This window comes from Apium graveolens, chromosome 5 (assembly GCF_009905375.1).
Source record: "Apium graveolens cultivar Ventura chromosome 5, ASM990537v1, whole genome shotgun sequence".
In the NCBI taxonomy this organism is placed as follows: domain Eukaryota; kingdom Viridiplantae; phylum Streptophyta; class Magnoliopsida; order Apiales; family Apiaceae; genus Apium; species Apium graveolens.
This window is the reverse complement of record NC_133651.1, coordinates 151,175,255-151,319,433: the sequence shown is the minus strand read 5'-3', so window position 1 is coordinate 151,319,433 and position 144,179 is coordinate 151,175,255.

Sequence of the window (144,179 nt, the reverse complement as noted above, 5' to 3'; positions counted from 1 at the left end):
TCCTTGTCGACGCCCGAAAAGTGATAAGAAACTTCTCGCAGCGATGGTGCCTTTAAAATTTGTAACGTTGGCTCTCCGTCAGCTTCAATCAACTCATTACCTCCAGTCTGGAGCTTGTCCTACTACATAATTCTAAGTTGGATCATACTGGAACTTATCTATATTTCCTTGTACGAAGTTCTCACAAGAATCAATTTCCTTTTTCTTTAAAATCACATGAAAAGCAGGGTAATCTACCAGTCTCCATCGAACTGTCGACTCTTCGCAACTATAGGATCTGGGAACTCAATATATCTATAACATCAATATATTCACCTTCCACCTATCTTAACAATATCCTATCTTACTGATCCATATCGTATCCGCTAATCCTAGTTCACACTCAACTCGAACTCAAAATTAGTATACTTAGGGTTTTCCTTATCTTATATGACCTGTCAATCCTATCTTACTTCCACCTATTCTTATTTCAGGGACCAATAACATGTTGCTCTGATACCAACTGTAACATTCCCATATCCGGGGTTAGTATTGGCTGTCACCAAATAACTTTAAACAATATAAACCTGTATATTAAAACAAATATACATATAACCCCTCACTTCCGGATCATTTACAGGTTATGGTATAAAACAAGAATCTAAACTTCTAAAATTTACATCAACTAAATACAATTTTATTATCTTTTACCAACTCCCTTGTCTTATTCATTCTAACATCTCCATCCTCTTGCAGCTAGGATCTCCCCAATTTTGCTGTCTATTAAGAGCTATTCACTTTAATCCTCATTCGAAACTGAAAAAATAAGAATTCACAAAGCAAGAGTGAGCCAAAAATGCCCAGCAAGTAGCATAACTGATTTCTAGGTATCAATATCAAAAGAAATTTCTGGACACAATCTTTAAATAATTTATAAACATCTTTATTTATTTAAAGTAGTTGGGTGAATAAAACATTTGCCTTTATTAGCCTTTAATCATAAATCAAAAGTAACGAGCAATTCCCAGATTCATCTCTTGTATCAGGTCTTTTTCCGGTTTTGTCATCATAAAACTTTTCAAGAAGGAATGTCGTTAATGGCGATCAACCATAAATTAGACTGGACACTAGAACCAATATTCGCACTCATACCCTGTCGATCAGTCACGATATAGTGCAGATCTATACCTACCTATATAGATCCATTCGGGTACCCAGGCTCTATGGCCCAATAACCAAGGGTCCGGTCCACTCCCGGCCCATAGGGTCCCGTCCATCTCTGGCCCTCATCGTAACCATCCAGTCCGTAGAGTATTTTGATATTAAACTATTTTGATTTCAAAACATCCCGATTCAGGGTTCACAAATAACCGGAAATAATAGGTATTTGCTCAAGAGATCAATCAATAGTAATTAGGAACAATAACAAAAGGTACTTACATAATTAAGAGTAATTGCATAGAAATGTAAAACATTTAACTATTCTGAATTTAGAATAGGAAAGAAATACTTGAAATATGACACAAGGAAATTTAGGAATACTTGCCTCAATTGATAATCCTCCAATCTTTAGCTATCTACCATATAACTCAGTTCTGGTGTATCTTTGTTTCCAGTGATAGGCTATATGACCCTTCTTGCCAATCACCATTCTATATTTATCTCTATTACGTATTTACTTGTCTTAGTACCATACGCAATCAAGCTTTACTTTTACTATCACTGTCTGGCTTTGAATGTGTCGAACTGTGTATATCTATCATAAACGATACCATTTTAATTATCCGAAAATATATAAATGTCTATTTTACGCTTATCCTTATCGTCTACCCACCCGTTAATAACATACAAGGGTCCGATTTTAGTCAGATAACGTTTAAAAGACACATGGACACACAATTACATAACACGTAAACACATAAAACACAAATTATATTATTCATATTACAAATAACCACATAAGTCATATAACACATAAGTCAAATCATCAAAAGATAGGATTCAGTATTTTTAGAATTGGTTTCGAGTTAAAAATAGTACCTAATGATCAATAATGTACTCAAAACGACTTTCAAAACAAATGACCTTTCAATTCAAAATACTTTAGGGCTCAAAAGTATTTTTATCGAAAGCGGAATAATTTTTTGTGTCTAGACGCGTTCGTTTCTTATTAAACGGACAAATGGTCTATTTATTATGAATAAAATAAGAGTAATTCAATTAATAATAATATTTATTGAATTTTAAACACCTTTATATAGTTTTTAAAATCTCAGAATAATTTTTAAATCATTATTTGTCTTAATTATAAATAATTATATTTTATTTAACTATTTATAGATAAATTTAATTAGTTAATTTAATTAATCAATCAATTAAATCCATAAATATTTAATTAGAATAAATTATAAATATTTAAAAAAAATTGGATCTTTGAAAATAATAAAATAAAAATATTTTTTTTGGAATTTAAAATAATTCAGTTAATTTTTAAAAATAATTAACTAAATTAATTTTGAATTAAAATGATTTTTAAAATTAAAAAAATTGGATTTTGGATTAATTTTTAAAAGAAATTCTCAAAAACAGTTTTCAGGGAAGGGAATTGGGGATTTATGGATAAAAGTCGGGTTAGCTCTGCGGGTTAATGGGTCTCAGAAACGGGTTTTCAAGAACAGGGCGGATCCAGGTTAAACCCGCTGGATTCTGCAACAAGTCTGTTGGCTTTACCAGATTCCGACGTGTTTAATTCATGGCCAAAACAAGTTGGTTTAACCCGTTTCTCAACCCAAAATCACTCCCCATCATCTCTACAACTTAAATCCAGTCTCAATCAATACCAACGAACATCCCGCCATTGATTCTGATTGAAGCTCGAGCAATGCCGGCGAACATCCGGCTGCAACCCGACTGAACATGAAACGCAACCAAACTTGCTGATTTATACTGCAAATCAAAGCTACAGACTAAACGAAACTATTCCATATAATTTAAACAACAAGAAATTAGTAAATAGACCGAAAAATCAAGAAGACGCCAGAAATAAAAAACGCAGACTTCGACTATACATTTCCAGAAATCAAAAATCACAAATATGGTATGAATCGATTGAAAATGACATGGGGAAGCTAATTATAACAATCAAATTCACCGAAAATCATCCAAGCTCAAATCCCCAATTTTAAGCCAAGAACCCTAAAAATTAAAATCAAAATTTACCTATCTATCAGTCGTTTTGATGGTGTAATATGATAGGGCTCTTCAATAGCTTCATTTTGATTATAAACACGAGCTAGTTTGTTTCCCGGATCATCCCAAAACCACTGATTAATCCCATGAACACCAAGAACAAATCCTAACCCTAATTTGAGAGAAATACTGATTTTTTGTTTATTTATCTGATTCTTATAAAATTAAATAATGAGTAAATTTTATTTATAATTACAAAAATAATACCCCCAAAATTATTTATGGCCTAATTATATCATTTAATAAAGATAATTAGCCCAAAATTAATAATTAAAGGGAAATAATTTTTAAACTAATAAATGCAAAAATTATGTCAAAATTTCCCAAAAATTACGAATAATTCAAAAATGCGAACATATTGAATATTTGAAAGTCCCAACATTTTATAAAAATAAAAATACGATTTTGTGGGCTTTTAGTCCCGGTAGGGGCCCGGAAAAGTCATTTTTCACGAACCAAAACACTCCCTAAATTAACGGGATATTCGGAAAATCATTATGATATACGCCATTTGATGCAGAATAAAGCCAATTGATCTATACTAAATAAAAGCTATTAAAATGAAATTTGGAAAGTATAATTTTTAATATAAATCCATTTAACACGTAGTAAAGTACCTGAAAATAATCTGAACCACACATAACACATATAGCACATATAAATAACTTTTTATAACAAATTATAATTCATAATAGCATAAATCACATAATACTCATTTAATATATCACAAAAAATCGTAATTTTCCCAGTCGTTACAGAAATAATACTATCTTATATCTACCGCATCTTTTATACACATTCAGCTTCAGCAGAGAACATATTCTTCTATCCCTTATATAAAGTTGCAGATAGATATGTCTTCCAAACTCTGTCTTCAATAATCTTCATATCTTCCCATAAAGTACATAGAAAACATTTTGGAACTCGAAAAATCGAAACCCAATAATCCCTCCCCCTAAGATGAAAAATCCCCTCCTTAGTACAATGAAGTTGGAAACTCCCCTTCTTAGTTTAGAAAAATAATTGAATCTTGATAATCTCTTGATAATATCTCTATAATCTCTCCCCCTTAGTTGAATAATCCTTCGAAGTGTATTAGAGTGGAATCTTAGGATCAAATAACCAAGTGAAGAGATTATATGTTGTAACCATTTCCTCACAGTGCAAGTGTGTGATTTCTATTTAGTGATCTCATATTGTGTTTCACTCCACTCTACACTCAAGTGTTTGTCACTCAGTTTCACAGTGTGTCACTCACTCAAAGCTCCAAACATCCAAGTGTACCTGAAAGAAAATCCTTTTCCTAGAAAAGTTGTCTTGCACCTTCAAGGATGGAAACTCTCAGTAAAGAAATTCAGAAATGTTCCTTCTGAGAGGGGAAATTACGATTCTTTTAAGTGGCATAATTCCTGATATTGTAATGACTGGGAAATTACGCTTGTATTATATCGTAATAAAGATAAATTATGTGTTTTATTATGTCATTTATGTGTAATTAGTTAATAAACCCTAACTACTATGTGCTACGTGTATCCCGTATCGTCAAGATATTTTCCGGGTATTTATCAGATATTTTGTTTCGTATTTAAAGCCTTTTTATCAAAATTCATACGACCCGAACTATGTTTTAATACATGATATTTCAAATAAAATATTTGGCCTTATTTTGCTTAGAACGGCTTGTACCATCGCATTATTATGAAATCTAGGTATTTTATAAATTTTCGTGTTTCGCGAAAATTGACTTTTCCGGCCCCATTGGTTGTTAAAACCACCACAAAAATCATATTTTTATTTTTATAAAATTATAGAACTTTCATTTACATAATTTCTTTTTATTTTTGAATTATTCACAATTTTTGGGAATTTTTGGCATATATATTATATATATTTAAAAATTAATAATTAATACTTAAAAATTATAAAATTAAAGGCCAATTAATTTTAAAAGATGTATAATTGGGGCCTTAATTTTAATTAGAAGTATTATTTTATCTACTATAAATAGCCTAATTTTTATTTAATTATTTATAATTAATAATTAAAAATAAGAAAAATCAGTAAATTCTCTGAATTTCGAGTAAGGATTTTCGGGTCGGGTTGAACAATCAAGCCGTGATTTTGAGTTGATTTCTGCATCAAATCGATCGATGTGAGTATCAAAATTCATCCTCTTGATCTGTTCTTTCGATTTCTGGTATCAGTTTTAAGTTTTGATTCGTTATTTTTCAATTTTAATTTCTAGGGTTTATACCCGAATTAGGACTTTTTGATTCTAGGGTTATTAGGATGATTTGATGTTATGAATAGCTTATATGATGATTTCTAATCGATTCATGGTATTTAATTGAACAAACGATTCCTGAATAGTAAAATTTGATTATTAGGGTTTATGTCAATTTTTGATTTATACGTTTTTGAGTTTGATGAATATATGGTTCCTAAGATGTTAGGGGTTTGATTGTAGAGTTCATAAGCTTTGATTTTGTAATATCTGGGACATAGCGTGTAATTATTGTTGTTGATAAATAATTATTATGTAATTATATTATGATTTTCGGTAAATTATCTGATGATTGGTGTTGTTATGTGGATGTTTATATGTGGTAGAGTATAAGTATGTTAATTTTATTATGTCCAGAACAAAATATAGATAATTAGGGTATTTTTCTTGTAATTTTTGGAGTGTTATATGATTTTATATTTATTTATGAATTTATTATTTATTTTCTGAATAATTACAAAACTATTTTCTAAAGCCGAGAATCGTCCAACCTCAACCGTTTTCAACCTCAACCGTTTTTATGTTTTTACAACCCGAAACTCTTCTGAAAACTCCTTCCTAACCTAATCTGGTAATTCTGGACATTTTTCATGTTTTGACTTTTCGATTCGGATTACGATTTGACCCGTGTGCCGCCCGGCGCAAAATATTCGATACGATAACCCTGTTCGATAACATTATCTTCGTACAAAGCGTTTTTAAAAGCCCGGTTTTGATAATTATCCAAAACCTTTTATGCTTATCCAAAACAGGATAATACTTATCCAAAACAGGATAATGTTTATCTAAAACATGACAATGTTTATCCAAAACGTTATCCAATAGGATCGTTTGTGTAGTTACTTAGCGGCTAAGTAACTTATTTTTCGATCCAACACGATCCAAAACGTATTAGTATTCCATAAATATTAATAGCCAATACAGTATTGTATTTTGTACAGATAATCATTTGCAAACAGTAAAACTATATAATTTCCAGAGAAAAACTTTAACATTCATCGTATTCATTATAATCAAACGAGGATTCGAAGGAAATATCGAACTCCGATTTGAGCGTGCCATATATCAAATCGAAGCTCTCGAAAAGTTCTTTCATAATTAATCATCCATTTCAGTGCAGAAGTCAAGGTGATTTTCTTATTTAATTATTTTAATTCGAAATATTTAGTAATTAAAATATGAAATTTTGTTCTTGATGTTGTCTGTGTGAGTTGATGCTAGAATCATGTAGATCTTTTCTTCCTGATCATTTTGGTATATTATATGATGAATTGGAGTTGAAGAACATGTTCAAATCGATGTTTGATTATCGGATTGTAAAATTAGGGTTTATAGCTTTGAATGTTCTTAATTGAAATTTAGGCGTTTCTTGTTTAGGGGTTATTAGATGAAATTGATTGCATTATTAAATAGATCATTTAACCACGAATCAAATGGTGTCATCGAATTTAACAACTGATTTCTGGAAAGCCTTGATCGGAAAATGGGAACAGCGGCGGCGGAAATTTTCCGTCGGGTTTTCCGGCTGATTCACTGATTTTCTGGTGATTTAATTCGCATGATTACGTTCCTGGAAGCTTGTACTTCATCCCCTGATAACCTGGAGCGTTTATGGACTATTTGAGTGGTGGCCGGAAAACCTCCGAGCCATGGCTGTCGGCCGCCGGAGGTGGAAGAAGGAGGAGGGAGATGGTAAAATTACCATTCTACCCTCACAGTTTGTAAAATGTTATAAACCAGTCCCTGTTGTTTTGAAATCTTGCAAAAATTGTAATTCTGTTTTCAAAAATTCTAAAAATTATATTCCTATTAATTTTATTTTCATAAAAGTTGCTTTTAATTATTTTATATTCCAAAATTCATAAGTTAATTATTCTGAAAATTCTTTTCAATTCTAAAATAAATCTTAATTAATTAATTTTAGTCGATAATTAATTATTTAATTAGTCAATTAATTTAAAAATTAATTTATCAATTAATTTAATTAGTTATTAATTAATTTTAATTGATGATTTAATTGGATTTAATTATTTATTTGGACTTAAAAATTCCGAAAAATAGTTCTGAGCTTTAAAATATTATTTTAAATTATTTTTAGCGCTCGATAATTATTATTAGATTATTTAAAGTCAGATTCGGGTGTTCAAACCCTATTATTTAATTATAAAATGATTCAGAGACCCGTTTTAATTCCGAAAAATGTTCAAAAATTCGTATTAAATACCTGGATAATCATTTTGACCCCGAATCTTGTTTGAAAATTATTTTTATCAAATATCTTGCATGCTATGTGCTACGTGCTATCTTCTTGATATGTTATATGCCTTTGTGGTTGTTGTTTGACGGTTTTTGCTGTAACTTTCAATCCGTATATCGGATTTGGGTAAAACAAAGGGTAGATAAAAGCTTTTGACGTCTATATGATGAGTAGAATGATGTGAGATTGAGTATTGATAGATACTTGTGATGCCCAACAGAGTAAGCGAGGCATATAAAAGAAAGCCAATGATCAGTAAATAGAACTGAAGTGTAGAAAAAGAAAGCAGGTGATTGATGAATAGAAGCAAGGCATAGAAAAAGAAGGAAAAAGATTGATGAGTAAAACTGTTATATGAGTACAAGTAAAGTTGGAAATTATCTGTGATAAGGCAAGTGCTTCTGATCTCTCTTGTAATGTATTGCCAGTACTTTTAAACTCTCTTCATTATGTTGCAATTATTCCGAATAGTTTTTGTTCTATATTCCAAGTACTTTGAAGTACCTAACCCTAAACCCTGATTCTTATTGATCTTGAGCCGCAAGCCTGATTTCTTGTAAACCAGTAATTGTTAAATTCTTGAATACGAACCACACATATCTGATACTACTCCACAAATACATATCTACCACATACTGATCCTTGACATGAGATTGCTTAACATACGAACCCTTATGCCTTGTATAACAGAAGACCATTCCTTGTAACCTTTGAACTCTTGGTCTTCTACATTCTGATTCTTGCCCTGAATTGAAAGTTAATCTTCCTGTTTACCTTGTTATACCTTCATGGTTTTTCGAATCACCTTATGCTGCAAGATAAATATTGTTTATGATTCAGTTTATTGATTTACATTTTTTATCATGTTAAGAATTGGATTATTTTTAAATATGGACTGGATTCGTGGTCAGACCAGATTCGTGGTCATATTAGGCCAATGCGTGCCTTGGATCCAGTATAGAGAGCAGAGCTGTGAGCCTTGCTCGGGGTTAGTGTGTGACTGATCAGCAGCCGAACCTTGGTTTTTAAAATGAAAAGTGAATATCCAATTCTAATCCTTGCTCATCCAGAGACTTGATTCTTCTGAATCATTTCAATTGATGATTGTTGAATATCAGTTATTGCTATTATGACTTGCTGAGCTAGTTAGCTCACTCTTGCAAATCTTTTTATGTTATCCTACAGTTGAAAAGGAAAATTGTTGGTAACGAGGATTCCATGTCCAGTGTACGAGCTAGGATTCCAGGTTAAGTTGGATCGAGCTAGTAGGAGCTTATTAATGTAGATGAGTTATGTAAGATTCTGAAAATAACATCTTTATCTGTTGTAAGTTGAACTAGTTGGGATTTGTTACGATGTAATAAAAGTAAATGTTGTAGCTTGTTTCATACTTTAACCTATTGTGATCCGTGGTTGTGTAAGGAAGGGTCAATGCATATAATATTCTATATATATATTTATATAATGTGTGTGTGTGTATTGTGAACCCCAAACTTCTGACCCGGGTTTGGAGGGCGTCACATGTTTGGAATCAGAGCTACAGGTTATAAGTCACTAAAACAAGCCTAGATTGTCCGGAATGGATGGAGGGTTAGGATTAGGGGTAAGAATAGAAAGATAGGACATCGAGAGGTTGAGTGCGACAGTATAGTAGGTTTTGGTATGATTCGTGATGAGATTCGAGATTCTTATCTAGCGACGCGATTGTCAAATAGCGGCAATGGCAGATTTTTTATCCCAGGATTGTCTGGTCATTCAGAGCCTTTAGTCGGAGGACCATCATCTGATTCATACCCTGTTCTTCCACCGGTGTTAGCCATATCACCTTCTGTTACGACGGTTGCACCTTTTCAAGTTATTATCTCATCCCCTGATGCGAGACCACCTATTCGAGAATCCCCCACATGCTGATTTTGGTTCTACCGGATATTCGGCTGTGAGCATTTTTTTCCTGTCTACCCTACGCCTTGTTCAATATCATCAATTTAAAGCCCGTTTTATGAAGAAATAGCACCTATGAGGATGGATTCAAGAACTACAATATATGGTGAGTACACGAGGTATTAAGAATGGAGAGAAGGAACATAGAGAGAGGATTTAGGTATTTCGAAGAATAACTGCTATCAGGTTAAATGAAGCTACTAGTAAGTATGGTACCTATGATTATCTTGTGGAGTGAGATAGATGGATTTTAAAGAAGTTTGAGAAGATTGGAAATCGAGAATTTTCTTGGAAGTAGATGATGATATTATGACCAAACATGATGCGTATAGTAGTAATGTGATGTGATATTGGCCGATCTTGTTTTATAAAATACATTTGATGATTACTAGATAGAGTTGTTATACTTAGTAGTCATAAGAGATGATGATGGGAGTATTACCAGTATGGAAGACTTGAAGAGAAGCTACGAATAAGATAATATGCAACGGTAACTGGAATTTTGTCAATCAATGAAGGCAACATGGACCCAATAAAGGGTAGAGAATAAAAGAAAATGAATGAGCTCTTATCTGAGTGTTTCCCTAATTTGATACTTGGTAGTGGTTGAGAAGGACGACAACCAACTCATATAGTAATGACGACCAGATGTGTGATTTCCAAAATTTTAAACAGTTTTCAAAAGAGATTTTCTTAACAATTTTTTTCTAAAATTCCTTCGAACAAAATAAGTTTAAAAAAAAACTTGGTTGTCAAACTACTACTTGAGTTTCTTGTTTGTTATAAGATTCAGATTATTCAGAAGAATGCTTGTTCTAGAAGTTAGTATGGTTCGTTTAGAAGGTCAAGTGGACCCGCTATTATGGAGAAGAATGCAAATGTTATTTGATAAGTTTAACGACAGAACCATGTACGGAGAAACTGTTCATCCAATTTCTGAGATGATTAGAGTTTAAAGAAAACGTTGATTCACAAGAAACCGAGTATGGGCAAAGAAGATTGAGAAAATCTCCAAACTTTTCTAAAGGAAAAATGTTATTAGCAAATGAGTTGATATGTTGAATGATCAGTAGCATAAGCAAAATTTAAAGTTATGATTGTAAATCTCGTAAAAGTGCAAATAGGGTTGAATTATAAAAATATTGAACATGGGAGTGTGATGTTAAAGATACAAGACCTAATAAATTGGAATTTATTCTAATGATCGATTTAAGAAGGCATTTCAGAAAACTTTCTGAAATTAATGTATGACTTGAAATGGGATCTATTGATCGGACAAACGTTGGAGCTATAAATAGATGAAATATGGATGGCGACCAATGCTATCATTCTTTTCTATAATACTATTCGTTCTTATGAATCTTGAATAAAGTATGAACTTCTTTCATAATCAGCTCTATGAGGTGATAAGAAAATTGTCACATTCCTTTCAAAATCATTTTTCCCTCAAGTCTTATTTTCTGATTGAGACAGGCAGTGTTATGGTGTAACCCTTTATCGAAATGACAAAGAGTTTGGTGGGATGCCACATAATCATGTGGTATATGCTATATAGTATGAAAGACTGGCCATTTTGAGTACAAATATGGTTGTCTCATTCATATCTAAATCATCATTCATTCTTCCTTCTTCAATTATAATTTAATGATTTATGGAATCCTTCCGATTGTTTCTTCGCACAGTTATTCCTTACAAAAGGTTTCCAATTAGAATCATGTACATAAATTCCCTTCTTATGTAAGGTCTATTTTTTGAATGTTTTAAAGGAAGTGAAATGAACCCGTACAACAGATGGAGTTATGTGATGAGTGTGGATAATTGCAAGCCAATAAATGGTGGACATTTACGTGCAGAGAAGAACCATTATGCCAATAACGTGGTTGTCACGACGACATCAAATTAGAAGCGGAAATCTGTATACATGGTACGTTTCAAATATGAGATTTTGGCATGAATTGGAGTAGTTAGTAAACTGTATGAAGTAAATTAATTAGAGGAAGAAGAAAATAAAGCTGCGTGTATTGGATAAGGTAAATGATTGATTGGACAACAGAAGCAAATGAAGAAATTTTTAATAATAACCAGATAATCGATTAATACATTATGAAGATTGATCATACCTCAATCATGTGAGAGATATTTGTCATGAAGATTTAAGATCGAAGAAATTCTAGTTATAAATAAACTTCTAGGGTGATCTTCAAGGAATGGTTGGGTTTTCCCACTTAAGTAAATGAGTTATGGCAAATTTGATGCTCATAACCAAATCGGTGAAGGAAGTTCAGTATGAAAAGGCATAAGTGGAGATGAAGGTATGGTGGTTTAACTATAACAATTTTTAAGAAATGATGCTTTAAAACCAAAGGAATTATTTCACAAGATTATGAGAGTGTTGGTTGAGACCATGTGTGGGTTATCAGAAGTTGAACTAAAAAAATGGGTTTACTGGTTAGCATTATATGTGATGGTGAAATGGTGAGTTAAAAGGTGCCAGTTGATTGGTACACTTGTGGATTGATTGTTGGTTGTTTGATTGATTGTTGGTGTCGGCTTGAGTCTGAATGGTAATCAATAATATAAAGGAGATGCTGCCCAAATTTTCGGAAATTACCCTACTCTTAAAAATAGAAAGTATACTTCCGTGTGTTATTGATATTCCTATTGATACTCCAAATAATTGTGATCTCGGTTCTTGAAAGAGGTTGTTACAGCTAATCCGACTATATATAATTGGTCTTTGATTTCATTTAGTTAGTCATCACTTGGCGCAGTTGATCAATTAAGTGAGTTAATTGGTTAATTTGACCAATTAATGGTCAGTTAGATGGAAATCGATTCCAATTAGATTAAGTCAAATTTTGATGTGAATTTCAATCCGAAATCAAAGCAATGAGAAATTTGGAGAAGGTAAGGACACCAGTAGAATTCAGAAATTGCTGCAAGTGTGTGAGGATTTATTTGGATAAATATGTCCTTTATAATGGACACGAGAAATAAAAAGTTATTTGTATGGACAAGTAAGAAGAATGTTTTCAAGAACTAAAGATTTAAGATAGAGCAAAGAGAAGGAAGGAAGGAAAGGAAGAAGGGAGGTGGAATAAAGAAAAGATTGATAACTACACCAATATGGATTTTATTAGACAATCAAAGGGATTTTATCATCTACAATAAAGTTTTATTAAAGGACGTCTTATTTCCAAATGTTTTGATAATCATACAATAAATGATTTATCAAGTAGTTCTGTTTTGGATAAAATGTGAGATACCGTTTTTGTTCAGTTTCTGATTGGTATTGATACTTAGGTTGTTGTTAAATATCAAAAGTGGTATTAATATAGATGATTAATGTTTAATTCAGTATGGGATGTTGTGAGCATCAAAGTTTGTATTGATATCTAATTTGATATGACATCAAAATGAGTATTAATATCAAGAGTTCGGTTTTGAATGAGCTATGAGAATGAAGTACGGAAATAAGAAAGGAAGTGGAATCAATAGGATGATAAAGGAACTTTATAAGATGTCAGGATATAGGTAAAATGTGGGTATTATGTGGGACAGAAGTAAGGTGAAAAATTTAGGAAACATTTGTAAATTGAGATAGGGAATGCATCCCAGGAGTACGATCAAGTACCGAGGGCTAAAAGGAAATATCTAGTGACCAGACATGAAGAGAAAATGAGGGGGAACATGTAAATAAATGTTATACCTACCCAAGAGTTAAGGCGGGACATCAAAGACTAGATGGATACATTTCGCCAGGTGACGTCGTAGTGAAGTCACCTGAGAACTGAAGGTGAGGAAAACGTTAATTACGTTATTACTAATAGGTTATCCAAACCTAATCATTCTCTTTTATTAATAAACAGTTTGTTCAATAAGTGGGTTAGTTGCTTCTTGAAGAAATGGTGGCACGTCATCAGATCCAGAAATTGATTGTAAATGATCAATATTGTTTGATTTGAGATTTGACAGGAGTATTCAGAATACGATGAATTATGTCGAACCAGAATAGTATATACCACTCCTAGATGAACGGGTATTTAGTAAGGCATAACTAAAAGATAGGAATTTGGCTACGATAACTCAAGGGATTCAAGCTACTCCGAGAATAAGATACGAGACATAAATGTCAAAGAAGACCATCTGATAATATGGCATAAAAAAAGAATAAGCATTATATGTGACTAGACGTCAAGAAAGAGCATTGCATTCAGTTTCGTATTAGAACTCCCTCGAACCAAAATAAATGATAGTATGGGTTAGAATATGCGGGTGAGGCCTCTAGATTAGTATATTTTCTTCTAAGAAATAAGAGATTTTTTTTGCTCGGCAAATATACTCGATTGTGATTTAAGGAAATTAAGGTATGATGATACGTTTGTGCGTCAATCGTATCCAGTCAAGATTTTCTCTTTAATTCTTAACTCTAGTGTAATTTCGAGAACGTCAAAAATCGAATACGCCATGGTTTCAGTATATCATTCGCAGATGGACGAGAAGATTAAGAGAACGATTAAAGAGCCTCGAATGCGAGTGGAAGCGATTGCAGACTAGGTTAACTGAACAGAGAAACATGAGGGGAATGAGGTTCAATAACCAGTAACTATTGAAAACGTTCATGAGCATGAATTACTAGAATTAGAAAGAAAAGAGGATTAATAGGCTACATGCTGGTCCTCTTGGAACAATAAAATAGGCAGGACAAGTGTAAGTGAGTTAGCTTCACCGCCACTCGTATAGCTGGTTCATAGGGTGTATATATGTTTATATTCAAGAAATGTAATTAAGCTCCATTATATATAAAATGGAGGCTTGAGTTGAGTTATATGAGAAACTAATAGAATATGTTGTTAGTGAGAGGTTGTTAAGTAATGAATGATGTTGCGAGTAAAAGTTTATGAAAAGTTGTAAGGTTGAGCGATCAACTTGAGAAAATGGAAGTGAGATACTTGAATGTATCATTATCTGATCCTTATTATGATACTGAGGACAAAATCCTTTTAAGGGGGAAGGATGTAATATCTGGGACATAGCGTGTAATTATTTTTATTGATAAATAATTATTATGTGATTATATTGTGATTTTTGGTGAATTATCTGATGATTGGTGTTGTTATGTGGATGTTTATATGTGGTAAAGTATAAGTATGTTAATTTTATTATGTCCAGAACAAAATATAGATAATTAAGGTATTTTTCTGGTAATGTTTGGAGTGTTATACGATTTTATATTGATTTATGAATTTATTAATTATTTTCTGAATAATTACAAAACTATTTTCTAAAGACGAGAATCGTCCAACCTCAAACATTTTTACATTTTTACAACTCGAAACTCTTCCGAAAACTCCTTTTTAACCTAATCTGGTAATTCCGGACATTTTCCGTGTTTTGACTTTTTCGATCCGGATTACGGTTTGACCCGTGCGTCGCCCGACGTAAAATTTTCGATATGATAACCATGTTCGATAACATTATCTTCGTACAAAGCGTTTTATAAAAACCCGATTTTGATAATTATCCAAAACCTTTGATGCTTATCCAAAACAGGATAATGCTTATCCAAAACAGGTTAATGTTTATCCAAAACATTATCCGATAGGATCGTTTTTATAGTTACTTGGAGGCTAAGTAACTTATTTTTCGATCCAACATGATCTAGAATGTATTAATATTCCATAAATATAAATAGCCAATACAGTATTGTATTTTGTACATATAATCATTTGCAAACAGTAAAACTATATAATTTTAGAGAAAAACTTTAAAATTCATCGCGTTCTTCATATTCAAACGAGGATTCGAAAGCGTTATCGAACTCCGATTTGAGCGTGCCATATATCAAATCGAAGCTCTCGAAAAGTTCTTTCATAATCAATCATCCATTTCAGTGCAGAAGTCAAGGTGATTTTCTTATTTAATTATTTTAATTCGAATTATTTAGTAATTAAAATATGAATTTTGTTCTTGATGTTGTTTGTGTGATTTGATGCTAGAATCATGTAGATCTTTTCTTCCTGGTCATTTTGGTATATTATATGATGTTACTATATCCATCTCGTCCTGAAACTCAGATACCACTAGTTGTGCATGTTGTTACCTTTAAGAATTTTTAGTCAGTTAAGCCTCTATAATTTGAGGGTACAACGGATCCTATTAAATCTAGCGCTCGGTTGAAAGAAATGGAGAAAGCGTTTGCGTATGTGAAGGTTAGAGAGGACCAACAAACTGATTTTTCCAGCTATTTCCTGAAAGGGGAAGCAAATTATTGGTGGGAACCAAAGAAAGCTTTAGAGGGTGAAGACATTGTGACTGGGGATAGGTTTACGGAATTATTTCTGGAGAAATATTTTCCTCGCTATATGAAGAACCAGATGGAAATCAAGTTCTTGGAACTCAAGCAAGGGAATTTGTCGGTGATTGAATATGAAGCCAAGTTTACGGAATTGGCTAGGTTTGTTCCGGAGCAAGTTGATACTGAAGAAAAATGGGCTAAGAGATTCCAACAGGGATTACAGCCATGGATTCGTATCAGAGTGGTAGTTTTTGAATTGGAGACTTATACCGACGTGGTTCAGAAAGCCATGATTATTGAAAGGGAAAGTGAAATGTCCCAAAAGGAAAAGGGACAAGGAAATTTCTAGAACCGTGCCAACAGGAAGCCGGGATTTCAAGCCCAGACAAATATGAATTTTAAAAGGACATGACAAGGAAACTAGAGAGCAGGTAATCATTTCCAAGCTTCCAACGAGCAGGGAATCATCAGACCCCCATTGCCATTCTGTAAGACATGTGGTCAAAAACATACGGGCATCTGCAATAAGGCAAATATGACATGCTTCAAGTGCAAGCAAAAAGGGCATTATTCCAATGAATGTTCAACAGGAAGAATAAAAGTTACTTGTTTCCAATGCGGAAGGAAAAGACATATAGCCAAGGATTGCAAAAGGTCAGCTATGACAGCTAGTGTTTCGAAAGTGTTGGCATTACCTCCACCACCTAAGCACAATCAGCCTATAGTAAGAACTTTTAATATGACAATGAAAGAAGTCGTGCAGAGTCCTAGTGTGCTTGCATGTACGCTTTCTGTGAATTCAGTAGATGCAAAAGTATTGATTGATTCTCGAGCCACAAGATCTTTTATTTCTGAAGAATTCTTTGATAATATATGTTACGAAGTTCAGCGGCTGGGCGAGACATTAATTATAAAATTAGCTAATGACGACCAAGTTCCTCTAGATCGAGTATGTCCTGAGTGCGATATCGATATAGCCGGGCATCATTTCTCTGTGGACTTGATACCTTTCAAGTTATGAGAGTCTTATATTATTTTAGGAATGGATTGGTTAGCTTGTCATAATGCTCAGATCGATTGTGCGAATAAGAAAATGAAGTTGCGAGCTGCGGAAAATGCAACGATAATATTTAGGGGTGAGAAATAGCGATAGAAATTCCTGACGATGATGCAGACTAAACGATTGCTACGACAAGGATGTAAAGTTTATCTAGCTTATGTGTTGGATACTGAAAAGGAAAGCTAAAAGATAGAAGACAACCCAGTTGTGTGTGAATTTCCTGATATTTTTCCAGATGAACTTCCAGGATTACCGTTGGACCGAAAAATTGAGTTTACTATCGATTTAGCACCAGGTACGAAACCAGTTTCGAAAGCTCTGTATCGGATGGCACTAGTTGAAATGAAAGAATTGTCAACATAATTACAAGATCTTCTGGAAAGAGGAATTATAAGACCCAGTGTATCCCCATTGGGTGCACCGGTATTGTTTGTGAAGAAAAAAGACTGCAGCATGCGACTATGTATTGATTATCGTGAGTTGAATAAGCTGACTATTTAGAATAAATATCTTTTACCCCGGATTGATGATTTATTTGATCAGTTAAAAGGAGCCAGATGGTTTTTTAAGATAGACTTGAGATCGGGATACCATCAATTGAAGATTAAGGCTGAAGATATTCCCAAGACTGCTTTTCGTACCTGATATGGATATTATGAATTTCTCATAATGGCATTCGGTATGACCAACGCACCAGCAGCGTTCATAGATTTGATGAACAGGGTATTCAAGAGGTATTTGGATAAATTCGTGATTATATTTATTGATGACATCTTGATTTAATCGAAGACTAAAGAGGAACATGCCGAGCATTTGAGGATTGCTTTGGAAATTTTAAGTAAGCAACAACTTTATGCAAAATTCTTGAAATGCAAATTTTGGTTAAAAGAAGTACAATATCTGGGCCATATCATCAGCATAGAAGGAATTAAAGTTGATCCGGCGAAGATTGAAGCTGTATTGAATTGGGAAAGACCAAAGACACCGACAGAAGTAAGAAGTTTCTTGGGATTGGCAGGGAACTACATGAGATTTGTCAAGGATTTTGCGAAAATAGCTATGCCACTAACCAAATTAACTCGAAAGAATGAAAAGTTCGTATGGGATGAAAAATGTGAAGAAAGTTTTCAAGAACTGAAGAATAGATTGGTGACCGCACCTGTACTTGTGTTACCAGATGAGTAAGGAGATTTTGTCATTTACAGCGACGCTTCATATCGAGGACTAGGATCCGTATTGATGCAGTAAGGTAACATAATTGCATCTGCTTCTAGAAAAATGAAACCTCATGAACAAAAATATCCTATGCATGATCTGGAGCTAGCAGTAATCGTGTTTGCACTAAAACTTTGGAGACATTATCTTTACGGCGAGAAATGTGAAATTTACACAGATCATAAGAGTCTAAAGTATATCTCTACACAAAAAGAACTTAACATGAGACAACGGCGATGGCTAGAGTTGATCAAAGATTATGATTGTAACACCCCCAGATCCGGGGTCGGGGATCCGGGTCGTCACGGTCTTTCTTTCCACAATATCACTTCACTTAATTAATAAATAACCTTATGCTGTGACCCCACACTAACACACACCACAACCCGTTATAGTCTCAGAGATGAAATTTAAATAAGTATAAGTCTTTGGATCCACAATTTAAAAGTTATTACAACCCAAAACGATTACTTGATAAATTTACAGTTAATTGCCATTATCTGCCACAAGTTATAATTATACATAATTGATTCTCAAAAGCAGATGGTCTAATCTACAATAGATCTACCTCTGCAGCTATAGCAGCTACGACATCAACGGGAAGACGCGGAACGCTTCCCACGCGCTTGCGCTGGGTCTGCTGGAGTCTGGCCATCTCTCCTAACTGTTGTTGTGTGATGAAGAAATAAAGCAAGAGTGAGCCTTACAGCTCGCAAGATAATATGTAGTGATAACAATAACACAAGTATCTAAATGGATACTTACTAAAATCTTTATCGTGTGTAAGATAATTACTTACTAGATATAAGTAAAAACAAGGAATGAAGTTACCAATACTTCCCCACACTTATATCATTTATAAATCTACTTGAACTATCACCGTTCAAAGTATAATAAAATTCACGAGGTCATCCCATAGATGAGACCACAAATAAACTTGAAAATATTTGATCTTTGAAATATTTTGAAAAGAAATGAAGTTACGAGATACTTCATTCAATGGATACACCAATAAACATGTTTGACCCTGTCAATGCTTCAGCAACCACCCATTAGTAGCCTTTCGATCGAAATGCTACGGGTAGTGTTGCAGAATTATCCAAATGGGTGATGAACTCATTACGGGAGTTTACCGCGCCAGGAAGACCACTTACGATGATCAGTCGTAGTAGTACAACCCCACCATTTTCTACATGTAGAGGAGAACCTGTCGGATTTACTTGTCAACCGAACACTGAACTCCTAAGGAATGGACCGCCTTAGCGGAACTTCCAGGCCATTTGGGCCAATATAATAAGGCTGGGCCGGCGCTACTCGACCACTTACGCCACTCCTAGTTCAGATGAAATCCATGACTCTGAAACGTAAAGCTCGTTTCCCCCTTTCCCCAAGTAGAAACTTGTTGATACGGCTCCAACAAGAAGTCGTATCTAGTTGGAAAGGAAAACTCACCGATATTTCCCAGGCGATGCCTGTTAATGGATTAACTTGTTCCAAGAATTTTACTTCCCGAATATTGGGTAAGTAATCAAAAACTCTTTTACCAAGACAGCAACCTTGTTGCGAATATAAAACACACCACCGAGCCGGATCCCCCATGTTTTGAGCGAGTATTTAAATCTCCTTATTAAAAGGAAGATTTTAAATATAAAAATAGTTTTGGGATCCGCTCTAACTTTTGAAAATCATTTTAAAGACTCGAAAACACTTTAAAGAGTGTTTGGAGTAAAACTGATTTAATGAAGTAAATCAGTCCCCAGAATATTTAGAAAAGGTCTGAATATTATTATTTAAATAATATTCCCATAAAAAAATAATCTTTATAAAATAATTGAAGTAGAAGTATTAAAACTTATACTTGAAATGAATAGCAAATAATCAAAGATATACTTATACGAAAGTAATATCTTTATTTGAATAATCAAAAATAAGTTTGATTATCGACACCTTATTCTTTAATAAAATAAAGAATATATCTCAGCAAATAATCGGAGTCATAGATCCTCAAATGAATATTCAAATAATATTCAATAAATAAAATACGCTGAGTCATAATACCTCGAATGAATATTATAAATAATATTCATTAAATAAAATAAAGGAGTCATACATCCTCAAATGAATATTCAAATAATATTCAATAAATAATGTAAAGGAGTCATACGCCTTCGAATAATATTCGGAATAATATTCAAATAATAAAATAAAAGGAGTCATAAGTCCTCGAATGAATATTCGTAATAATATTCATTAAATAAAATAAAGTTATCGAATAAACCTTATTCGGTTTATAGTTTGGAAAACTATAACCATATATATATATAAATATATATATATATATATATCCATATCCATATAAAATCTACTCGGGATCCTCGACTCCCGGTTTTAGAAAATATTTACACCCTTGGGTCCCTATACTAAGGGTATATGCAAGATACAACTATCCTCTAGCATAGGTATTATCAAATAAACCAACAGATATATATCTCAAGAATATAAAACAGGCATGCATATATACCATATCACATGCTACAATATATCGCAACATTTGCTAAATAACAATCATGCAATATCACAAGATAATGCATATACATACATTTACATCACAACAACAGTGTATCGGATAGAATACTTGCCTGAGCGACTGGGGTTACGAATGGCTCGGGACGAGTCTGGTAACCTATAAATAACAAGTAAGTTGGAATTAAACCAAAATCACTTGTAAATCTATACTTTAACTAACTTAGACTCTAACGCTTGTTTTGCGCTCACTGATTCGCTTAAGCCACTCGGGTACCCTCGGCTCCACCATTTTTAATAATTTAACCTTTACGAGTTTTAAAGCGATTCCTTCGCGAGTGTCTTACCAACTGCCTAACACACTTACCATAAATGTTTCATACATTAATTAACCCTTTTTGGTCTTTAATCTATGTTTCAAAGTAAGGCGAGGGAAAAAGTTTCGTTCGTGAAACGCCGTTACTTGAAACGGTCGTTTCTCCTAAACCGTAAATCGGAATCGAACGAACTACATATCAAAACGAAGCTCGTAACATGAGCTATCTAAACATGGCAGTGGTCACAATCTAGCAGGGGGTTCTCGGGTCCTAATGCTATGCACAAAAACAGTCCAAAGAAAATCGGACGTTACGACGGCTATGTTTACGCGATTTCCCAAATTTTAAACCATTCAATACCAACCACAAATCAACCCCAAATCAATCATACAACCAATATCCCTCCAAACCACATCATAACAGCCCCAACAAATCCACATTGACCATTTATACTTATTCCTCACATGAACTAAAAGCTTTACTTAGGTTCTTTAACTAATTACCAAGATTTACAACTCCAACAATGCAACAAAACCAATTAATCTCTACAAACTCAACCAAACTTCAACCAATCAAGCATCATGCTTCACATATGCTATATCAAACACATTCAATCCTAATTACTCAAAACTAAAGCTAGGGTTTGTAGTTTATACCTTCCTTGGAGAGGTGGGAGGAGCTAGGAAGCCTTAAGAAGCTTTGAGAAGTCTTAAGAATGCTTGGATCTTCAAGAAAACAAGAAAACTTCAAGTTAAAAAAACTTGAAAACACTATTCATAGTCTTCTTCTTTGATTAAATGAAGAAGATTGAGAAGGAATTAATGGCTTAAACTCATGATATAGTCCTAACTAAGCATGAAGATGATTAGGGAATTATCTTACCAATTTAGGAAGCTTGGGTCTTGGATTTTGAATTTCTCTTGCCTTTTGAATAGTGAAAAGCCGTGAGCAATGAAGAACAAAGCCTTGGTTGCTTTTGATTTTTGATGAAAATGATTTTACTTGGCTTGGTTGATTGGTTTTTGTGCTTGCTTTAGTCAATTACCTTCTTGCCCTTGGATTTGTGTGGTTACAAAGCCACCACACCTCCTTCCTTCCCATGTCATGCTTATGTCATCCTCATGATGTCATCCTCACTTCCTTGTCCTCTTTCTATTGGTTGGATGACATCATTCCCACTAATCCCTTTGATTAACTTCCTAATCGTTTGCCTAATGACCGCTGATCTGTTATACGGTTCGCTTAACTTTCGTTTTCGTTTATCGTTTGAGGGATCATACCCGGTATCTTATTACTTAGGTTCCCTCAACCTTTCTCAATATATTATATTCCTTTTATGATCCTCTCCTATAATCCTTTAATTTAAATCCTTTTATCCTGTTACCTTTTTCTCAATTCTTTCCGTATCTAGTGGATTTCCGGGAAAAATCCAAGTGTTCAGAATTGGATTCTGACGATCTTTACATACACTTATATACCACATAGAGTACTAATAATATCCCATAAGATCAATAACAGAACCCCTACATAGCGTGGCATGAACAGTTTTCTCATTCAGCAAAAACACTATTCATAAGGGTTTCAAAATTTCTCAAAAATTGGGGTTATTACAGTCTCCCCTCCTTAAAAGGATTCTGTCCCGGAATCAGATAGAAAACAAATGGGGATACTTTCTTAGCATTACACTTTCTAACTCTCGAGTCAATTTTTCCACATTGTGGTTCTACCACCAAACTCTGCCTAGTTTGATAATCCTTCTCCTAAGCACTTGTTCCTTTTCACTCTATAACCCTTCCTGGTTGCTCCATATAGGTTACGTCGGGTCCCATATCTATGCGCTCATATGCCTCTATTTATCTGGCATCTGAATTACACTTCCTTAACATTGATACGTGAAACGCGTTATGACTCGCTACATGTTCTGGGTTAGGGCTAGCTCATATGCTAACTTCCCAAACGTCTTAATATATCCAAAGGTCCAAAAAATTATAGACTTAGCATTCCTTTCTTTCCGAACCTCATCAATCCTTTCCAAGGGATACCTATAACATTACTAGGTCCCCTATTTCATACCCTTTGTCCTTTCGAGTCAAATCAGCACACCTCTTATGTCCATCTTGGGTTACTACCAGCCGTCCTCTGATTAGATCTATCATATCCTTGGTCCTTTGGACTACTGCGGGTCCGAGCATCTTGCGCTCTACAACTTCATCCTAACATAAGGGAGATCGACATTGTCTTCCCTCAAGGATCTCATAAGGCGACATCTCGATAATGACATATGATCTATTGTCGTAAGATAACTCAATCCGTGTTAAGTGATCATTCCAAATTCTTTCAAGTCTATTGCACAGACTCTTATTATAGCTTTTAGCATTAGAGCTTTTGCTTCTTAATACCTATTCTTTTCCAGCTCGTAATCGCTACTACCTTCCGTTCCTAATATTATACTGGTTATACTTTTGCTTGTTAGCGCTCTATAACCTTTTAATAACCACGTCAACCTTAGTATCACGAATGTGTTTCCATTCCGCATACTACCACCACTTTATTACTCCTTTTTCAGTTGTTTCTATTTTCCAAAGTTTGATTAATCATATAGAAGTAAAGGAATTTGTTGAGAGATCACTATGATCATGAACACTTGTTATATCGCATAGTTAGTACAGAAGGTGGCCAGCCTTTAGTACTTGACAAGCAATTAAACAATAGCTGGTATCCTACTCGGCTTCTATCACACAGATAGATAGTCATTCGGCAATACCTCCCATTCTGGAAGGGTTGTTCTTCTCAGCTTATATGAAATGAAAAGAAGAGAAAAGAACAAATTGAAGAGAATTGTATATATGAAAAAAAAAATATACTGTCACCAAATATCTGGCTTGGAACCTACCTCTGAACTATAGAGGTCTGTCATAGAAGAACAAAACATATATGTATTTAATCAACATCAAGTATTATAGCATCGCATTTCACGTGCCTAAATATTTTCGCTATCCCGTCCATCATTCTATGGACCCATGCTCTTCCTCGAGCTTATACACAATTACCTTTGAAACTCCCTCGACATCGAAAATCGAATCTGGGATCTCATTCTAGACATCATCGTTACTTGAATTCTATGCTTGCACCGCAACCTTCCTTGTATAATAATACGACTCTCTATTGATAAGAAAGAATAATTATTCACTAGGTAGATACTCTACTTAATTAGTCTATCAATGATAACTTATACACTACCACTACCCGATTAGTGGTACTCAATCTCAACACCCATTCCAATACAACTCTCACGGTTGTAATCAGCTCATTACTCGCAGAATCATTGCTGCCTTACTAAGGTCCACCACTGACCTACTGTAGTCATTCATTTTCCATGAAGTCTTAATAACTAACCATACGGAGTCCATCCATCTCGTATCTAATTCTCCTAAGAAATTAACATAACCACCAATCACAATTCATGAAGAACACTCGTGATCCTGACATACATACATGACATGAAGCAAATAAAAGTGCAGAAGAGTTTCAATCGAAGCAACGATAGCAGGTTAATACCATTCTTAATCATACGCCCTAAATAGAAGAATTAACTCAAGGGTTCATCTAGTCCTTTTTGAAACATGGTTCTGGCTTATCTCAAGATAGGACCTTATAAGATAGATAGCCCGTTCATGGCAATTACACGAATTAAACCTTTACCAACTACTATTACGGTTGGGTATTGCACAGTCATCAGGAGGAATGTCAATCTTCCAAACCATAATACAACCTTCACAGTTTTAACCATCATCACTGTATTCTTTTGGCACAAGCGCCTATAATTATCCTCTTACCTTTAAAGTGTCGGCCACCTCTTTGGCCTTTCCTGATAGTAAAATTTTCTTACAGTCAATGTCACTTTAACCATCTCCAAATAAATTTTCTACCTTATTTCAATCACAGCTTATGTGAAAATGCTTTCCTTAAAATCTGATGAGTAAAAAAATCACCATTTTCCGTAAGTTATTGCCTCAATCTTTAGAGGCTAATCACTGACAAGGCTGACTCTCAATCATACTTAGAACATTTTTTTTTTTTTTTTTTTTTTTTTTCTTAAGTCCTAATTGCCCTGAACAATTTCGACCATTACTGGTTCGATCCATACTTTCTCGTGGTTTACACGTGCCCCACTTGGCATCATTATAATTACGTCATATTTCCTTTATCCACATTTCTATTCTTGAGAATTTTGAATATTACCTTTTTCCTTATAAAACCTCTAAGGTTATCCTTCAATCGTTCCTCCTGTATTCCCTATATACAGGGCATATCAAAATACCATTTACTAATACTAGAACCATTATCTATATGCTTCTGCAAAATTTCTCCACTGATTCTTAAAGGTTGTTGTTACCTTAACCCTTTCCCAATCATATTGTCAAAACTCATACTGTCCCTATTAAGGGTGACATGCCCACCTTTATGCAGTCCCCTAGGATTCATTTTAAGTTACCAATGTTCTATTCTTAATTCCACCTTTAAAAGGTACCTGCATCCTTCCACGAATAAATCAAGTCATATTTCCTTGATAGATTATCATATTCATCATTCCCACCTCGATAGTCTATACCTAACTTCATAATAGCATCCTTATTCAAATTGAGGTCAATTCATATGGCCTCCAAAAGATAACAACGGTTATCCGCTTGTCTTGCCTAATTTGGTAACGATAACAAGGATGTTCTGGAAGATATTGGTCGTGTTCAACGTGAACTTCTTCTTAATAATTCCTTATTTACTTTTGTTGTTTATCTCAACAGTCACCTCAATGTTGGGATATCTTTCATACCTGGCATCTCCCTTTCTGGGTATCAAGCCACCGCTCTTACACTTCACATTCTTGAAGGTCACTTCCTTCATCCAATTTTCCTAGTTTCTTACTTTCTTGTCTCCTCAGTCTATTCGCGTCTCATTGTCTATCCTTCGAATTATCTCAAGGTTTCCTCGAATCTTCCCAACTTAAAACAGGGGATAAAATATATGTATCTCTTATACCTTCAACCATCAATTTAACTCATGGTGAATCACTCTCATCCGGACGATTACATACTTTTCTATTTCTATTGCTATGAGTCTTTAGGGTTTCCTCATACCCAACTCCTTTATCATTCCTCAAACTCTCTTGCCTTTATATTCCTTTCCACTTCATTTCCTTTTTATTTTCCTTTCTCTTATCATTATTTCATGAACCAACACAACATAAGCATTGATTTCAAATATCCCGTCATTCTGGATTCGCGTCTTCAGAACGAATCTTAACAACTTTTACAGCTTAGATTCATAATTCATCATACTCGTCTGCCTTTGTTCTGGCTCTAAAGCTTTTACACTATTCCATAACCTTGGGAATTACGATCCCGAAAACAATTGGCTGAACTTTAATCAGTTTATTCTAACCTCTGGCTCCGTGCCCTTCTTGGTCTTTCACCAGTAGTGGCCCTTCTCTTAGGAGGGTAAGTGACAAAAATAGTCTTTTGTGATCCGTCCATCATTCAGAATCTCAAATGATTCCTCTATTTCCTTTAGCCAGGCTCTTGCCTCGACTAGGTCAACCTGTTCCCTGGGAACTCTGAGAGCTTAGCGACTTAAAGGTCATGAAAGAATTTCCTACCGCATTGTTTCCTCAAGGTGGTGGTTGGGGATAATAGTCTAAGTTCTGTCTAGACAGGTCCATGAATTGCCGTATAGGAGTACCGTCTCGGGTCTCCTTTCCTTACTCGACTTTCTGTTTCCTTAGTATGAAATGTTTCATCCTACTCCCCATAATTGGGGTCATCTTTTAATTTAAAATCCTCATTTTCCACTCCATCATGTCATGGGTTCCTTCTATCTTGATGGCGACCTCCCTGACTATCACGTTCAGGGTTTGCTCTAAATCTTATTCCTCAAACTATGGCTCTCATCTAAGTTCTCATCCTTACGCTCTTGAACTTTCGGAACCCAAATTCTGTAGGAATACCTCATTATTCCCTTCTCATCTTTCTCGGTATTAACCTCTGATCTATTTGTTGGCTCTCTGCCTTCATTCATAACTTTTCTGGCACAATATGATCTTTTCCAATAATTCGGGCTGTATTGCTATCTCAACAGCTTTTCGGTACCGGCTCCGGTTACCTTCACTACTATTTCCATTTTCTCAAAATCTCTTATAAACTCTCCAAAAGACATTACCATCTTGAGTCTCTCCTTTTTACTAAGGGCATCAGCCACCATATTGGCTTTCCCCGAATGATAAAGAATCTCCCAATCATAATTCTTGATTAGCTCTAACTGCCTCCTCTGGCGTATGTTGAGCTCTTTCTACGTAAGAATGTACTAGAGCACTTATGGCTTAGGTAATTCTCGCACTTCTCTCCATACAAGTAGTGCCTCCAATCTTTAGGGCAAAACTATTGCCACGAGCCCAAGCTCATGGGTGGGGATATCAAATTTTAAATTCCCTTAATTGTCTTGACGCAGACACGATTATCTTGCTGTGCTATATAAGAAGCACCCTAATTCCTTATGCGAAGCGTCACTTACAAATCACAAAATCTCATTTTCCATCCGGCAACGCCAACATAGGGGACGTCACCAACCTTTGCTTCGGTTCTTAAAAGTTGTTCTCGCATTTCTCTGTCCATTTGAACTTCTCAGTCTTACGAGTAAGCCGCGTTAAAGGGGCTACTATCTTTACAAACTTGAACGAACCTCCGGTAGTGACCGGCCAATCCTACCTCTGGTAGTCGACCAAACCATGGTCATCAATTCATCAGTGGTCCTTTGTCCAATCCTGTCAGGATCCTCCATGGGATCCTCCTCAACAACTATCCCTTCTAGGACAACATCCTCAACCGCTAAATCCTCAATATCAACATCATCCGGTCCTGCATTAGGACACTCTATCGGATCCACAATCCGATCTCCAATTAGTAATAAAACATCATCGCGTTGATGTTCCTCAACTTCAGGGTTCAGAGTCCCGCTACCATATACGATAACGAACTACGCTTCTATCGCTACATTTATAAGGGTTCCCATAAGGGTTTTAACTGTCAGTACTACGTTAGGTAGTCCGACTATGAACTTGGCAAGAGTTCTTATTATCTTAGTGAACTTATTATCTTAACGTCCCATCATCTCTGAGGTTTATAACGCTTAGCTCTGATACCATTTCTGTAACACCCCCAGATCCGGGGTCGGGGATCCGGGTCGTCACGGTCTTTCTTTCCACAATATCACTTCACTTAATTAATAAATAACCTTATGCTGTGACCCCACACTAACACACACCACAACCCGTTATAGTCTCAGAGATGAAATTTAAATAAGTATAAGTCTTTGGATCCACAATTTAAAAGTTATTACAACCCAAAACGATTACTTGATAAATTTACAGTTAATTGCCATTATCTGCCACAAGTTATAATTATACATAATTGATTCTCAAAAGCAGATGGTCTAATCTACAATAGATCTACCTCTGCAGCTATAGCAGCTACGACATCAACGGGAAGACGCGGAACGCTTCCCACGCGCTTGCGCTGGGTCTGCTGGAGTCTGGCCATCTCTCCTAACTGTTGTTGTGTGATGAAGAAATAAAGCAAGAGTGAGCCTTACAGCTCGCAAGATAATATGTAGTGATAACAATAACACAAGTATCTAAATGGATACTTACTAAAATCTTTATCGTGTGTAAGATAATTACTTACTAGATATAAGTAAAAACAAGGAATGAAGTTACCAATACTTCCCCACACTTATATCATTTATAAATCTACTTGAACTATCACCGTTCAAAGTATAATAAAATTCATGAGGTCATCCCATAGATGAGACCACAAATAAACTTGAAAATATTTGATCTTTGAAATATTTTGAAAAGAAATGAAGTTACGAGATACTTCATTCAATGGATACACCAATAAACATGTTTGACCCTGTCAATGCTTCAGCAACCACCCATTAGTAGCCTTTCGATCGAAATGCTACGGGTAGTGTTGCAGAATTATCCAAATGGGTGATGAACTCATTACGGGAGTTTACCGCGCCAGGAAGACCACTTACGATGATCAGTCGTAGTAGTACAACCCCACCATTTTCTACATGTAGAGGAGAACCTGTCGGATTTACTTGTCAACCGAACACTGAACTCCTAAGGAATGGACCGCCTTAGCGGAACTTCCAGGCCATTTGGGCCAATATAATAAGGCTGGGCCGGCGCTACTCGACCACTTACGCCACTCCTAGTTCAGATGAAATCCATGACTCTGAAACGTAAAGCTCGTTTCCCCCTTTCCCCAAGTAGAAACTTGTTGATACGGCTCCAACAAGAAGTCGTATCTAGTTGGAAAGGAAAACTCACCGATATTTCCCAGGCGATGCCTGTTAATGGATTAACTTGTTCCAAGAATTTTACTTCCCGAATATTGGGTAAGTAATCAAAAACTCTTTTACCAAGACAGCAACCTTGTTGCGAATATAAAACACACCACCGAGCCGGATCCCCCATGTTTTGAGCGAGTATTTAAATCTCCTTATTAAAAGGAAGATTTTAAATATAAAAATAGTTTTGGGATCCGCTCTAACTTTTGAAAATCATTTTAAAGACTCGAAAACACTTTAAAGAGTGTTTGGAGTAAAACTGATTTAATGAAGTAAATCAGTCCCCAGAATATTTAGAAAAGGTCTGAATATTATTATTTAAATAATATTCCCATAAAAAAATAATCTTTATAAAATAATTGAAGTAGAAGTATTAAAACTTATACTTGAAATGAATAGCAAATAATCAAAGATATACTTATACGAAAGTAATATCTTTATTTGAATAATCAAAAATAAGTTTGATTATCGACACCTTATTCTTTAATAAAATAAAGAATATATCTCAGCAAATAATCGGAGTCATAGATCCTCAAATGAATATTCAAATAATATTCAATAAATAAAATACGCTGAGTCATAATACCTCGAATGAATATTATAAATAATATTCATTAAATAAAATAAAGGAGTCATACATCCTCAAATGAATATTCAAATAATATTCAATAAATAATGTAAAGGAGTCATACGCCTTCGAATAATATTCGGAATAATATTCAAATAATAAAATAAAAGGAGTCATAAGTCCTCGAATGAATATTCGTAATAATATTCATTAAATAAAATAAAGTTATCGAATAAACCTTATTCGGTTTATAGTTTGGAAAACTATAACCATATATATATATAAATATATATATATATATATCCATATCCATATAAAATCTACTCGGGATCCTCGACTCCCGGTTTTAGAAAATATTTACACCCTTGGGTCCCTATACTAAGGGTATATGCAAGATACAACTATCCTCTAGCATAGGTATTATCAAATAAACCAACAGATATATATCTCAAGAATATAAAACAGGCATGCATATATACCATATCACATGCTACAATATATCGCAACATTTGCTAAATAACAATCATGCAATATCACAAGATAATGCATATACATACATTTACATCACAACAACAGTGTATCGGATAGAATACTTGCCTGAGCGACTGGGGTTACGAATGGCTCGGGACGAGTCTGGTAACCTATAAATAACAAGTAAGTTGGAATTAAACCAAAATCACTTGTAAATCTATACTTTAACTAACTTAGACTCTAACGCTTGTTTTGCGCTCACTGATTCGCTTAAGCCACTCGGGTACCCTCGGCTCCACCATTTTTAATAATTTAACCTTTACGAGTTTTAAAGCGATTCCTTCGCGAGTGTCTTACCAACTGCCTAACACACTTACCATAAATGTTTCATACATTAATTAACCCTTTTTGGTCTTTAATCTATGTTTCAAAGTAAGGCGAGGGAAAAAGTTTCGTTCGTGAAACGCCGTTACTTGAAACGGTCGTTTCTCCTAAACCGTAAATCGGAATCGAACGAACTACATATCAAAACGAAGCTCGTAACATGAGCTATCTAAACATGGCAGTGGTCACAATCTAGCAGGGGGTTCTCGGGTCCTAATGCTATGCACAAAAACAGTCCAAAGAAAATCGGACGTTACGACGGCTATGTTTACGCGATTTCCCAAATTTTAAACCATTCAATACCAACCACAAATCAACCCCAAATCAATCATACAACCAATATCCCTCCAAACCACATCATAACAGCCCCAACAAATCCACATTGACCATTTATACTTATTCCTCACATGAACTAAAAGCTTTACTTAGGTTCTTTAACTAATTACCAAGATTTACAACTCCAACAATGCAACAAAACCAATTAATCTCTACAAACTCAACCAAACTTCAACCAATCAAGCATCATGCTTCACATATGCTATATCAAACACATTCAATCCTAATTACTCAAAACTAAAGCTAGGGTTTGTAGTTTATACCTTCCTTGGAGAGGTGGGAGGAGCTAGGAAGCCTTAAGAAGCTTTGAGAAGTCTTAAGAATGCTTGGATCTTCAAGAAAACAAGAAAACTTCAAGTTAAAAAAACTTGAAAACACTATTCATAGTCTTCTTCTTTGATTAAATGAAGAAGATTGAGAAGGAATTAATGGCTTAAACTCATGATATAGTCCTAACTAAGCATGAAGATGATTAGGGAATTATCTTACCAATTTAGGAAGCTTGGGTCTTGGATTTTGAATTTCTCTTGCCTTTTGAATAGTGAAAAGCCGTGAGCAATGAAGAACAAAGCCTTGGTTGCTTTTGATTTTTGATGAAAATGATTTTACTTGGCTTGGTTGATTGGTTTTTGTGCTTGCTTTAGTCAATTACCTTCTTGCCCTTGGATTTGTGTGGTTACAAAGCCACCACACCTCCTTCCTTCCCATGTCATGCTTATGTCATCCTCATGATGTCATCCTCACTTCCTTGTCCTCTTTCTATTGGTTGGATGACATCATTCCCACTAATCCCTTTGATTAACTTCCTAATCGTTTGCCTAATGACCGCTGATCTGTTATACGGTTCGCTTAACTTTCGTTTTCGTTTATCGTTTGAGGGATCATACCCGGTATCTTATTACTTAGGTTCCCTCAACCTTTCTCAATATATTATATTCCTTTTATGATCCTCTCCTATAATCCTTTAATTTAAATCCTTTTATCCTGTTACCTTTTTCTCAATTCTTTCCGTATCTAGTGGATTTCCGGGAAAAATCCAAGTGTTCAGAATTGGATTCTGACGATCTTTACATACACTTATATACCACATAGAGTACTAATAATATCCCATAAGATCAATAACAGAACCCCTACATAGCGTGGCATGAACAGTTTTCTCATTCAGCAAAAACACTATTCATAAGGGTTTCAAAATTTCTCAAAAATTGGGGTTATTACAATGATGTTACAATCAGCTATCATCGAGGAAAAGCGAATGTCGTGGCAGATGCGTTAAGCCAGAAAGAAAGATTGAATATATTGACTTCTTCAGAAGAATTGGTCAGAGAATTCGAGAAATTGGAAATTGAAGTTCGTATTCTAGGTAAATCCTTCTGAAGTCAGAAGGATGATAAAAGAATTCTTTGATTTTCATCAAGAATCTGGATAACTAATGTGCCAGAATTAAAAGCAGAAATATTACGAGATACTCACAACTAAAGATATTTCATACATCCTGGAAGCACAAAAATGTATCGAGATCTAAAAGAAAACTTTTGGTGGCCAAATATGAAGAAAGAAATAGCAGAGTGGGTAAGTAAATTCTATAAATGTCAACGAGTCAAAGCAGAATACCAACGTCCAAGAGGATTACTACAACCACTGGATATTCCAGAATGGAAATGGGATCATTTAGCAATAAATTTCATGGTAGGACTTCTAAGGACCCAAGCAAATCATGACGCAATTTGGGTGATTATTGACAGACTAACGAAGTCAGCACATTTTCTGTTAGATATATTTGTGATGTCATGTATAATAATGATTTGTGTTTAGTTTTCAGATCTTGACTAACAGGACAAATCAGGACTTAACTGGAAATCAGTACTTATACTGAAGTCAGAACTTATGATATCAGAACTAAAGTTATCAGAACTTAAGATATCAGAAGATATTCATCAGGAGATAATATCAGGACTTAAGAAGACTTTCAGATAAGGAAGGCGGCTGATTGAAGGAAAGAAGATTAAGACAAACAGAAGAAGAGATATGCATGGAGAAGAATTCTATGAAGAATAGAAGACTTGGAGAAAAAATAACTAATTGGTATATTTTAGGATGCAAACTTATATTTGATATCAATAAGAAGATTATCTTGTAATTGTGTGTCTATATAAACACAACATAGGGTTTACACTATAAGTGTTATTGTAATCGAGATTATTATTCATTGTAACCCTAGCAGCTCTCGTAATATTTGTTCATCACTGAGAGAGAACAGTTCCATTGTAATACTATTTTATTAATAAGATTATTCTGTGTTTCATACTTGTGTTCTTAATTCGATTTGATTGTAGTATACACTCTATTCAACCCCATTCTACAGTGTGTGTGACCTAACAAGTGGTATCAGAGCCTATCTATTAACACATATACAGTAAAGATCCAAAATAATCATGTCTGAAGAAGAACAAACTCCAACCAAGCCCACCAAAACTGAAGAAACTCCAAAGACTCAAATCTATAATCGATATGAGACTATTAGGGTTCCCATACTGAAACCTTCTGAGTATCCCATATGGAAAGTGAGGATGACTATGTTTCTGGAAGCTACAGATCCAGAATACCTTGACATAATTAATGAAGGCCCACATAAGCCAACCAAGCTCTCTGTTGTAGTTGCAGATCCGCCAGCAATGACTGTACCAAAGGAGAAAAGTGAATATACAGCTGAAGATATCTCATCTATTGCCAAGGATGCAAAGGTAAGGCATTTGCTGCATAGTGCCATTGATAATGTCATGTCAAATAGGGTAATTAACTGCAAGACTGCAAAGGAGATATGGGATTCCTGGGAGACAAGATGCCAGGGAATTGATTCAATTAAGAAGAACAGGAGGACTATACTCACTCAAGAGTATGAGCACTTTGACTCAAAACCCGATGAGTCATTAACTGGTTTATATGACAGATTTCTCAAACTCTTGAATGATCTGTCACTGGTGGATAAGGAATATGATCTTGAAGATACTAATCTTAAATTCCTTTTAGCTCTTCCTGAAAGTTGGGATTTGAAGGCAACTACTATAAGAGACAACTATGCTCTTGATTAAACTACTCTTGATGAAATTTATGGTATGCTCAAAACTCATGAACTTGAGATGGATCAAAGAAGCAAGAGATATGGGAGAAAGTCAAGAACAGTTGCTCTTAAGACTGAGGAGGAATCCCCCAAAGTGGCTGCCTCAAAGAAAGGCAAAGGAAAGGCTCTCATCACAAAGTCTGATTCAGATTCATCAAGTTCTGATGATGATGATGATGAAGATTCAGAAACTGAAAGTCTATCTGAGATTGATGCTGATGAAGGGATGATGAGATTGTGTGCTATTATGGTGAAGGGAATCACGAAGATAGCTTATAGGAAATTCAGAAAGGGAAAGAATTTTTCCAGGAAAAGTGGAAGTTCTGATAAGAAGGGTTTCAGAAAATCTGAAGGTAAAGCAGGAAAGTCTGACAGGGGAGATTACTCAAATGTTAAATGCTACAATTATGGTGAGAAAGGCCACATATCTCCTGATTGTAAGAAAGGAAAAGGTGACAAAGGCAAGGCACTTGTCACAAAGAAGAAAAACTGGATAGACAGTTCAAATTCTGAACATGAGGTGAACTATGCCTTGATGGTAAATGCTGATAGCAATTCTGAAGCTGCTGAGTTAAAGGTACCTCAAACAACTTATGCTTTTCATAGTGATGATATTATTGAGTTGAGATCTTATCTTAAAACCATATTCATTAGCTATAGAGATCAGATTTTAACATGTGATAGGTTAACTTCTGAAAATATGGCTTTTAAGAAAAGGAATGACTATTTAGAAAAAGAGTTAGTTATGTTCCATCAAACTGAGAAAGAAAGAGATGATGCTTTTTATGTTAGAGATAAAGTGTCAAAATTGAATCAATCTCTAAAAACTGAGTTAGAAAAGGAAAGAGAGATTATCAGGACTTGGACTAACTCTGGCAGAACAACTTAGAATTTATTAAGTATTGAAAACTGGAAAGAGGGCTTAGGTTATGGAGATGATAAAAGTGAAACATGAACTAACCAAATTAAGCCAATTATTGTTAAACAGACTAATATTTTATGACCGGTACTTTCGTGTAATATTATTTGTGGATTTAGTATAATAATAAAGCCGAATGAAATATATTCAATGATTGCACGTTTGTGTGAATGAAAATTTCTGCATTATAAATTTGCTTTATGTAGTATATGATTTTTCAAAGCAAGAGTTTATTTTAATTGCTTTATTTTTCGATTCATAAGGTGTTGGATTTTTAACGCAGCGGGGTCATGGCAAAACACTTTTACACATACAAAATCCAAATAAAAGCATATAAATCGTGAATAAAAATTCGAGGGATCGAATCTAACCTTTAAAAATAATTCGGAGACAACGATCAGAGATCCTTAGCAGTTGCTCCTCAAGTGTGAAGCACTCCACCGGTATCCACCAAGAAAACGATGTTAAGGAGGAGAAAGGAGGTGGAGAGCATTGGGTTTTCCAAACTTTTTGGGTTTTCGGATTTTTTTAATAAAATTAGGGTCTATAATAGTGTATTTATAGGCAAAATTTTCAGCTGAAATTTTCCCATAAATATTATTATTATTATCCCATTTATTATTCTTATTAATAATTAAAACACCTTTTAATCATTAATCCTTTTTCTAAACACTTTAGAAATAATTCTCTCTCTTGATTTAATTTCCAAAAATTAAATCTTTTAATTAATAATATTAAGAACTTTTCTTAATTAATTTATAATCAATTAAATCTCATTTAATCAATTATTAAATTTGCCAATTAATTATTTATTTCACAAATAAATAATTATTTAGCCATTATTAATTAATTCCTCCATCATTAAATCATTTTCTTTTATGGTGTGACCCTGTAGGTTCAATATTAAGCTGGTAGTAGAAATAAATAATAATAAAACTATTTTATCATTATTTATATAAATTCTCTAATTTATTAAATATGATTAATTAATTAATCACATTTATTCTACATCGTGAGGGATACTTCTCAGCATATCGCGACTATCCGGATAATATGATTTCACTGCTTAGAATACCAAGAACCTATTCAGTGAATAGTTACCGTACAATAAACTCCTTCTACCCTACAATGTCCCGATTAAATACAAGGCATGGATCTCATGTCAAGCCTATCTAATTTAATCACTTGCTTAGCATTTACTATGCGTAGTTCTATGCAAATTAGAAACTCCTTTCTAATTTCATTCACTCTGGCCAGAGATTCCTGAACTAGCATAAGTGGATCAGCCTTGAACATTCGCTTCCTTCACTGGAAGGGGTAGATCCTTTATTGATCATACACTATCTTTGTGTACAAATTCCTATACCCAGAAGAGCCCTAATAATTATCCCTGGAGACTAAGAACTAAACCAAAACATAGTTCAGTGTACACAAGATGACTATGATGACCTCAAGTTTAAGGATACTTGTACAACTATCACTATGTGAACAACTGCTGACACGTGAGTGAACTCCATCAGTTGTTCAGCTGTGCGAGTCATGTTCAGTGAACTTATTCTATAATAAGCACCTACATAGTAGCTATAGTGTCACCACACAAATGTCTATGAGAACAGACATCCTTCATAATGAAGCAAGCATAGTATGTACCGATCTTTACGGATTATTAATTACCAGTTAGTAATCCTATGACCAGGAACTATTTAAGTTTAGAGTTATCATCTTTTTAGGTCTCACTATTATGATCTCATCATAATCCATAAAAAGCTTTACTCCAAACTATGGTATATCTTATTTAAACACTTAAATAGATAAAGCCCGTAATAAAAACAAAACAAGTCTTGTATTAATATCAATGAAATCAAAACAGATTACATAAAGAGTTATTCCTAAATCCTAATTCATGATTGGACTTAGGACATATTCCTTTCAATCTCCCACTTGTACTAAAGCCAATCACTCTGGTATCTAATACCCATCTAGTCTTTATGACGATCAAAGTGACTTTCAGAAAGTAGCTTTGTGAGTGGGTCTGCTATGTTGTTATGTGAGTTAACTCTAATTCAATACAATACAAGAAATGTTACCGCGCTCCCACAAACCCTTTTGTAGACGCATGGTTCATCTACATTTTTGATAAAATCAAACTCTTTGATTGTCTCACCAAAACGGATATTCCATCTACGAGAAGCTTGCTTTAAACCACATATGGTTTGCAGTAGCTTACACACTAGGTTTTCATTTCCCTCAGAAAGAAAACCATCTGGCTATATGCCAGATCTCATAGTTATAGTAAGCAGCAATCGCAAGCAAAATCCGAACTGATTTTAACAGGGCTACAAGTAAAAAGTTTCATCAAAGTCAATCCATTGCCTTTGTTTGAATCCTTTTGCCAAAAGCCTGGCCTTAAAGGTCTCCACCTGGCCATCTGCTATAATCTATCTTTTGTATATCATATACATAGATTCCATTCTGGATCTCATGGCACTATGCCATTTCTCTGAGTCAACACTACTCATAGCCTCATTATAGGTCACAGGGTCGTCATCATCAATGATCGACAACTCATTGTCATTCTCAATGACAAGGCCATATTACCTCTCAGGTTGGCGAGACACTCTCCCTGACCTATGAATGGGCTGTTCCACAAATGGTTGTTCAGTCAGAACAGGTGTTTCCACTTGATCCGTAGTAGTTTGTGCTTCTTGAACTTCATCAAGTTCAATTTTGCTCCCACTGTTTCCTTCAAGGATAAACTCCTTTTCCAAGAAGGTAGCATGTCTGGAGACAAACACCCGATGATCGGTGTAAAAGTAATACCCTAAAGTCTCTTTAGGATATCCCACAAAACTACATTTTACGGATTGATATTCCAGCTTATCTGGGTCAACTTTCTTGACATAAGCTAGACATCCCCAAATCTTAACGTGTTTAAGACTCGGTTTCCTTACTTTCCATATCTCATACGGAGTTTGAGGAACAGATTTGGAAGGCACCTTATTCAGTAAATATGCTGAGGTTTCTAATGCATAACCCCATAGGAATACTGGAAGATTTGCATAGCTCATCATGGACCGAACTATGTCTAACAAAGTTCGATTTCTCCTTTCAGATACCAATCTGGAGGAGTCCATTGGGAGACTATACCATTTACTTTGAGATAATCTAGAAACACTCCATTAAAGTATTCACCACCTCGATCTGATCGAAGAATTATAATACTATGTTTGGTTTGTTTCTCCACTTCATACTTATATTCTTTGAACTTTTCAAAGGCCTCAGACTTGTGTTTTATCAAACACATATCCGAATCCAGATCTATCATCTATAAAAGTAATGAAGTATGAAAATCCACCCATGGCTTGCGTAGACATTGGTCCACATACATCTGTGTGTACCATTCCTAGCAAATTTGCAGCCCTCTCTCCATGTCTACTAAATGGAGACTGCAGTGCCACTATAAAGTGAGATTTTCATCATCCCTTTTCTTTTATTAGTTTGTTCAATCTGAAGTAAATTATGTCACATTTATACAGACCATTATTTAAAGCACCACGTCCATAAAGAATATTATCTCTAAGAATAGAACATTCATTATTCTCAATAATAAATGAAAATCCAGCCAAGTCTAACATGGGAATAATATTCCTCACAATCGAGGGAACAAAATAACAATTATTTCAAACAATAGTCTTGCCCGTAGGCCTATGTAAATGAAATGATTCTACATCTACAGCAGCAACTCTTGCTCCATTTTCCATCAGTAGAACCACCTCCTCTTCCTCAAGAGTCCTACTTCTCCTTGGTCCCTGCAACAATTGCAGATATGAGAACCACAGGCGGTATCGAATACCCAAGTAGAAATTTGATTTAATGACATATTCACTTCTATCATGAACATACCTGAATCAGAAGCGGTAGTCTCACTACCCTTCTTTTTCTTCAATTCTGCAAGGTAAACCTTGCAGTTCCTCTTTCAGTGCCCCACCTTGTTACAGTGAAAGCAAACAATTTTGCTCTCGGGGTCTTCAGCTTTTGGTGGAACCGGCGTTTTCTCACCTACTTTCTTCTTCTTGGAAGAGTTCCTCTTCCTTTTCTTAGGATTGGAACCTTCACCAATTAGAAGAACAGAACTCTTCTTAGGGGAAAAATTCGATTCCGCAGTCTTCAACATGTTGTGGAGTTCAGGCAGGCTGACATCCAACTTATTCATGTGAAAGTTCACAACAAACTACGAGAACGAACTCGAAAGCGATTGCAAGACCAAGTCTTGGCTCAGCTCCCCATCCATGGCAAAACCAAGTTGTCCAAGACGTTCAATCAAATTGATCATCTTAAGTACATGGTCATTCATAGATGATCCCTCAGACATCCTACAACCGAACAACTCCTTCGATATCTCATATCGAGCTTTCCTCCCTGCCACATCATACAACTCTTGTAGATGCATGAGGATAGTGTGAGCATCCATATGCTCATGTTGCTTCTGTAGCTCAATGTTCATGGAAGCTAGCATGATGCATTGAATAACATTTGCATCATCTATCCACTTACGATACACAACATGTTCATCATTATGTGCATCACTAGCAGGTTCAGTAGGCTTAGGTGAGTCAATCACGTATTCCAGCTTCTCAATCCTGAGAACAATTCTCAAGTTTCGAAGCCAGTCAGCATAATTAGGACCAGTCAATTTGTGAGCATCCAGTATGCTCCTGAGCGATAGTGCAGAAGACATAACGTACAAAGTAAATCTGTAAATGATAAACACATAACAACACTTAGCAAATATTCGATTTCATTTTAAAACACTATATGAATCGGGTCTTTATTCATAAGTGGCTCCCACCAGTTTACCTAATTTATTCAACCCCCTACGTGAAAAATTAAGCATTCATAATGCTAGTGGGAATAGGGATCCTACATTCCATTACACGACCCCGGCTGTAGCACGAACCGCCATGTAATGTTTAATAGGCAGACAACTCTTGTCAATTACATCTCATGTTATTCCCTAATCAAACTTTAGCCTCTTGAATAATTAAGTCTCGGCTGTAGCACGACAAACTCAATATTCTAAGTCAAGTCTAACCCAACATTCCGTACAGTTGAATCAGTCCCCAAAGGCCCACGGCTGTAGCACGTACCGACCTTTAGATTCTTATTCAATGTACACATCTCTATGTAACAGACAAGTATTTCTTATTTCGAAATCAAAGCCCTCGGCTGTAGCACGAACCGACAATGATTCAAAAATAAGAACTACTTTTCTATCATGTTGGAAGGCTATGACCGACACAAGCCCGTTGTATCATTGGCCAATTACTACTTGATATTATTTAATTTTAGAGGGATTATATTACGTTACAATCATAATCATATTATAAAGAGATTCTTCCTTTTAAATTAAATATTCCTAATCAATAATCAATAATCAGATGATTCCCAGATCGGGTGGAGCATTGTCAAGAGGCGTCACTTAATAACCCTTTCTTACAGATAGAAATCTGTTGTTGACAGAATCATCCTTTCTCTCATATCAAAAATTCATATTCAATTACGTGTTTCATAAACACAAGAATCTCATGATTGTATTCATAATATTATTCTTAAGGTTATGAAACAATTTCACTATACTAGGTTGTCTAACAAACGCCTTATGTTTATTTAAGTTCACCTAAATCTATCATCGCATGATAAACTAAGCATATATCACAGATATAAACATGAATAAACATCAAGGTAGGCATGTTACATTATCTAGCACATAGAACTAAGCATTATACATCTCTATGTATCACATGAAGCATTTAAAATCAATTCAAACGATCAAAAATAGCTTTAAAACACTTCATGGAATATAAACAGTTCAAACCTTTTATATAAACTAAAATTGATCACTCCATTAGATCCGTCTCGGAAAAACGAATCCAACGGTATATTGCACGCCCAAAACGGAGTTACGAAACTCCCACAAAATCAATTTTAAAATCAACAGACGGGCTGTAACGCATTACAGGAACGCGTTACAAGCCCTGTAACGCATTCCGGTGATGCGTTACACCCCTTTTAAGCCATTAAAGGGTGTAACGCATTCCGTGAATGCGCCACAGGTGTGTAACGCATTCCCGGAATGCGTGACACCCCTTTTTTTTTTCAGCAGCCGCCTGTTGCTTCTCGAACTCCGTGCGCCGCCTGTTCTCCTTTACTTTCCGTGCAACACAGCAGACAATACAGAGCATATGCAGATAACAGATGGCAGTACAGATATATATACATACTTACAATCAATTTATATATATATATACATATTTAATTATGAATTTTAATTGTAAGAACTTCAAAAATTCATAATAAAAAATCTATACATCATAAAATTATGAAAAAAATACCCAGACGATCTACAACATTTGTAGAACCCAGATCAACATTCAAAATTATTATGAGAAACGATTTCTCATCAGACAAAATTAATCCATAATATAACTTGTAAAAATCATAATTAATTCATACAAAGCACATAAAATTCTGAAATTTTTACCACAGATCTATATGCATACAGCCTATGCTCTGATACCAATATTGGATTTTTAACGCAGCGGGGTCATGGCAAAACACTTTTACACATACAAAATCCAAATAAAAGCATATAAATCGTGAATAAAAATTCGAGGGATCTAATCTAACCTTTAAAAATAATTCGGAGACAATGATCAGAGATCCTTAGCAGTTGCTCCTCAAGTGTGAAGCACTCCACCGGTATCCACCAAGAAAACGATGTTAAGGAGGAGGAAGGAGGTGGAGAGAATTGGGTTTTCCAAACTTTTTGGGTTTTCGGGTTTTTTAATAAAATTAGGGTCTATAATAGTGTATTTATAGGCAAAATTTTCAGCTGAAATTTTCCCATAAATATTATTATTATTATCCCATTTATTATTCTTATTAATAATTAAAACACCTTTTAATCATTAATCCTTTTTCTAAATACTTTAGAAATAATTCTCTCTCTTGATTTAATTTCCAAAAATTAAATTTTTTAATTAATAATATTAAGAACTTTTCTTAATTAATTTATAATCAATTAAATCTCATTTAATCAATTATTAAATTTGCCAATTAATTATTTATTTCACAAATAAATAATTATTTAGCCATCATTAATTAATTCCTCCACCATTAAATCATTCTCTTTTATGGTGTGACCCTGTAGGTTCAATATTAAGCCGGTAGTAGAAATAAATAATAATAAAAATATTTTATCATTATTTATATAAATTCTCTAATTTATTAAATATGATTAATTAATTAATCACATTTATTCTACATCGTGAGGGATACTTCTCAACATATCGCGACTATCCGGATAATATGAATTCACTGCTTAGAATACCAAAAACCTATTCAGTGAATAGTTACCGTACAATAAACTCATTCTACCCTACAATGTCCCGATTAAATACAAGGCATGGATCTCGTGTCAAGCCTATCTAATTTAATCACTTGCTTACCATTTACTATGCGTAGTTCTATGCAAATTAGAAACTCCTTTCTAATTTCATTCACTCTGGCCAGAGATTCTGGAACTAGCATAAGTGGATCAGCCTTGAACATTCGCTTCCTTCACTGGAAGGGGTAGACCCTTTATTGATCATACACTATCTTCGTGTACAAATTCTTATACCCGGAAGAGCCCTAATAATTATCCCTGGAGACTAAGAACTAAACCAAAGCATAGTTCAGTGTACACAAGATGACTATGATGACCTCAAGTCTAAGGATACTTGTACAACTATCACTATGTGAACAATTGCTGACACGTGAGTGAACTCCATCAGTTGTTCAGCTGTGCGAGTCATGTTCAGTGAACTTATTCTATAATAAGCACCTACATACTAGCTATAGTGTCACCACACAAATGTCTATGAGAACAGACATCCTTCATAATGAAGCAAGCATAGTATATACCGATCTTTGCGGATTATTAATTACCAGTTAGTAATCTTATGACCAGCAACTATTTAAGTTTAGAGGTATCATCTTTTTAGGTCTCACTATTATGATCTCATCATAATCCATAAAAAGCTTTACTCTAAACTATGGTATATCTTATTTAAACACTTAAATAGATAAAGCCCGTAAAAACAAAACAAGTCTTTTATTAATATCAATGAAATCAAAACAGATTACATAAAGAGTTATTCCTAAATCCCAATTCATGATTGGACTTAGGACATATTCCTTTCATAAGGAACATTCTAAGCCTTGGAAAATTTTCTTTTAAAAAGTATCTTGTTCACAAATTGTGAAAATGATTTTAAAAAGTCTCTAAAAATCCAAGTTATTTTATGGTATAAATTTTATAATTTTTGAACTTGTATTTTATTTTATAAAAATAAATCTTTACAAATTTCATTTGTTATAATTAGCAAATTACATAGCCATCCTTGCATGCAAATACTCTTCCATTTAACTAAGGGGCAAGGAAGACATTTCCAACCCCACACACTTTCATTCTACTAACCAAGTTACCACTTTGTCCTTGCATGCAAATCTACCTAACTTTAGATAGAAGGATACTTGTGTCATTTCTTAAATCCACTCACTTGGGGTCAAATCAAAAGCATAAAAACCAAACAAATATGATTACCACTTCATTTTTCACTCCACCATTTCACACCTCCCTCCTTCCTTTTCCCCTCCTCTCGACTCTCCCCTCTCACTCTCGGCTAAAAGCCGAAACCCCCTCCCCATTTTTTTTTCTTCAATCCTCAACCAAGCTTCCACTCTTTACACAAGTAAATGTACTTCCCATACCATGATCACTCATATTTCAAAGAGTTTTGAGTAGAAAGTTTAAGTTTAAAAGGTTGCATGTAAAGGTTTTAGTGAAACTCAAAATACAATCTTGATTCTTATGGATTTAAGGTTGTTTTGGAGAGGACTACAAGGAATGGATAAGTTCCAAGTCTTGAGAAGGAAACTCTTGATGATTAAATGGCCATTCCCTTCCAATTCATTCGGCCATGACCATATGGGAGCCGAATGAATGGTCCTTGAGATCATTCTTGTTGTTTTGTTCAATTTTTGCATGTTTATGTGATAATGACTTGAATTTTGTGGTGAAAATTTGATAAAACTCCTTGCATGCTAAGTGATCATCTAGGTATATCTTATTCTAGGCTTGCATGTCAATTTTATGATAGAACATATGTAGAAAATGTGTTGTTTTGGATTGAAAAACCCGAAGGCATGCATGCATGTGGATTTCTCTTAGATTGTTGTAAGATTTTGATCATTTGGAAAGATTTTGTTAGAGAGCCTTAATTTCAGTAGGAATAATGTGTTAATATTGATTTATGCTTCTTGTTGCATGGTAATAATTCGTGGTTATCTTTTATAAAAAAATATACCTTGTTGTTTCAAAAGCATGAAGATTTGTGAGTTGTGAAGTGTAGTTTCTTTTGTTTGCCATAATTGTACCTTAGGTAAGGATGATCTCACCCAAGGGTATTTTGAGAATAAGGGAGTTAGTTCAGTAGATTACCATGTATAAGTCTTGGTTTAAGTATTGAGTTGTTGTTAGTTGAGTTTGTCAAGTCAAAAACCTTGGAAAATGAGAGTTATAGTTTCTGCAGAAAATCAGTTTAGTACCCTGAGGTTTAGAGTGAGTTTTGACCATGTCATTGATGTGCACTTTGAGGCCCAAGCTACCAGAAGTTGGTATTGGGAGTATATAAAAGGTTTTAGGAGTTGGTTGGAGGTTTGCATGTCATTTGGTTAGGTGCACAAGTAGAATCACAAAATCTGTCCAGCAGGGGACAGTTTTGTTGCAACTTAGAAATAGGAAGATTTGACCATGTCAAGGGTAGGCCCTCATTAGGCCCTATTGGGCATTAGTTAGAGGGAGTGTCAGAGAAGTTTTTACAACCATATTTCATAGGTTATGAGTTAGAACCATGTGTCACAAGTTAATCCAAGTCAGGGCATTTTCTGCCCAGAAAAACAGGGGAACCTTGGACTTTTAGCTTAGGCCCAAGAAGGCCCAAGCCAGGCCCTTGAGCCACCTCAAGGTTGTGAGATGCCCTTAGGTCAGGAGAGTCTTGTGTAAAAGTTTTGAAGGAAAACTTGTAGTTTAAGAGTGTCTAATGCACTCAATAAACTATAGTTGTCATTCTGAAATTTGGACCAGTGAGCACTTTCACTTATCACATAGTTTTAGAACACTTAGAAGTGAGTATTAGGTCGACCACCATAGTTATAAGATAGTATAAGGTCAGTAGAGCAAAAGGCACAAGTGAGGGTCAATAGGTCTTGGATGGTTTAGTAAAGGCACATCGAGTTAGGAAGCCAAAATTTGAAGACTTTGTCTAGTTTAGCGACCAAGTGACTTAAGTGGTAAGTCGAGATCATCCAAGCCTAGTGTTGCATTATGGTATATATGGTGTAATTTGGTGTTAATATATGATATGTGATTATGTGGCTATGTGTGTACTTTTGTAATTTAAAGGTGAATATAAAATTAGGTGCACATAGGCCTAAGTGCCATCCGTGTTTAATTTTGAGTTGTAAATAGGTTAAGATGGTAAGAATATATTATAATGAGGATTATTATTATTTATGTAGGATCTCGAGACGAGTGAAAACTTGCCATAAAGGTCGAGTGAAGCTCCAGTTGCTCCTACTAGTCAGACCAGACAAGCCTTTCTCAAGGCAAGTGATTCAACTTGACCTTCGTATTTACTGTAAACAGTTCATATTTATATCAATGCAATTATCCTGAGTCATTTTGATATATTTAAATCAAGCGTATCTTTTGTTTATCTTTGAGTTATATAGAGATGCCATGAACCCTCGAGTACGTATTGCAAGTAGTTCAAAAGTCTTTCATGATAGTTAAATGCCATGATAAAATGAAGAGTTGATATATTACTTGATTGATCCTCTTGATTAACATGTTGATGATTCCTAAGTATTGATATCTCATCCTGATACTTGAATCCCTATAGAACCTTACCTTGAACCCTGAAAGTCAAATACTTATCAAAGTGATTCCTCATTGATTGATACCCCTCTTTCTTTCCTAAAGCTTGACAATTCTGATATATCCTAAGCTAAAAAAATCATTTCTTCATACCTTAACACCCATAGTATCCATGAAGCTTATCTTCTTAATGATCCAACACCTGTACCTTGACGAGAATCCATTGCTTTTAGCCTAATTTGGCACCTCCTTTCATAATATCCAATAGCCTCACTAAATTCCCTTGTCCAAACTTTGATACATGAAAACCATTCAGATACCCTAATAGAGTTTCATTTTGTGATTCATGGCTCTGAGAGTTAGCACCATTTCCCCGTGATTCGAGTTGATCTATAATCCCTTGATAAAAATGTTTACTGTTAAAAAGAGATTTCGTTATAATTCGGCATCAGTTTTTGAAATAAATAAAATGTAGGTTTTTAGTCCCAAAGGGGGATAAATGTTTTCTTTGATTAGTGGATCTGGACTGAGACGCGAGTCCTTTCCACACTTATATTAGGCTTAAAAGTTGCCTAGGGATTCCCGTTAATGTTTTAGAACCCAGCGAGGTTCGGGATTACTTCGCGGCTGATCACCGGCTGTAATCCGTAGCGTCATAAAATGATTTTGATTAAGACATGGTTTTAAAATTGTTTTGATACAAGCAAAATGATGCCATCTCACATAGATTTATCTCTCGTTATCATTGGTTATGTCTTCCCATTGTCATATTTAAAGGTATATCTCGATTTATGTTTGTATCGTACTGTTAGCACTTGTTGAGCATTTGCCTCACTTCTTGCTTTACCCTGATATTACAGCTAGCAACTATGGTTAGATTCAAGCAGACTGCCCGTAAGACCTGTGATGCTGATGCTTATGTTCGAGCTCAGGTAGAATAAGTAATAATAGTTTGTGTGAGGACTCGGTAATTGTAATCAGATGTAATAGTTGGTAGTATTGGGCTGTTCCAAACCCTAAACTGTAAGATCTTGGAGTTGGTTGTGTATTCTTCCCTTAAAATGTTGTAATAGCTATATTTATTTTGCTGTTTAAGTTGGGGGTGTGATAGGTTTTGGTATCAGAGCTATGTTTTAGAGTCCCTGGACAGCCCAAATAGGATATAGGATATGTGTGTAGGTTATAGATATTATGCGAGAGAGTAGGTTAAGTAAATTATTATTAATACTCCTCTTATTGGTTGTCAGCAAAGGGCGCATTCCTCGTCATCCTCTGGGTCGGACGACACTATTGCTTTCTCCGTGTATGCTGAGTTGAGGCGCGAGTTCGACATGTTTCAGGGCAAGTACGACCGACTGATAGACCGACTGAAGAACGTGTATCCGGACAGCCGAAACTACGAAGGGAAGCCCAAGGAGCAGATGACTGCGAGACTTGAGACCTTGGTTCAGTACGTCAACACTAAGCTTGAGGAGATGCCAGCGCACCGGGACCGCACCAGCCAGTATGTCATTCAGATGGTGGCGGATGAGCTCCAGAGCATTGTGAAGACGCTTCGAGAGGAAAAGACTACCAAGCCCCGTTCAGATGGAGTGGAGCCTTAGTTCTTTCCATTTACCTTTCATGTTGTTATACTGTCAGACTCTGTGGAATCCCCAGTTGTTTCTGTTTTTCCTTTAAATAAGCTTGTTATTCCTAGAAACAGACTATGTCCCAATAATTATGTTCTATTGTTCCATTTACTCTCAAATGTTATTTTACATTTTTATATGCATCATCATGTCTGCTTAATTTGGAAACTTGATCCCATATGTAAATAAGAATGCCATGCGATGCCCTCGAATCATTTTATCATTCATATCTATTTTGACATAACTCTTATTTCAGGATTATGCCTCCCAAAAAGAAGAACCCAACAACCACATCCACCACAGACCCAAACATTCTTTGATTACTGGAAACCTTGCAACAGCAGACCAATGCTATAGCTCAACAACAACTAACTCTTCAACAACGAATTGAAAACCAAGATAACCGTGAGCCACACCAACCACCTGAACCACCAGTACCACCTAGACAAATTGTCACTTTCAAGGCTTTTCAGAATGTGAATCCACATGCATTTCATGATACCACTGATCCAGTGATAGCTAACATATGGATCAAGGAGATGGAAAGGGCTTTTGAGTTGGTACAGTTATAAGATGATCAGAAGACGCCGTATGCCACTTACTTCTTGAAGGGAGAAGTCATCTATTGGTGGGAATCAGTAAAAGCTATGGAAGTCACTCAGCAGGTTTCTTGGGAGAGATTTAAGAAGTTATTTCTGGACAAGTATTACCCTAAGTACATGCAGAATCAGATGGAGCTAAAATTTCTTGAGTTGAAGTAAGGGAACATGACTGTATTGGAGTATGAGAAGAAGTTCACTGAGTTGTCAAGGTTTGTGACAAAGTATACCAGCACTGAGGAGGAAAAAGCAAAGAAATTTCAGCAAGGATTGGAGCCTTGGATTAGAGATAGGGTGGCTATGTTTGAGCTTGAAACTTATGTGGGAGTAGTACAGAAAGCTGCTCTGATTGAGAATAATGGGATGCAGTCAAGGAAAGAGAGGGATAACAAGAAGAGAAAGGTTCCATTTTATAGAGAAAAGTCTGAAGCAGGAAGTTCACAAGATCGGAATGTAAAGAGGATTGGTTTCCAGAAGGGCGGAAATTTTTAAAAGAAAGGAAATTTGGGTAAAAGGAAAGAATCGAAGGGGAACAATCAGGCAAGCCAAGGGCAAGTTGGAGAAAACAGGTTCCAGAGGCCAGAATGCAAGCATTGCGGAAGAAGGCATCCCGGAGTGTGTAATAAGCTGAGCATGACATGCTTCAGGTGCAATCAGAAGGGACATTTGGTGATTGAGTGCAAGATGTCGAAGCCAGGAGTTACGTGTTACAAGTGTGGGAAGACTGGACACATAGATAGGGAGTGCAAGGCAACCGGACCAGTCAAAGCTCTGATGAATGTGGCAATTACTAGTGCGAGTGTGCCAGCCGAGGTATTGACATTACCTCCACCACCCGCACCAACCCCGCAAGCAACAGCAAGGACTTTCGATCTGAAGATGAAGGATGCTGTTCAGAATTCGGAGGTGATAGCAGGTACACTTTTACTCAATAATGTCAAAGCTAAAGTATTGATTGATTCGGGAGCAGCAAGATCTTTCATATCAGAATCTTTTGTTGATAAGCTCCAATGTGATAAAATGGTTATGAGTGAGGTAGTAAATGTGGTAATTACGAACCAAGAGAAGATTCATGTGAATCAATTTTGTCCAAAGTGTGAGATTGATATTTCGGGGTATAAGTTTTCAGCCGACTTGATACTCTTCAAGTTGGGAGAGTTTGACATAATTTTAGGAATGGATTGGTTAGGAGATAATAACGCTCAGATTAATTGTAAGGCCAAGAGAGTGTATTTAAAGACGAAGAGTGGAGAGAAGGTAGTATTTAAGGGGCAGAGGCAAGAGCAACTATTTCTTACAATTGTTCAGGCTAAGAAGCTACTTAGAAAAGGTTGTGAATCGTTCCTAGCTTATGTAGCGGATTCAGAAAAAGGCAGCCCCAACATGGAAAATATTCCTGTAGTTAGCGAGTTTCCTGATGTGTTTCCAGACGAACTACCAGGCTTACCACCAGATCGATAAATTGAGTTCGAGATCAACCTTGCTCCAGGCACGGAACTAGTTTCAAAGGCCCCATATAGGATGGCACCAGCAGAAATGAAAGAGTTGGCGAGCCAGCTACAATAATTATTGGATAAGGGAGTGATACGGCCAAGTGCGTCGCCATGGGGAGCACCTGTTCTGTTTGTAAAGAAGAAAGATGGGAGTATGCGTCTATGCATAGATTATCGGGAGTTGAATAAGGTAACGATCAAGAACCGCTACCCGCTACCAAGGATATATGACCTTTTTGATCAGTTGAAGGGAGCAAAATGCTTTTCGAAGATTGATTTGAGATCGGGATACCATCAATTAAAGATCAAAGAAGAAAATGTTCCCAAGACCACATTCAGGACCAGATATGGGCATTATAAATTCCTAGTAATGCCGTTTGGATTGACCAACGCTCCGGCCGTATTTATGGATCTGATGAATCGGGTATTTAAGAAGTATTTGGACAAATTTGTTGTGGTATTCATTGATGACATCCTTATTTATTCTAAGTCGGAAGAAGAACATAAGCAGCACCTCTGGATAGAATTGGAGATACTCCGACAAGAGAAGTTGTATGCCAAGTTTACCAAATATGAGTTTTGGTTAAAGGAAGTTCAATTTTTGGGGCATGTTATTAGAAATGAGGGAGTTAAAGTGGATCCGGCAAAGATTGAGGCAGTTATGAGTTGGGAGAGGCCAAAGACTCCTACGGAAGTGCGAAGTTTTCTAGGATTGGCCGGATACTATAGAAGATTCGTCAAGGATTTCTCGAAGATCGCCATGCCATTGACCAAGTTAACCAGAAAGAATCAAAAGTTTGAATGGAGTGCAGAATGTGAAGATAGCTTTCAAGAGTTGAAGCAGAAGTTAGTAACAGCTCCGGTGTTGGTACTTCCAGATGATCAAGGGAACTTTGTAATATTCAACGACGCTTCACATAAGGGTTTGGGTTGTGTGTTGATGCAACACGGTAAAGTGATCGCGTATGCGTTAAGACAGTTGAAACCGCATGAGTTAAAGTACCCGACGCATGACCTGGAACTAGCCGCCATAGTGTTCGCACTCAAGATTTGGAGACACTGCCTCTATGGAGAGAAGTGTGAAATTTACACGGATCACAAGAGTTTAAAGTACATTTTTACTCAGAAAGAGCTCAATATGAGGCAGAGGAGATGGCTGGAATTGATCAAGGACTATGACTGTTCGATAAATTACCATCCTGGAAAGGCGAATGTAGTGGCCGATGCTCTGAGTAGGAAGGAGAGACTGAATATGATGATAACATCAAAAGAGTTATCTGAGGAAATCGAATGATTGGAATTGGAACTTTGTGCTTATGGAAAAGTCGAGAAAGTTTGTCGTGCAATGACCTTTCAGCCAACACTAGTGGAAAGGATAAAGAAGTGTCAAGAAGAAGTAATGGAGAAAGAGAAGAATCAGTTATCTGGAGAGGAGATTAATACTCAAAGGGATGAGCAAGGGATATTAAGGTTTTCATCCAGAATATGGATTTCCCATGTACCTGAATTAAAGAATGAGATCCTCCATGAAGCCCACAATTCGATATTTTCAATCCACCCGGGAAGCACCAAGATGTATCGAGACTTAAAGAAGAACTTTTGGTGGCCAAATATGAAGCGAGACGTGGCAGAATGGGTTGCGAAGTGTTATACTTGTCAGAAAGTAAAGGCAGAACTTCAACGACCAAGTGGATTAATTCAGCCCCTGAAGATTCCAGAATGGAAATGGGAAAATATCGCTATGGACTTTATAGAAGGACTACCGCGAACGAAATCCGGACATGACACAATATGGGTTATAATTGATCGTCTTACGAAGTCGGCGCATTTCCTTCCAATAAATGAGAAGTCGTCCCTGGATAAGTTGGTTCATCTGTATGTGCGCGAAATCGTACTAAGGCATGAAGTACCCGTATCAATAGTTTCAGACAGAGATCCCCGATTTAATTCGAGATTTTGGAAGCAATTTCAGGAATGTCTTGGCACGAAGTTGAATATGAGCACGGCGTACCACCCGCAGACTGATGGCCAGAGTGAAAGGAAAATTCAAACAATTGAAGATATGTTGCGCAGTTGTGCAATTGATTTTGCAGGAAGTTGGGACGATCATTTGCCGTTGATTGAATTCTCTTACAACAACAGCTATCATTCCAGTATCGGCTTGCCACCATACGAAGCTTTGTACGGGCGAAAATGTAGATCACCAACAAGTTGGGATGAAATAGGAGAAGGAAGAATTCTCGGCTCGGAATTTGTACAACAGTTGCATGACTCGGTCAAGTTAATTCAGAAAAGGTTGCTTGCTGCTCAAGATAGACAGAGGAAGTATGCGGATCCAGCGCATAGGGATGTTCAATTCCAAATTGGCGAAACTGTGTTGCTGAAGGTGTCACCTAGAAAAGGGTTGATGAGATTTAGCAAGAAAGGGAAGTTAGCACCTAGATACATAGGTCCTTTTGAAATATTGAGTCAAGTGGGAAAGGTGGCCTATGAGTTGGCCTTACCACCTCAGTATCAGCATGTGCATAATGTGTTCCATGTGTCATTGCTTAAGAAGTACAATCCTGACGCTAGCCATATGATAGAATATGAACCTGTAGAAATTCAGGCAGACCTGTCATTTGTGGAGCAACCGGTTACAATACTCGACTGGCAAGTAAAGAGTCTTAGGAATAAGTCAGTAAAGTTAGTGAAAGTACTTTGGAGGAACCCTAAGGTCGAAGAATCGACTTGGGATTTAGAGTTTGATATGCTTTCCCGGTATCCTCATCTGTTCTCTTAGATTCTGGGGACAGAATCCCTTAAGGGGGAGAGGATGTTACGACCGGTACTTTCGTGTAATATTATTTGTGGATTTGGTATAATAATAAAGCCGAATGAAATATATTCAATGATTGTACGTTTGTGTGAATGAAAATTTCTGCATTATAAATTTGCTTTATGTAGTATATGATTTTTCAAAGCAAGAGTTTATTTAATTGCTTTATTTTTCGATTCATAAGGAACATTCTAAGCCTTGGAAAATTTTCTTTTAAAAAGTATTTTGTTCACAAATTGTGAAAATGATTTTAAAAAGTCTCTAAAAATCCAAGTTATTTTATGGTATAAATTTTATAATTTTTGAACTTGTATTTTATTTTATAAAAATAAATCTTTACAAATTTTATTTGTTATAATTACAAAATTACATAGCTATCCTTGCATGCAAATACTCTTCCATTTAAGTAAGGGGCAAGGAAGACATTTCCAACCCCACTCACTTTTATTCTACTAACCAAGTTACCACTTTGTCCTTGCATGCAAATCTACCTAACTTTAGCTAGAAGGATACTTGTGTCATTTCTTAAATCCACTCACTTGGGGTCAAATCAAAAGCATAAAAACCAAACAAATATGATTACCACTTCATTTTTCACTCCACCATTTCACACCTCCCTCCTTCCTTTTCCCCTCCTCTCGGCTCTCCCCTCTCACTCTCGGCTAAAAGCCGAAACCCCCTACCCATTTTTTTTTCTTCAATCCTCAACCAAGCTTCCACTCTTTACACAAGTAAATGTTACTTCCCATACCATGATCACTCATATTTCAAAGAGTTTTGAGTAGAAAGTTTAAGTTTAAAAGGTTGCATGTAAAGGTTTCAGTGAAACTCAAAATACAATCGTGATTCTTATGGATTTAAGGTTATTTTTTAGAGGACTACAAGGAATGGATAAGTGCCAAGTCTTGAGAAGGAAACTCTTGATGATTAAATGGCCATTCCCTTCCAATTCATTCGGCCATGACCATATGGGAGCCGAATGAATGGTCCTTGAGATCATTCTTGTTGTTTTGTTCAATTTTTGCATGTTTATGTGATAATGACTTGAATTTTGTGGTGAAAATTTGATAAAACTCCTTGCATGCTAAGTGATCATCTAGGTATATCTTATGCTAGGCTTTCATGTCAATTTTATGATAGAACATATGTAGAAAATGTGTTGTTTTGGATTGAAAAACCCGAAGGCATGCATGCATGTGAATTTCTCTTAGATTGTTGTAAGATTTTGATCATTTGGAAAGATTTTGTTAGAGAGCCTTAATTTCAGTAGGAATAATGTATTAATATTGATTTATGCTTCTTGTTGCATGGTAATAATTCGTGGTTATCTTTTATAAAAAAATATACCTTGTTGTTTCAAAAGCATGAAGATTTGTGAGTTGTGAAGTGTAGTTTCTTTTGTTTGCCATAATTATACCTTAGGTAAGGATGATCTCACCCAAGGGTATTTTGAAAATAAGGGAGTTAGTTCAGTAGATTACCATGTATAAGTCTTGGTTTAAGTATTGAGTTGTTGTTAGTTGAGTTTGTCAAGTCAAAAACCTTGGAAAATGAGAGTTATAGTTTCTGCAGAAAATCAGTTTAGTACCCTGAGGTTTAGAGTGAGTTTTGACCATGTCATTGATGTGCACTTTGAGGCCCAAGCTACCAGAAGTTGGTATTGGGAGTATATAAAAGGTTTTAGGAGTTGGTTGGAGGTTTGCATGTCATTTGGTTAGGTGCACAAGTAGAATCACAAAATCTGTCCAGCAGGGGATAGTTTTGTTGCAACTTAGAAATAGGAAGATTTGACCATGTCAAGGGTAGACCCTCATTAGGCCCTATTGGGCCTTAGTTAGAGGGAGTGTCAGAGAAGTTTTTCCAACCATATTTCATAGGTTATGAGTTAGAACCATGTGTCACAAGTTAATCCAAGTCAGGGCGTTTTCTGCCCAGAAAAATAGGGGAACCTTGGACTTTTAGCTTAGACCCAAGAAGGCCCAAGCCAGGCCCTTGAGCCACCTCAAGTTTATGAGATGCCCTTAGGTCAGGAGAGTCTTTTGTAAAAGGTTTTAAGGAAAACTTGTAGTTTAAGAGTGTCTAATTCACTCAAGAAACTATAGTTGTCATTCTGAAATTTGGACCAGTGAGCACTTTCACTTATCACATAGTTTTAGAACACTTAGAAGTGAGTATTAGGTCGACCACCATAGTTGTAAGATAGTAAAGGTCAGTAGAGCAAAAGGCACAAGTGAGGGTCAATAGGTCTTGGATGGTTTAGTAAAGGCACATCGAGTTAGGAAGCCAAAATTTGAAGACTTTGTCTAGTTTAGCGACCAAGTGACTTAAGTGGTAAGTCGAGATCATCCAAGCCTAGTGTTGCATTATGGTATATATGGTGTAATTTGGTGTTAATATATGATATGTGATTATGTGGCTATGTGTGTACTTTTGTAATTTAAAGGTGAATATAAAATTAGGTGCACATAGGCCTAAGTGCCATCCGTGTTTAATTTTGAGTTGTAAATAGGTTAAGATGGTAAGAATATATTATAATGAGGATTATTATTATTTATGTAGGATCTCGAGACGAGTGAAAACTTGCCATAAAGGTCGAGTGAAGCTCCAGTTGCTCCTACTAGTTAGACCAGACAAGCCTTTCTCAAGGCAAGTGATTCAACTTGACCTTCGTATTTACTGTAAACAATTCATATTTATATCAATGCAATTATCCTGAGTCATTTTGATATATTTAAATCAAGCGTATCTTTTGTTTATCTTTGAGTTATATAGAGATGCCATGAACCCTCGAGTACGTATTGCAAGTAGTTCAAAAGTCTTTCATGATAGTTAAATGCCATGATAAAATGAAGAGTTGATATATTACTTGATTGATCCTCTTGATTAACATGTTGATGATTCCTAAGTATTGATATCTCATCCTGATACTTGAATCCCTATAGAACCTTACCTTGAACCCTGAAAGTCAGATACTTATCAGAGTGATTCCTCATTGATTGATACCCCTCTTTCTTATCCTAAAGCTTGACAATTCTGATATATCCTGAGCTAAAAAAATCATTTCTTCATACCTTAACACCCATAGTATTCATGAAGCTTATCTTCTTAATGATCCAACACCTGTACCTTGACGAGAATCCATTGCTTTATGCCCAATTTGGCACCTCCTTTCATAATATCCAATAACCTCACTAAATTCCCTTGTCCAAACTTTGATACATGAAAACCATTCATATACCCTAATAGGGTTTCGTTTTGTGATTCATGGCTCTGAGAGTTAGTACCATTTCCCCGTGATTCGAGTTGATCTATAATCCCTTGATAAAAATGTTTACTGTTAAAAAGAGATTTCGTTATAATTCGGCATCAGTTTTTGAAATAAATAAAATGTGGGTTTTTAGTCCCAAAGGGGGATAAATGTTTTCTTTGATTAGTGGATCTGGACTGAGACGCGAGTCCTTTTCACACTTATATTAGGCTTAAAAGTTGCCTAGGGATTCCCGTTAATGTTTTAGAACCCAGCGAGGTTCGGGATTACTTCGCGGCTGATCACCGGCTGTAATCCGTAGCGTCATAAAATGATTTTGATTAAGACATGATTTTAAAATTGTTTTGATACAAGCAAAATGATGCCATCTCACATAGATTTATCTCTCGTTATCATTGGTTATGTCTTTCCATTGTCATTCTTAAAGGTATATCTTGATTTATGTTTGTATCATACTGTTAGCACTTGTTGAGCATTTGGCTCACTTCTTGCTTTACCCTGATATTACAGCTAGCAGCTATGGTTAGATTCAAGCAGACTGCCCGTAAGACCTGTGATGCTGATGCTTATGTTCGAGCTCAGGTAGAATAAGTAATAATAGTTTGTGTGAGGACTCGGTAATTGTAATCAGATGTAATAGTTGGTAGTGTTGGGCTGTTCCAAACCCTAAACTGTAAGATCTTGGAGTTGGTTGTGTATTCTTCCCTTAAAATGTTGTAATAGCTATATTTATTTTGCTTTTTAAGTTGGGGGTGTGACATAATAAGCCAAAGTTAAATCTTGTTAAGTTTGTAGCTAAAACTGTAAAGTCTGATTCTGAAAAGATGAAAGATAATGATACAGAAGTTAAGGCAGAGTCAACTTCTGACAAATTAAAACAGGATAAACCAGCTGAAGTTAACGTAGGCTTAATGACAAAGAAGCAGCTTAAGTACAAGCTGAAAGAGATTAAGGATGTAAACAAGGTAAATCCACCTAGGAAAAATAGGAATGGAAATGAAGGTGTGAACAAAAGCAATAATTATAAGTCTGTTCCTAATGCTCCTAGTAAGAAATGTAATAACTGTGGAAACACTAGCCATCTTGCTTCTTTTTGCACGAAGAATAAGGATATAAATTATTTACCTCCTAAATAAGGAGTTAAGAGTCAGTCTGTTAGGTTTAAACCATAAAATCCTTGTTTTCGTTGTGGTATTTTATGGCATTCCATTTATACTTGTAAGGAATATCATAGTTTGTACTATGATTATTATCAAATAAAACCTTCTTTGAAGAAAGTTAGCATTATTCCTTCTAGTGTAAGTTCTGATGTAAAGTCTGATACTGTAAATTCTGATAAGAAAAATGTTAACATAAACTCTGATGTTAAATCCGCTGCAAATGTTAACAAACTTAATAAGGCCAAAGGATCCAAGCAAGTCTGGGTCCTTAAAACTAATTATTAGTGGTCTTTGTGATTGCAGGGCAACAGGAAATATATCCTGGTTCTGGACAGTGGATGTTCAGGACATATGACTGGAAATAAAGCCCTGCTATCAGACTTTGTAGAGAAAGCTGGCTCAGGAGTTTCTTATGGAGATGGCAACATGGGAAAAACTCTGGGATATGGAAATATCAATCTTGGAAATGTCATCATTTAAAAAGTAGCTCTAGTCATAGGACTCAAACACAATCTGCTGAGTGTTAGTCAAATCTGTGACAGAGGTTATCATGTAGATTTCTTTGAAGAATACTGTGAAGTTGTAAGCAAATCTACAGGCAAAGTTGTTCTGAAAGGATACATGCATGGTAACATTTATGAAGCCAAGCTTTCAACAAGTTATGATGGTTCTGTAATCTGTTTGTTAAGCAGAACATCAATTGATGAAAGCTGGGATTTGCACAAGAAACTCTCTCATTTAAATTTTAACAATATAAATGAACTAGTCAAGAAAGATCTTGTGAGAGGACTGATTTGCTCCTGATGGCCTCTGTGATTCATGTCAAAAGGCAAAATAAAGAAAATCTTCATTCAAGAGCAAGACTGAATCTTCAATTCTTGGGCCTTATCACCTACTAATTGTTGATCTATTTGGTCCAGTGAATGTCATGTCTATTGCAAAGAAGAAATATGCTATGGTCATAGTAGATGAGTTTACAAGATACACATGGGTGTATTTCTTGCACACAAAAAGTGAAACTGCATCTATCTTGATTGATCATGTCAAACAACTGGATAAGTTGGTCAAAGACTCTGTGAAAATCATTATAAGTGATAATGACACTGAGTTCAAGAATATGATTATGGAAGAGTTCTGCAAAGACCGATGAATAAAGCAGGAATTTTCTGCTCCTGGAACTCCACAGAAAAATGGAGTTGTTGAAAGAAAGAATAGAATTTTTATTGAAGCTGCACAAACTATGCTTGATGAAGCGAAATTACCAACCTACTTTTGGGCTGAAGCTCTGCAGACTGCTTGTTTTACTTAGAATGCAACACTTATCAACAAGCATGGAAAGATACCATATGAGATGGTGAAGAAAAAGAAGCCAAATCTGAAGTACTTTCATGTATTTGGATGCAAGTGTTTTGTTCTTAAGACTCATCCTGAACAACTATCCAAATTTGATCTAAAAGCTGATGAAGGAATTTTTGTTGGATATCCACTTTCCACAAAAGCCTTCAGAGTCAACAATTTAAGAACAAGAGTTGTCATGGAACCTATCAATGTCTCTTTTGATGATAAGAAGATTACTGGACTTGAAGATTTCAATGATCATGATTAGCTGAGATTTGAGAATGAAGCTTTAAATTCTGATTCTATAAATTCTGATAGTCTAAATCCTGATACTGCAAACTCTGATGGATTAAACTCTGATGTTATTAAAACTGTGGTGACAACGCCAAAGGAAAATGTACCTGTGCAGGGGGAGCATATTGAAGATCCAACCACATCTCAAGAAGCATCAGAACCTAGAACATGCTCTTCAAGTTCTGATTCATCAAGTTCTGATGGGCCAAGTTCTGATAATTCTGGAAACTCAAATTCTGATTCATCAAGTTCTGATGGGCCAAGTTCTGATAATTCTGGAAACTCAAATTCTGAAGGATCCAACTTAGAGAGCATAATTTCAGGGGGAGCATCAGAAAATGTTGATGGAGACAGCATGCATCATGGGGGGGCATCCAGTTCTAGAGATAATCTTCCATCTGCAAGGAAGTGGACTAAAGCACATACACCTGACTTGATTATTGGATATCCTGAAGCAGGTATTAGAACTAGAACAGCAACATCAAATGAATGTCTCTATCATTCTTTTCTTTCTCAGGTTGAACCAAAGAAAGTGGAAGAAGCTCTTCAAGATGCTGATTGGGTGCAAGCAATGCAGGAAGAGTTAAATGAATTTGAAAGAAATAAAGTCTGGACCCTACTGCCAAGACCAAAGAATAGATCAGTTGTTGGTACAAAATGGGTGTTCAGAAACAAAACTGATAGTGATGGCATAATTACAAGAAATAAAGCAAGACTGGTTGCAAAAGGATACTCTCAACAGGAGGGAATTGATTATGATGAAACATTTGCACCAGTTGCTAGATTGGAAGCCATAAGGATATTTTTGGCTTATGCTACTCACAAAAAGTTTAAAGTCTTTCAAATGGATGTAAACAGTGCTTTTCTTAATGGAGAGTTGGAAGAAGTATATGTTGAACAACCTCCAGGTTTTGTAGATTCAAAATTTCCTAATCATGTCTACAGACTTGATAAAGCACTTTATGACCTTAAGCAAGCTCCAAGAGCATGGTATGAGACATTAGCTCAGTTTCTTCTGGAAAGTGGATTTAACAGAGGGACTATTGACAAAACTTAATTCTATCTCAACCATAGAAACGTCTTACTTTTGGTACAGATATATGTTGATGATATCATTTTTGGTTCTACAAATGACAGACTTTGTAAAAGGTTTGCCAAGCTAATGCAGTCAAGATATCAAATGAGTATGATGGGAGAACTTAGTTATTTTCTGGGCCTTCAAGTCAAGCAGAATGAAGAAGGAACTTTTATTTGTCAATCTAAGTACACCAGAAATTTGTTGAAGAAATTTGGAATGCAAGACTGTTCAAGTGCATCCACTCATATTGCCACAGTAAATAATTAGATAAAGATACTGGTACATCAGTAGATATTACTGATTACAGAGGTATGATTGGCTCACTACTCTATCTAACTGCAAGTAGACCTGATATTATGTGTGCTACATGTCTTTGTGCAAGATTTCAAGCAGATCCAAGAGAACTTCACTTAACAGTTGTGAAAAGAATTTTCAAGTACCTTAAGGGTACAGCTGATCTGGGATTGTGGTATCCTAGGGAATCAGACTTTAAGCTAATAGGTTACTCAGATGCAGATTTTGCAGGGTGCAAAATTGACAGGAAAAGCACAAGTGGAAGCTGCCAATTTCTTGGAGGCAGATTGGTTTCTTGGTTTAGCAAGAAACAGAAGTCAATTTCCACATTAACTGCAGAAGCAGAATACATTGCTGCAGGAAGCTGTTGTGCACAGATTCTTTGGATGAAGAATCAGTTACTGGATTATGGGTTAGAATTTTCTAAAATACCTATTTACTGTGATAATCAAAGTGCTATTGCTATGACAGGTAATCCAGTACAACACTCAATGACAAAGCACATCAGCATAAGGTACCACTTCATAAGGGAACATGTGGATGAAGGTACAGTGGAATTGCATTTTGTTCCCACAGATCAACAACTAGCAGATATCTTCACAAAACCACTGTGTGAAGCTACTTTTACAAGATTGGTATATGAACTTGGAATGGTTTCAGGTTCTTTCTCTAAATCTGTTTAGTTTATGTTCTGATACATCAGACTTTAAGATCAATATTTACATATATTATTCTCTTTATGTAATCTGTGCTTAAATTGAAATTTACCTAAGTGCTGATTGTTGTCTGATGTGAAATTCTAAACTCTAATAGTGATATGAATGTTTCTGTGACTATTTAATCCAATGAGGATAACTGTGCTAGATGTTGACCTAGTAGTCTCTAATATACTAAAGATCCCATGTTTGAAGTAATTGTTTATGTGGAAATCTTTTAACACAAGCAAATTCTGATATTGAGCTTGGTTAGGTTTACTTTGTGTAACTTATTACTAAGTCAAAAACTAGAATAGTGCCTCTTATCTGTTAAGTTATGATATTGATAAATCTTATGGATGTACTAAATGCTGATAAGCCTCACTTATTAAAAGAAAAAGTAAAGAAAAGAAATAAATATCAGGTACTCCTTTGAGATCTAGAAAAAAATGTATATGGAAGGGAAGACCCAAGTGCATTGCTGGTATTAAGTACTATGCATTAAAAAAGCAAAATAAAATTTTCTTGGTTGCTTTTCACATTCTATGATTATTGGAGAAATACTCTGATAATAGCATAAATTCTGATAAGCAGTCATGACTCACTTACACTGAGAAGCCACTGTAAAAAGGAATTTCAAAAAATGCATAAAATGAGCACAAAACAGTTGAGGTGGATTCATGCATGACCTCATTCTATAGTAGATTTCAGACTAATGACAGATTTAGAGTACAGTTCTTAGTTATGCCTTATTTCTAAGATGTACTGAAGTGAATCAGACTTTACTCTTTGTCTGATATTTAGCTTAATGCACACACTTACACTCCATATGAATGATAAAAAAAATACTGTGGTGATCAATGTTGTTTTAGATGAACAGTTTAAGTGTCAGTTGCATAAATTCTGAGGACAAGTTCTGATGGAAGTTCTGATGATTAAGTTATGTTGAAACCATATCAGTATTTGTGGGAAGAATTACAAAAATAAACATTCACTTTTTGAGTAAAGGAGCCATATTCTGATGACTTTTAAATCTGATAATAATCAAGTTCTGATGCTGACGTGGCAGTATTTATTTCCTTGATTTATTTTTAGATCAATACTTTAATGGTTATATTTTATCAGAATATTGGTTTTAAGTGAGATAAAGACAGTAATAATCATTTGTTTAGTGGGAACAGTTTTTTTTTGAAAAACTGCATGTGCATAGTAATCATTACTTATTTCTCGTGCCCACTAACTTTTGTCTTAACTGCTGCATGGCTGACAGGTGTAACGTCTGTTCCACTTCTCAATAACTGCTGTCAAGTGGAGTGTATAAGTAAAAGAGATAAAAGATTTTAAAATCTTTTATTTACATTTCTTTCTAACCTTTCTCTCTTTTCTCTTAATCTCTCTCTGACGGTTTTCTATACAGACATTTTATCAAACACCTTTCAGGCTCTCTTCTTTCTCACTTACTTCTCAATGGCACCCAAGGATATAATCTTTAATAGAGCAAAGTTCGTCCCCAACAACTATGCTGCCATTCTCACTAAGAGTGAAGCTCCTTCGGAACTTCATTTTATACAGGATTTCTTATCTCATAGTGAAATTGGGTTCACTTTGACACAACCATCCTATTTATCTGGTACTCAAGTTCTGACGTTTTGGCGTACAGGACTTTATGATGATGGTGGTAAGAATGGAACAACAAGCATTGTGTTTACAGCAGGGGAGGTTGAGTACGTTGTTACTCCATCGACAGTTCGAAAAGCGTTACAACTACCTGAAAAATGCGAGTTTAGTTCTGCTGTTGAAGAGCCCCTGCTACAACAAATGATGGCTAATCTTAGGTATGTAAAGAATTTGGCTAAGTTGGGTCAACTCAAACGCCCATATATTCGAAAGGAATGGAGCTTCTTCTTCGATTGCATCACGAAGACGTTTGCAAACAAGTACTCAAATTTTGATGCCATTCCGATTTTGACACAACAAATTGGGTATACACTCCTAAACCAGTGTCATTTTGATTATGCAAAGACTGTGTTTTGTTTTATAGGAGATAGAATGAAAGAGGACAAAAATGTAGTTTACTTTGCTAGGTTCTGTCAGTTAATTTACAGCTACTGTACATCAGATGAACCACAACCTACAAGTGAACAAATAGAACCTTTTAGGTTAGCTAAGAGGGCTTTTACTGATCTTTTAACTACTGACAACAAGAAGGGAGTTTTAAGACCCCTTAGGATTCCTTTATCAGTAAAGCAAGCTCTGATAAATGCTGATTATGATACCTATTCATGGCTATATCCTGATGTCCAACCCACCAACACACAACAGCCATCAAAACCAACCATTACCCAAACACAGCAACCACAAACATCAGCACATACCAATCAACCATCAGCACCTACAGTGAAGCCTTCTTCTTCTAGAGCAAAGAGGACAAAGACTGTACCTCAGACACAACAAAAGAGAAGGAAGATGATTATGAGAGATGAATCTGATGATGAGGCACATGTTCAACCATCAGAACCTGTTGCTAAAGCAGCTGAGGAAGTGTCTTCTCAGAAAACAAAGGAAACCGGGAGTTCTAGGCACCTCAAAAGGCTTAGAAAGATAAATTCTGATGACAAAACTCCCAAAGTCTCTCCACCCTTGAAGAGATTTAAGAAACAAAGAGCTAACAAGGACATAGTTGAGTCAGATTCAGAGGATGTGGAAGCAGCAGCTAAGGAAGGGGATCAGGAATCTCTAATCCCAAAGGAGCCAATTGTGATTGAATCCCTTCCATCTACACAACCAGAATTTGCTGAAGCCACTGAATCTACACCTCCACTGTCACCGATTCAAGCTGAAGAAACTGCTCAAGACAGAGTGCCTACACCTTCTATGTCTCCTATTCATTCTCCAGTACATGCTGATAATCTAGGTACAAGTGTTGAAATAGATTTTCCCAACTTGAATGTGCCTGAGGTTCTGTACTTAGAAGCTCCAACCATTCCTCAACATACTCCACCAACAACACCAACTTTTGATGCTGATTTCAATACAGATATTCCAACAACACCTCTTATGAATCTAGATGATGAAGATCAGATATTAGGTGAACATCATAATTTGGATGTTGATCAGAATTTACTGCCAGATCAGTACTTAGAGGATGATTCTGAAACCTCTATAGCCTCATATATTATCATTTTATCCGAGGATGCTGATTCTGTAGACTCTGTAAGTTCTGATGCTGCAAATGTTGACACTACTGGTGAAGCTGCTACAAATGTCAATGCTGATGCAACTGGTCCTTCAGGACATGCACCTCTACAAACAGTTGATAAAGCTGAATTGATTAAAAAGTTTGTGAGAGAGGATGCACCAGTACCTTGGAGTGAAACTAATAGAGGAAGGGAATGGATCCAGGAGTTGAACAAAGTTGATTTTGTTCCTACTGCAAATATTTTTGCTGAGCACCTGGCTAAAGCTGATGAGATGCTGGTGAATGATGACTTCAAAGCACAACTTAGAGTTATTGCATTGAGTACCAGGAACCTTCAAGGTCAACACTCAATCATTCAAGCCAAGGTGAACAAAATTCAAGAAACGCTGATTCAGCAAGACATGAACTTTAAACTGGATAAGAATAGATTTTTCAATCCTGCCTTTAACAGAGTTGAGGCTATTGAGAAAGCTCAGGAGAAACAGCAAGCTCAGATTGCTGAAGTACTAAAGAATCAAGCTTCTCAACAAGTTCAACTAAATGAAATTCAATCTTTAGTGGAATTACTTCTCTCTCTCCTATTACCTGATGATGCCAAAAAGGGAAGAAAGTGATTAAGTCCAAATGCTCTACTGATTTAGCACTGAAGAAAATGGATGATGGAAATAATGACCAGGGAAACTCTGAAAAGGGTAGAGGTCATGGTCAAGGCAAAGGCTCTTCATCTAGGAAAGCAGGAACTTCTACACAGGGATCAAGCACTGATACTGATAGAAGAATAAGTTCTGATAAGAAAGTTCTGACTAAGCCTGATGTTCTGATACAGGGTCAAATTCAAGAATCACAGAAGTTTATGTAGACACTGAAGTTCAAGGGGAAGGAAATAACAGTCTACTATCAAGACCCCAAGTTACAGAAGCTGGATGAAGAAATTTCAAAAAGACTATTTCTCAAAGATAATCCAGGAATGGACTTTGAAAGTTTGAAGGAAGAAGAAGCCAGACTTAAAGCAGAAAATGTCAAATCCAAGTCTAAAGCTTCCATTACTGCAAAGAAACCTCCAAAGCCTAAGGGCATTGTGATTAAAGAGAAAACAAACTCTGAGGCAACCAAATCTGAATCCAAAGCCAAATCACAAGTAGAGGTAGATCCTAGGTTCAAGGAGAAAGCTAAAGTTGATGAACCTGTAAAGATATATATGCCAACTATGGATCTGGAAGCAAAATATGATGAAGATACTAGTCTGATTTTGAAAAAGAAGAATATTCAAACAACCTCTGACAGAGCTCATGTTGTTCAAGATCAAGACTTTGTAAATTCTGATATTACAATGAAGTAAGCAACCTCTGACTGAGCTCAAGTTGTCTTGACATTAGAAGAAAAGGAAACCTCTGACATTGCTCATGTTAAACCTTCAAAAATTCTACTACCTGGGTTTACTAAAGCTCAATAATCTACTCAACCTTTGAAGACTACAGCAAGTGGTTTTGAAGCAAGAGTTATTTGAGGGAAGGAAGCTAGAGATAAAACAGGAGTGGGTAATTCTGATGAGAGAAGAGTAAATAATTCTACCTTAGATCCTACATCTCTTTCTGAACCAGGAGTAGGGACAACTCTAGAAAGACTAAATAAATTGGAGTCTGTATAAATGGTCTACCACTCTGTGTTAAAAGAAGATATCATGTTATACATCATGACAGATGGGAGGGTATTCCAGATAAGAAAGGATGATATTCGTTTGAAGTACTTTAAAGAATTGCAACATGTACTATTTCTACTTCAAGTGAAAAACAGATCAACAGATGGTGCTGCCAGTTACTTAAAATCTAATATTCAAAGGCAGAAGAAACTTTACTCTGTAAATTCTGACAGGACATATTATCCTAAGTACAGAGCTCACAATGGAGAACTAGTTGAGATGAAGCCTAATACTGCTAAAATCACTACATTTTTGGGTATTAAGGGACTAGAATTTAATCTGGATTCTATCAAAGCTTATCTGATCAAACTGGATCAGGACATAAGGAAAGCAAAGATTAATGATCTCAGGGCTGTTATCTTTCAGACAGGAGAAGATACAGTTGAACTTAAAGCTGCAAAAAGGAGGATGCAGAATGAACTTGAATATGCTGAGAGGAGTTTGTTAAAGAACTATCTCAGAACAACTCCTGACATTAGAGAGATCACACACTGAAGCCAAGTCAAGAACTACAATTGATATATTTTGAAGGATACACAGGTTAAAGCTGATACCAGACTTTAAGGATGGTAAAAGTTCTAAAGACTGTGAGTTGTAGTTATTTAATCAAATTTTCATATGCATTTGTACTTAATATTTTTGACATCATCAAATATCTATTGAAATTGTATATTATGCTAATTTACTAGTTGGGGAAGATTGTTAGATATATTTGTGATGTCATGCCTAATAATGATTTGTGTTTAGCTTTCAGATCTTGACTAACAGGACAAATCAGGACTTAACTGGAAATCAGTACTTATACTGAAGTCAGAACTTATGATATCAGAACTTAAGTTATCAGAACTTAAGATATCAGAAGATATTCATCAGGAGATAATATCAGGACATAAGAAGACTTTCAGATAAGGAAGGTGGCTGATTGAAGGAAAGAAGATTAAGACAAACACAAGAAGAGATATGCATGGAGAAGAATTCTATGAAGAATAGAAAACTTGGAGGAAAAGATAACTGATTGGTATATTTTAGGATGCAGACTTATATTCGATATCAATTAGAAGATTATCTTGTAACTGTGTGGTATATAAACACAGCATAGGATTTACACTAGATGTGTTATTGTAATCGAGAATATTATTCATTGTAACCCTAGCAACTCTCGTGATACTAGTTCATCACTGAGAGAGAACGGTTCCATTGTAATACTGTTTTATTAATAAGATTATTCTGTGTTTCATACTTGTGTTCTTAATTCGATTTGATTGTAGTATACACTGTATTCAACCCCCTTCTACAGTGTGTGTGACCTAACATTTTCTTCCAATCAATGAAAGATTTTCACTCGACAAGTTAGTACACTTATATCTTAAGGAGATTGTGATGTGACGTGGAGTTCCTGTATCCATTATATCTGACCGAGATCCACGTTTCAATTCAAGATTTTGGAGACTGTTTCAAGAATGCTTTGGAACCAAATTAAACATGAGTACCGCTTATCATCCACAAACAGACGGACAAAGTGAAAGAACTATCCAAATAATTGAATATATGTTACGAGTCTGTGCAGTTGATTTTGAGGGCAGTTGGGATGAGCATTTACCGCTAGTGGAATTTTCTTACAACAACAACTATCATGCAAGCATTGGGATGCCACCTTATGAAGCTTTATACGGAAGGAAATGCAGATCCCTGGTGTATTCGGATGAAGTTGGTGAACATAAAATTTTAGGTCCAGAAATGATCCAGCAAACCAAGGAAAAGATAGAACTTATCTGAAAGCGATTTAAAGCAACGCAAAATTGACAACGCAAATATGCAGATCAGGCCAGAAAGGATATGGACTACCAAGAAGGAGGGCATGTATTACTCAAGATATCGCCATGGAAAGGATTGACCAGATTTGGCAACAAGGGTAAACTGAAGCCACGATATGTTGGGCCATTTGAAATCTTGAAGAAAGTCAGGAAAGTTGCTTACGAGTTAGCTTTACCGCCTTATATGCAGCATATCCATAATGTGTTTCACGTGTCAATGCTTCAGAGATATACTCCTGATTCTAGACATGTAATAGAATATGAGCCGATAGAGATTCATCCTGATTTATCTTATGTAGAACATCCAATAAGAATTCTAGATTGATAAGAAAAAGTATTGAGGAATAAGTCTGTACCTTTAGTACGAGTTTTGTGGAGAAATCGTATGGTTGAAGAGTCAACCTGGGAACTTGAGAGCGAAATGTTAGAAAAATATCCCGAGTTATTTTCTTAAGTGATATTCTGATGACATAATTCTATTAAGGGGGGAAGGATGTAACGACTGGGAAATTACGCTTGTATTACATCGTAATAAAGATAAATTATGTGTTTTATTATGTCATTTATATGTAGTTAGTTATAAAACCCTAACTGCTATGTGCTACATGTATCCCGTATCGTCAGGATATTTTTCGAGTATTTATCAGATATTTTGTTTTGTATTTAAAGCCTTTATATCAAAATTTATACGAGCCGAACTATGTTTTAATAGCTGATATTTCAAATAAAATAATTGGCCTTATTTTTCTTAGAACGGCTGGTACCATCGCATTATTCTTAACGTCTAGGTATTTTATAAATTTTCTTGTTTCGCGAAAAATGACTTTTCCGGGCCCCATTGGGTGTTAAAAACCCCACAAAAATCTCATTTTTATTTTTATAAAATTTTAGAACTTTCATTTACACTACTTCTTTGTATTTTTGAATTATTCACAATTTTTGGGAATTTTTGGCATACATATTGTATATATTAAATATTTAAAAATTAATAATTAATACTCAAAATATATATAATTAAGGGCCAATTAATTTTAAAAGATGTATAATTAGGGCCTTAATTTTAATTAGGAGTATTATTTTACCTACTATAAATAACCTAATTTTAATTTATAATTAATAATTAAAAATAAAAAAAATAGTAAATTCTCTGAATTTTAGGTCAGGATTTTCGGGTCGGGTTGAACAATCAAGCCATGATTTTGAGTTGATTTCTGCATCAAATGGAGCGATGTGAGTATCAAAATTCATTCGATTTCTGGTATCAATTTTAAGTTTTAATTCATTATTTTTCAATTTTAATTTCTAGGGTTTTGACCCGAATTAGGACTTTTTGATTCTAGGGTTATTAGGATGATTTTATGTTATGAATAGCTTTTTATGATGATTTCTGATCAATTCATGGTATTTAATTGAACAAACGATTCCTGGATAGTAAAGTTCGATTATTAAAGTTTATATCAATTTTTGATTTATACGTTTTTTGAGTTTGATGAATATTTGGTTCCTGAGATGTTAGGGCTTTGATTGTAGAGTTCATAAGCTTTGATTTGAACTATAGAACATGAAGTTTCATGTACAGAATCGTTAGATTAATGTTTGGCCAGAGTTTTGGTCGATTTCGCCGGAGATGGCGATACATGGATGATTTTGGTCAGTTTTCGCCGGAGTTGGATGGCTGGAGTGATTTGGAATTGAAACCCCATAAAAAAAAAGACCAAACGATTGTGTTTTTAGCCCGAAAATGGGCCACCGGAATCTGCTCCGGTGACCCGATTCTGGGCAAAATCCGGCGTGTTCTTCACGACCCGGATTTTGACCCGTTTGACCCGTGTATTAACTTGTGTTTGATCTGATTTGTCAGAAATTCCAGTTCTGACAAATGTTTCGGGAAATTATTTTTACTTTTTATTTTTATTAATTATAAAATCAGTTTTATTTATTTTATAAATTGATTAATTAATTATTTAATTGATTGATTTATATTATAAATAATTCTGAAATATTTTCTTAAAATCAGAATTATTTATTTTTTTAATTACTAATTATTTATTAATTATTTAAAAATGATTAATTATTCTGATCATTAATCAAATTATTTTAAATGAATCATAATAAATTCATTTTAATTCCAAAAATTGTGGAAAATCATTTTTAATTCTGATTTTTCCCAAATAATTATTTAAAAATATTTTTAAGGTTCTATAATTAGGAATAATTAATTATATTGAATAATAAATTAATTTATTCTTATTTATTAAATAATAATTGAACCATTTATCCGATTTGAGCAAAACGAAACCCCTTCGACTCAGAACAATAATTTGTTTTCATTAAAAATAGTTTTAAATCCTAATTTCTTTTAGAAGCGAGTCGACTTTCAATATTTATTTACTTATAAGCCTTACTACGTATAGAGACGAGTCCAATAAATTCTGAAAAATAGGAAATAAATCAGATATTGTTCAGTAAAGCGAATAGCGAGTTGATTTCGATTCTAAAAATTATTTTAAACCTAGAATAACTATGTGACTTATGTGCTATGTGAATTATGTGGTTAACTGAGTCCTAATTGTTATTAATTATTATACGAATTAGTAATATATGTACGGGTAGACGATAAGGGCTATGTGAAGTCGGTTTAAAACGCGATTGAAATGCTAGATGATTAAATCAGCCTATTTCTTTGATAGAGACAAAGCCAACATGGCAGATCGAGCCAGTGATAGAGGAAGGTGATACACTTATGGTAGATCGCGTGAAATGCAAGTTTTTCCCCTATTTTAAATTCAGAATAGTGAATTACTTTTGGATTCATATCGGAATTACACACTGATAAATCCTGTTCACAAACACTGATACACATTCCTTATTCCTTGGTTCATATTTTATTTTGATTCCTAATTTCTTCTAATTCGTTGAATCCTCTATTCATATTCCAATAGTATATATATATACATATATCCTGATATATTCCGATGTTGGGATACATCAAAGTATATCGATTGTTCCGGTTTCTCCTCTATGGACTGGATGGTGACGATTAGGATTAGGTATACACTTGATCCTCAGGACCGGGAATTAACCGGATCCTTGTATTGGGTCGTAGATCCCGGGTACCCGAATGGATCTATACATTGAGGTATGGATCTGCGCTATATCATGGCTGATCAGCAGGATATAGGTGCAAACTTATGTCCAGTTTAGTTTATTGATAATCACCGATAATGGCATTTGTTATTTTCTTGTGAGATTATATATTTGCAGATATAACCAAATTACCGGTTCATTTAACTATTATAACACTGCTTATATAATATGGACTTTTTGAGCATCTTATGGCTCACCCCTTTTTGTTGTTATTTACATTATTTTTTTCAGTTAAGAAGGAACATGAAACCTATTAGGACTCGAGTGGTAAAGAAATGAGTCAAGCCGCGAGACCCTCTCATACCAAAAGTGATGATCTCAATTCAGGAGGAAAGCTTTGAGTTGCCTGAGCGGGTGTAGTATAGATAGATAATGTGTGTGTTGAATAAAGAGAAGTGTAGTTTAAAACTTGTTAGATAATGATTTGTAATAAAGAAAATTATGTGAGATTGTAAATTTGGTTTGTAATAAAGTTATAATGTGGTTCTTGTTTTCATACTTTAACCTAAAAAGATCCTGGTTAGTATTAAAAGGGTTTAGAGATGTATCTGTTTAATTACTATACAGGTTGTTCAGGTTTGGAGATTAGCTAGTAACCCCCAGACTTATACCCAGGGTTTGGAGGGCGTTACAGGTTTGGCATCAGAGCTGTAGGTTTGGTCCCTGAAAATAAGAACATTAGGATTAAGATAAGATAGGAAGATCACATAAGATAGGAATAAAAAGGTTAAGATTTAGATAGTTTTAGATTAGGAGTTTATAAGTTCTAGGAATGCTAGGTGACCTTTTTCTTTCCTTGTTATATTATCAGATGGCATCATCAGCGTCTCCCGAGAGGACTGTTACCGGCCAATTGCACCAGTTATACCACTAGTGTCAGCTGAGATACCAGCACAGATACTTCCGCCACTTCCACCACAGTTACCACAGGAGCAGCACCACCAGCACCTGAGCAGATACCAGATCCCGTTGAGCCACATATGGTACCATATCATGAGTACAGTATTGTGAGAGAGGATGTTGAGTATTGGAGATCTCAGTGCAGGGAGATCATGAGATTGTTTGACCAGAGAGATAGAGGACCGTTAGCCGCCCTTTAGCCAGATTACATGATGAGGCAGAGGCTTCAGTCGACAGTGTATAGTGCCACTCTTGAGTTAGATGCTTTGATGTATTATGGGCCGCATTCTTATGCAGATTACCATAGAGCTACCTTTTTGGCACAGTCGGTTATCGAGATATTTCGTGATGAGTTGAGGCGCATTCCGCCAGGGTTTTGATGTTTGATAGTTTGAGCCAGTTGTTGTATTATATGTGACATATGTAGATAGATGCAACATAGTATAGTGTGATTAGATATGTACGCGGGTAGTATCCAGTTTTGACATGTATCAGCAGTAGCCATGACAGATCTGATGTTGACCTTATGTACCAAGCACTTACACCCGAGGCTGGTGTCATACATATAAAATAAACTTTTTCAACTTTTTCTTTTTATTTATTTAAATTCCAGTCCTTACAGTATTTACACTTATTTTATTGTTTTATAGTTTTCCATATTTTAAATTCTGTTTAATTTAAAATAGTGTATCGTCATTATCATTCAAAACTTTAAAATCATTTCAACTGATTGTTTAAATTTTGAATCATTTAAATTTCTTGTTTTAATATTAGTCAAATTGTTTTCTTTCTATTATCCATTGTTTGAATTTCCCATTTGAATACTAGACAAATTGTTTCTTTATCTATTATCAATTATTTAATAAAGTTTTAAAAAGAATTATTTGTTTTATTATCAGAAAAATGGCACAAAAAAAAGACCAGAACTGAAACCTCCAACAGCAACACTGAGGGTCAGAATAATGATACCATGAACCAAATGTTCCATCTGATGCAACAACAAATGGTAATGATGCAGTAGCAAATGCAGCAACAACAACAACAGATTCAGCAACAGATGCTACAATAGCCACCTCGTCCTGAACCTCAGATACCACTAATTGTGCATGTTGTTACCTTTAAGAATTTTTAGTCAGTTAAGCCTCCATAATTTGAAGGTACAGTGGATCCTACTAAAGCTAGGGCTTGGTTGAAAGAAATGGAGAAAGCGTTTGCGCATGTGAAGGTTGGAGAGGACCAGAAAATTGATTTTTTCAGCCATTTCCTGAAAGGGGAAACAAATTATTGGTGGGAATCCAAGAAAGCTTTAGAGGGTGAAGACATTGTGACTTGGTATAGGTTTACGGAATTATTTCTGGAGAAATATTTTCCTCGCTATATGAAGAACCAGATGGAAATCAAGATCTTGGAACTAAAGTAAGGGAATTTTTCGGTGACTGAATATGAAGCCAAGTTTACAGAATTGACTAGGTTTGTTCCGGAGAAAGTTGATACTGAAGAGAAAGAGGCTAAGAGATTCCAGCAGGGATTAAAGCCATGGATTCGTAGCAGAGTGGTAGTTTTTGAATTGGCGACTTATACCGGCATAGTTCAGAAAGCCATGATTATTGAAGGGGAAAGTGAAATGTCCCAAAAGGAAAAGGGACAAGGAAATTTCCAGAATCGTGCCAACAGGAAGCCGGGATTTAAAGCTTGGAAAAATATGAATTTTAAAAGGACATGATAAGGCAACCAGATAGCAGGTAATCATTTCCAATATTCCAACCATCAGGGAATCATCAGACCCCCATTGCCATACTGTAAGACATGTGGTCAGAAACATACGGGCATCTGTAACAAGGCAAATGTGACATGCTTCAAGTGCAAACAAAAAGGGCATTATTCCAATGGATGTTCAATAGGTAGAACAGAAGTTACTTGTTTCCAATGTGGAAGGAAAAGACATATAACCAGGGATTGTAGAGGACCATTTATGACAACTAGTGTTCCCAAAGGGTTGGCATTACCTCCACCACCTCAACACAATCAGCCTTGAGTAAGAACTTTATATATGACAATAAAAGAAGCTATGCAGAGTCCTAGTGTAATTGCATGTACGCTTTCTGTGAATTCAGTAGATGTAAAAGTATTGATTGAAATTTTGGACTAAATGAATTTCTTTTATGAATAGTGATTTTGCTTTAAAACTCTGATGAATAGTAACTTTGCTGATTGTGGAATATTATCAGACCACCTTATATAAGAGTTCTTTTATGAAAATTCGGAGTCCGTATTAGTGTTCATTGATGAAAATAAGTGTATGTAAAATCTGTCAGAAATCGAAGACGGGCACTTATAATTTTTCCCGAGATTCCACCAGACACTGAAGGAATTAAGTAGACAATGTTAAGATTGAAGAAATAAAAGATACCAAGGAGGTTCTAGTTAACCCCTAGCAATAAAATCACGGATATATTCCCTCAAACGATCAACGATATTGAGTGATAAACGAGCCGTAAAATAATTTAACGATCAAGGACGGATGAATGCAAGTAGTATGGGGAGAAAGCTTCCAAGAGAAGCTAAAACAAGTGGTTAAGAGCTTAAGATACCATCCACCACAATTATCCAACACTTGGCAAAGGAATGATCTCACTAAGATGATGTAATCACTTTAAACAAGTGGATTAGTATAGATATTATCAAACCACACATTTGGACACATTATTCAAAATCAACCAAGCAAGCCAAAGACTACTTCATCCCTTTTTTCATGAAAAACCCGAGAGGAAAAGAGAGTAAAAATGGAGGAGAAAGAAAAGCTTGTATCTTGAGTTTCCCTTGGCCGTTTTGCGCGTTCTACCTATCAAATTGAAGCCCTCGACAAGCTATACACAATTAGGGTAACCACTATACTCACCTTCTTGATTTCCATACCCGTTTTTAACGTTTTACAGTTCAGGGGAATAGTGTTTCAAGAATTAACTTTGTGTTCTTGATTTTATTTTTAGGTTTTAATCATTATAATGCTAGTTAAGGATCATCTAAGGTTTGTTAAGTATTACCCACTCTCCAAGGAAGGTATAACCTCTTACCCTCTTTGTGTTTAAGCCATTCCATGAGTTTTAAACTTGTTCTTTAAGAGTTCTTGGATGTTTGCATGATTTTAGAGTACTTATGAACTTTAAATGGAAGTTATGAGTTATTATGTAAATAGAGGATTGTGAGGAACTTGTTTTAGTGTATAATTAAGTTGAGGGGCTGTTTGGAATGTTATAATGTAGTATGTTGATTGTTGGGTTGGTTTGGTATGGTTGTTGTAAACAATTTTTGGGATGCCGGTTGAGATAGACAACAAAAGTAAATGAGGATTTAGTAAAAAAAAGAAGTTCACGTTGAACACGACCAATACCTTCCAGAACATCCATGTTATCATTACCAAATCAGGAAAGAAAAAAAGATAACCATTTTTATCTTTTGGAGGCCATATGGATTGACCTCAACTTGAATAAGGATGCTGTTGTGAAATTTGGTATAGACTATCGAGAAGGAAATGATTGAATAAGATACCCTTATTAGGGATATATGACTTGATTTATCCATGGAATGATGTAAGTACCTTTTTAAAGGTGGAATTAAGGATATAACCTCAATAACTTGAGATGAAACATGGGGGAATGCATAAAGGTTGGCATTTCACCCTTAATAGGGACAATATGAGTCTGGGTAATACGGAATGAAGGATTAAGGCAACAACAACCTTTAAGGATCAGTGGAGAAATTTTTCAGAAGTACATAAACAATGGTTCTAGTATTAGTAAATGGTATTTTGATATGCCCTGTATCTAGGGAATACAGGAGGGACGATTCAAGGATAACCTTAGAGGTTTTACAAGGAGAAAGGTAATATTCAAAGTTCTCAAGAATAGAAATTTTGATAAGGGAAATATGACGTAATTATAATAATGCCAGGTAAGGCACGTGTTGAACAAAAAAAAATATAGACCGACCCAATGAGGGTCAAGATTGGTGAAAACAAGAAGGACCCAAGATAAGGGACGTCCTAAGTATGATCGAGAGCCAGTCGTGATAATGTTCACATCTAAAGACCGAGGCAATAACTTAAAATGGTGATTTTTTTCTCACCAAAGCTTAAGGAAGAGCATTTTCACACAAGCAGTGATTAGAAATGAGGTAGAAAATTTAGTTGGAGATCGTTCAAAAGACATTGATTTTAAGGAACTATTACTATCAGGAAAGGCCAATGAGGTGGCCGACACTCTAACTGTAAGAGAGAAATTATAGGCGCTCATGCCATAGGAATACAGTAATGATGGTTAAAGCCATGAAGGTTGTATTATGGTGTGAAAGATTGACATTCCTTCTGATGATTGTGCGATACTCAACCGTAATAATAGTTTGGTAAAGATTTAATTCATGTAGCGCTGTGAGCGGGCTATCTATCTTAGAAGGTCCTATCAAGAGAATAATCCAGGACCATGTTACGGAAGGACTAAATGAACCTTTGAGCTTCATGTCTGCTAATAAAGACATATGGTTAATAATGGTATTAGCCTGCTATCATTGCTTTCATTGAAACTCTTCTGCAATTTTATCTGCTTCATGTCATGTATGTACGTCAGGATCAGGAGTGTTCTTCATGAATCATGAATGGTGATTATGTTACCTCCTTAGAAGAATTTGATTCGACAGGTATGGACTCCGTATGGTTAGCTATTAAGATTCCAAGGAAAATGAATGAATACCGTAGGTCCACGGTGGACTATAGTAATGCATCAACGATTCTTTGAATAATGAGCTGATTACAACCGTGAGAGTTGTATTGTAATGGATGTTGAGATTGGGTACCACTAATCGGGTTGTGGTGATGTATAAGTTATCATTGATAGACTAATTAAGTCAATTATCTACCTATTGAATATTATTCCTTCTTGTGAATAGAGAGCCGTATTACTATACAAGGAAGGTTGCAGTGCAAGCTTAGAATTCTAGTAACTATGATGTCTAGAATGAAATCCCAGATTCGATTTTCGCTGTCGAGGGAGTTTCAACGGTGATTGTTTATAAGCTCGAGCAAGAGCATGGGTCCATAGAATGATGGACGGAATAGTGAAAGATTCAGGAACATGAATTGCGATGCTATAATACTTGATGTTGAGATATATACTTATATATATTTTTGTTCTCCTGTGATAAACCTCTAGAGTTCAGAGGTAGATTCCAAGCCAGATATTTTGTGGCAGTATATTTTTTTTATATAATGCTCTTAAAGTCATACTTTCCTCTCCTTTTTATTTTGTATAAGCTGAGAAGAACAACCCTTCCAGAAGGGGAGGTATTGCCGAATGACTATCTATCTGGGTGATAGAAGCCTAGTAGGATACCATCTATTATTTAATTGCTTGTCAAGTACTAAAGGTTGGCCACCTTCTATACTAACTGTGCGATGTAACAAGTGTTCATGATCATAGTGATCTCTCAATAAAATCTTTTACTTCTATACGACGGATCAAGCTTTCAAAGATGGAAGCAGCTAAAGGAAGTAATATCAGTGCAGTGGTATTCTGAATCTAACGCATTCGTGATACTAAGGTTAACACAATTATTAAAAGGTTATAGAATACTAACGAGCAAAAGTGTAACCAGTATAGTATTATGTACGGAAGATAGTAATGAGTACGAACTAGAAAAGAGTGGGTATTGAGAAGCAAAACCTATAGCGCAAGAAGCTATGATAAGAGTATGTGCGATAAACTTGAAATAATTTGGAATGATCACTTAGCACGTATCGAGTTTTCTTACAACGATGGATGATATGACAGTGTCGGAATGTCGCCTTACGAGGCCCTATAGAGAAAAAGATGCCGATCTCCCTTGTATCAGAATGGAGTTGGAGAGTGCAAGATGCTCGGACCAGCAGTGGTCCAAAGGACCAAAGATATAATAGATCTAATCAGAGGATGACTGGGAGTATCCCAAGATGGACATAAGAAGTATGCTGATTTGACAATGAAAGGACAAAGAGTATGAAGTAGGGGACCTATTGTTGTTAAAGGTATCCCCTTGGAAATGATTGATGAGATTTCTGAATAAAGGAAAGTTAAGCCCCAGGAATATAAGACCATTTGAGATTTTAAAACACATTGGGAAGTAACCTATGAGCCGATCTTGCCCCCGACCTACAACAAATTCACAACGTGTTCCATGTGTCGATGTTAAGGAAGTATAATCTGGATGCAAGGAATGTGATAGAAAATAAACATATTAAAGGTCAACAAGGACTCTCTTATATAGAGCACCCAGTAGAGATTATAGAACAGACTAAGTGAGTATTGTGATGGAACCAGAAGGTTGGAGAGTCAATCTAGTATTTGGATATTGTTATATTGGAGAAGTAGCCTTGGCTACATTCTTAGATTCCGAGACGGAATCCTTTTAAAGAGGGGAGACTGTAATAACCTGAAATTTTGGACTAAATGAAATTTTTTAATGAATAGTGATTTTGCTTTAAAACCCCGATAAATAATAACTTTGCTGATTGTGGAATATTATCAGACAACCTTATATAGAAGTTCTTTTATGAAAATTCAGAGTCCGTATTAATGTCCACTGAAGAAAATAAGTGTATGTAAAAGCCGTCAGAAATCGAAGACGGGCACTTATAATTTTTTCTGAGATTCCACCAAACACAGAAGGAATTAAGTAGACAATGTTAAGATTGAAGGAATAAAAGATACCAAGGAGGTTCTAGTAAACCCTAGCAATAAAATCACAGATATATTCCCTCAAACGATCAAAGATATTGAGCGATAAATGAGCCGTAAAATAATTTAATGATCAAGGACGAATGCATGCAAGTAGTATGGGGAGAAAGCTTCCAAGAGAAGTTAAAACAAGTGGTTAAGAGCTTAAGATACCATCCACCACAATTAGCCAACACTTGGCAAGGGAATGATGTCACTAAAATGATGTAATCACTTTAAACAAGTGGATTAGTATAGATAGTATCAAACCACACATTTGGACACATTATTCAAAATCAACCAAGCAAGCCAAAGACTACTTCATCCTTTTTTTCATGAAAAACCCGAGAGGAAAAGAGAGTAAAAATGGAGGAGAAAGAAAAGCTTGTATCTTGAGTTTCCCTTGGCCGTTTTGTACGTTCTACCTATCAAATTGAAGCACTCGAGAAGCTATACATAATTAGGGTAACCACTATACTCACCTTCTTGATTTCCATACCCATTTTTAACGTTTTACAGTTCAGGGGAATAGTGTTTCAAGAATTAACTTTGTGTTCTTGATTTTGTTTTGAGGTTTTAATCATTATAAGGCTAGTTAAGGATCATCTAAGGTTTGTTAAGCATTACCCACTCTCCAAGGAAGGTATAACCTCTCCCCCTCTTTGTGTTTAAGCCATACCATGAGTTTTAAACTTGTTCTTTAAGAGTTCTTGGATGTTTGTATGATTTTAGAGTAGTTATGAACTTTAAATGGAAGTTATGAGTTATTATTTAAATGGATGATTGTGAGGAACTTGTTTTGGTGTATGATGAAGTTGATGGGCTGTTTGGAATGTTATATTGTAGTATGTTGATTGTTGGGTTGATTTGGTATGGTTGTGGTGTTACGGCCGGCATTTTGTGTAATATTATTTGCGAACTTTGTATAATATTTGAATCGAATATAAATATACCTATTTGATTATACACTTGTGTGAATGGAGTTGCTGCATTATAAATTGCTTTACTCATAATATGAATTTTTCAAAGTGATAGTTTTATTAATTGCTCCTATTTTTGATTTATAAAGAATATTCTTTACCATGGAAAAATATATTTTAAAAATTATTTCATTCACAAATTTCAAAAGTGATCTCATAAAATTTCTAAAAATCCAAGTTATTTTATGGTATAGAATTTATAATTTTTGAACTTTTATTTTATTTTATAAAAATAGATCTTTGAAAATTAGTTGTTGGGTAATTAGCAAATTACATGAATATCCTTGCATGCAAATACCGTCCCATTCAACTAAAGGGTTGAAAAGACAATTCCAACCCCACTCACTCTCATTCTACTAGCCAATTTACCATTTTGTCCTTCCATGCAAATTTAACTAACTTTAGCTACAAGGTTACTTTGGTCATTTGCTAAACCCACTCACTTTTGGTCAAAACAAAGGCATAAAAACAAAACACAAGTATCATAGCACTCCATTTTCACTTCACCATTCCACCACTCACCTCACCTCCTTCTCGGCCTCTTGGCTGAAGCCCTACCCCCTCCCCTTTTTCTTCCTTCGTCATTCAAACACCTAAGTTCCATTCAAGTAAATGTTACTTCATATATCTTGATCATATGTAATCCAAAGAGTTTTGAGTTGAAAGTTTATGTTTTGATCTTGCATGTCATAGTTTTAGTTGGAACTCAAAGTATAATCTTGCAAGGGAGCAAGATTTGTGACAAAGTATACCAGCAGTGAGGAGGAAAAAGCAAAGAGATTCCAACAAGGATTAGAGTCTTGGATCTGAGATAAAGTGGCTATATTTGAGCTTGATACTTATGCAGGAGTAGTACAGAAAGCTGCTCTGGTTGAGGGTATTGGGATGCAATCAAGGAAGGAAAGAGATAACAAGAAAAGGAAGGTTCCATTTTACGGAGAGAAAAGGATTGGATTCCACAAAGGCGGGAATTTTTAGAAAAAGGGAAATTTGAATAAAAGACAAGAATCAAAAGGGAACAACCAGGAAAACCAAGGGCAAGTTGGAGAAAATAGATTTCAGAGGCCAGAGTGCAAACATTGTGGAAAAAGACACCCATGAGTGTGTAATAAGCTGAACATGACATGCTATAGATGCAACCAGAAGGGACATTTGGCCAGCGAGTGTAAGATGCCGAAGCCGGGAGTCACATACTACAAGTATGAAAAGACTGGACATATAGCTAGGGAGTGCAAGTCAACCGGACCAATCAAAGCTCTGATGAATGTGGTAAGCACCAGTGCAAGCATACCAGCTGAGGTATTGGCATTACCTCCCCCACACACAATAACTCCGCAAGCAACGACAAGGACATTTGATTTGAAAATGAAGGACGCTGTTCAGAATTCTGAGGTGATAGCAGGTACTCTTTTATTAAATAATGTCGAAGCTAAAGTATTGATTGATTCTGGAGCAACGAGATCTTTTATATCAGAAACTTTTTTTGATAAACTTCAATGTGAGAAAATGACCATGAACGAGGTAGTAAATGTGGTAATTGCGAATCAAGAGAAGATTCCGGTAAGTCAACTTTGTCCTAAGTGTGAGATTGATATCTCGGGATATAAATTTTCAACCGACTTGATACTTTTCAAGTTAGTGGAGTTCAATATAATCTTAGGCATGGATTGGTTAGGGAGGAACAACGCTTAGATAAATTGTAAGTCTAAGAAGGTGTACTTAAAGACGGAGAGTGGAAAGAAAGTAGTATTTAAGGGACAGAGGCAAAAGCAACTGTTTCTTACAATCGTTCAGGCTAAGAAGTTGCTTAGGAAAGGTTGTGAGTCATTTCTAGCTTATGTAGTAGATTTAGAAAGAGACAGTCTCAGCATAGAAGATATTCCCGTAGTCAACAAATTTTCAGATGTGTTTCCAGATGAACTACCAGGTTTACCGCCAGATCAACTTAGCTCCAAGCACGGAACCAATTTTGAAGGCCATATATAGGATGGAACCAGCAGAAATGAAAGAGTTGGCAAGCCAGTTACAAGAATTGCTGGACAAATGAGTGACAAGGCCAAGTATGTTACCATGGGGAGCACCTATTCTGTTGGTAAAGAAGAAAAATGGAAGCATGAGGCTATGTATAAATTATCGGGAGTTGAATAAGGTGACGATTAAGAACCGATACCGAGCTACCAAGAATAGATGACCTATTTGATCAGCTGAAAGGAGCAAAGTGCTTTTCTAAAATTGACTTAAGATCAGGATACCACCAATTAAAGATCAAAGAAGAAGACATCTTGAAGACAATATTCAGGACAAGATACGGACATTATGAATTCTTAGTGATGCCTTTTGGGTTGACTAATGCTCCAAAAGCATTTATGGATCTGATGAACTGGGTATTTAAGAAGTATTTGAACAAGTTTGTAGTGGTATTTATTGATGACATTCTTATCTATTCAAAGACGGAAGAAGAACACATGCAACATTTATCGATAGCATTAGAGATACTCCGGCAAGAGAAGTTGTATGCCAAGTTTTCTATGTGTGAGTTTTGGTTAAAGGAGGTTCAATTTTTGGGACATGTTATTGGAAGTGAAGGAGTTAAGGTAGATCCGGAAAAGATTGAGGCGATTATGAGTTGGGAGAGGCCAAAGACACCTACAGAAGTGCGAAGTTTTCTAGGATTGGCGGGATTTTATAGAAGATTTGTCAAAGATTTCTCGAAAATCGCCACGCCATTGACGAAGTTAACTAGGAAGAATCAAAAGTTTGAATGGAATGCAGAATGTGAGGATATCTTTCAAGAGTTAAAGCAGAGGTTGATTACAGCTCCGGTGTTAGTACTACCAGATGACCAAGGAAACTTTGTGATTTTCAGTGATGCTTCACATAAGGGTCTGGGTTGTGTGCTAATGCAACAGAACAAGGTGATTGTGTATGCGTTAAGACAGTTAAAACCACATGAATTAAAGTACCTTACGCATGACTTGGAACTAGCCGCCATAGTATTTGTACTTATGATTTGGAGACATTATCTTTACGGGGAAAAGTGTGAGATCTACACTGATCACAAGAGTGTAAAGTATATTTTCACTCAGAAGGAGCTCAATATGAGGCAAAGGAGATGGTTGGAACTAATTAAGGACTATGATTGTTCGATAAACTATCATCCTGGAAAGGCGAACGTGGTAGCCGATGCTTTGAGTAGGAAGGAAAGATTGAATATGATAGCATACCAAAAGAATTGTCTGAAGAGATTAAGAGATTTGAATTGGAACTTTGTGATAGTGGAATAGTTGAAGAGGTTTGTCGTACTATGAATTTTCAGCCAACATTATTGGAAAAGATAAAGAAATATCAGGAAAAAGTAATGCAGCAGGAAAGAAATCAGCTAACCGGGGAAGAGATTGGAACTCAAAGAGATGAGCAAGGTATATTAAGGTTTTCCTCAAGAATTTGGAATCCTCATTTGACTGAATTGAAGAATGAGATATTGCAAGAAGCCCACAATTCAAGATTTTCAATCCATCCAGGAAGCACCAAAATGTACCAAGACTTAAAGCAGAACTTTTGGTGGCCAAACATGAAGCGAGAAGTGGCAGAATGGGTTACGACGTGTTATACTTGTCAGAAAGTGAAGGCAGAACATCAAAGACCAAGCGGATTAATTCAGCCCCTAAAGATTCCAGAATGGAAATGGAAAAACATTGTAATGGACTTTATAGTGGGATTACCCCGAATGAAATCCGGACATGACGCTATACGGGTTATAGTTGATCGCCTTACGAAGTCGGTGCATTTTCTTCCAATCAACGAGAGGTCTTCTTTGGACAGATTGGTCCATCTGTATGTGTGTGAAATCGTATTAAGACACGGCATGCCCGTATTGATAGTCTCAGACAGAGATCCCCGATTTAACTCGAGATTCTAGAAGCAATTTCAAGAAAGTCTTGGCACGAAGTTAAACATGAGTACCGCGTATCATCCGCAGACTGACGGTCAAAGCAAAGGGACAATTCAAACAATCGAAGACATGTTCCATAGTTGTGCAATTGATTTTGCAGGAAGTTGGGAAGACCACCTGCCATTGGTAGAATTCTCCTATAACAACAGTTATCACTCCAGTATTGGGATGCCACCATACGAAGCTTTATACGGATCGAAATGTAGATCACCAACTAGTTGGGATGAAGTGGGAGAAGGAAAGATTCTAGGCCCAGAATTGGTACAATAATTGCATGAGACAGTCAAATTAATTCAAAAAAGGTTACTTGCTGCTCAAGATAGACAAAGAAAGTATGCGGGTCCATCACGCAAGGATGTCAGATTCCAAGTGGGTGAAGCCGTTTTGCTGAAAGTATCACCGAAGAAGGGATTGTCTAGATTTGGCAAGAAAGGGAAGTTAGCACCTAGATATATTGGTCCTTTTGAAATTTTGAGTCAAGTAGGGAAGGTGGCTTATGAGTTAGCCTTACCGCCTCAGTATCAGCAGGTGCATAATGTGTTCCATGTGTCATTACTTAAGAAGTACATCCTGATGTCAACCATGTGATAGAATATGAACCTATAGAAATTCAGGCAGACCTGTCATTTGAGGAGCAACCTGTCAAAATACTCGACTGGCAAGCAAAGAGTCTTAGAAATAAGTCGGTGAAGTTGGTAAAAGTACTTTGGAGAAACCCCAAGGTCGAAGAGTTAACCTGGGAGTTAGAGTCTGATATGCGTTTCGGGTGTCCTCATCTGTTCTCTTAGATTCTGAGGACAGAATCCTTTAAGGAGGAGAGGATGTTACAACCGCCATTTTGTGTAATATTATTTGCGAACTTTGTATAATATTTGAATCGAATATAAATATACCTATTTGATTATACATTTGTGTGAATGGAGTTGCTGCATTATAAATTGCTTTACTCAGAATATGAATTTTTCAAAGCGATAGTTTTATTAATTGCTCCTATTTTTGATTTATAAAGAGTATTCTTTACCATGGAAAATTATCTTTTGAAAATTATTTCATTCACAAATTTCAAAAGTGATCTCATAAAATTTTTAAAAATCCAAGTTATTTTATGGTATAGATTTTATAATTTTTGAACTTTTATTTTATTTTATAAAAATAGATCTTTGAAAATTAGTTGTTGGGTAATTAGCAAATTACATGAATATCCTTGCATGCAAATACCCTCCCATTCAACTACAGGGCTAAAAAGACAATTCCAACCCCACTCACTCTCATTCTACTAGCCAATTTACCAATTTGTCCTTGCATGCAAATTTACCTAACTTTAGCTAGAAGGTTACTTTGGTCATTTGCTAACCCACTCACTTTTGGTTAAAACAAAGGCATAAAAACAAAACACAAGTATCATAGCACTCCATTTTCACTCCACCATTCCACCACTCACCTCACCTCCCTCCCCTCCCTCTCGACTCCTTCCTCTCGGCCTCTTGGCTGAAGCCCTACCCCCTCCCCTTTTTCTTCCTTCTTCATTCAAACACCTAACTTACATTCAAGTAAATGTTACTTCCTATATCTTGATCATATGTAATCCAAAGAGTTTTGAGTGGAAAGTTTATGTTTTGATCTTGCATGTCATAGTTTTAGTTGGAACTCAAAGTACAATCTTGATTTTCATGGATTCTTGATGGTGTTTTGTTGCCTTGTTTCAATTTTGTGTGTTTTGTGATAATAACATGAATTTTGTAGTATAAACTTGATAAAACCCTTTGCATGCTAAGTGACCATTTAGTATTAGTCTATTTTAGGCTTGCATGTTGATTTTATGATAAAAATTATTGAGGAAATCATATGGTTTTGACTTGTAAAATTCGAAGGCATTCATGCATGTAAACAACTCATGATTTTTGGAAGTTTTTGATCATTTGGATTGATAATTAGGTTTTAATTTTAGTTGAGTTAAGGTATTAATCTTGATTTGTGACCCTTGACATGTGATGTTAATTCATATATATTTATAAAGAAGATATAACTTGTTGTTTTCAAAACTTGATGACTTGTAATTAGTGTAGTATGTTAACTTTTGTTTTGCTATATTGCACCTTAGGTACAGATGATCTCCATTAAGTCAATATTGAGTGTAGGAGAGTTAGTTCAGTAGATCACCTTGGTTGAGGTTTAGTTTGGGTTTTTGGTTGTTGTTGGTTGGGTTTGTCAAGTAAGAATTTTGGTGAAAAGAGAGTATTAGTTTCTGCAGAAAATCAGTTTGGTACCCTGAGGTTTAGAGTGAGATTTGACCTTGTCATTGTTGTGCACTTTGAGGCCCAAGTCACCAGAAGCTATCACTAGGAGTATAAAATAGGTTTTAGGTGTTTTTTGGAGGTTTGTAAGACGTTTGTTTAGGTGCACGAGTGGAAATACCAAATCTGTCCAGCAGGGGATAATTTTGTTGCAACTTAGAAATGGGAAGTTTTGACCATGTCATAGGTAGGACATCATTAGGCCCTGTTGGGCCTTAGTTAGAGGGAGTATCAGAGGAGTTTTTCCAGCCATAGTTCATAGGGTTTGAGTTAGAATCATGTGTCATAGGTTAGTTCAAATCAGGACTCTCTTCTGCCCAGAAAAATAGGGGAAGCGTAGACTTTAAGCATGGGCCTAGGGAGGCCCAAGCTAGGCCCTTGAGTCACATCAGGTTTGGGAGTTGGATTTTGATCAGGAGAGTCTAGTGTAAAAGTTTTGAAGGAAAACTTGAAGTGTAAGAGTGTCAAATGCACCCACGAAACCATAGATGTCATTCTGAAATTTACCATAATGAGCACATTCACTTACCGCATAGTTTTAGAGCACTTAGGAGTGAAGTTTTGGTTGACCAACATAGTTGTAAGGTAGAATAAAGTCAGTAAAGTGAAAGGCCCAAGTTATGGTCAATAGGAATTGGATGGGTTAGTAAAGGCGCATTGAGTTAGGAGGCCAAAATTTGAAGATTTTGTCTAGTTTAGCGACCAAGTGACTTAAGTAAGTGGAGCGAGATCATCCAAGCCTTGTGTTGCAATATGGTGTGTGTGATATTATTTGGTACTTAAATATGGTATGTGAGCATATGTGGCTATGTGTACTATTATGATTATAATGTGATTGTAAATTGTGTGTATATAGGCCTAAGTGCCATTATGTTTAAATTTTAGTTTACAAATAGGTTGAGTTGGTAAGAATATATTATAAGGAGGTTATTATTATTTGTGTAGGATCTCGAGACGAGGGTAAACTTGCCATTAAGGTCGAGTAAAGCTTCCAGTTGCTCCTACCTGCCAGTCAAGTCCAACCTTTCTTAAGGCAAGTGATTCAACCTGCCTCTTTCATTTACACTGCAAGTGTGTGATAACTAGTTCATATATACGATGCGAGTATTTTTCCTGTGCTTCGGAGTTAATCTAAAACTTTGTTAAAAATGTTTACTGTTTTAGTAGTTAATTAGCAATTGGCATCAGTCTTTTTTTTAAAATAAAAAGGTTAAAATTTGACTTCCAGTCCCAAAGAGGGACAAATATTTTATTAAATAGTGGATCTGGACTGAGACGCAAGTCCTTTCTGCTCTTAATTTGTAGGCTTAAAAGTTGCCTAGGGATCCCATTACTGTTCTAGAACCCAGCGAGGTTCGGGATTACTTCGTGGCTGATTACCGGCTGTAATCCGTAGCGTCATAAAATTGTTTTTGATAAAGAAATGGTTTTGAATTATTTTGTTACAAATAAATAACACCATCACTCAAAAGTTGATCTCTTGCTATTATTAGCTCTACCTTCACATTGCTATTTTATATCTCGATTTATGTTTTGTATTGTATTGTATAACACTTGTTGAGCATTTGGCTCACTACTTGCTTTCAGCCTGATATTTCAGCTAGCAGATTTGGTTAGATTCAAGTAGACAGCGCGTACGACTTGTGATGCCGATGCATATGTTCGAGCTCAGGTAGATTAGTGATCATTTGGTGTGAGGACTCGATATTAGAAATCAGGTTGAAATAGTTTATAGTGTTGGGCTGATCCAAACCCTAAACTATAAGATCTGGGATTTGGTTATATTTACTTTCTTTTGTTATCTATAGTAATAATTTTTATAGTATATTTTTAAGTCGGGGCATGACATGTGGTCTTCTAAAAAAATTTGGGAATCGCTAACTTATAGCCATCGTAATGCCTAATTTTCCTTAGACTGTTTTGTGCATAACTTTTGCACCCGAACACTCACTTCAATGAACTAATCATTATCATGCTTAGATAGTTTATGATTCAAGCTTCGTTTTGATATGTGGTTCGCTTAGATCCGATGTACGGTTTAGGAGAAACGACCATTTTAGTAAACGGCGTTTCGCGGCGATACCACCACCAAACGCCGAACTTGTAAAATGTTTTCAAAAATCGTAAAATGCTTCGTTGGTCCCGAAACTTTTTGATAACCTGTATGGGACAATAAATAAGAGTCTCGAGTTAGAGTCGCCTTAAAAATGTTATTTCTCAATTTAATAAAAATAGTGGAGCCGAGGGTGCGTAAGCGACGCCGTTAGTAAACAACCTAGTAGTCGAGCGTTAGCGATCCTAACTGTCAAAAATTGAGTAGTCGCATGGCGACCGAAGGTTAATCTTGTACATTGATGACATTGTAGGTTACCAGAGTGATTTCAGACCAACGACTACCCCCGTACTCTCAGGCAAGTTTAAAATAAAGCAGACTGTAGAAATTCTAAAACTTATCTATCGACACATACATACACACTATAAGTAAAGTTGACAGCTAGGGTTTGGAATTAACGGCTAAGATTGAATCAACTCAACGGATGCATGATCTACCTTTATCCGTCGGGAGATAAGGTACCCATAAATATTTTGACTTTCAATGGATAATCCTTATCCTTTGAATGTTGTCAGTATTTATCTTTACACATCCTGATTTTTGTGTCAGGGATTGACATCTTGTAAATCTTGATTTTTAATGTCAGGATATGAGCACTTGTAAATTGTAATGCTAGTGTCAGGATCTGATAACTTGCAAATCCTGATTTGTATTTTTAATAAAGTTAAGCTTATTTTTGGCTGCATTAGAAATTTCTTAGACATAAAAATAACTTAGGAACAATTAAGCATACTTAACTCACTTACCAACCTAGTGAAAGTTGACTCATCAAGTGGCTTGGTAAAGATGTCAACAAGTTATTGCTCATTTGGAACAAAATGAAGTTCCACATTACCATTCATAACATGTTCGCGAATGAAATGGTACTTGATATCAATGTGCTTTGTCCTTGAATGTTGCACAGGATTTTCAGTAATGGTAATGACACTTGTTTTGTCACAGAAAATTGGAATTTTGTCCACATGTAGACCATAATCCAATAGCTGATTTTTTATCTATAGAATATGTGCACAACAGTTACCAGCAACAATGTATTTAGCCTAAACTGTGGAAGTAGAAACTGAGTTTTGTTTCTTACTAAACCAGGACACTAGCTTGTTTCCTATAAACTAATAGGTTCCTGTTGTACATTTTCTATCTATTCTACAACCTGCATAATCTGTATCTGAATAACCAATTAGATCAAAATTAGAGTCTCTAGGATACCAAATAAGTTTTGGTCTTTCTTTGAGATATATGAAAATTCTCTTAATAGCTACTAAATGAGATTCTCTAGGGTTAGCTTGAAATATAGCACAAAGACAAGTATCACATATTATATCTGGCCTATTGGCTGTTAAATATAAAAGTGAACCTACCATGCCTCTATAATTTGAAATATCTACAGACTTTTCAGTTGTGTTTATTTCAAGTTTAGTGGCAGTGGCCATGAGAGTTTTTGCAGATGTGCAATCCATTAAGTCAAACTTCTTTAAAATATCATGAATGTATTCGGTTTGACTAATGAATATTCCATCACTAACTTGCTTAACTTGGAGACCAAGAAAGTAAGTTAGTTCTCCCATCATGCTCAATTCATATTTACTTTGTATTAGTTTAGCAAACTTTTTACAACGTTTTTCATCCGTGGAGCCAAATATAATATCATCTACATAAATTTGAACAACTATACTAGAGCCATTAACATTTCTAAAGAAAAGAGTTTTGTCAACGGTGCCTCTTGTGAAATGATTATCTAGGAGAAATTTTGACAAAGTGTCATACCAGGCTCTGGGCGCTTGCTTCAATCCATAGAGTAATTTCAAAAGATAGTAGACATATTTTGGAAAGTTGGGGTGTTCAAACCAGGAGGCTGACTGACATACACTTCCTCGTCCAAATATCCATTTAGAAAGGCACTCTTTACATCCATTTGATAGACTTTGAAATTGGCATGGTCTGCATAGGCTAGGAAAATTCTAATAGCTGCAAGTCTTCCAACAGGAGCAAAGGTTTAATCAAAATCTATCTTTTCCTATTGACAATAGCCTTTAGCAACCAATCTGGCTTTATTCCTTATGACTATGCCATTCTCATCCATCTTGTTTCCGAATACCCATTTGGTATCAATAGAATTCTTGCCTTTTATTTTGGGTACCAGCTTCCATACTCCATTCCTTTCAAATTGGTTTAGCTCTTCTTGCATAGCTAAAACCCAATCAGGATCCGAAAAAGCTTCTTCTACCTTCTTTGGCTCTTCCTGTGATATGAAGCTGCTATATTGACATTCATCTTGAGTTGTTTTCCTTGTTTGCACTCTTAAAGATGCATTACCAATAATTAGTTCAAATGGGCGATCTCTAATCCATTTCCTTTGTTCTGGTAGATTAGCTCTAGATGAAGAGGCCTCAAAGCTATCTTGATGTGTGACTGAGTTTTGATTAGAATAAACTCCCCCTGAGTTTATGGATCTTTGACTTGAGGTTGGGGTCCTTTCTGTGTGTGATCTAGAATGACTTTCAACTCCTATTGATGGCTTAATGAATGTCAAATTTTTCCTTTTGACGGATGATGAATTCTGTGCTTCATTTGTTGCTAATTTCTCTGCATTTTCCTTAGTTATAATTTTTTGATCACGTTCATCATCCCTATCATCATAGTTCATCTCAACATTGTCAAATTTGAGGCTTTCATAGAAACCTTCATCTTGCAGTCCTTCAATCTTCTTATTATCAAACACAAGATGTACGGATTCCATAACAATGTTGGTTCTAAGATTGTAAATACTATATGTTTTTCCCAAAACATATCCAAAAAATATCTAACAACTTTCCATGTTGCTCAGTTTGATTCCTTCGAATATAGCATTTGCATCCAAAGACATGAAGAAAGTTAAGTGTTGGTTTCCTATTCTTGAACAATTGATAAGGAGTCATTCATTTTTCTTGATTAACCAAAGAAATATTCTGAGTGTAGCATGCATGTTTACAGCTTCTGCCCAAAAATAAGTTGGTAACTTTGATTCTTCTAGCATTGTCCTTACAGCTTCAATAAGAGATCTATTCTTTCTTTACACTAGTCCATTTTGTTGTGGAGTCCTTGCTACTGAAAACTCATGTATGATCCCATTTTCTTCACTAAACAACTTCATTACAGAATTCTTGAACTCAGTTCCACTATCACTCCTGATTCTTCTAACTTTGAGATCAGGATGATTGTTGACTTGCCTTATATGATTGATAAAAATTTCAATAGCTTCATCTTTAGATTTGAGGAAATATGTCCAAGTGAACTTTGAAAAATCATCCACAATTACTAGGCAATATCTTTTCTTTGAGATTGACCACACATTGACTGGTCCAAATAAGTCCATGTGCAATAGTTGAACTAATTTTTCAATTGTAGATTCAAGCTTCCTTTTGAATGATGCTTTGATTTGTTTTCCTTTCAAACAAGCATCACACAATCCATCCTTTAAGAACTCAACTTGAGGAATCCCTCTTACTAGGTCTTTCCTGATCAATTCATTCATAGTCTTGAAGTTCAGATGGGACAGCTTCTTGTGCCACAACCAACTTTCATCTTGACTTGCTTTGCTAAAAATAAAAGTAATAGAATTTGCATTGGATGAGTTGAAGTTGGCTAGATACACATTTCCTCTTCTCACTCCAGTAAGAAGTACTTTGTTGTCCTTCTTGTTTGTAATAACACAGGCTCCTGAATTGAAGGTTACAGAGTTGCCCTTGTCACATAGCCGGCTGACACTCAGATGTTTATGTTTGAGTCCATCCACTAGAGAAACTTCTTCAATGATGACATTCTCCTTAGAAATCAAGCCATATCCCACAGTTTACCCTTTGCTATCGTCTCCAAAGTAATACTTAAGCCAGCTCTCTCCTTGAACTTAATGAGCAGGGTAGAGTCTCTAGTCATGTGCCTTGAGCATCCACTATCTAGATACCACATACTCTTTATATTTCCCTGCACACATCAAAATCAAATTAAGTTGATTTTGGTACCCAAGTTTCCTTGGGTCCTTCCTTGTTAGCCTTCTTTTAAGGTTTCTTGGGTTTTCCTCATTTGACTTAGGTGATTGAGATCCAAACTTGGTCATTAGAGTAGGGCTTTGAAAACTATTGATAATCGCAGAATTATAATGCACAGGTTGGTTAAAATGAAATGGCATATTATGTGTAAACATGTTATTCCAGTTACGCATGCTAAATGACATTTGAGGCATATTGAATGCAATATAGTAAGGATTTTGTGCAAATGGAATATTAGCAAATTGTGCATTCAAATTTTGTGCAGACATAACATTTATAGGCATTATGGGCATGTTGAGAAATGAGGGAGGTGCATACATGGGTTCAGACATAGCAGATTTGCAATTAACAGACAAATGATTAACACTAACACACTTAACACAGATTTTTGTAGGTGCATATTTATCAGGTGTGTAGTTGTTATGTTTGTTTATCCTACTTTCCCATTTTTTTTCCTTTTGGAGTCTTCCTTGACCTTAATTTTCTCTAATCTGTCATTCAGTTGATTCATTGACAGATGCCCCATATTCACTCTTTTGTTCTCCTTGACTTGACTTGATTCTCCTGTAACAAAGTTCTTGGAAACTGATCCATATTTCTCATTGAGTTTAGGCAGCTTGGCTTTTCTAATTGGTTTCTGTTCTATGAACGGATGAGCATCCTTGTTTCTGAACGGATAATTCCTTTTATCTTTCGATGGAAAAACTTTATAGTCCGTTGATTTCACATCCGTCGATAATCCTTCTACCAACTCAGGATCCAGTTTCTCCTTGCTCTTTTTCCAGGATTCTTCATAGAATGATTTTATTCCTTGAACTTTAACAATTTGGGAATGAACATTTCTTGATGATTTCCAAGCCTTGATTACCTCTTGATCTTGTTCAAGCCGCTTTCTCAAAATTTCCTCTTTCTTCAAAGATTCAGGCAATTCATCTTTTGTAATCTTACACTCTATCCTCAGTTTCTCAAACTCAACAAATTGAGTTTCTAACACAGTGTTCCTCTCACTTAAAAAACAAATTAGTATATTTAATTTTTGTATTTTCTTTAGTGAGTAATTTAAGTGTAACACACAAGTGATATAATTCTATTGACATGTCATTAATAGCATCATTAGACTCATCTTTAGAATGATGTGCTAGATTAGTAATGATTCCCTGATTGCTTGAAGAACTGACCTCTACTTCATTTAATTTGGCCATTAGAGCTAGATTGACATAGCTTGTTTCTTCATCTTCATTAACCCCATCAGCTGCCCAGTCATTTTCTTGAGTGAGAAAATCCCTTTCCTTTTGTTTGAGCAGATCAAAGTATTTCTTTTTGTAATCCACAGGTTCAAACTTTCTTTTCTCAGAATCAGGCTTTCTGCATTCATTTGCAAAATGACCACTCAAGCCACATTTCAAACACTTGAATTTAGATCTTTCCACCATGTTTCTGTTTGGCTTGGTTACTCCAAAATTCTTTTTAAATTTGAGCTTGGAAAATCTTCTTGATAGGAAAGCTAGATGTTCATCTATGTCCTCCATTTCATCCTGACTAAGATGATCTTTATGCTCAGCCATTAGCCCCTTTCCTTTGCCTTCACAAATCCTAGATTTTGGTGCAGATTCCACAACTTCAACCTTTATCTCTTTCACTCTCTCTTGTTCAGCTACCAGCAATAGATCCTCCATTCTTCCTTCCTTTCTCTATCTGCTCATCTTGTTCCAACTCAAGCTCATAAGTTTTTAGAATACCATACAGTCTCTCCAAAGTAAACTCCTTATAATCTTGAGAGTTTCTAAGAGAGATAATCATAGGCTTCCAGTCTTTTGGTAGAGATCTAAGGAATTTCAAGTTTAAATCTTTTGTCTGGTAGATTCTTCCATGCAGCTTCAGTGCATTTAGTAGTTTTTGAAATATACTAAAAATGTCACTCAAAGATTCACTGTCTTCACAATGAAAGTTCTCATACTTCTGGATTAGAAGTTGCATCTTGTTTTCCCTCACTTGTTCAGTTCCATCACATATGATTTGAATTGTATCCCAAATGTCCTTAGCAGATTATAGTTGATGACATTTTCAAACATATCTCCATCAAGTCCATTGAACAGAATGCTCATAATCCTTTTATCTTTGTGCACTTCCTCTATGTCTTCATATGTCCATTCTGATTGTGGCTTTGGAATGCTTTACTCATTGCCCACAAATCCTTCAACATCTGTAGCAGCTTTTCGAGGAACATGAGAGCCTTTCTCAATGCAATCAACATACCTTTCATCTTGAGAGAGAATATGCAGGTGCATTTTTACCTTCCAATGGTGATAATTGTCTTTATCCAGAAAATGGATCTTCACTCCAATATTCTACTCATGTTGTTAGTTGTTTTGATCTTTAAACTCTTAGTGTATTAAGAGCTTTCTCTGATACCTATTTTTATTCCCAAAAAATCTAAAAATAGAATTATAGAAGGGGGGGTTGAATGTAATTCTTGGTTTTTTTTGGAAATTAAGAAAACTCTTTATCAAAATATATTTGTGCTTGAATATGCAAGTGTGCGGAAATGAAATATATATATATGTATTCAAGACAAAAAGTAGTTAAACACAAGGATTTAAAACTTTATGGTGGATTGATCTTTTCCACCAGAGATATATATTTTGTGATATCCCGGATTTTCAGCAATTATTATTATTATTCCTTGAATATGTTTATGTGATTTTCTGATTTAGAAGGAATAAAATTGTGAATATTTTATTCTTGTTTGACGTGTTTGTTTCATTAAATGGTAATTTGCTAATTGGTAGGTGGTCCCAATCCCTGTTATTATTGTGAAAGTATTTAATTACTTTTAAATATAAAATTTTACCCGAAAGCCGATTGTTTTATCGATATCGGTAAAACTAAGTGTATTTTTCAGTTTTGGGGGTCGAGTGTATATTTTACTAGCCTCAATATTTTATCTGTGTCTGAAATATTATTTGGTATTTTAACCGTGTTACCCGGGCATAGGGTGAGGTTTAAAAATATTTAAAAATAATATTTTACATCTATTTTGTTACGTGTTAAATGAATAATTATATGTTTAATCTTATTTAAAATGTGTTTGGCCATGATTTAACATGCGGTGGATTTGTATGTGGTCCTGTAGGACCAGAGTATTTTTCAGAAAATTTGCAGAGCTTATTTTCAGTTTTAATTTATTTTCAGGGCGTAGAAAAGGAGTTTGACGACGTTGATTACTCCACATGGCGTTTTAGCGTGTGTATGTCTGTGGTTATGAATTTCGGATTTTTTTGGAGATATTTTGCAGACATTAGTTATTCTATTCGGGTTGATCAGAATTTATTTTGGGTAATGATTTCGAAATTCCGCTAGAAACAAAATTCGGCCATCTGGATCTTGTGTATATTATAGCATGTTAGTGTTTATATATTTATTTCATAATTTTTAGAAGTTGCTGGATAAGTCACTTTTGGCCGAATTTTGTTTCAGATGGCCGTGTTTTCGTTTCTAGCGTGTTTATATGTGTAGATATAAATGATTGTGTTTTTTTTAATTTATTGATTTTATTAGATTATAGTTGGATTGTATTGTTTGGGATTGATTTTGAGGGGTTATGACCCCGGGAAAATTCCGTTTTACAAAAACGTTATTTCAATTTTTTTTGTATAATATCTATATCAATTTCAAATTATTATCTTTTATTATTTTTGAAAATTATAATTTGATTAATAATTTATAATTTGTTTTGAATAATTATTTATTCATTTAATTAATTGATTAATTCATTTAATCGATTAATTTTATTTATAACTAGTTGAATGAAGTGTAATTATTTGTAATTGAGCAAAATAATACTTTAAAATTATTATGAGCTCTTAAAATTATATAAAGGTATTGAATATTCAATTAATATTATTATTAATTGAATTATTCTTATTTTATTTATAATAAATAGACCATTCATTCGTTTAATATGAAACAAACGTGTGTAGACTCGGAAAAATATTCTGCTTCTATTAAAAATACTTTCGAGACATAAATCCTTTTGCTTCGAAAGGACTCTTATTTTGCAAATTAGTTCCGAGTCGCGTATTTATCAAAATGTCGTATTTTGACTCGATTTCAGTTTTAAACATACTAAGTCGAATCTTTTAACGAATTGAGTCAGGTATTATATGAATTATGTGATACGTGAATTATGTGCTTACTAGAAGTAAAGGCAAATTTTCTTTTGTGTTTACAGCAAGTCAAGGCTGATTTTTTTACTATATATTTGATTGTAGATTGAGACTGAAAACAGGTGGATAGTTCGATAAATAGAGGAAATGCTGCCGAATTTTCGGTAGATTTCCCATCCATATATTCAATATGAATAATTTTTTTATATAAATAAATTTTCTGCTTACATATCTGTTTTAAAAGACATGCATGTACTTTAACAAAACTAAGACATTTTGTCAACCCTAAGTAAGTTGTATTGTTATCTTAATCTGTAGTTTGTACTTGTAACATTTAAAGTCAGTAAAAATATCAAAGGAGCAGACTGGAGTCTTTTTCCTGAAACAGTATCAAGCCTAAGGATTCTATCTGGAAGAAGATCAAGAAGATTATGCCTTAGAAGAATTTTGAAGAAGCTTGGAGTTGAATAAATCTGTTTGGATAAAAATACTCTAAGTCAGGATCTCTACAAGTCACAAATTTAGTGTTATAGAGAAATCATTCGAGAACTCCAAATGACTTATCGAGAAGTCAGGAAAGCTACAAGAGAACTCAGAGAGATATCGACAAGTCAAGAAGACATGAAGGTTGGAGATATCGACAAGTCATTTCTTCACTAGAGAACTCAGAGTTATCGACAAGTCTACATTCATTAGAGAACTCTGAGTTATCGATAAGTCTAAGTCTACTAGAGAACTCAGAGATATCGATAAGTCAAAATTCACTAGAGAACTCTAAGTTATTGACAAGACAAAGTGAAGACATGATGCTGAGAGATCTTGACAAGCTAAAGTTTCATTCGAGAACTCAGAGACCTCTATAAGTCAAATTCACTAGAGCATTAGAGATCTCGATAAGTCATTATACTTATCGAGATGTCAAGATCTCTATGTGCCTAAACTGGAGATCTCGAGTAAAATTCTCAAAGTACAAAATCACAGACCAGTTCAATATTCAAGATAAACAATCAACAAACAATCCAACCATTTGGATTGACAAGTCTACAAAAAGCAGCTCGAAGAATGTGTAAGATCAATAGTAAAGATTAACTGACAAAGGAAGATCAAAGTGAACACGGGATGCTAAAGATATGCTAAGCCAGAAATGGAAGATCTACTTTTCTATAAATAGAAATGACAAGTGACAGTTTAGAAAAGCTAATAGCATGTCTTATTATACACTGTGTAAACTAGCAGTTAACTAAGTTATAAAGTTAACACTGGTCCTTTAGTTAGTTGTAACAATTTAGATCAAATTTCTTGTAACACTCTCAAGGAGAAGCTAAGCTCTTTATCAATAAAGAGCCTAGATATTTTGTAGAAAAACAGTCTTAATTTTTATATAAAATTAAGTGAATTTTGAAGATATGTGTTCTTTATTTTCTGCAAGCTTAAATTATGCATGAACACATTTCACTACAAGATTTAATTTACTTTGTTCAACCACTAACATTCAAGAAACGCACAAAAAAAGTAAAAACATTCACCCCCCTCTGTGTTTTATTCATTTCCCAACAAGTGGTATCAGAGCAAAATCTGAAAGTAAATAGATTCAAGATCTTGAAAAAATGAATACACAGAAAATCAGCAGCATCAAAATTCCTACCTTTGACAAAGCTAACTACACTCTTTAGAAAAATAAAATGATGCTATTTATCAGGATGGCCAATCCACTCTACATTCAGATCCTCAAGAATGGACCCTTCATTCCTATGGTTAGAGTTGAGGAATCTACAGATGGAGATATGGTTATCCCAGCTCATTTTTCTCCAAAAGATCCTTCTAAGTATTCTGACCCTGAAAAGGAGAAAGTCTCCCTGGATAGTAGCTTGCAATTAATATTGATTGAGTCACTTGACAATGTGATGTACAACAACATTGTCAACTATGACACTGCCAAACAAATATGGGAAAAGATTGAGATACTCTGTGAAGGAACTGAAGAAGTTTGGTCAAATCAAGGAAGAATACTGATTTCACAGTATGAGGGTTTTATGGCAAAGCCAAAGGAAAGTATTACTGATGTGTTTGAAAGGTTTAACAAGCTGATAAATGATTTATAGCTTCATGACAAATATTATGAAGCTAAAGAAGTGAACCTGAAGTTCTTGATTACTCTCCCTGATCATTTGGAACAGAAAATCTCAGCAATTAGGTAAGGAAGAGACTTAAGTAGGATAACACTGGAAGTTCTATATGGAATTCTCAAAACATATGAACTTGAAATAATTCAGAGAAAATCATTGAGATCTGACCAAGGACATGTTGTAGATGGCTCAAGTGCTTTAATTGTCAATGAAAGCCAAACATCGACTGATGAGTCAATATCTCAAATTTTAGTTGCCTCAACAAGTGAGCAAAGAACAAATGATTCACAGGAACAAGTCATTCTAGAATTAGAAAAAGATGAGTTCTACATTCTTGAAGAACTGGATGAGCTAGATCAGTCAATGGCCTATTTGGCTAGAAAATTCTCTAATATTAGAGTAAAGAAACCAAGATACTTCAGGAGTAAAGGACAATCTTTTAATAAAGGTAGCAGCTGGAAAGAAAAAGGGAAGTACAATTCTGATAGTAAGAATGGCTACAAAACTGGATCTGTTGACAGATCTAATATAAGGTGCTTTAATTGTGATGAACTAGGCCACTTTGCTACAGAATGCAGGAAACCCAAGAAGGAAAAGAAAGATAAAGCTTATCTTGAACTGGAAGCAAAGCATGAAGCTCTTCTAAAAAAGCAGCAAAACAAAGCTTACATTACAGAGGGAAAGAGTTGGGATGATTCAGATAATGATGAAGATGAGAAAGTTGGAAACTATGCTCTAATGGCTTTGGAGCAAGGTGAATCATCCTCATCAAAAGCACAGACTCCAACTCTTACCACTATTGATTTAAATATGAATCAATATAAGAAAACTGTTAAAAAGATGAGTACAGAAATGTTTCACATTCACACAAGCATGGTTGCTGCTAATGAAGAAGTTGGTAGATTAACAAAGATAAATGAGAAGCTTGAAAGTGAGAAGCAAGAAACTGAATTGTTGTTGGTAGAGCTTGATGCTTTAAAACAAGAAAATGCATATCTAAAGAACAAGCTCAAGTGTGCAAATGAAATTGAAGCAGTGCTAAGGGAGAAGCTGGAAAAGAATGAAGTGAAGATGAAATCTTTCAGAAATGCATCTGAACTAGTCGGACAGTACCATGAGAAGAATAAGCCATATGCAAACATTGCTATTGGCCTTGACTATGATTCCATGAATGACAAAAAGAAGATTGTAGGTGACAAAGGGAAAGCATGGAAAACTGAGAATGCTCCAACCTTTTTAAAAGAGGTTAATGCACCTATATTCAAAGCACGTGAAGTCAACTTCAGTGAAGAAGATTGATTATCAAGCAAGAAATTGCTGATGAGGATAAAGAGAAGAAAACTGAAGAATCAGTTCAGTCTTCTAATACTGAAGAGAAGCTTATGAACAAACAAAGTCCCAGGACTCCTGTTAAAGAAACTAAAACTGGAGATGCACGAAAGAAAATAAAAATAGAAATAGAAAAATAAGGATAAACAAAAGCAACAATTTTGCTTATGTTGCAGATGCTCCAAGAAAGAAATGTGAAAAATGTGGCTCGATGAATCACCTAACTTACCTTTGTAAAGAGGCAGATAACAAGCCAACTGAAGGAGCTTGCAAATACAATTAAGCAAATGCAAATGATCCATACTCATTCTGTGACAAGTTTGACTGCATCCTTTGTAATTTGAAAGTGATGAAGAGATGCTACAAACTAAGAGTAGATCTTAAAGAAACAAGAATTGGATCTACAACAGAAAGGGAAAAAGCTCAACAGTCAAGGAACTCTATTTTATCTGAAACTACTCATTCTACTTATGCTAAATCAGTTAACAAGAAGAACTTACCCAACACTACTTGGGTTGCTAAACACACTTAGAACTCATTATGTGAAGGGCACAGTAAAAAAAGTCATCTGGATCATAGACAGTGGATGTTCTAGGCATATAACAGGTGATAAAGCCCTGCTATCACAGGTTGAGGAGAAAACTGGCCCTTTGGTGACCTTTGGAGACAAAAGCAAAGGATTAACAATGGGATATGACAAGATTATTTCTGAAAATATTATCATTGATGATGTAGCACTGGTAGATGGTCTTGAAGTGAATCTTCTCAGTTTTAGCCAATTTGCAGACAAAGGCTTTGAAGTTTTATTCAACAAAAAAGAATGCACTTTTATCAACAAGAAAACTGGTGAAGTTGCTTTGAAAGGAGCAAGGAAATGAAGCTTGTTTGTTGCAGATTTTGACTCAACAAATAAGGATGGTGCTTGTTGCTTCTATACCAAGGTATCAGAAGAACAAAGCAAGCTCTGGCATAAAAAGCTGTCTCACTTGAATTTCAAGGCAATTAACACCTTGGTCTAAAAGGAGTTGGTAAGAGACATGTCTATACTGGAGTTTGCTCAAGTTGAAGTTTGTGAAGCTTGTCAGAGAGGAAGAATGAAGAGATCAAGTCACAAGTCAAAAACTGTGAACTCTATAAGTACTCCTTTGCATCTAATTCATATGGACTTGTTTGGGTCAGTAAATCTCTTATCAATTTCAAGAAACATATATGCACTTGTGATAGTGGATGATTTCTCAAGATACACTTAGGTAGAGTTTATGTACTCTGAAGATGAAAATCCACATATCATAATTGAGCACATCAAGAAGATAGAAAAATAGGTTGAAGATTACAATTGTATGAAAATATTGAGAAGTGACAGTGGAATTCTCAGCTGCTAGAACACCTGAATCATGTCTAAAAGAAAGCCTAGTGTAAAGCATCTTCATGTTTCTGGAAGCAAGTGTTACATTTTGAAAGACAACTCTGAATATGTTCAAAAATTTGACTCAAAGGTTTTTGAAGCAATTTTTATGGGATATTCACTGGAAAGAACAACCTACAAAGTTTATGTGATTAATCAAAAAGAAGATTATGGAGAACACATATATGACTTTTAATGATGACAAGCATCCAGGCTTGGAATGCCTTAATGATAATGGAGCTGAAGCTCTTGCATTTGAGAACCTCAACATTGATAGCGATTCTGATGGGAAGATTTCAATCCAATTCAAAAGAATTACATTTTATGGCTATAAAGAGGATCTTCAGATATTTAAAGGGAACTCCAAACTTGTGATTATGGTATCCTAAGGGAATTGGTTTTGAAGATGTTGGTTACACAGATGCTGATTTTGCTGGATGCAGGGTAAATAGAAAGAGTACCACTGGGAGCTATAAATTTCTTGGACAAGGACTTGTATCCTGGTATAGCAAGAAACAACAATCTGTATCAACTTCTATAGATGTAGCTGAATACATAGCTGCAGGAAGTTGCTGCGCTCAAGTGCTTTGGATTAGAAATTAGCTAATGGACTATGGCCTAGTGTTACATAAAATTCCTATTATGTGTGACAATACTAGTGCTATATCTATAGTGGCTAATCCAGCTAATCATTCTCGGACAAAGCACAATGATGTAAGGTATCATTTTAGTAGAGAACATGCTACAAATGGTACCATTGAGCTCACTTTTATACCAACAAAAAAATAATTACCTGACATTTTTACTAAACCTTTGGATGAAGCAACTTTCACTAGACTTGTAGGTGAAATTGAAATGCTTAATTCTTCATTCTAAGGCAAGAACTAAGCTAATATTTTGTAGCAGCTTAATCTCCAGTAAATCAAAATCAAGTTGATTTAGTTGGAAATTAACTGAAATATAAATTATACATATTTCAGAAATCTCTGCATATTTGTTTTTCAAATTCAAATTCAACTTGGAATTTTTCAAATTCTAAGTAAACTACTCAGTTATTAATTTACATTCTTGATATGTAAAATTAACACAGAGCAGAATTACAAAAACCAAAAGTATATATAGAGAACTGAGTTCTCGATAAGTCAAAATTGACTTCTCGACAAGTCATGTTAGGACTTCTCGAGTGAGTCCTCGATAAGTCAATTTAATGACTTTTCGAGTGACTTCTCGATAGGCTTAAAATGACTTATCGATAAGTCTTCGTAGAGTTGTCTAGTAGTGTTTATTCACAGAGTTCTTTACAAGTACAACTCTTGACTTATCAATAACTCAGAACTGAGATAATTTACATTAATAAATTATTTTGGTAAAATACTCTTGGAAAATTTATTCTAATTTTATTTTTAAATTTATTCAAATAAAAGTTGGAATTAATTCAGTCCAGTTTTTGGACAAACTGGGTATCTATTGGACATCTCGATAAGTCAATTTTGAGTTCTCCAAAAGAGTAATTTAAAATGTCTTCTCGATATGTATTTCAACACTTAAAAATGACTTCTCGACAAGAAAACTCCAAACATCTATTTTTGAGTTCTCGAAAAGTTATTTACTTTTACTATAAATACCCAGACTTCTCGATACATACACTTACTTACAACTTTCGAGATCTAAAGTGTCCTAGCTTTCAATCCAAAACCGATTTCTCTCTCATTTTTCCTTCTTCCTCACAAATCTCTTTTACCCACTAAACTTCATACTCATATCAATGACAACCAACAATCTTGTATCTTTTCTCTCCAGGAAACCAACTTTCTTGCATTTCTAGATGCAAATCAAGCACCTGAAGTCTTTCAGTGCGTTGTTAAGTTCCTTTATGAGACGTACTTTGTAGGTGCTCAAACTGCTAATCCTGTGCTGTACTTAGATGTGCTAGGTGATTTCTGGAACACAGCAACAACCAGGACAGTTGTACATGAGAATCAAGCCGCGGCTATAGTGATAAACTGCACAATTAAGGGGCAGCAAGTGGATATTCTTGAGGATGATGTCAACAAGGCTTTGGGCATTCCCTCTGACAATCTGGTGGAGGCTCCAACTTAGGATGAGCTGCATGAGTTCATGAACTTCATAAACTATTTTGAGAGGATTAAACTGGCCAGCATGAATAAGAAGTATCTGAGGAGGGAATGGTCATTCCTATTTGACTCTGTGTTAAGGGCATTGACTTGCAAAAAGTCAGGATTTGACAACATATCCAGTGTTGTCCAGAAACTGGTCTACTTGATGGCTCACAATAAACAGATAAATGTAGGACACTACATATTGGAGGAGCTGAGCACCAAGTTGACTATGCCATTGGAATCAAGAGGTAAGGAGATCTTTCTGCCTAGATTTATTATATCAGATTCAAATTATAAGGTGAATCACATACACATTCTAGAAGGTGTGAATAGAACACTAATTGGAAATTGTAAGCAAGTATCCAAAATTCTATTTGGATCACTTCTTACTAAGAATAAGATTCCAGTAAGTCTTAAGTTAACACCTTTCATGATTGAAAAATTTAAGACTTATCCTTATTCTATGCCAGACATGAAAAGTATTGGTAACCTATCTAGCACAGTTATGATCCCTGAACCTGTGGAAGTACAAACACAGGAACACCCATAGGGATCTTTCCAAGCTGCAACCATTCCTTCAAAACCTTTAGAAGCTAGGCTACCAACCACCTCATCTTCTCAAAACGATGAGGTGAGTAAAAAGAAGAGAAATGAGGCAACCTTGACTATCATAACTGAGAGTGGTGAGGAGATAGCTGAAAAAGAATCACCTCTGGTCAAAAGATCCAAAAGAAGTAAACAACCTGAGCTGAACACTCTAGCCACCTCCACATCCTCCCAACAGGATGCAGTTGTAAAAACAACTAGGAGTGAGTCTATACAGCCAGCATGAGAAGCAATTCAAGTGTATGGTAGGAGAAACAAGGAAGGCACACACTATGAGGACATATCCCTTGAAGCCCCCTCATTCATTCAGGGGAGCTGCCAATGTCACACCCCAACTTAACAATAGATATTATACAAATTAATACAATAGTTAACAAAAGGACATTAATACATCCAGATCCAAGATCTTACAGTTTAGGGTTTGGAACAGCCCAATACTATTAAATATTACAACCCGATTTTTAATATCGAGTTCTCACACAAAATGATCACTTATTCTACCTGAGCTCGAACATACGAATCGGCATCACAAGTCTTACGTGCTGTCTGCTTGAATCTAGCCATATCTGCTAGCTGTAATATCAGGGTGAAAGCAAGTAGTGAGCCAAATGCTCAACAAGCGCTATAATATACATAAACAAGAATGAAAGAATAACAATGGAAATGAAAGATTCAACAATATAGTATCAAGAGATAAACTTTCAGGGTGATGGCATCTTTTCTTGTAACAAAACAATTCAAAACCATTTCTTTATCAAAAACCATTTTATGACGCTACGGATTACATCCGGTGATCAGCCGTGAAGTAGTCCCGAACCTCGCTGGGTTCTAGAACATTAATGGGATCCCTAGGCAACCTTTAAGACTACAAATTAAGAGCGAAAAGGACTTGCGTCTCAGTCCAGATCCACTATTTAAAGAAAATATTTGCCCCCTTTGGGACTGAAAATCAACTTTTTAACTTTTTCATTTTTAAAAATTTATTTGATGCCAAGTGACAATTAAACTATTAAGCAATGAACATCTTTACTAAGGGTTCTAGATCAACTTAAAAGCCATGATCAACTAGACTGATACCTTATCAAATGGAATCGCAAAGTTTCTATTCACAAGGAATCTGACAATGAGGTTTCACAGGGTTGTTGGATAGTATAAAGAAACTAAGTCAAACTAGGTTGAAGGTAATGGTTCCAGATAAGACATAGGTATTAAAATATAAAGAAGGTGAGCATCAGCTCAAAGTATAACAGGGTATCATGTTTTAGGGCTAATAATAGGGTTATCAAGCAATCATGAACGACTTTAAGGAATAACTGACTTTTAGGTATCAAGATAAGGTTACTGAGTATAACTTTCATAGGGTTCAACATCACAATTACTTTGGTATATTAGCATGGTATGACTTTTGATTTACTTGCATAGAAATCTTCAAGTAAAGTTAAACTACTTGCAATAAATACTTGACGGTTCATGGCACTTGCATATAATATGAAAGATAGATTTGGAACCACTTGGATCATATATTTCAAGGTGAATTAGAACACTCGCATCATATATAAGAACTGGGTTATCACACACTTGCAGTGTAAACAAAAAGGTAGGTTGAAACACTTGCCTTGAGAAAGGCTTGACTTGACTCGCAGGTGGGAGCAACTGGAGCTTCACTCGACTTTAATGGCAAGTTTACCCTCGTCTCGAGAGCCTACACAAAAATAATAATAACCTCATTATAATATATACTCACTAACTCAACCTAATTATAAACCGAAATTACGCACATTGGCACTTAGGCCTATATACACATACACGCTTATAATTACCTTATAAGCAAAATAGTTCACATAGCCACATATGTTCACGTAACACATTTAAGTACATATTAATATATCCACACACACTATATTGCATCACTAGGCTTGGATGATCTCACTCCACTTACTCATGACACTTAGTCATGCTAAACTAGCTAAAACTCTTAATATCGACCTCATGACTCGAAGCTCCTTTTCTAAACCATCAAGTTCTTATGGACCCTGACTTAGGCCTTACACTCTAATGACCTCATACTATCTTACAACTATGATTTTCAACCTAGGACTCACTCATAAGTGTCCTAAAACTAAAGGTTAAGTGATTGTGCTCATTATAGTGATTTCAGGATGACACCAATGGGTTTTTTAGTAAAATTGACACCCTTACACTTCAAGTTTACCTCCCAAACTTTTACACTAGACTCTTCTGATCATAAGGCAACTCCAAAACTTGGTGTGGCTCAAGGGCCTAGATTGGGCCTACCTGGGCCTGAGCTTTAAATCCAATGTTTCCCTGTTTTCTGGACAGAAAAGTGTCCTGATTTGCACTAACTTATGAAACATGATTATAACTCAATTCCTATGAACTATGGCTGTAAAAACTCCTCTGACACTCCCTCTAACTAGGGATAACCAAGGAATAATGAGGACCTACCCATGATATGGTCAAAACTCCTCATTTCTATGTTGTAACAAAACTGTCCCCTGCTGGACAGATTTAATATTTTCACTCGTGCACCTAACCAAGCAACCTACAAACCTCTAATAAACACCTGAAATCTAAATTATATTCCTAGTGCTAGCTTCTGGCGACTTGGGCCTCAAAGTGCATTACCATGACAAGGTCAAATCTCACTCTAAACCTCATGGGACCAAACTGAAATTCTTCAGAATCTAGTACCCCTTTTCACCATGTTTCCCACTTGACAAACCAAACCAAACATCAACCAAAACTCAACCCAAAACCCAAAAAAAGGCAACCTACTGAACTAACACTCCCACACACAATATTGGCTTAGTGGAGATCATCCTTACCTAAGGTGAAATATAGCAAAACATGAGTTAACACAATATACTAATTACAAGTCATCTCAAATTCGAAAGTAACACTTAAATCCTTCAAATATATATACGAATCAAAAACATATAACAAGGAGCACAAATCATATTTGATATCTTAACTCAAGTGAAATTAGAGATGATTACCAAAAATCAAACCAAATTATCAAGAACTTTCGAAAATCATGAGTTGAATCTATGCATGCATGCTTTCGAATTTACAAGCCAAAAATAATATGGTTTCCAAAATAATTTCATAATAAAATCAATATGCAAGCCTATCATTAACCATAACAATGTGATCTCTTAGCATTCAAAGAGTTTTATCAAGTTTTTATTTCCAAAACCAAGCTATTATCACATAAACATTCAAAAATCAACAAAGCAACAAAGAAACACCATTAAGAACCATTCATTCGGCTCCCTTATGGTCATGGCCGAATGAAATGGAAGAGAAATGACCATATAAGCAAGAGTATCACTCTCATAACTTGGCATTCACCATTCCTTGTAGTTCTCTCAATAATACAACCTTAAATCCGTGAGGATCAAGATTATATTTTGAGTTCTAGTTAAAACTATGACATGCAAGATCAAAATATAAACTTTTCACCCTAAACTCTTTGGATTATTAAAGAACAAGATATGAGGAGAGGGATCACTTAAATGGAAGATGGATGTTTGAATGAAAAATGAAGAAAAGGTGGGGGTGGGCTTCGGCTAAGGGAAAGGGCGAGAGGGGGGGTTTGCCGAGAGAGAGAGAGAGTGGAGAGGGAGGAGAGAGTGAGGTGAGGGTGGAGTGTGGAGTGAAGTGAGATGATTATAATATCTTGTACTTGATTTTTATTGTTTTGATTTGGCTAAAAGAAGTGAGTGGAATTGAGAATTGACAAGAGTAACCTTCAAGCAAACTTTGCTATTTTGCATGCAAGGATAAGGTAGTAATTTGGCTAGTGAATTAATAGTTAGTGGGGTTGGAAATTCCAAGTTTAACCTTAACTTGTGTTTGGGAGCAAAATGCATGCATGGGCAACTAAGTAATTTGTAAATTAAAAACCAACTAATTTATATAAAACAATTTCTATAAATATAAATGCACCTCCATAAATCACAAAATATATGCCATAAAATAGCTTATGATTTTAGAAATTTAATGTTATAAAATTTGAAAATTTATTGTTAAAAGATTTTTAAAATCGATTTTTCATATAAAATGAAGTACTTTTGATTATCATTTAAAAATACTAAATGATAAGATTTTCCTTTCAAATTTTTTATTGATAAACTAATACATTAAACACTTAATTTATAGGCACTCAACATATAGATCATCCACATTTATAATTCCATGCAATTTAAATCTTAATTATAAACACACAATTATATATATAAGATTTAGAAATACCGGTCGTAACATCCTCTCCCCCTTAAAGGATTTTGTCCTCAGAATCTAGGAGAATAAGTGGGGATACCGGCTACGCATATCCGATTCTAGTTCCCACGTTGACTCTTCAACCTTGGGATTCCTCCAAAGTACTCTTACCAGCTTGACCAACTTATTTCTAAGACTCTTCTCTTGTCAGTCGAGTATTTTGACAGGTTGCTCCACAAATGACAGGTCTTCCTGAATCTCTATAGGTTCATACTCTATCACATGATTGGCATCAGGATTATACTTCTTAAGTAATGAAACATGAAATACATTATGCACATGCTGATACTGAGGTGGCAAAGCTAATTCATAGGCCACCTTTCCTACTTGACTCAAAACTTCAAAAGGACCAATATATCTAGGCGCTAACTTCCCTTTCTTTCCAAATCTAGACAATTCTTTCCTTGGTGATACTTTCAGAAATACGGCTTCACCTACTTGGAACTGATATTATTCCGTGCCGGGTCTGCATACTTTCTTTGCCTATCTTGAGCAGCAAGTAATCTCTTCTGAATCAATTTGACTGTCTCATGCATTTGTTGCACCAATTCCGGGCCTAGAATCTTTCTTTCTCCCACTTTATCCCAGCTAGTTGGTGATCTGCACTTCCATCCGTATAAAGCTTCGTATGGTGGCATGCCAATACTGGTGTGATAGCTGTTGTTATAGGAGAATTTTACCAATGGCAAGTGGTCATACCAAATTCCTGCAAAATCAATCGCACAGCTACGCAACATGTCTTTAATTATTTGAATTGTCCTCTCGATTTGACTATCAGTCTGCGGATGATAATCCGTACTCATGTTTAACTTTGTGCCAAGTCTTTCTTGAATTGCTTCTAGAATCTCGAGTTAAATCGCGGATCTCTGTCCGAAACTATTGATACAGGTACGCCATGTCGTAATACAATTTCACGCACATACAGATGGACCAATCTGTCCAATGAAGACCTCTCATTAATTGGAAGAAAATGTGCCGACTTCGTAAGGTGATCAACTATAACCCATATAGCGTCATGTCCGGATTTCGTTCATGGAAATCCTTTCTGTTGCTTGTAGAGTTGCTGTAGATGATGGAGGTAATGCCAATACCTCAGCTGGCATGTGAGCACTAATACTTGCCACGTTAATCAAATCCTTGACTGGTCCAGTTGACTTGCATTCCCTAGCTATGTGTCCAGCCTTTCCACACTTATAGCATGTAACTCCCGGCTTCGGTATCTTACACTCGTTAGCCAAGTGCCCCTTCTAGTTGCATCTGTAGCATGTCATGTTCAGCTTATTACACACTCCTGGATGTCTTTTTCCACAATGCTTGCACTCTGGTCTCTGAAATCTATTTTCTCCATCTGGTCTTTGGCTTGACAGGTTGTTCCCCTTAGGATCTTGTCTCTTATTCAAATTTCCCTTCTTCTGAAAATTTCCTCCTTTGTGGAATCCAATCCTTTTCACACTCATGTCTTGTGAGCTTCCGGCTTCAGACTTCTCTCCATAAAATGGAACCTTTCTCTTCTTGTTATCCTTTTCTTTCCTTGACTGCATCCCATTACTCTCAATCAGAGCAGCTTTCTGTACTACTCCAGCATAAGTATCAAGCTCAAATATAGCCACTCTATCTATGATCCAAGGCTCTAATTCTTGTTAGAATCATTTTGCTTTCTCTTCCTCAGTGTTGGTATACTTCATCACAAACCTTGACAGCTCCGTAAACTTCTTCTCGTACTCCAATACAGACATACTTCCTTGATTCAATTCAAGAAATTTAAGCTCTATCTGATTCTGCATGTACTTAGGGTAATACTTTTCCTGGAATAACCACTTAAACCTTTCCCAAGAAACCGACTGATTTGCCTCCATAGCTTTCACTGAATCCCACCAATAGATGACTTCCCCTTTCTGAAAGTAGGTAGCATATGGTGTCTTATGATCTTCTCCTAACTGAACCAATTCAAAAGCTCTTTCCATTTCCCTAATCCATGTGTTAGCTATTACCGGATCAGTGGTATCATAAAATGCAGGTGGATTCATATTCTGAAAAACTTTAAAAGTAACAATTTGTCAAGGTGGTACTGGTGGATCAGGTGGTTGGTGTGGTTCACGGTTATCTTGGTTTTCAAATTATTGTTGAAGAGTTCTTTGTTGTTGAGCTATAGTATTTGTTTGATGTTGTAAGGTTTCCAGTAATCGAAGAATATAAGGATCTATGGTAGAAGTTGTTGTCGGGTTCTTCTTTTTAGGTGGCATGATCCTGAGATAGAAGTTATATCAAAACAAGTATGAACAATACAGAAAATTTCAAGGTTAAGGTGTCATAAATCATTATATTCATTCAATCGGGTTTCAAATTAAACAATAAGGATGGTGCATATAAAGGCATGAGAATAATTGAAAGCAAATAGAACGATAGTGCATAATTATTGAAATTAAGGTCAAGGTACATCAAGATCGGAATAAAATCTGAACTTAGGGATAACATGCTTAATTAAAGGGAAAGAACAGGGAATTATACAAAGTCCAACAATATAACGACATGAAAAGTAGATAATGGAAAGAACTAAGGCTCCGCTCCATCAGATCGGGGTCCGGTAGTCTTCTCCTCACGAAGCGTCTTCACAATACTCTGGAGCTCATCTGCAATCATTTGGATAGTATACTGGCTGGTACGGTCCCGGTGCGATGGCATCTCATCAAGCTTAGTGTTAATGTACTGAACCAAGGTCTCAAGTATCGCAGTCATCTACTCCTTAGGCTTTCCTCCATAATTTCGGCGATCCGGATACATGTTCTTCAATCGCTCTAACAGTCGATTGTACTTGCCCTGAAGCCTGTCGAACTCACGCTTCAACTCAGCATACACGGAGAAAGCAATTGTGTCGGACGATTCAGAGGATGATGAGGAATGTGCCCTTTGCTGCCAAACAATGCATATATATATATATATAAGAGAATTATTAGCGGATGACTCGAATAACCTATACCTACACTCTCATATAATACTATAAACCTATATACATATGTAACCTATTTGGGCTGTCCAGGGACTCTAAACCGTAGCTCTGATACCAAAACCTGTCACACCCCAACTTAATAAAACATATTATACAAATTAATACAATAGTTAACAAAAGGAAGTAAATACATTCAGATTCGAGATCTTACAGTTTAGGGTTTGGAACAACCCAATACTTTTAACTATTACAACCTGATTTTTAATATCGAGTCCTCACACAAATTGTCTTAATATCTGAGCTCGAACATACGAATCGACATCAAAAGTCTTACGCGCTGTCTGCTTGAATCTAACCATATCTGCTAGCTGTAACATCAGGGTGAAAGCAAGTAGTGAGCCAAATGTTCAACAAGCGCTATAATATACATAAACAAGAATGAAATAATAACAATGGAAATGAAAGATTCAACAATATAGTATCAAGAGATAAACTTTCAGGATGATGGCATCTTTTCTTGTAACAAAACAATTCAAAACCATATCTTTATCAAAAACCATTTTATGACGCTACAGATTACAGCCGGTGATCATCCGCAAAGTAATCCCGAACCTCGCTGGGTTTTAGAACATTAATGGGATCCCTCGGCAACCTTTAAGCCTACAAATTAAGAGTGGAAATGACTTCCATCTCAGTCCAGATCCACTATTTAAAGAAAATATTTGTCCCCCTTTGGGACTGAAAATTCACTTTTTAACTTTTTCAATTTTAAAAATTTATTTGATGCCAAGTGTCGGTTAAACTATTAAACAATGAACATCTTTACCAAGGGTTCTATTTCAACTTTAAAGCCATGATCAACTAGACTGATACCTTATCTAATGGAATCGCAAAGTTTCTATTCACAAGGAATCTGACAATGAGGTTTCACAGGGTTGTTGGATAGTATATAGGAACTAAGTCAAACTAGGTTCAAGGTAATGGTTCCAGATAAGACATAGGTACTAAAATATAAAGAAGGTGAGCATCAGTTCAAAGTATAACAGGGTATCATGTTTTAGGGGTAAGAATAAGGTTATCAAGCAATCATGAACGACTTTAAGGAATAACGGACTTTTAGGTATCAAGATAAGGTTATTGAGTATAACTTGCACAGGGTTCAACATCACAATTACTTTGGTATATTAGCATGGTATGACTTTTTATTTACTTGCATAAAAATCTTCAAGTAAAGTTAAACTACTTGCAATAAATACTTGAGGGTTTATGGCACCTGCGTATAATACCAAAGATAGATTTGGAACCACTTGGATCATATATATCAAGGTGAATTAGAACACTCACATCATATATAAGAACTGGGTTATCACACACTTGCAGTGTAAACAAAAAGGTAGGTTGAAACACTTGCCTTGAGAAAGGCTTGACTTGACTGGCAGGTGGGATCAACTGGAGCTTCACTCGACTTTAATGGCAAGTTTACCCTCGTCTCGAGAGCCTACACAAAAATACTAATAACCTCGTTATAAAATATACTCACTAACTCAACCTAATTATAAATCGAAATTACGCACATTGGCACTTAGGCCTATATACACATACACGCTATATTGCATCACTAGGCTTGGATAATAGTTCACATAGCCACATATGTTCACATTACACATTTAAGTTCATAATAATATATCCACACACACTATATTGCATTACTAGGCTTGGATGATCTCACTCCACTTACTCATGACACTTAGTCATGATAAATTAGCTAAAACTCTTGATATCGACCTCATAACTCGAAGTGCCTTTTCTAAACCATCAAGTTCTTATGGACCCTGACTTAGGCCTTACACTCTAATGATCTCATACTATCTTAAAACTATGATGGTCAACCTAGGCCTCACGCATAAGTGCCCTAACACTAAAGGTTAAGTGATTGTTCTCATTTTAGTGATTTCAGGATGACACCAATGGGTTTTTGAGTACAATTGACACCCTTACACTTCAATTTTACCTCCCAAACTTTTACACTAGACTCTTCTGATCATAAGGCAACTCCCGAACTTGGTGTGGCTCAAGGGCCTAGCTTGGGCCTACCTGGGCCTGAGCTTAAAGTCCAATGTTCCCCTGTTTTCTGGGTAGAAAAGTGTCCTGATTTGCACTAACTTATGACACATGATTATAACTCAAGTCCTATGAATTATGGCTTGAAAAACTCCTATGATACTCCCTCTAACTAGGACTAACAAAGGCCTAATGAGGGCCTACCCATGACATGGTCAAAACTCCTCATTTCTAAGTTGTAACAAAACTGTCCCCTGCTGGACAGATTTAATGTTTTCACTCGTGCACCTAACCAAGCAACCTACAAACCTCTAATAAACACCTGAAATCTAAAGTATATTCCTAGTGCTAGCTTCTGGTGACTTGGGCCTCAAAGTGCATTACCATGACAAGGGAAAATCTCACTCTAAACCTTATGGAACCAAACTGAAATTCTGTAGAATCTAATGTACCCCTTTTCACCATGTTTCCCACTTGACAAACCAAACCAAACATCAACCAAAACTCAACCCAAACCCCAACCAAAGAAACCTACTGAACTAACACTCCCATACACAGCATTGGATTAGTGGAGATCATCCTTACCTAAGGTGCAGTATAGCAAAACAAGAGTTAACACAATATACTAATTACAAGTTATCTCAAATTCGAAAGTAACACTTAAATCCTTCAAATATATATACGAATCAAAAATACATAACAAGGAACACAAATCATATTTGATATCTTAACTCAACTAAAATTAGAGATTATTAACAAAAATCAAACCAAATGATCAAGAACTTTCAAAAATCATGAGTTGAATCTATGCATGCATGCTTTCGAATTTACAAGCCAAAAATAATATGGTTTCCAAAATAATTTAATAATAAAATCAACATGCAAGCCTAGCATTAACCATAACTATGTGATCACTTAGCATGCAAAGAATTTTATCAAGTTTTTATTTCCAAAACCAACCTATTATCACATAAACATTCAAAAATCAACAAAGCAACAAAGAAATACCATTAAGAACCATTCATTCGGCTCCCTTATGGTCATGGTCGAATGAAATGGAAGGGAAATGACCATATAAGCAAGAGTTTCACTCTCATGACTTGGAATTCACCATTCCTTGTAGTTCTCTCAATAATACAACCTTAAATCCATGAGGATCAAGATTATATTTTGAGTTATAGTTAAAACTATGACATGCATGATCAAAATAAAAACTTTTCACCCTAAAATCTTTGGATTATTAAAGAACAAGATATGGGGAGTGAGATTACTTAAATGGGAGATTGATGTTTAAATGAAAAATGAAGAAAATGAGGGGGTGGGCTTCGGCTAAGGGAAAGGCCGAGAGGGGGGGGGGTTGCCGAGAGGGGGGTTGCCGAGAGGGGGGGGGTTGCCGAGAGGGGGGGGGGTTGCCCAGAGAGAGAGTGGAGAGGGAGGAGAGAGTGAGGTGAGGGTGGAGTGTGGAGTGAAGTGAGATGATTATAACATCTTGTACTTGATTTTTATTATTTTGATTTGGCTAAAAGAAGTGAGTAGAATTGAGAATTGACAAGAGTAACCTTCAAGCAAACTTGTGCTATTTTGCATGTAAGGATAAGGTAGTAATTTGGCTAGTAAATTAATAGGTAGTGGGGTTGGAAATTCCAAGTTTAACCTTAACTTGTGTTTGGGAGCAAAATGCATGCATGGTCAACTAAGTAATTTGCAAATTAAAAATCAACTAATTTATATAAAACAATTTCTATAAATAGAAATGCACCTCCATAAATCACAAAATATATGCCATAAAATAGCTTATGATTTTAGAAATTTAATGATATAAAATTTGAAAACTTATTGTTAAAAGATTTTTAAAATCGATTTTTCACATAAAATGAAGTACTTTTGATTATCATTTAAAAATACTAAATGATAAGATTTTCCTTTCAATTTTTTTTTTATATAAACTAATACATTAAACACTTAATTTATAGGCACTCAACATATAGATCATCAACATTTATAATTCCAAGTAATTTAAATCTTAATTATAAACACACAAATATATATATAAGATTTAGAAATACCGTTCGTAACAGCCAACACTCACAATTGAGCACCAAATTCTTATGACTCAAATTTCTTCTATTCCAATTCCACTTGAATCCACTTCTCAAGTGCAACAAAAATCAAGTGACTTAGCCCAAGAAGCTTTTCTCACCACCCAGACACTCTATTTATATGGTGAGAGGCTACATACTGGGTTAGACCTTGATGCCACTATCACAAACATGGGGGATTCATCAGTTTTTACTGAAGACCCCATGGATACTTCTAATGCACCTTCATGTGCAAAACAGTTTTCACAGACTAAAAGTTTTGAGGGTAGTACTCATGAGGGGGAGCTATCTAGATCCTCTCCAATTTAATTGGAGGTTCCTCATGTAGGGACAACTCCCCTCACAAACCTAGCAGATATTACCTTGAAAGTTAAAACTAGGAGTACAATTTCCCATGATCCTGTCATAGGGGAGGCAAGTATAGCACATTCAAGTGCCAGTATATTACAAGACACACAAGGGTTTGAGGCTGGTGTACATGAAAGTAACCCAGTCAAATCCCCTCCAATTCAGTTGGAGGTTCCCACTACAAGTGAATATAACACACTGTCAAAACCACAGAGCAATCTGTGAGTCAAACTGTGACCCCATTCACAGGTGTTTCTGATGAACCATCTACCTCACAACCTCGACAACCTCACATTCTCTCTCAGTGGCTACAAGAATCTGGCTCTCAACCAACTTCTGTGGATGGTCTACTAGTGGAGCAGATTTCTGGACTAGCCAACATCTCTCATCATCTTCTGACTTCCAACATGAGCAATAAGATTATCAAGCTATCATGCTTACATACAATGAAGATGTTGAGAAGGAAAAAGAGAAAATTGTAAATGATGCAGATCAAGATGGAAATGTGGATGCATGGCTATTTGATGACTTTGTTTTGGAGATGAATTAAGTCTTGGCCAGATTCAGGGAAGAGTATGTTACTATCCTTGGAAGCAATGCAAAGGCTTTGACTCCACAAGAAGTATATGATGCAGTCACAGAAGTGCACAAAGCTCAACTCAAGGCTTTTCACCTCTTTGGTAAAGCTCTTGAAGTCAAATTGACTGGTCACGAAGACAGGATCGGGAAGATGGTGAGGAAAAAGATGGATGAACTCATTCCCTCTCAAACTGAGATCAAAAATCAATTCAAAAACTTCTCAGAACAAATGTCCAGATATGATCTCAGTGGAGTAGATAAGGGCATGACACAACTAAAGGACTAATTTGTTGCCTTGCACTGTAACGCCCCCAAATTCGGGGTCAGGGGATTTGGTCGTCACTATAAAACCTCAATCCAAATTAAACTGTTTAATCAATATACAAATTCCAGCAGAAGATATTTATCATCTATGACCCCAAACTAATCCAAGATCTTTTAAGGTTACAGTTCTAGAAACAAGAAATCCAAATTCCCCAAATAAATTTTTCACTTCCTTTTAAAACTCTTTTCAACAAATTCCAATTCAATACTAACCCGCTAGTATAACTTCGAAAAGAAGTATACTAGGCCCAACTATAAAATAACACAATTATAATATAATATAATATAAACAACTTTACATAATAGAACTTACACTAGTTCGCAACCCTGGACCAACCACCTTCCAAAAGCTTCTTTCTTGCTTCTTCGAATTACGCGGCTAAACAACGCAAGTTAATCCTCACTGGAGGTTAAATTTGAAAACAGCCAAGTATGAGCGAAAAAAATGCTCAGCAAGTTTATTATAGTATATATATATGGTCGTTTGGTATAAAATCGACATCTACATTAGAGCAGAACATTTTAAAATCATAATTGCTGAATAAGAAAATTTAGTTAAGGAAACCGAGAATTGATTCCTTCTCAGTATTCAAAATCCTTTTGATATTTTTGAGCAAAATGTTTCAGCAATTCTTTGAATCTTGACGAGATTAAAACTCGTAAAATAGTTTACGGAAATATCGTAAACAACAATAATATGAAACAATGATTATGGATTGAATCATAACTTTATTCAAAATCGAACTCTTGATATTAATACTTATTTTGTTGACATATCAAATTAGATACCAATATGAACTTTGATGCTCACAACATCCAATACTGAAGTCAACATTAATCATCTATAGTAATACCACCTTTGATATTTAACAACAAACTAAATATCCACATCAAGCAGAAACTGAATCAAAACCGCATTTCACCTTTAATCCAAAACGGAAACAGTTGATAAATCATTTATTCTATGATTATCAAAAGCAATATAATAATTTAGATTGGGATCATTCTCCGACGGACATACTATCACATGTTGATCAGCCCGTGTGATAGCACTGGGTCATAACTCGTAGAAATATGACCCCAAAACACGAGTACTCAAATAAAAATCCAATATACCTGCTTGTGGAAAACATTTTGTCATAATATTTCATATGACACTTATAAATAGCCCTCCGATGGACCGTCCGTCCCGGTCACTTACGCAATTTGATCCAATCTTAAAACCTTTTATTGAGAGGGGTCATAAAAATTTTACCCGAAATAATTTTATGCCCCCATTTACTTGGGTAGGAATATTCGCAAGCAAATCATCTTTCTCAAAATACAAAACATTTGTAAATCCAGTAATTTGATAAGTAAAATCACTTAGCTATTCTGAATATAGAATAGCAGAAGAGTACTTGCATAAACAGAATCATTTAATTCAGCGATATGTAAAACATTTATCTATTCCGAACTGAGCATAGGGAAAACAATACTTGTATAAAAAGATTTAAAATAAATATCACTTGAACAATAAGTGATGATAGGGATACTTGCCTTTGAGATTTAGAAGTTAGTCACACTCGCAAAGACGCATCTATTCTGACATTTTGTCTCAAAACATCACCGTCTTTATTCTACTAATCCTTTGGCCTGCTGCTCATGTAGTGCTGCAAACCCAATATTCCATACTATTCAACTCTGGTCTTCATCCATTTCATCTCATTTTGATCATCTTGAAAGACTCGCATCTACAATTAAAAGATCAGACTTTAATCGTCTAAATGATAATTACTCGACGAACCGCGCGTCAAAACCATATCGTCTACCCATACGATAGCCCGAACATAATTATAACAGCCAAATACAAGACTTATGACCCACGTATACACGTAATACACATAGCATGTAAACACATAACTCACGTATCACATAATTCATATCACACATGCCTCGGTTCATCAAAAGGTTCGACTCGGTACGTTTAAAACTGAAATCAGGTCAAAAATATGATTTACTGAACGATAAACGACTCGCAAAACAAGCAACCTTTCGAAACAAAAAAATTTGGGTCTCAAAACTATTTTTTATGAAAGCAGAATATTTTTTTGAGTCGATGCGCGTTCGTTTCGTATTAAACGGACGAACACTTTATTTATTAAGAATAAAATAAGAATACATCAAAACAAATTATAAATAATTGAATCAAATTATGATTTTCGAAAATAATAAAAGATAATAATTTATAATTGAAATAAATAATTTAGAAAACTTTCGAAATAACGTCTTTGTAAAACGGACTTTTCCTGGGGTCATACCCCTCAAAATCAAACTCAAACAACACAATCCAACTGTACTCTAATAAATTCAATAAATTTAAAACACGCTATAATTTATATTTGCACTTATAAACACCCCAGAAACGAAAAATACAGCCAAAAGCGACTTCTACAAGAACTTCTGAAAATTATGAAATAAATATATAAACACTAACATGCTATAATATACGCAAGTACGAAAGCGGAATTTCAAAATCATTACCCAAAATAAATTCTGATCACCCCGAGGAGAATATCTGATGTCCATAAAATATCTCCAGAAAAATCCGAAATTAATAGCCATTGATGTACACACGCTGAAATGCTATGTGGAGTAATCACAGCCTCCAAACTCTTTCTCTACCCTGAAAATTAATTAAAATGGAAAATATGCTCTGCAAATTTTTTTCTCAAAACCTTGCAATATATATACCTATGCGTAGGTATCGAAGTGCTGATCGTTTATAAATATAACAATTGAAGTTTGGATATACGGTTTGGAAGATAAGAATTTTTGAAAGTTAAAAGCATATAAAAAATATACAGAAAAGGAGTGAGGAGAGAGAAAGGAGAAAAAGAAAGTAAAGAAAAGGAACTAGGGGAAGGGGTTAGGCCGGGGGGCGTGGCGGGGGGTGGGTGGGGGGCTAGGTGTTTGACACGTTTTTTTTTGTTTTGTATTTTTTTTTCTTTTAACTAAAAATCAATACAACATATTTGAAATTAGACAAAAATTAATAAATAGCAGGGAAAAATATTAAATCAAATAATTATAAAATTTGTATCAAATTTCCCAAAAATTATGAATATTTCAAAAATGCAAATATATAAAATATTTGGAAGTCCCACGATTTTATAAAAATAAAAATCTGATTTTTGTGGGGTTTGACGTCCCGATAGGGGCCCGGTCCGATAATTTTTATAAAACCGAAATATTTTCTAAAATTCTCGGAATATTTAAAAACTAATAAAACAAAGTTTTCATAATTTTTAATACATTTATGAATTATGCATCCGAACTGCATTTTACGATTTAACGAACAAACGTGCTGGTAAATATAATCCAAAAATTTTCTGAAATAATTTTAAAATTCTCAAAATATTTAAAACTTAAGAAAATATAAGTTTAATGATTTTTGAATCATTCTGGAATTTAATACTGAATTTACACTTAGATATCAGATCAAAAAAATTGATTACTTAGCCGCTAAGTAACTATAAATATGATACAATTTAACACCATATTTGGATAATTATCAAAACCGGGCTTCTTATAGAACACCCTACGAGAAAATAATATAAAAAAAATATCCTGGCTTTCGAGAATACGGGTTTCGTTGATTTACCGAAATGATTATCATATCGAAAATTGTACGCCGGGAAGCGTACGGGTCAAACCGTAATCCAGATTGAAAAAGTTAAAACACGGAAAATGTTCAGAATATCCAGATTAGATTAGGAAGGAGTTTTCTGAAGAGTTCCGAGTTGTAAAAACGCAAAAACGGTTGAAGTTGGACGATTCCCGACTTTATAATATAGTGTTATAATTACTCAGAAAATAATTATTAAATTTATAAATCCTTATAAAATCATATAACAATCCAAAAATTACCAGAAAAATACCATAATTATCTATACTCTATTCTGGACATATAAAAATTAAAATACTCTGAGAATGTCACATATAAACATCCAAAACATCAACTCCAATTACCAGATAATTCACTAAAATTCACATAAAAATCACATAGACAATTTCAAATAATAATAATAATATATGCAAATATGGGATATTACAATCTACCCCTTATAAGGATTCCGACCTCGGAATCAGCAGAAGAAAGCACTAAGAGTCTTGCTACCAACTTTCCAATCTTGCATTCGTAACTTTTCTCAAAATTTCCAATAACACCAAAATTCCTTATACCACACAGTTATCACGGAATCTTCACTCCGCACCATTGTTCCTTCCACATACCTTTTGACCAATTCTTCAATAGAATCACTTTTACTGATTGCGAGAAAGAAGAATAGAGAGAAAGATAGAGAGAGAGAGGGATAGAGATAAATAGAGAGAGAAATAAAGAAACAGATCAGATTCATATCACTAACTCTAATGACACAAGGTTGAAGTTAGATCAGATGCACACTGCAAGATACAATCCTTCTCACTTGGTCATGGATGAAATTCAGAAATTTGTGCAAGCTACATTTGGGTCTTCTACTGCTATCTCTACATCAAGCTCCCATCAACCTGCATCAACATCTAAAAATCTACAAATTCAATCTCTATAAGGTCAAGTCAATGCATTACAAGACTCCAACTCTTCTCTCACTGCATAAGTTCAGGCCTTGACATCTCTTGTCAAGAGCCAACAAACAGATATCCAAACCCTGATGGACTCCCATAAGCATCTTCAAATGCAGAATTCTGTAGCCTTGGGAGCCATCATGGGTAAACTCAACATACCACTACCTTCTTTTCCTGAACAAGTCAGGCCTGAAATTTCTACTCCCCTTCTAATGCCTGTCAACAAGACTAAGGGGGAGATAGAGGCTACATTGATACGATCAAGGTCATCTCAACAGCAAGTCCAGGGTGCTGAAAAGAAATCTAAAGAAGTTGATCTTGACATGGAAAGACTGTGGCGCCCCAAAATCCGAGGTCAGGAATCTCGGAGGCCACGCCATCTAAACCACTACAAACCACATACCTCACACCACAATATACAATACTCAGACTTTACGACCCCACACTTATCACACACACACTTACAGGTTATTGTCTTGGAAACGAACCATTCATAACTTGAGTAAATCAAACCACAAAGTAATAATTATTACAACCCAAAAGTAATTAAGTCTTACCGGGGAGTAAACTTTAAGTTAGGCTAGTCCGTTGGCCATATATACGTTTCTTGTTTATTAACTTACATAAGTCATACTTATAAATAAGCCGAACTAACAACAACTGAAAACCAATCCAGCTTATTCGGAGTACCCGCGGTACAATACCAAACAACCTACGAAACAGCTGGCCATTTCCTACCCGTTTCCTGGATGTGGTGCTCATGGTAGGCATCTTGATTCACTGTTGTGTTGTGTCAATTTAAGAAAACAAGTGTGAGCTATAATACCCAGCATAATAATGTACAGTATGAAAATGACTGTATGATAAACTTACGTAAAACTTCATATATGATAATTACATTTTATTCGAAAATAGTTCTCCTTGGTGATACACACCTTTTATTAAAACAATCCTTTAGTGGATTTTATTAACCTACGAATACCTTAATAGTAAACCCAGCACCTAGGCTTGGGTTACGGTATTGTATCACAATTCTAATTGGAAGAATAGGACACTCGTTGGAGCCACCGCATATGATGATCAGTCGTAATATGATAATAACAACCTTTTCTACTAGTAGAAGGACGACACCTTCGTATCCCGGTTATCGCCCTTTCCGTATTCGGGCTACGTGTCCCATTTTTGGGTATACACATACTTCACAAGTTCCTGAGTACACAGAGTACCTTCACCTGCAGTACCTTTGGTAGTCCATCTAGCACACATAGTACCAGAGTCTACCCCTCCCTTTTCCTTTTAAAAAGAATTATATCATATCTCGAGAACTCGAACCACATCGAAGTTCCCATGCATTTGCTTGTTGATAGATACAGTTTATCTTACTAAGATATAAATGTATATATATATATATATACGTACTTCCGAAATTTTCGGAGGAAGTACTAAGGATGTGAGTTGACCGTTGTCAACAGATAATTAAATAAGGGGAAAAGTTTCTCCTTGAAACTATATTCAAAATATTAAATAAGTCGGGATAATATTCTCCGAAGATCTGAAATTATTCGAATGATTTTCGAAAATTAGAAAGTAATTTAAATCTGGTTCTACGAATTTTAAATCATAAATAAACCCTTTAATAAATAGTAAATAGTTAAATGATAATCGATTAATAATTAAACATCGAAGGAGTTTACTTTTAAAAGAATAAAATAATATTCCTCAACTAATTTATGTTTAATACATTAATGACTTTAATATTTAATCGAGATAGAAGTAAATATTTACTGGAGAATACTTCTCCTTAATAAATGAATAGTAAGTAAATATTTCTTGTCCAAATGATAAAGTATAGTTGAGGGAATACGATCTTTGGAAATCATTTTTAATAAAAGCTCGAGGTGTTTAATATTTGTAAGTAGACATCGAGTCCCTTTAAAACGTACTACTATGGACTTGCAATCGTCCTATAATATCACCGGAATGATTCCCGGGTTTTTATCTTGAAATCCCGACAGACTCTCGGTCTTATTATAATACGTTACGCTTATAGCGGAATTAAACATTTCACGATATATACTTATCGTACAACATCGCTATATCATGCAAAAATTCAATAACTACGTATCATGGCAAACATGGTACTTATGCAATGATAATAAAACAATCCTTTCACAACACAACAGTAAATGGAGTTGGGTTCGTAAACTTTCCTGGGTATCTCGAGGTGGAGGACGCTCTAGGTTCCGCTCGGAAATCTATAATCATAAACACAATTCGTTTTGTTAGGTCCCGTTCTAATTTACGGCGATTCGCACTCATGCGCTACTTATTATGCACTATCTCAACTTATATTACCCTTATTATTCCTTTAAGTCCTTATTCACATCATGGTCGCTTCATTTTTCCAAGTATCTTAGGTTCATTTTCATTTTCGCCGTCGGCTCCGCTTATGGATTCTACGGTTTCTAATCGCGCGATCTCCGCTCCGATATTTTTGTAAAATTGAAAAATCATTATTTTAACTTGAAATTTTTATGGAAGTTAGGAAACTGAAAATACTACTCTCTGTAAACATTTAATGATTTATGAAAATTCCCAAGTCGATCCTTTATATTTTCAAATTTCATAATTTGTAGCAGTTTTTGTCGCGTAAATCACTTTTAGTAAAATGACCATAACTTTAAATCCGTAAATCAGAATCAAGCGATTCAAGCACCTAAACGATCCTTATAACATTGTCTATCATAATCAAGGGTTATTTTTCAAGAAACTACAGTTTACATCTTCGGTACTTTCTGCAGAAACTTAAAGTTATGTTTTGTTCGTTTTAGCGAGATTACGTTTACGATCAGAGTTTCGTTTACATCTTTAATCTTTATAATACCACCAACAGTAATCATATCATGATCAACACACTAACTCCTACCAAGAACATCATGTTCTTGAGGCAACAACAATCAACCTTAAATCTACTTAACTAAACATCAAGATCTCATCAATATCACCACTAAAACTAGGTTTATAACTACGTACTAAAAGGATCTTGAAATTGAATCTTAAATGAAGTTAGGTCAAAGATTTTTACCATTCTTGAAAGCTCGAGATGTGTTCTTAAGTATATGGAGTCTTGGGAGTGCTTGGTATGGTTTTTGGAACCTAAAACCACCATTGAAATCAAGAAGCCAAAGAAGAGTTACTATTCATACTATTCATTCTCAACTTTCTTGATTTTATTACATCCATCAAACCTTGATAAAAAGAGATCAAAGAATTATCTTACCTTAGTTTGTTGTTAGGAAGTTTGATAATTAATGGGAGGATTTATCCATGGCTAGAACTTGAAGAATTGAATTTGATTTCCTTGCCTTGATGAAAATAGCCGAATGGAAGAAATGAAGAAGGGGGAGAGAGTTTTTATGCTTGCTCCTAGGTTGCTTCTTGGAAATTATGTTGGTGATATCTTTATATTGATTTGATATTCGTCTAGTATAGAATCCTAGGTTTATTCTTGTTGCCAAATCCATGGACAAATCTAAGTAGCTTCCTAGTTTACAAGCTAAACTACTTGTTTTAGCATCCTTAGCACACTATTTGATTAGCCTTGGTTGATCATCCTATATCTAGCTCACTATTTGATAAAGTAACCATGGTTACTTTGTTACCATGGTTAGTTAGTGTGTTACGTTTATTTAATCGTTTACGCGTTCGCTCGGTCGCTTAAACGTTTTCGTAATACTTACTCGTAAATGGTTCGCGATATAATTCCTTTTGCATTTATTCCTTATATTTTGAATTATCATACTTGGATTTAAATCCGTAGGGTTTTAATCTTGTAATTATATTGGGATTCCCGTAATCCTCGATGAGTCGTAAATATGGTCGTTTTTCAAAGTTCGTTTTCTTCGAAAGTTAATTACGTTTACATACACTCATTTGGTACGTATAACCGTAATATCAACTCCGAAACTCATTTTCTCATGTACTACATAGTGTTGGCTTAAAAGTTTTTCCCGCCCGTCAGGGTTACTATTCATTAAACGTTTTACAAGGTCTCAAAAATTCAAGTTATTACAGCCTTCCCCTCTAACAAGGATTCCGTCCCGGAATCAATTGGAAAATAAGTGGGGATATCTATTCCTCATCGCGTCTTCAAGTTCACAAGTTGACTCCTCGACATTTTGATTCCTCCACAAGATTCTAACCAACTTCACAGTCTTGTTCCTTAGCACTTGTTCTTTTTGGTCCATTATCCTTACTGGCTGCTCGATGTAGGTCAGGTCTGGTTGTCAATCTACCTGCTCGTATTCTATTACGTGTCGTGCATCTGCATGGTACTTCCTTAACATGGACACATGGAACACGTTGTGCACTTGTTGCAGATTAGGAGGCAAGGCGAGCTCGTAAGCTAGAGGTCCTATTCTCCTCAAAATTTCAAAGGGTCCTATGAATCTGGGACTCAGCTTCCCTTTCTTCCCAAATCTCATTACTCCTTTCCACGGAGATACCTTCAATAGCACTGAATCTCCTACTTCATATTCCCTATCCTTCCTGGTCTGGTCGGCGTACTTCTTTTGTCTGTCCTGAGCTGCTACCAGTCTTTTCTTGATGAGTCCCACCATTTCCCTGGTCTGTTGGACTAACTCTGGTCATATTATCTTGTGTTCTCCAACTTCATCCCAACATAGGGGAGAGCGACATCTCCGTCCATAAAGAGCTTCAGACGGAGGCATTCCTATGCTAGCGTGATAGCTATTTTTGTAAGCAAATTTGATCAAGGGTAAGTGGTCATCCCAATTTCCTTTGAAATCAATGGCACATACTTGTAGCATATCTTCTAGGGTCTGAATAGTCCTTTTGCTTTGCCCGTCAGTCTGGAGGTGGTAAGCGGTACTCATGTTTAGCCTGGTGCCTACGCATTCTTGGAAGCTTCTCCAAAATCGGGAATTAAACCTTTGGTCTCTATCTGACACTATGGCTACAAGAACGCCGTGTCTCACTACAATTTCTTTCAAGTAAATGTCCACCAACTTGTCTACGGTGTACTTTTCGTTGATTGGTAGGAAGTGTGCGGACTTGGTCAATCTATCTATGATAACCCTTATGGCGTCATGATTGGTCTTTGTCCTTGGTAGGCCTGTCACAAAATCCATGGCTATATGCTCCCATTTCCATTCCGGAATTTCCAGGGGCCGTAATAGTCCATTAGGTCGCTGATGTTCGGCCTTCATTCTCTGGCATGTCAAGCACTTGCTGACCCACTCTGCTACTTCTCTCTTCATGTTAGGCCACCAATAATATTCCTTAAGGTCCCGGTACATCTTCGTACTTCCTGGGTGGATTGAATATCTGGAGATGTACCCTTCGTTCAGCAGTTCGTCCTTTAACTCTTGCATATTTGAAATCCAAATTCAGGACGCATACCTCATGATCCCTTTCTCGTCCTTCTCGCATCTCACTTCTTCACCGGTCAATGTTTCTCTTTCTTCACCCGCCTTCTTTTCCTGACACACTCATATCTTTTCAGTCAGTTCCGGCACTAGCTTAATTTCAAATAATCCTTTTGTTCCTTTACCGATCATTCTCACGTCAATTTCCATTTTCCTAATTTTTTTAATTAACTCTTCTGATGTCATTATCATTTTGAGTCTTTCCTTCCTACTAAGTGCGTCAGCCACCGCATTGGCTTTACCCGGGTGATACAAAATTTCACAGTCGTAGTCCTTTATCAACTCTAACCATCTCCTCTGTCTCATGTTCAGTTCCTTCTGAGTGAAAATATATTTGAGGCTTTTATGGTCTGTGTAGATCTCGCATTTCTCACTGTATAGGTACTGTCTCCAAATTTTCAGGGCAAACACTATGGCTGCTAGTTCTATATAATGAGTCGGGTATCTGCTTTCATACTCCTTCAATTGCCGAGAGGCATATGCTATAACTTTGTCGTGCTGCATCAGTACACATCCTAATCCTTTAAGCGATGTGTCGCTGTATATCACAAACTCTCCCTTTCCATCGGGAAGAGCGAGCACTGGTGCTGACACCAGCCTCCTTTTCAGTTCCTGAAAGCTTTCCTCACATTTCTCTGTCCATACGAACTTTTCTATCTTCCGGGTAAGTCTAGTCAGTGGACCGGCTATCTTAGCAAAATCTTGCATGAATCTTCGGTAATATCCTGCTAAACCCACAAAACTCCTAACCTCTGTTGGGGTAGTTTGTCTTTCCCAGTTGGATACCGCCTCTATTTTGGCAGGGTCAACTAAAACTCATTTGTTACTCACCACATGTCCTAAAAACTGAACTTCTCTTAACCAAAACTCGCACTTCGAGAACTTGGCATACAATTTCTCATTCCTCAAGATTTCTAAGAAAATGTTCTGCATGTTCTTGCTTTTTCTTTGAGTAGATCAGAATATCATCTATAAAAACTATCACACATATATCTAGGTACTTTTTGAACACTCTGTTCATCAAATCCATAAAGGCTGCAGGTGCATTGGTTAGCCCAAATGACATGACTAAGAACTCATAGTGCCCATACCTAGTGCGAAAAGCAGTCTTTGGTATATCTTCCGATTTGATTTTCAACTGGTGATATCCTGTTCTCAAATCTATTTTGGAAAAATGTACAGCTCCTTTGAGTTGGTCGAATAGGTCATCAATCCTGGGGAGAGGGTACCTATTCTTAATAGTCAGCTTATTCAATTCTCGATAGTCTATGCATAATCTTATACTGCCGTCCTTTTTCTTTACGAACAGTACTGGCGCTCCCCATGGCGATACACTGGTCTTATCATTCCATTATCTAATAACTCTTGCAGTTGAGAAGCTAGTTCCTTCATCTCAACTGGGGCTAGCCTATATGGGGCCTTGGATACTGGTGCCGTTCCTGGTGATAATTCTATAGCGAATTCTATTTCCCTGTCAGGTGGAAACCCTGGTAAGTCCTCTGGAAACACATCTTCAAACTCGTTCACTAAGGGTATGTCCTGTATATTGGGGACTCCCTTCTTGGTATCTACCACATAAGCCAAATAGGCCTCGTTACCTTTCCTTAATAACCTTTTTGCCTGTAGCATGGTCAGAAATTTCTGGTTCTGTCGTTGACCTCTAAACACTGTTTCTTTCCCATTTTGCACTCTTATCTCTACCCTCTTCTGTTCACAATCTATTTGCGCTCCATTACTGGATAACCAATCCATTCCTAAGATTACATCAAATTCTCCTAACGTAAATGGGATTAGGTCAACCTCGAAGACCTTCCCTTCTAATTTCAACTTACACTTAGGGTGTACTTGATTCACAAAAATTATTTCTTTGTTTGCTATTTCCACTTGTAATACCTCGCGTAAGGGTATGGTGTTAAGTTTTAACTTTTTAGCAAAATCTTAAGATATAAATGACTTGGTTGCTCCAGAATCAAATAGGACATTTGCATTTCGGAATTTATCAAAAGGGCACCCGCTATCACGTCAGTGTTTCGGACAGCATCCTGAACGGTCAAGTTGAAGGTCCTAGCAGCTGGGGGTCGGTGGGATGCAGCTCTGCTCATCCCTGAGGCTGGGGGCTTCAATGTCAGGCAATCATTTCTCATGTGTCCTACCTTCCCACATTGGAAACACGTCACATTGGGTCGGGTGCAGTTGTTGCTAAGGTGTCCAATTTGGTCACACCTGTAACATTTGAGAGGGGCTCTCGCCTGGGTACACACTCCAAGGCATCTTCTCCCACATGTCTGACATTCGGGTATCGGGGCACGGGGTTGGCTATGGAACTTTGCCCTAGATTGTTCGTCGCCCTGGCCAACACTCTCACTCGGGGCCTTTCTGAATCTGAGGCCTCGTGCAGGTTGGGACACCGCTCCCCTGACGAACCTGCTTCGAAGGCTCCTGTTCCCAGTTCCTACTCCTCCTCCGCCTTGGCTTCCTATCTTCATCTTCCTATTTTCCTTTTCCTTCACACTTTGCTCGCTGTCAGCTTCAACAATTGAGGCTTCTGCACTACGGTGGCATAGTATGTCTGTTCTAACTCCGCCGCTCTATTTTGGATCCACTATTTCAGACCAAGCTGAAACCTTCGCGCTTTCTTTTCTTCGGTATTCACAAACTCAGGCACAAATCTTGACAACTCAGTAAACTTGGTCTCATATTCTACCACAGTCATCTTATCATATTTCAACTCCAGAAATTTAATCTCCATCCGGGTCTTCATAAACCTAGGGAAATACTTGTCTAAGAACAGTCGGGTAAATATATCCCATGGGATCACAGCATCAGTCTCTAGGTTTCGTTTGGACTCCCACCAGTAATTAGCTTCTCGTTTCAGCATGTAAGAAGCAAAAATGGTCTTGTGTCATTCCTCTACACCTAGTATCTCGAAGGACTTTTCTATCTCTTTGAGCCAGGCCCGTGCTTCAACGGGGTCGGTAGATCCAAGAAACTTTGGGGGTGTGAGAGATTTGAAGGCCCTAAAAGCAGTGGCTGCAGTCTGTTGGGAAACATGTGGCTGTGGTGGAATAGGCTGTTGGTTCAGATTTGCTCTTAATAGTTCCATAAATTCATTCATGGGGTTTCCTCCCTGATGGGTATCCTCAGCCTCTCTTCTACATAGTCTTCCTCGTCATATTCATTATAGTCTAGGTCCTCTTCACTTTCCTCATTTACTACAGGGTCAGGTTCATTTCGTTATTGGATAAAAGATTCTGCGGGTTGTGCCCTGATTCCTCTTCTACGGGGTGGCATTGTTCTGATAATGAAAATTTGTCAATATAGTTGCAATATTTTATAATTGGATTAATTATTCAGGTGTAAGCATGTCATTTATTATCTAGCATGTTTTTATAAAGTGCAATAATATGGAAATCAATTTCTTAATAACTGCTATATATTAATACGATAGGGTCTCCCAATTATATCTTGGGGATAAAATAACTAACCGAGTTCATACATGCCTTGATTATAATACATTACTACTTGTCCTGAATACTGAAATACAACTACATAAGCCGTGTACCCTGAAGGGCTAGGAACGCTATCTACTACTAGCTATCCTATCAAAATTGGTGACAAGTCACCCAGCCTTCTTCAAGGTCCATATCTAGTCACTAGTCCCTCAGTCACTGTCACTGCGCGTGAGGTCACGCACCCTCCTCATCGCTCCTGCCAACATCAGCTCTGCATCAACTACCGAGATGTATCCTCCAATCACCGTCATCCTCATCTGAACCCGGGTACGGAGCTCAATCCCATCAATCTCTCTGCGGGCTATGGCTGGGGAAGCAGCTCGAAAATCCCCTGGGTATCCAAGTCTGATGGCTCTCTCAGCTGTCAATGCCTGGCGTAACTCCGCAATGCGGGCAAATGCCGCAGTGATCTCAGCATTAAGCTAAGCTACCATCCAGTCGTGTACAGCTACATGTATGGTCGCCGGGGGTGGTAGAGGTGAGTCTGGGTCGCTAGAAGATATGTCATAAGCCTCGTAGACCTGTGCATATATCTCATTCTCGTCATCATCATCAGCATAGGGCATAGGGCTCTGAATCCCTGGGGGTGGGGTAGGAGAGCGAATGGTCAGGTGAGGGTACATCTCTACATCCCTCCAACCTATGCCATCTCCCTAGGTCATCTTAACATCATCAGCTATGGGGACAGGAAGGTCAGTCTCCTCCTCTGGGACATCCTCAGTAGGGTCATCATCTGAGTCATCAATGGGTGGGTCCTCTGGCTCGGGAGTAGGGTCATGCTCAGGAACCATAACATCATCAACAAGGTCAACCTCCCTCATAGCCTCCACTGGTACCTGACACAATTAGGCAAGGTGTTACTAACTTAGAGTCGGAATTCCCTTGAGGGTAAAAACTGTCAAGACTACTCGTGTAGCCCAACGACGAACTCGACGTGAGCTCTAATTGATTATTTATTATCCTTATGTCTACATATTTTATATCCTATCGTTTCTAAGATTTGATAATCTAAGGCTCTGATACCATTTTTGTGGCGCCCCAAAATCCAGGGTCAGGAATCTCGGAGGCCACGCCATCTAAACCACTATAAACCACATACCTCACACCAAAATATACAATACTCACACTTTACGACCCCGCACTTATCACACATACACTTACTGGTTATTGTCTTGGAAATGAACCATTCATAACTTGAGTAAATCAAACCACAAAGTGATAATTATTACAACACAAAAGTAATTAAGTCTTACCGGGGAGTAACCTTTAAGTAAGGCTAGTCCGTCGGCCCTATATACGTTTCTTGTTTATTACCTTACATAAGTCATACTTATAAATAAGCCGAACTTAAAAGCACTGAAAACCAATCCAGCTTATTCGGACTACCTGCGGTACAGCACCAAACAACCTACGGAACAACTGGTCATTTCCTACTCATTTCCTGGTTGTGGTTCTCATGGTAGGCATCTTGATTTACTGTTATGTTGTGTCAATTTAAGAAAACAAGTATGAGCTATAATGCCCAGCATAATAATGTACAGTATGAAAATGACTGTATGATAAACTTACGTAAAACATCATATATGATAATTACGTTTTATTCGAAAATAGTTCTCCTTGGTGATACACACCTTTTATGAAAACAATCCTTTAGTGGATTTTATTAACCTGCGAATACCTTAATAGTAAACCCAGCACCTAGGCTTGGGTTACGGTATTGTAGCACAATTCCAATTGGAAGAATAGGACACTCGTTGGAGCCACCGCATATGATGATCAGTCGTAATACGATAATAGTAACCTTTTCTACTAGTAGAAGGACGACACCTTCGTATCCCGGTTATCACCCTTACCGCATTCAGGCAAAGTGTCCCATTTTTGGGTATACACATACTTTATAAGTCCCTGAGTACACAGAGTACCTTCGGCTGCGGTTCCTTTGGTAGTCCATCTAGCACACATAGTACTAGAGTCTACCCCGCCCTTGTCCTTTTAAAAAGAATTCTATCATATCTCGAGAAATCGAACCACATCGAAGTTCCCCAAGCGTTTTGCTTGTTGATAGAAACAGTTTATCTTACTAAGATATAAATGTATATATATACATGTACTTCCGAAATTTTCGGAGGAAGTACTAAGGATGTGAGTTGACCGTTGTCAACAGATAATTAAATAAGGGGAAAAGTTTCTCCTTGAAACTATATTCAAAATATTAAATAAATCAGGATAATATTCTCGGACGATCTGAAATTATTCGAATGATTTTCGAAAATCAGAAAGTAACTTAAATCCAGTTCTACAATTTTTAAATCATAAATAAACCCTTTAATAAATAGTAAATAGTTAAATGATAATCAATAAATAATTAAACCTCGAAGGAGTTTACTTTTAAAAGAATAAAATAATATTCCTCAACTAATTTATGTTTAATACATAAATAACTTTAATATTTAATCGAGATTGAAGTAAATATTTACTGGAGAATACTTCTCCTTAATAAATGAATAGTAAGTAAATATTTCTTGTCCAAATGATAAAGTATAGTTGAGGGAACACGATCCTTGGAAATCGCTTTAATAAAAGCTCGAGGTGTTTAATATTGGTAAGTGGACGTCGAGTCCCTTTAAAACGTACTACTATGGACTTGCAATCATCCTATAATATAACCAGAATGATTCCCGCGTTTTTATCTTGAAATCACGACCGACTCTCGGTCTTATTATAATACGTTACGCTTATAGCGGAATTAAACATTTCACGATATATACTTATCGTACAACATCGCTATATCATGCAAAAATTCAATAACTACGTATCAAGGCAAACATGGTACTTATGCAATGATAATAAAGCAATCCTTTCACAACACAACTGTAAATGGAGTTGGGTTCGTAAACTTTCCAGGGTATCTCGAGGTGGAGGATACTCTAGGTTCCACTCGGAAATCTATAATCATAAACATAATTCGTTTTGTTAGGTCCCGTTCTAATTTACGACTACTCGCACTCATGCGCAACTTATTATGGACCCTCTCAACTTATATTACCCTTATTATTCCTTTAATTCCTTATTCACATCATGGTCGCTTCATTTTTCTAAGTATCTTAATTTCATTTTCATTTTCGCCGTCAGCTGCGCTTATAGATTCTATGGTTTCTAATCGCGCGGTCTCGGCTCCGATATTTTTATAAAATTGAAAAATTATTATTTTCACTTGAATTTTTATGGAAATTAGTAAACTCAAAATACTACGCTTTGTATAAATTTCATGATTTATGAACATTCTTAATCAATCCTTTATATTTTCAAAGTTCGTAATTCGTAGCAGTTTTTGTCGCGTAAATCACTTTTAGTAAAACGACCATCACTTTTGATTCGTAAATCGGAATCAAGCGATTCAAGCGCCTAAACGATCCTTATAACATTTTCTATCATAATCAAAGGTTATTTTTCAAGAGAATACAGTTTACATCATCGGGACTTTCTGCAGAAACTAAAAGTTATGTTTTGTTCGTTATAGCGAGATTACGTTTATTGTGTTGTGTCAATTTTAAAAAAACAAGTTTGAGCGATAATGCCCAACATAATAATATACAGTATGAAAATGACTGTATGATAACTTATGTTAAACATCATATATGATAAATATGTTTTATTCGAATTTAGTTTTTCCTTGGTGACACACACCTTCTTATAAGAACAATTCTTTAGTGAATTTTATTATCCTGCGAATACCTTAATAGTAAACCCAACAATTAGGCTTGGGTTAGGGTATTACATCACAATTCCAATTGGAAGAATAGGACATTTGTTGGAGCCACCGCATACGATGATCAGCCGTACTACGAGAAAAGTAACATTTTCTACATGTAGATGGACGATTCCCTTTTATTATCGGTTATCACCCTGGCCGCATTCAGACCTTTTCTATGTCCGTACCTCTCAGGTACACACTTCGCGTCTATCCCTCTCAAAACACAGTTTTACGCCCATCCCTCTCAGGTACGCATACTCCACATGTTCATCAGTATGTAAAATACTTTCTCACATTGTAGTAAATGGTAGCCTCCCCAGTCCATGAAGTACTGGAGTCTACCCCTCCTTGTCCTTGTAAGAATCCCATCATATATCTGGAACTTATATTATTCCCTAAGCATATTGCTTGTTGATAGGCACACTTGGATATGTACTTATATATATGTACTTCCGAGAATTTTCGGAGGAAGTACTAAGGGTGTGAGTTGACCGTTGTCAACATATTTGTTATATACGGGGGAGTTTTTTTTGAAACTATATTCGAAATATTTAAAATAAGTCGAGATAATATTCTCCGATATTCTGAAATATTTAAAATAAGTGGAGTTGAGTTCGTAAACTTGCATGGGTATCTCGAGGTGGAGGATGCTCTAGGTTCCGCTAGGAAATATATAATCATAACATAATTCACTTCATTAGGTCCCGTTCTAATTTACGGTTACCCGCACTCATGCGCTAATTATTATGCACCCTCTCAACTTATTTTATCCTTATTATTCCATTAAGTCCTTCTTCACATCATGGTCGCTTCATTTTTCAAAGAATCTTAAGTTCATTTTCATTTTCGCCGTCGGCTCGCTTATGGATTCTACGTTTCTAACCGCGCGGTCTCGGCTCCGATATTTTTATAAACTGAAAATTCATTCTTTTCACTTGAAATTTTTATGGAATTTAGGAAACTCAATATTCTACTCTCTGTAAAAATTTCAGGATTTATGAACACTTTTAAGTCAATCCTTTATATTTTCAAAGTTCGTGATTCGTAGCAGTTTTAGTTGCGTAAATCACTTTCAGTAAAATGGTCATAACTTTTGATCCGTAAATCGGAATTAAGTGATTTAAGCGCCTAAACGATCCTTATAACATTTTCAATCATAATCAAGGGTTATTTTGTAAGAAACTATAGTTTATATCTTCGGGACTTTCTGCAGAAACTTAAAGTTATGTTTTATTCGTTTTAGCGAGATTACGTTTATTGTGTTGTGTCAATTTTAAGAAAACAAGTGTGAGCGATAATGCCCAGCATAATAATGTAGAGTATGAAAATGACTGTATGACAACTTACGTAAAACATCATATATGATAATTATATTTTATTCGAATTTAGTTTTTCCTTGGTTACACATACCTTCTTATAAGAACAATTCTTTAGTGGATTTTATTATCCTGCGAATACATTAATAGTAAACCCAGCACCTAGGCTTGGGTTACGGTATTACATCACAATTCTAATTGGAAGAATATGACATTCGTTGGAGCCACCGCATACGATGATCAGTCATACGACTATTAAAGTAAACTTTTCTACATGTAGATGGACGATTCCCTTTTATTATCGGTTATGACCTTGGCCGCGTTCGGGCCTTTTCTGTGTCTGTCCCTCTCAGGTACACACTTCGCGTCTATCCCTCTCAAGACACGGTTTTGTTAGGTCCCAATGTGTTTGTAGAAGGGGGGGTTGAATACAAACAGTACCGAATAATCGAATTAAATGCGGAATAAAAAATGTGAAACAAAATTCAAGTTAAATAAAAATATTATTAAACTTGAAAGGTGTTACAACAACTGTATCGATTACAAGGAATTAATCTCAAATTAATTATCACAAATCTAGAATAAATTTGACATGAACTTTTTCTATTTTTGTAATAAAAAAGATTCAAATGCTAAACGCAATTTGAGATTAAGTTCTAGGGATTTTGATCCGCTAGATTGATACACAAGAGCAAGATAAAGAATTCTAGTGGTTTGGATTTAACATTAACAAACTAGAAATTGATCTTGAATTAAGCAGATGAAGGATGATATTTTTCAGAGGCGGCTGCTTTCTTTTGTTCTTGTCTTGATAAATGGATAGATTAATGAGATGCTGCTTCTCTGCTTCTATTTAATCAATCAGCTGAATAGAATTTAATTGGCATGACAATCCTATAGCTGGCAAGACTTTCGGTAGGACAATTGAATGAACTAGCAAGACAATCTGAATGAACTAGCATGACAATAAGAATGAACTAGCATGACAATTATCCTCCTAGAGTAACTTTCGGTATGACAATGGAAAATGGCCTAGCATGACAATCGGTATGACAATCCTGATTGTCATGCTAGTTCATTTTCAATTGTCTTGCTGATTTAATGCTTGAATTTAATCCAATTAAGCTTCTGAAAATTCCTAAAATTCCTAGAATTAATTCAGAATTAATTAATCAATTAATTCAATTAATAAATAAATTATTCTTCACAGATATAATTTATTTTCTTAATTAAATTAGATGACTTAATTAATTAATAGAGAATTAATTCTAGTCTTGAGCAGCAACCATTCTTCTGCAAATCTTCTGAAAATCACTGAAAATTATGAATCAATTCCATCACTTCAACGTTGACACTCGATGTACTGTCTGGTTCATGAGTGACTAACTTCCGTGACGTTTCTTCATGTCTTGACTTTGACACTTTGATTTTCTTCAGATTAAATCCTTGTAATTAATGATACTCTGACGAGATCTCTGTCACTTGATTAAATCCACGATCTTGATTTATATCACTGAGGCATGATCAACTTCTTGAACTTCTTCCAGTGAATTAACTCCTCAAGTCTGTAGATGAACCTTGTTCTGAATCCTTTGACATATATTACTTTGCGAGATCTCTTTGACGGTCGATCCACTATTTACTTATTACATTCTTATTTGAGTTGAGTTGAATCCTCGAATATACAAATAGGCTATAACATATGACTTACAATCTCCCCCTATTTGTTTGTTAGACAATAACACACAAATACCTAGAGGATAACTCAACTAACAAATAAGAAAAAGATATAAACATAACTGCAAAGTAAATAGTAGAAAAGTTCTGGATGAGATTTAACATTTTCCAGATTCCAAGTAGATGTTCCTCTAGACTGAACATATCTTCAAGTAGTTCCATCTTCATTTGTACAACCACATTTCCTATTGAGAAGCCTATATCTCTTGCTTCTCCCCCTATGAGAATCAACTGATTAAAGAAGATCACCTTCGTTTTACCACCTCTCCCGTACAATAGGATCCGCAGATAAAAACCAATGGTACTCCCCTAACAGCTTCTTCCCTTACTAGGAAATCACCTTGTGTTTACCACCTCTCCCGTACAATAGGATCCGTAGTTAGAAACAACAATGGTGTGGTGTAGTGTACATGTAGGATCTTTTTCTTCCTCCTTGCTATTTCTCCCCCTTAGTTGAGGAATCCTCCAAACTATTTCTTAAGCTTTTATCTCCCCCTTAAAGAAGGAATGTATGCCGTCGTCTGAAGGAGTTCTCATATTTCACTTGGTTGGAAAAGAAATAACAAGTAGTTTCTCTTTCTACCTCACTGTGAGTGTGTGATTCTGTTTAGTGTACCTCACATGTGTTTCACTCTTCTCTCCACTCGTGTTTACACTCATTCTCACAAGTGTATCACTCTTCTCTCATAGCTCCATAATCCAGCTGTACCTGCAAGGAAAATCACCTTAGCCATCCTTAAAGGAGGTCACAGGTGGTGCAATGGGAGTTCACAAATCCCCATCCTTGTTAAACTCGTCAGATGAATCTGAGTCATAATTTACAAGTTGCTAGTTTCCCTTTTAGGGTTCCAGATTTGAATTCTGGGAAGGTAAACAATGATCCAACGAATTTAGCATAAAGATCAAAGTTCCCTTCTAATGTCTGTGAAGACATTTCTTTGTGACTTATCAGGTAATATCTGAATCATTGTCAACAAGTTGCCGATCTGCGCCTATGTCAGATCCACTATCCGCAGATGCATCCAGGGGATTTAAGCCTGGGGAGGTAGACACTGACCACTGACATATGGCTTTTGGATCAGTATCCTCTCCTAACACCTGTAAAGGCAATTGGTCCACTAACGAACCTTAAACAATCGAATCTGACCTTAAAATGGTCGAAACTCTTGTTTCCGTCAACTCATCCTTTGTGTGTGTAACCTCTCCTTGTGCATCAAGAATTGATTATGTTTGAAGTGGTGACACTACATCGGATACCTTGGCCGACAGGCAAAATTCAATAGACTCACCCTGTTGAGAGAATGAATCTAGTAACTGTTTTTGTGCCTTTTCAGCCATTACATCTTTTTGAGAAGATGTATGGGGGCTAGCAGTTGTCTCGGTTTAAATACTACTCATCTATGTATGAGACAGAGCCACTGGGTTGACTACAGAACCTTCCTTATGTGGTGCACTAGGCACTATCTCCCTCACGCTCATTCATACTATATTTAGTGGTAAGAGAGTGTTGGTTGGTTCTGTTTTTTGTGTTTTTCTTTACAGTCTGGGATAGACGTTGTGGGTTTTCAACCTCATGACTGTCAATGAAAGAAAGTCAATGGAGACTGAACATGTATCATAGAACATATGGTAATAGAGAGAAAATGATTTACAATAGTGATTTCAAAAGATTTTACATGAAATAAGAAATCACTAATGTAGAAAGAAGTTTAATTTTGTTTTTCACTATGAATGAGTTTTTGATAAAACATTGATCACTTAGGGTAAAGTCTAAGTAATTCTCATTCATGTCAAAAGCTTACAAATATCTGCAACATAATGTTAACAACATATCATTGACCGATACTTGTCAAGTACTTTAGATACTAATTGTTATGTTGCATTATCAATATACCACTGCACATATAAAACAATATGATTGTGCTTAGTGATAAGAGAGTTATAAATATGACGACTCTACTTATTCATATAAAACTGTAACTGCAGTTAGAGTGCCATACCATGTCGTTGACGATTGCTTGAGCAGTATACTAGTTCATACCAACCTGAAGTGAGACTGTGACGAAGAGATTGCATAGTCCAATAGATCTGCAGCTGCAAAGTCCATGAACTGTGGTGCATTGACTTCCTCTTTTGACTTACCAACCAGGAGTACACTTGTACACATCTTACTAGAGTACAATTCCAAGTGTAATGTGCAGCAGGTGTCTGATATGTCGTAATATTCTCAAGTCTCGTCACTGGTGCTATATGTTAGATACTGCTTCCTGATAATAACCTAGCACAATATACAAAATTACAATGATAACATTCCCAGCTTGCAAACAGCCATATCCCTCGGATAAACCTTTGTTGTTATCTCCAAAGGTAACCATGGGGCCAGCTTTCTCAACCACATTTGATAGCAGGGCTCTATCTCCGGTCATATGTCTTGATGATCCACTTGTCAAGAATCCACACTACCGGTTACACCTGTATACTGCCCTGCACTTGAAATGGATTAGACCTTCTTCGGAACCCAAACTTGGTTGGGCCCGGCATACTTGTAGAACTGTCCTTTGTCAGACAAAACAACATTTTTAATTTTAATTGTCTCAACTTTCTCAATGACTGAACATTTGACCTTGTAAACAGCCTTAACAAATTTCTGTTTAAGCTTAGGCACAAATGTCTCCTTTCTAGCCTTAGAAGGACTAGCAGTCTTAGACCTATCATGCTTCTTGTTATTCACATGCTGACGAGGAGTAGTCTTATCATTAGACACATGCTTACCATTAAAATAAGCATACATCATATTAAAAGCACAAGACATACAATTAGCAACACCACATGCTTTATGAGAGTGATTAATAGCAGGTAAGTTATGCATGGTAGACATGGCATTATTGTTATCCAACTCATGTGTGTCTGAGTTAGTCTCAGTTGCTTTCACAACTTTGACTGGAACTTTCGACTCACTTGACTTGGAAACAATCTTCTCATTAGCATGATCCTCAGCACGTATTTCTTCTTGAATAACAGAAGAGGTCGCATCAAATGGTTCAGCAATTGATGCTTTATAGAGGGGTTCATCAACACCCTTAAGCACATGTGGTACTTCCCTCCCTTTAGCACATACATGAGGAGGGGAGTTTATGCCTAATTCTCCAATAGCAGCATTGTAATCATAACCTATTCCAGATGTTTGATTAATAGCTTGCTTACTGTAGAACTCTTTAGCCTTCGAACAAGAATTGAAGTAGGCTCTAACCTTAGTCTCAAGACCGGTGATCTTGTCTTTGAGAATAGTTTCGAGTTTTCTATAACAGTCAACTCTATTCTCTAGAAAAGATACCTGTTCTTTTAATTTGTCTTGATTAATGTGCACAAGTCTTAATTCATTGACCTCTTTCTCAAGGTCTGTGATCTGTAAACTTAATAGTTCATTATCACGACGTGCACAATCTAAGTTACCTCTTAGATGATAAACCATTTCAGCATCAGAAAGTTTTACCTCTATTCTTGACGATGAAGCTTTTCCATCAATAGCCATAAGAGCAAGATTTCCTTCATCTTCATCTTCACTGTCAGTATCATCCCAGCTTCTTCCCTTTGCCAGATAAGCCCTTTCAGAGTTCTTTCTTACTTGCTTTGGCTTCCTACATTCTGTGGCAAAGTGTCCCAACTCATTGCAGTTATAGCATCTAATGGTGCTTCGATCAACCATCCCTGTTTTGTACCCACCACTGCTGGTGTTAGAGGATGAAGATCCACCTTTCTGGAATTTGTTGTAGTTGGACTTGTACTTAAGCTTGGGATTCCTCCTGAATCTGACATGGGAGAATCTCTTGACAATTTGGGCCATTGATTCATCTTCCAATTGCTCCAGCTCTTCCAAGGAATAAAAATCATCACTTGATTGATTTGTAGTAGGAGGATCATATTCTGCTACTAACTCATTTTCCTCACCCTTGGAAAACTGTACCATTCTTTCTAACTGTTGAGATTGTTGTTGTTGTTGACCTTCAGCTACAAGTGCAGTAGATGTGCTGACCATTCTATCCTTCCCGTAGACTTCCTTCTGTTGAATCTGCTCCAACTCATAGGTTTTTAACACTCCATAGAGCCTGTCCAAAGAAATCTCACTCAGATCTCTAGCTTCTCTAATGGCAGTGATTCTATGTTCAAGATGAGCTGGCAGTGTTAAAAGGAACTTTTTGTTGACCTCCCTGATTGAATAATACTTTCCATTGATGTTCAGGTTGTTGATCAACGCATTGTACCTCTCAAACACTTCAGTAATTCCTTCTCCTGGATTTGATTTGAAATGTTCATATTCAGAGGTTAGGATTTCCAACTTGTTCTCCCTAACTTCCTCTGTGCCTTCATTAATCACCTCAATAGTTTCCCACATGTGTTTGGAATTTTTACAGTTCATCACATGTCTGTTCATCAAGGGATCAAGGGAATCAATTAATATTAATTGAAGGCTGGCATCCAAGGAGGCTTCTTCCTTCTCAGCAGGAGTAAAATCTTCAGGCTCTTTTGGATAGGTTCTAGCTTCAGTAGTCACCACACCATCTATTATTACCTCCGGTTCAATAACCATCGGAATTTTTATACCCTTCTTTAACAAGTTTGAATATTTGGGATTTGCAACTTGTAAAAATAATAGCATCTTCTTCTTCCATATGATATAATTCTCTTTATCAAATTGTGGAATTTTAACGGTTCCAACTTTATGTGAAGTCATTATGAATTTTTGAATAAATAAAAATTCAAGGAGTTGAAAAATCACAAAAGTCTAGGATCTTGATTTGTTCGTTAATCAGAAGGCTCTGATACCAATTGTTAGGTCCCAATGTGTTTGTAGAAGGGGGGGTTGAATACAAACAGTACCGAATAATCGAATTAAATTCGGAATAAAAAATGTGAAACAAAATTCAAGTTAAATAAAAATATTATTAAACTTGAAAGGTGTTACAACAACTGTATCGATTACAAGGAATTAATCTCAAATTAATTATCACAAATCTAGAATAAATTCGACATGAACTTTTTCTATTTTTGTAATAAAAAAGATTCAAATGCTAAACGCAATTTGAGATTAAGTTCTAGGGATTTTGATCCGCTAGATTGATACACAAGAGCAAGATAAAGAATTCTAGTGGTTTGGATTTAACATTAACAAACTAGAAATTTATCTTGAATTAAGCAGATGAAGGATGATATTTTTCAGAGGCGGCTGCTTTCTTTTGTTCTTGTCTTGATAAATGGATAGATTAATGAGATGCTGCTTCTCTGCTTCTATTTAATCAATCAGCTGAATAGAATTTAATTGGCATGACAATCCTATAGCTGGCAAGACTTTCGGTAGGACAATTGAATGAACTAGCAAGACAATCTGAATGAACTAGCATGACAATCAGAATGAACTAGCATGACAATTATCCTCCTAGAGTAACTTTCGGTATGACAATGGAAAATGGCCTAGCATGACAATCGGTATGACAATCCTGATTGTCATGCTAGTTCATTTTCAATTGTCTTGCTGATTTAATGCTTGAATTTAATCCAATTAAGCTTCTGAAAATTCCTAAAATTCCTAGAATTAATTCAGAATTAATTAATCAATTAATTCAATTAATAAATAAATTATTCTTCGCAGATATAATTTATTTTCTTAATTAAATTAGATGACTTAATTAATTAATAGAGAATTAATTCTAGTCTTGAGCAGCAACCATTCTTCTGCAAATCTTCTGAAAATCACTGAAAATTATGAATCAATTCCATCACTTCAACGTTGACACTCGATGTACTGTCTGGTTCATGAGTGACTAACTTCCGTGACGTTTCTTCATGTCTTGACTTTGACACTTTGATTTTCTTCAGATTAAATCCTTGTAATTAATGATACTCTGACGAGATCTCTGTCACTTGATTAAATCCACGATCTTGATTTATATCACTGAGGCATGATCAACTTCTTGAACTTCTTCCAGTGAATTAACTCCTCAAGTCTGTAGTTGAACCTTGTTCTGAATCCTTTGACATATATTACTTTGTGAGATCTCTTTGACGGTCGATCCACTATTTACTTATTACATTCTTATTTGAGTTGAGTTGAATCCTCGAATATACAAATAGGCTATAACATATGACTTACAGGTTTTGAGCCCATCCCTCTCTGGTACACATACTTCACATGTTCATCAGTATATAAAATACTTTCTCATGTGGTAGTAAATTGGTAGCCTCCCTAGTCCATGAAGTACTGGAGTCTACCCCTCCCTGTCCTTGTAAGAATCCCATCATATATCTAGAAATTATGTTGTTCCCCAAGCGTATTGCTTGTTGATAGGTACACTTGGATATGTACGTATATATATGTACTTTGTAGAATTTTCGGAGGAAGTACTAAGGGTGTGAGTTGACCGTTGTCAACATATTTGTTATATAAGGGGGAGTTTCTTTTGAAACTATATTCGAAATATTTAAAATAAGTCGAGATAATATTCTCCGATGTTCTGAAATATATAAAATAAGTGGAGTTGAGTTCGTAAACGTGCCTGGTTATCTCGAGGTGGAGGATGCTCTAGGTTCCGCTCGAAAATCTATAATCATAACATAATTCACTTCGTTTAGTCCCGTTCTAATTTACGGTTACCCGCACTCATGCGCTAATTATTATGCACCTCTCAACTTATTTTATCCTTATTATTCCTTTAAGTCCTTATTCACATCATGTTCACTTCATTTTTCAAAGAATCTTAAGTTCATTTTCATTTTCGCCGTTGCCTCCGCTTATGGATTCTATGTTTCTAACCGCGCCGTCTCGGCTCCGATATTTTTATAAAACTGAAAAATCATTGTTTTCCCCTGAAATTTTTATGTAAGTTAGGAAACTCAATATTCAACTCTCTGTAAAAATTTTATGATTTATGAACACATTTAATTTGATTCTTTATATTTTCAAAATTCGTGATTCGTAGCAGTTTTTGTCGAGTAAATCACTTTTAGTAAAACAGTCATAACTTTTGATCCGTAAATCAGAATCAAGCGATTCAAGAGCCTAAACGATCCTTATAACATTTTCTATCATAATCAATGGTTATTTTTCAAGAAACTATAGTTTATATCTTCAGGACTTTCTGCAAAAACTTAAAGTTACGTTTTGTTCGTTTTAGCGAGATTACGTTTATTGTGTTGTGTCAATTTTAAGAAAACAAGTGTGAGCGATAATGCCCAGCATAATAATGTACAGTATGAAAATGATTGTATGATAACTTACGTAAAACATCATATATGATAATTATATTTTATTCGAATTTAGTTTTTCCTTGGTGACACACACCTTCTTATAAGAACAATTCTTTAGTGGATTTTATTATCCTGCGAATACCTTAATAGTAAATCCAGCACCTAGGCTTGGGTTACGGTATTACATCACAATTCCAATTGGAAGAATAGGACATTCGTTGGAGCCACCGCATACGATGATCAGTCGTATCACGATAAAAGTAACATTTTCTACATGTAGATGGACGATTCCCTATTATTATCGGTTA